At 41.8% G+C, this 124,958-nt stretch overlaps 3 protein-coding genes across 4 annotated transcripts; 1 reads left to right on the plus strand and 2 right to left on the minus strand.

The window, feature by feature from the left end:
* The first annotated feature begins 15,012 nt into the window (after positions 1 to 15,012).
* On the plus strand, positions 15,013 to 36,049 carry ANKDD1A (ankyrin repeat and death domain containing 1A). Its single transcript, XM_069597377.1, is given in 15 exon segments — positions 15,013 to 15,025; positions 15,396 to 15,532; positions 16,215 to 16,314; positions 20,035 to 20,123; positions 20,663 to 20,760; positions 23,208 to 23,298; positions 25,736 to 25,805; positions 25,808 to 25,833; positions 27,189 to 27,287; positions 28,890 to 28,950; positions 28,953 to 28,986; positions 31,293 to 31,474; positions 34,883 to 34,933; positions 34,936 to 35,004; positions 36,000 to 36,049. Coding segments are annotated over 15 exon segments (1,170 nt in total).
* Positions 36,050 to 47,574: 11,525 nt separating this feature from the next.
* On the minus strand, positions 47,575 to 72,850 carry SPG21 (SPG21 abhydrolase domain containing, maspardin). Of its 2 annotated transcripts, none has more exons than XM_069595396.1 (9): positions 72,450 to 72,850; positions 68,558 to 68,644; positions 65,749 to 65,910; positions 58,574 to 58,654; positions 57,493 to 57,638; positions 55,539 to 55,647; positions 54,764 to 54,871; positions 52,587 to 52,727; positions 47,575 to 48,250 (listed from the first exon to the last, which is right to left on the minus strand). In XM_069595396.1, the coding sequence occupies exons 2-9, from the start codon at positions 68,618 to 68,620 to the stop codon at positions 48,134 to 48,136; spliced, it is 927 nt and encodes a 308-aa protein (XP_069451497.1). In that variant the 5' UTR covers positions 68,621 to 68,644; positions 72,450 to 72,850; the 3' UTR covers positions 47,575 to 48,133. The 2 variants fall into 2 exon arrangements, with proteins under 2 accessions (XP_069451497.1, XP_069451498.1); XM_069595397.1 differs by lacking the exon at positions 72,450 to 72,850 and adding an exon at positions 70,737 to 71,088.
* Positions 72,851 to 82,857: 10,007 nt separating this feature from the next.
* On the minus strand, positions 82,858 to 106,997 carry MTFMT (mitochondrial methionyl-tRNA formyltransferase). Its single transcript, XM_069595398.1, has 9 exons — positions 106,726 to 106,997; positions 104,568 to 104,777; positions 100,886 to 101,008; positions 99,144 to 99,246; positions 97,986 to 98,061; positions 91,449 to 91,540; positions 84,761 to 84,839; positions 83,813 to 83,889; positions 82,858 to 83,276 (listed from the first exon to the last, which is right to left on the minus strand). Exons 1-9 carry the CDS (start codon positions 106,944 to 106,946, stop codon positions 83,091 to 83,093), a joined length of 1,167 nt encoding a protein of 388 aa, XP_069451499.1. The 5' UTR covers positions 106,947 to 106,997; the 3' UTR covers positions 82,858 to 83,090.
* Between the last annotated feature and the right edge of the window lie 17,961 nt (positions 106,998 to 124,958).

Raw genomic sequence — 124,958 nt, forward strand, 5'->3', positions numbered from 1 at the left:
CTGCTGAGTTTTCCAAATTTGCTGACATATTGAGTTGCAGCACTTTCACAGCATCATCTTTCAGGATTTGAAATAGCTCAACTGGAATGCCATCACCTCCACTAGCTTTGTTCGTAGTGATGCTTTCTAAGGCCCACTTGACTTCACATTCCAGGATGTCTGGCTCTAGATGAGTGATCACATCATCATGATAATCTGGGTTGTGAAGATCTTTTTTGTACAGTTCTTCCGTGTATTCTTGCCACCTCTTTTTAATATCTTCTTCTTCTGTTAGGTCCAGACCATTTCTGTCCTTTATCGAGCCCAGCTTTGCATGAAATGTTCCCTTGGTATCTCTAATTTTCTTGAAGAGATCTCTAGTCTTTCCCATTCTGTTGTTTTCCTCGATTTCTTTGCATTGATCACTGAAGAAGGCTTTCTTATCTCTTCTTGCTATTCTTTGGAACTCTGCATTCAGATGCTTATATCTTTCCTTTTCTCCTTTGCTTTTTGCCTCTCTCCTTTTCACAGCTATTTGTAAGGCCTCCCCAGACAACCATTTTGCTTTTTTGCATTTCTTTTCCATGGGCATGGTCTTGATCCCTGTCTCCTGTAAAGACAACACAAAAAAAGAAAACTACAGGCCAATATTACTGGTGAACATAGATGCAAAAATCCTCGGCAAAATTTTAGTGAACAGAATTCAGCAACACATCAAAAAGCTTATACACCATGATCAAGTTGGGTTTATTCCAGGGATGCAAGGGTTCTTCAATATGTGGAAATCAATCAATGTGATGCACCATATTAACAAATTGAAAGATAAAAACCATATGACCATCTCAGTAGATACAGAAAAAGCCTTTGACAAAATTCAGCACCCATTTATGATTAAAATTCTTCCAAAAAATGGGCATAGAAGGAACCTACCTTAACATAGTAAAGGCCATATATGATAAGCCCACAGCAAACATTATTCTCAATGGTGAAAAACTGAAAGCATTCCCCCTAAGATCAGGAACAAGAAAAGGGTGTCCACTTTCACCACTATTATCCAACATAGTTCTGGAAGTCCCAGCAACAGCAATCAGAGAAGAAAAAGAAAAGGAATCCAGATCAGAAAAGAAGAAGTAAAGCTCTCACTGTTTGCAGATGACAAGACACTGTACATAGAAAACCCTAAAGATAGTATCAGAAAGTTACTAGAGCTAATCAGTGAATTTAGCAAAGTTGCAGGATACAAAATCAATACACAGAAATCACTTGCATTTCTATATACTAACAATGAAAAATCAGAAAGAGAAATTAAGGAATCAATCCCATTCGGCATTGCAACAAAAAGAATTAAATATCTAGGAATAAACTTACCTAAGGAGATGAAAGAACTGTGCACATAAAATTATAAGACATTAATGAAAGAAACAAAGACGACATAAACAGATGGAGAGATATTCCATGTTCCTGGGTAGGAAGAATCAATATGTGAAAATGTCTGTACTACCAAATGCAATCTATAGATTCAATGCAATCCCTATCAAATTACCAATAGCATTTTTCACAGAACTAGAACAAAAAATTTCACAGTTCATATGGAAACACAAAAGACCCTGAATAGCCAAAGCAGTCTTGAGAAAGAAGAATGGAGCTGGAAGAATCAACCTTCCTGACTTCAGGTTATACTACAAAGCTACAGTCATCAAGACAGTATGGTACTGGCACAAAAACAGAAATATAGATCAATGGAACAAGATAGAAAGCCCAGAAATAAACCCATGCACCTATGGGTTCCTTATTTTTGATGAAGGGGGCAAGAATATACAATGGGGGCAAAGGCAATCTCTTCAATAAATGGTGCTGGGAAAACTGGACAGCTACATGTGAAAGAATGAAATTAGAATACTTCCTAACACCATACACAAAGATAAACTCAAAATGGATTACAGACTTAAATGTAAGACCAGAAACTGTAAAACTTGTAGAGGAAAACACGGGCAAAACACTTGATGACATAAATCAAAGCAAGATCCTCTATGACCCACCTCCTAGAGTAACAGAAATAAGAATTAAAGATTTTAAAATTTTTAAAAATAAAAAACTAAAAATAAAAAAAAGGCAAAGTAAACAAGTGGGACCTGGTTATACTTAAAAGCTTTTGCACAGCAAAGGAAACTATAAACAAGGTGAAAAGACAACCCTCAGAATGGGAGAAAATAATAGCAAATGAAATAACTGACAAAGGATTAATTTCCAAAATATACGAGCAGCTTATACAACTCAATGCCAGAAAAACAATCCAATCAAAAAGTGGAGAAAAGACCTAACCAGACATCTCTCCAATGAAGACATACAGATGGCTAACAAACACATGAAAAGATGCTCAGCATAGCTCATTATTAGAGAAATGCAAATCAAAACTACAATGAAATATCACCTCACACTGGTCAGAATGGCCCTCATCAAAGAGTCTGCAAACAATAAATGCTGGAAAGGGTGTGGAGAAAAAGGAACACTCGTACTGCTGGTGGGAATGTAAATTGATACAGCCACTATGGAAGATGGCATGGATATCGCTTTAAAAACTAGGAATAAAACCACCATGTGACCCAGCAATCCCACTCCTAGGCACATACCCCAAGGAAACCAAAATTGAAAGAGACACATGTATCCCATTGTTCACTGCAGCACTATTTACAATAGATAGAACATGGAAGCAATCTAGATGTCCATCAACAGATGAATGGATAAAGAAGTTGTGGTACATATACACAATGGAATATTACTGAACCATAAAAAGGAACGCATTTGAGTCAGTTCTAATGAGGTGGATGAACCTAGAACCTATTATACAGAGTGAAGTGAGTCAGAAAGAGAAAGATAAATACTTTATTCTAACGCATATATACGGAATGTAGGAAAATGGTACTGAAGGATTTATTTACAGGGCAGCAATGGAGAAACAGACATAGAGAATAAACTTATGGACATGGAGAGAGGGGAGGAGAGGGTGAGATGTATGGAAAGAGTAACATGGAAACTTACATTACCATATGTAAAATAGATAGCCAACGGGAATCTGCTGTATGGCTCAGGAAACTCAAACAGGGGCTCTGTATCAATTTAGAGGGGTGGGAAGGGGAGGGAGATAGGAAGGAGTTTCGAAAGGGAGGAGACATATGTATGTATGTATATGTATAAAGTAAAGTCGCTCAGTTGTGTCTGACTCTTTGCAACCCCAAGGACTGTAGCCTACCAGGCTCCTCCATCCATGAGATTTTCCAGGCAAGAGTACTGGAGTGGGTTGCCATTTCCTTCTCCAGGGGATCTTCCCGACACAGGGATTGAACCCAGGTCTCCTGCATTGTAGGCAGATGCTTTTACCATTTGAGCCACCAGAGAAGTCCCATGTATATGTATACCCGTGGCTGATTCATGTCAAACTTTTCTGTTGAGGTTTGATAGAAAACAGCAAAATTCTATAAAACAAATATCCTTCAATAAAAAAATGAATTAAAAAAAATATGACTTCCTGTTTTCCTTCTAAAATTCTGAAATTTTGTTACGTGCCAGGCAGATGCTGCTTATGTGACCAACTCCAACAAAAACTTTGGGCGCTGCATCCCTAATGAGCATCCATGTGGACCACGTTTCACAGGTGCCCTCACAACTCATTGCTGGAGGAATTAAGCACATCTGTGTGACTCCACTGGCAAGGACCCTAGGAAGCTTGTGCCTGGCTTTTTCTGCACTTCACCCCATATGCTTATTCCCAATGCTGACTGTGCTTTGTAGCCTCCCACTCTAATAAACCATAGCCACAAGTACAACTTTGTGTGAATCTTGTGAGTTCTTCTAGAGAATGCTTGAAACTGGTAACAATTTGTATCTTTTTCTGTGGGGTACTTTTTATCAAGTCTAGGTATCATCTGCTGTGAATGACTCAGATGGAGAGAGGTTTGGATGCCCTGCGTGTGTGCATGCTAAGTCACTTCAGTTGTGTCCAACTCTTTGCAACCCCAGGGACTGAAGTCCACCAGGTTTCTCTTTCCAAGGGGTTCACCAGGCAAGAATACTGGAGAAGGTTGCCATGCCCTCCTCCAGGGGATCTTCCCTCCTCCAGGGGATCTTCCCTCCTCCAGGGGATCTTCCCGACTCAGGGATTGAACCGGAGTCTCTCACATCTCCTGCATTGGCAGGGAGGGTTTTTACCACTAGCACCACCTGGGAGGCCTCTTTGGCCCCCTAACTGATCTGATTTCTTCTCCTGTGCCCTCCCTCCCTGGGGCTCTGGAAAGTGGATTATGGGAACTACTGGTGCCTAGTGTCTTTCTACAACTGCAGATATTTATCAGTGTCATATCTCCATGACCTTTAGTTCCGTTCCGTGTTATTTTCCCAGTTAGTTAAATTTGTCTCTCCTACCTCTCCTCCTTCCCCAAACAATCAGCGTTTCGCTCACTTACATTTTTTATCGTCCTTTCGTTTGTTTATCTTTATCATTTTAAATCCCATTTTGCTTAAGAATTGTGTTCTTTTTATTAAACTATATATAATATAATTTCTTTTCATAATAAAAAAAAACTTGCTGTTACAGCTTTCCCTCTAAAATACAGGCTCCTATACTCTTTTTTTACATTCGTTCAGTTCAGTTCAGTTGCTCAGTCGTGTCCGACTCTTTGCAACCGCATGAATCGCAGCACGCCAGGCCTCCCTGTCCATCATCAACTCCCGGAGTTCACTCAGACTCACGTCCATCGAGTCGGTGATGCCATCCAGCCATCTCATCCTCTGTTGTCACCTTCTCCTCCTGCCCCCAATCCCTCCCAGCATCAGAGTCTTTTCCAATGAGTTAACTCTTCGCATGAGGTGGCCAAAGTACTGGAGTTTCAGCTTTAGCATCATTCCCTCCAAAGAACACCCAGGACTGATCTCCTCTAGAATGCACTGGTTGGATCTCCTTGCAGTTCAAGGGACTCACAAGAGTCTTCTCCAACACCACAGTTCAAAAGCATCAATTCTTCAGCACTCAGCTTTCTTCACAGTCCAACTCTCACATCCATACATGACCACTGGAAAAACCATAGCCTTGACTAGACAGACCTTAGTTGGCAAAGTAATGTCTCTGCTTTTCAATATGCTATCTAGGTTGGTCATAATTTTCCTTCCAAGGAGCAAGCATCTTTTAATTTCATGGCTGCAGTCACCATCTGCGGTGATTTTGGAGCCCCCCAAAAATAAAGTCTGACACTGTTTCCACTGTCTCCCCATCTATTTGCCATGATGTGATGGGACCAGATACCATGATCTTTGTTTTCTGAATGTTGAGCTTTAAGCCAACTTTTTCACTCTCCTCTTTCACTTTCATCAAGATGCATTCATTGGTTTGTTTTAATTATTCACCAAAATAATTTTAGTTTTTTCACTTAAGAGATTCCTTCCCTGTTCCAATGGTTGTTTGATAGTCTGAAAACTTAAAAGAAGTCATATTTTGAGTAATGTAACAGACTAGACTGTTTAGACTAACTCTCCAGATGAAAGCAACTAAAAAATGTTGTTCAAAGATTTCAAGTCTGAAAAACATAAAAGTGATAAGATAGTTGGGATTTATCAGGCCAAAATCTGAATGAAAAGGGAATTTGGAGGGAAAGTAGGACATTGATGTTGCTTTTGCCTCTAAAGACATCTGCCAATTAAGGAAACTTGGTTATTATTGTTTAAGTCCTCTGACGGCCCATGAGTTTAGAAATTAAAGGCTTAGTTGTGCAAAAATGAAGAGCATAAGAGGAAGCCTTCCCCACTAAGTCTAGGATCCCAAAGGGTTATTTCCTCAGGTTAAGAATGAACCAGAAGAAAACCTGCTCTCACTATCTAATCCTCATCCCCAAGAGACACAGGGAAAATAAAGGCCTTTGATGCTGAACAGTGCAGAGGGAGTAAAGAAAAGAAAAACCCTGCCCCAGGAAGTTAAAACCACGAGCTGGTAGAGATTGCGAGTTTGTAACCCCAATTCACATTTCCTGGTTTGTCCAAAAAAGTGTTCTGCTGTGAACTGGTCTAAAGTAGTCCTGCACTGATTCTAGGTGCCCGGCAAATACAATCCTCTCAGGAGGAAGGCACCATCATCCTAGGAAAGGCTGAATTTTTTTTGATAACAGTTCAACTGGAGACAACTGGTTATTTACATGGTAAAAATATAAAATTGACTATATCACACCATACACAAAATAAATTATAGGTGGGCTAAAACCCAAGAGTGAAGGCAAAACTATAAAGCTTTTATAAAATAATGTGGAATAATATTTCAGGTTAGGAAAAAAATTTCTCAAACAGGACATACATATAAAGCTTAACCATAAAATAAAAGCTTAATGAATTAGATTCCAATAAATACAACTTCTATTCATTAAAAGTCACCATAAAGAGACTGAAAAGACATTACAGAATGGGAAAATATTTTTGCAACACATATAACTAACAGTAACAGTGGATAGGACGTTTACAAATCAGACATCACGTGGCAAACCTAGGCAAAGACTTGAACAAACGTTTTATAAAAAGAGAATTTCCAACTGCCAATAAATATATGGAAATGCATATGGCATCATTAATAACAAGGAAAGGACATTATAAGCCTCAGTGAGCTACCATTACAAAAGTACCAGAATGGCTAAAATAGAAAGTCCAAAATTACAAATGGAGTGATGGGAGCTATCAAACAGTACTGATGGTAGTGTAAATTGGAAAACAATTTTTATAATATCATAAAATAGAAGATGCACATTCTCTACAGTCCCAAAATTCTACTCCTAGGCATGTGCCTTGCTGCTGCTGCTGCTGCTAAGTTGCTTCAGTCGTGTCCAACTCTGTGCAACCCCAGAGACAGCAGCCCACCAGGCTCCCCCATCCCAGGGATTCTCCAGGCAGGAACACTGGAGTGGGTTGCCATTTCCTTCTCCAATGCGTGAAACTGAAGTCACTCAGTCGTATCCAACTCCTAGAGACCCCATGGACTGCAGCCTACCAGGCTCCTCCGTCCACGGGATTTGCCAGGCAAGAGTACTGGAGTGGGGTGCCATTACCTTCTCTGAGGCATATGCCTTAGATATACTCTTTTCATGTCTGACATGTCTGACATTGACAGCATATGATATATTCACACAATAGGACATTATTTGGCATAGATATCATATGAACTGCAGCTATATAGTGAGGTGAATCTCAAACATAATATGTAGTGGAAGCTCCCCAGATTTTCCTTTCCAGGCCAGGGCACCCACTGGCCTCTGCTCTGGAAAATTGCCCCCCTTTTTTTTTTTTTATTTATGGCTGTGCTGGTCTTCGTTGCTGCACAGGCTTTTCTCTAGTTGTGTGAATAGGGGCTGCTCTGTGCGTACAGCGCTCAGCCTTCTCGTTCTGATGGCTTCTCTTGATGCAGAGCACAGGCTCCATCTGGGGCACATGGGCTTCAGTAGCTGCCAAATGTGGGCTCAGTATCTGCAGCTCCCGGGCTCTGGAGCGCAGGCTCAACAGTTGTGGCGCATGGTCTTAGTTGCCCCGTGGCATGTGGGATCTTCCCAGATGAGAGACTGAACCCGTGTCTCCTGCATCGGCAGGCAGGTTCTTTACCACTGAGCCACCAGAGAAGCCCCTGGAAAATTGCCCTTGACCTGAAGGTCCCCCCGCCCCCAGCAGACCCTGGCCAAAGACTGCCTAAGACATGTGGGCCCAGCACTGTGGTGTTTTCCAGGCTCCAGGGTTGTTCAGGGAGCAGGCTACCTCTGAGACATTTTGCTTGGCACTTGTAGCTGCCCTGTCCTGGCTTCCTTCACTGCCTTACTCCTGAGAGCACAAACTTCACAAATCACACACGCTGAACCTTTGTCTCTTGTCTGCAGTACTACATCTGATCTGAGATGTAGCACTAAGCTAGGGAGAAAGATACAAGAGTACACATTTCATGATATCCATTTAGGTGGTAAAATAACGAAAACTGAAAGCGTGGTTATCCAAACATCAGGATAATGTTCACCTCTGGTTCTGTTTCTTGACCTGCATGGCGTTAACTTGAATGTTCACTTTATTATTTAAACAATACATGCACATTTTATGCACCATTTTAGTGTGAATGATACACACACAGAAGTTAACATTTCCAAGCAATTGGAGAGTCTTGGTTTCCTGTTAAACATGAATGTGTTTCCTAATCAGAGAAGATGATCTGTTGGATTTCTGCCTGCTTACATTTGTTGAGATTTCCCTTGTAGCCTAATACACTATTGTAAGCGTTTCATGTATCACATCTGTGTGTTAGTTGCTCAGTCATGTCCGACTCTTTGCAACCCATGGACAGTAGTCCACCTGGCCCCAGACTCCTCTATCCATGGAATTTTCCAGGCAAGAACACTGGAATGGGTTTTCATTCCCTTCTCCAGGCGATCTTCCCAACCCAGGGATTGAACCTGGGTCTCCCGCATTGCAGAAAGATTCCTTAAACATTCATCAACAAAGTATGCTATGGATTTGCGTATGATTTGTATGTCCATTAATTTAATAGTCATGATTGCATTAGTTACCTATGACTGCAGAGAAAATCACCCCTAAATCTAGTGACTTGAAACGTTTCTCCCACGTTTCTGGGTGAGTCTGGGTCTGCTTAGCCATGTCCTCAAGGTCACATGAATTAAGAGTCATTATAAGGTCCTATAAGAAGAACTAAAGAACCTCTTGATGAAAGTGAAAGAGGAGAGTGAAAAAGTTGGCTTAAAACTCAACATTCAGGAAACTAAGATCATGGCATCTGGTTCCATTACTTCATGGCAAATAGGTGGGGAAACAATGGAAACAGTGAGAGACTTTATTTTGGGGGGCTCCAAAATCACTGCAGATGGTGACTGCAACCATGAAATTAAAACACACTTGCTCCTTGGAAGGAAAGTTATAGACAACCTAGACAGAATGTTAAAAAATAGAGACATTACTTTGCCAACAAAGGTCCGTCTAGTGAAGGCTATGGTTTTTCCAGTAGTCATGTATGGATGTGAGAGTTGCACTATAAGGAAAGCTGAGCGCCAAAGAATTGATGCTTTTGAACTGTGGTGTTGGAGAAGACTCTTGAGAGTCCCTTGGACTGCAAGGAGATCCAACCAGTCCATCCTAAAGGAAATCACTCCTGAATATTCATTGGAAGGACTGATGCTGAAGCTGAAACTTCAATAGTTTGGCCACCTGATGCAAAGAACTGACTCATTTGAAAAGACCCTGATGCTGGGAAAGACTGAAGGCAGGAGGAGAAGGGGACGACAGAGGATGAGATGGTTGGATGGCATCACTGACTCAATGGACATGAGTTTGAGTAAACTCCAGGAGTTGGTGACGGACAGGGAGACCTGGAATGCTGCAGTCCATGGGGTCACAAAGAGTCAAACACGACTGAGCAACTGAACTAAACTGATAAGGTCCTATGAGCTTCAATAAAAATATACTTTCTATAAGATTTGACTTGACTGTGCTTTATTATTCTCACTGGTTTTAGGATTTAAATAGCAAAAAGTAAAAGCAAAAAACAACCAAGTTCATTCCTTCTCTTTATGTTTGATTTCATTTCTCTATAACCAGAGCATGGATGGATACACTGCAAAAATTTTTAAGGCTGGACTGACTTCTGAGTTCATGTAGTTTGTGTGTTTTTTTTTTTTAACTATCTGGCAGATTGGAAATTTTACCTCATTGTTATCAGCTGAGATCTAATGACTTGTTTCAATAAGTTAGGCAGCTGTGAAGAGGCAAGGAAAGCAAGCCCTGATCACATACCACTCCATACTGTAAGCTCACATTACCTCCACCCAGAGGCTGTACTTGGAATCCCCAGACGGGCAATAGCAGCCTCATTCCTGAGAGGAATTATAAGAGCAGGCACCAATCTTTTCACCAAACTCTGTGTCAATAAGACAAAGTTGTCTTTACAACTTTTAAATTGCCTAATCAACTTTTCACATTGTTAATTTTATTAATTTTGAATTTTTAGTTTCTGGATAAAACTAAAATGTTAATTTCCACAATGTCTATGACAATAGCAAAAATATAGAACAAAAATATTTCCTCTTCCATTTTATTATTTTTACCTTTGGGTAGCCTAAGAAAAAAAATCTTTATTTGTTGAAGTAATAGTATTCCTCTCAGATATAGAGGAATCTCTGACCAAGTTATAGCAGCCTCTTATTGAGTATACTTATGTTTTTGGGAAATCATGAAGGAGAGAACCTTTTATTCAATGCATGTTTATAATCTATTTTTGCCCTTCCACTGTTCATGGTATTATGAGAAAAGACAAAAAAAAAAAAAGGTGAATATCTATTCCTCAAACATTTTGAAGCCTAGAAAGGAAGAGGAGACATAGAATGTATTTCTAAAAATATATAAAAGTTCAAATTACAAAAGTTTAAAAATAGCTTTACATATTTGAATGGAGACTTCTATTCTATAGAAAGCTAGAAAGATAATTAATTCCCTAACGAAAGCTTCCCTTTAGACATAATCTCTGGTAATGCTAGTCTGTGAGTGAATGCCCTTTGGTTGGCTTTCTTTCACAACAAAACAACTGTCAAGCTGAGGCCCGATAAGCATTTGCATGAGCATGGAGAAGCAGCCCATCTTGGGGAGCATCTTTCCCTCGTGGGCCAAAGGCTCCTCACTGCCATTAACACTCTGAGCACGTGAAAGAGAGACCGTGATGGCTGTCTGAACAGAAGTGTTGTAACTGCCTTGAAAACATTACAGATAACATGCTTTGGGGAATTAGATGTCAGGGATTATGCTACAACTGAAAAGATCTGAGAATCAGAGGTCAGAGAAACATTATGAATGAAGTCTTTTTTTGCATATTTTTTGGTCATTTGGCCGGTATTTTCTTTTTTCTTTTTTTTTTTTTTTTTTTTGGTGTCCTCTGTCATCCCCTTCTCCTGCCTTCAATCTTCCCCAGCATCAGGGTCTTTTCTAATGAGTCAGCTCTTTGTACCAGGTGGCCAAGTTACTCCATTTCCTTATCTATATGATAGAGACAATTGCACCTATCTTCCAAGACTGTCACGAAATTTGAAAGAGATATTATGAGTAAAACCTTGAGAACAGGTCCTTGCATAGACTAATAATTCAGAAATTAGGTAGCATTATTATTTTGTCAATTAGAAGTTAATCCTTTCCTTTTCTAAATTCTCTTCTGGCCTTAGTCACTCCCTGTCACCCCCAGGATTATAGCTTTGTGGGCAAATGTGATGCTTTTCTCACTTTTTTCCCCCACAATGAATTATAATGCCTGGAATGTTGTAGGTTCTAAATCCGAGATGAATGAATAAATGGATGATAACAAGGATCTTCCCGGTTGGGTCGGGAAGATCCCACCTGTGTCTCCTGCACTGGCAGGCAGTCTCTTTACCACTGAACCACCAGGGAAGTCCTCACAATGCATTTCCTTATATATTACATGCATGCTATACACCTCACAATGTGTATAGATGCAGTATTTTTTTTAATTTTTATTATTGCCTTAAATGACTATCTTTAAAATAAAATACAGGGAAGGAAATGGCAACCCACTCCAGTATTCTTGCCTGGAGAATCCCAGGGACAGAGAAGCCTGGTGGGCTGCCATCTATGGGGTTGCAGAGTTGTACACAACTGAAGTGACTTAGCAGCAGCAGCAGCAAAATAAAATATTTAGATGAAGAGAAGGGTCTCTTTATATTTACCAAACAATATTTACCATTTTGGGCTTCTTGGCTGGCTGGCAGGTGGATTCTTAGCCACTGGACCCCTAGGAAAGTCCAGTTGTCAGGATTTTGTTGGCAATAGTGGATATGTCTGACAGCTCCCAGACAGCTCCCATCTGAAGGATCTCTCTAGGTTATGGGCCACAGAATCTGAGCCAAGAGTGTAGGGGTGAGAGAAGGGCCCTCAGAAGGGCACCCTGTGAAGATACCCAGGTTCAAGTTGAGGGTCTTCCTGTCTAGTCCTGGCTTAGCCTTAGAGAGAATCTCAGTGGTTCTGGGAAATCCAGTAGCTGTCAAGATGATATTTGCTATCAACACAGAATGAGCCACAGTGTTCTAGAATGAAGGAGGTGAGGTCTCAGATGTATGAGGAAAGCAGGGTTCTGAATAATGGGATCTTCTAGTTAAGCAAATCCACTCCATATTACTTATCTATTTTGGGGAACAAATCATCCTAAAATGTAATGGCTTAAAGTAACAGTGATTTATTCTTTTTTATAACATATATATTTTTTATATATTTTTCCTCTGGCCTTGCCTAGGCTCACTTATGAGAAGACAGTCTCACATGTCTGGGGCTTCTGCAGGGAGGAGGAATGTCAGGAATGGTATGTCTCCAGGTGGTAGCTGATATTCACAGAAACTTCCTTCTCTGACCACCTCCCTCCCTCTCCCCCAACTAGGATATCAAAAAAGCAAGAGAGGAAGCCCCAAGGCTTCTTCAGATATTACTTCCTCCCTGTTCGACTGGTTAAAGTCCATCACAGGGTCAGCCTCATTTCAGGGGGAGGAAAGAACCAGATTCCTCCTCTTGATGGGAAGTCATGTTGCTTGATCTTATGGCAGTTTCTCAGACTGTCTTGTTTTTCATGACCTTGCCACTTTTGACGAGTACTGGTCAAGTATTGTGTAGAATGTCTTTCAATGTGGCTTTGTCTAATGTTTTTCTCATGATTAAGTTGGGGTTATGGTATTTGGGGAAAGAGACCATAGAGGTCAAATGTCCTTCTCATCACCTCCTATCAGAGAGCATTTGATAGTATTGTGATTTGTTACTGGTGACGTTCTCTTGAGCCAGTTCTAACACCAATTCTGATATGTGTTTTTTTACCAAGCAGTTAACTCAGTTCCCTGTGGACACTGACTGGGCGTTCACAAATTTAATTCTGTTCTGACACTACCTGGAAATAGTGTCAGATTCTGCAGGTTAAGGGCTCCGTCCTACAGGACTGTCCTCACTTTATTATTTATTTTGACTGCACTGCGCAGCGTGCAGGGTCCTGGCTCCCCAACCAGGGATTTTTTTTTTTTTTTAGTTTTTTATTTTTTAAATTTTAAAATCTTTAATTCTTACATGCATTCCCAAACATGAACCCCCCTCCCACCTCCCTTCCCATAACATCTCTCTGGGTCATCCCCATGCACCAGCCCCAAGCATGCTGCATCCTGCGTCAGACATAGACTGGCGATTCAATTCACATGATAGTATACATGTTAGAATGGCATTCTCCCAAATCATCCCACCCTCTCCCTCTCCCTCTGAGTCTAAAAGTCCGTTATACACATCTGTGTCTCTTTCCCTGTCTTGCATACAGGGTCGTCATTGCCATCTTCCTAAATTCCATATATATGTGTTAGTATACTGTATTGGTGTTTTTCTTTCTGGCTTACTTCACTCTGTATAATCAGCTCCAGTTTCATCCATCTCATCAGAACTGATTCAAATGAATTCTTTTTAACGGCTGAGTAATACTCCATTGTGTATATGTGCCACAGCTTTCTTATCCATTCATCTGATGGACCTGTGTCCCCTCGCCCCGTACACGCTGCATTGGAAGATGATGTCTTAACCACTGGACTGCCAAGGAAGTCCCAGGATTGCCCCCACTTTGGATAGCAATCACAAGTGCAGATGGTTGCCTGGCTATATGATAGCCTATAAATCAGAAGTTCCCTTGACCTCCTCTCTGCTGCTGCTGCAGCTAAGTCACTTCAGTCGTGTCCGACTCTGTGCGACCCCATAGAAGGCAGCCCACCAGGCTCCCCCGTCCCTGGGATTCTCCAGGCAAGAACACTGGAGTGGGTTGCCATTTCCTCCTCCAATGCATGAAAGTGAAAAGTGAAAGTGAAGTCGTTCAGTCGTGTCCAACTCCTAGCAACCCCATGGACTGCAGCCTACCAGACTCCTCCATCCATGGGATTTTCCATGCAACAGTACTGGAATGGGGTGCTATTTTCTTCTCTGGACCTCCTCTCTAGGTTCAATTAATTTGCTAGAGCAGTTCTCAGAACTCAGGTAACCATTGACTTACTTTATAACTGGTTTATTACAAAGGATATTAAAGATACGAATCATAAATGGCCAGATGAAGTGATGCATAGGGCAAGGTCCCAAAAGCAAGTGCTTCTGTCCTCATGGAGTTTGGGTCCTGGCACATGGATGTAACCTGGTTCACCCACCTGGAAATTCTCTAAGCCCTGTCCTTTTGGGTTTTTATAGAGGCTTCATTATATAGACTTGATAGCTTAAATTCTCAATCCTTGGTCACTTACAACCTCCTTCCCCTCCCCTCTCCCCAGAGGTGGGGAGGTGGGACTGGAAGTCCCACCATTGGTCCCCTGAGCAGACAGCTTCCATCCTTAGGTTACATAGGGGCTTCAGGTCACCTCATTAACATCATAAAAGACATTTTTTATCACTCTGACCATTTAGGAAATTCCTAGGGTTTTTGGAGCTCTGTGCCAGGAACCAGGATGAAGATCAAATATATATTTCTTTTTGTAAATCATAACATCAAGCTTGAGCACTTGGTTAAAATGGTGCCAGCTTTTTCCACTGGAATGTTAATATTTTTCCCTGTCATATTCTATTGTTAGAAACTTTTTATGGTTTTAATTTCAATGAAGACTAACAACGTCAGATATTTTTTCATGTGCTTACTTGTCATTCCTATACGTTATTTGGTGTGCAAATTATTTTTTAATTGGGATAATTTATTATTGATGAGTTTCTAGAGATTTTTTAATACATTTTGGATGCATTTCAAGATAAATTGCAGACATCAGGGTGCCTCCCTCTAAACACATCAGCATATTATTAACTAAAGTTCAAATTCTTTGTATACAATGAAATACACACTGAGATTTAACAAACGCTACTTCTCTGTAACCCAAATCACTGTCAAGATGTAGAAGACTGTTCTATTGATTTTTATGACCCATTGATGGTTGCAATCTATTTCAAAAACATGCTTCATACAATCTAGCGGTAATGCAAGACCAGGGTAGAAGCTCTGGGCTATAAACATAGGATTTGCAAACCTCCCTCATCCCTCACTTAAATATTACTTCCAGGGCTAAGAGACCTTCAATGAAGTGAAACACAATAAGCCTGTATTATCCTAATTTGACCTACTAGGAGTTCGGAGAGGTACAGATAACATGCCCAAGACAACATAGCTGATAAATGCAGGACCTGGGATGTGAACTCTGGCATCCTGACCCCCACCAGCCCATGTGAGGCTAAGTGGGTGCTGTGGTTGTCCCAGCAGCTCATTCCCATTTTCAGCATGGTTTCCTTTGGAAAGCTGTTCCGATCACAAATATTCATCGTTTGGGAGATAGCCAGCGTGTGAGCAGGGCCTCCCTTTGCAGACTGCAGGGACCCTCTGGGCTTGTTTTGGGCTGGCCTGACCTTACTGCAATTCGCAGCCACAAAAGGCCACGTGCCAGTGCTGCCGTTCATAATGGAGGACCCGGAGGGCGAGGCGCCTGACCGAGCGACAGGGCGAGTGCGGCCGCAAGGCTGTGTGTCCTTCCCTTGGACCTGGGATTCCTGGGGCAGGGCCCCTCCACTGCATTCCTTGAGTGCATCTTTTGAGCCATGGGTAGTGCAGACTGGACCCTGCCTCAGGGAGTTGCTTGTCTAGAGGGGGCTTTAGGGCACAGGTGAGCAGGACACCAGCGTAAATGGTCAGTTCCCTCAGAGAGACTCTGACAAGGACTAGACATATCAGAGAAGGGAGCCTCTGCTTTCTGCTTCCTGGAGGAAGTGGCATCTGATGGATGTACCAGATCGTGTCAGTAAGATTAGAAAGTAGGAGACATTCTAAATGCAGGAGAGACCATTGCTAGAGTTTTAGAGGTAGAAAAGGGCCTTTTGGTAGAAAAGGGCAGGTGGATTGAAATCTTGGGAGTGAAACTCTGAGAGGTTCTTGGGGGCCATCGTGGAGATCTCAGCCCCCAGCCTCAGAAACGGGTACTTCATTGAATTGTCAGCAAGGAGCCACAGGAAGATTTCAGTGGGGGAGGGGCCCTCCCAGGTTGCTGGGAAGTTGGGTCTGGGCTTTGCAGGCAGGATGTATAGGGCAAGGAGAGGGGAGAGTGTCTGGGGCACTGCAAGCCCAGAGTAGCTGGGGAAACTGAGACCAGGAGGACAGGGCAAGAAAGGTTCACTTTCTTCTCCCTGGCCAGCTAGGAAGAGCTGCGTTTCACTGGGCTGCAGAGCACGGGCAGCTGGATGCTCTGGACCTCTCTGTGGGCTCTGGCTGTGACCACAGTGTCAAAGACAAGGAACTGTGACCACGGTTCCCAGGGCAGGGCCAGGCTCTGGGCTCCTGAGCAGGGTGGTCACTGGCAGCTCACCCGTGTCTACTTCTGACTCTAGTGTGCTGCAGGGCCTGGGGGCCCAAAGACCAGCGCATGTCTGGTATTCATCTAGCCGGCACTTTCTGAACCCTGTGCTATGGGTGAAGAGCACAGATGCCCAAGACACAGTTTCTTACTCAAGGAATTCAACACCGCAATCCTAGTACAGAACTGTGACCAAATGTGGGGATGCAGGATGGCAATCTGATTGGCTGGTAGTGATGCCTGAGGTGGGTTTGAGCAGGGCTGTGATTCACTGGGGATGTCTGTTGCTGCAGGGAATGGGGAAGAGTGAGGGGCATGGTAGCTACACATCTGCTGGTTATTTGCTTTCTTTGTTGTTTTAGTAACCTACTACGATTATGGCAAAAGAGGGATAAGAGCACTGAGGAGGGAGCGGTTTATTCAGAGTAGAGCTTACAAGCAGAATTTTACCAACCTGAGAAGGGATGTGGGATGGGGACCTAAGGTGACCAGTCTGCAGATGACTTGTATCAATGGACCATTGTGAGTCAATAGGCAAATACATTGCAGCAAATTCTAAACACTGCTTCCAACAAAGGGAAGAATTGTTAATTTTCTGATAAATATTCTTGGCCAGGATACAAGGAGTCCTGTTTATAAGCCAGTGACAAATCTCACAGACCAATGGACCACAGGATCTTAGACCTGGAAGATGTCCTTGAAGGGCCTGTTCAATCTTCTCATTATACTGATGTGGAAACTGAGGCCCAGAGAGGGGGATACGTTAACCAAGGTCACACAGCAAAACTAGAGTCAAGCTGGGGTTTGCCACCAGCATCCTGATGCCTGACCCTGTGCTCCTCCCTCTCGCTATGCTGCCTCTTGGGTCCCTGAGCCCTAGGGATCTGCATCAGATTTGTCTGCCCACACTCGTCTTTCCAGGATAAAAGGCCAAGTCAGATTCCAAGATTCAGATCAGGCGGATGTACTTCATTTCAGAAATATGGGCTGTGCTCTGGGCTAGGCCCTGTGCCAGGAAGGTGGAGTACAGAGAAGAGTAAAAGACAACTCTTGCCAGGACACATCTACCCAGGAAGCCAAAAAAAAAAAAAGGTGTTTTCAGGGCCCCAGGAGAGCAGGAACACCAATACCAGAAAGCAAGAAAAGTTCAGCTTTGATGAATTTACACAGAATCTTGCAATCGGAAATTCTAGAAAGCAGCTTTAAAAATTGCATGCCCCTGTTAAGTGTTGTAGGGCTTCCCAAGTGGCGCTAGTGGTAAAGAACCCGTCTGCCAGTGCAGGAGACGTAAGAGACGTGGGTTCAATCCCTGTGTCAGGAAGATCCCCTGGAGGAGGGCATGGCAACCCACTCCAGTGTTCTTGCCTGGAGAACCCCATGGACAGAGGAGCCTGGTGGGCTACAGTCCGTGGGGATCACAAAGAGTCAGACACAACTGAGCACGCATGCACAGTAAGTGTTGCGTTAATATTTTCCACTGAGGAGTGTTCTCATTTTGAATTTCATTGGGGGAGAGGGCACAGTCAACTTTTCAAGGCTTTGAGCCACTGGAGGTCTGACTCCTGCTACGACCCCTCCCCACCCCCCGCCAGGCTGCATAGCAGGACAGACCTGTTGGAACGGATGACAACACAACTCACGCTGCAGGTGTCGGGAGGTTTTGAGAGCCCAGAGAGAGTGACTAATTCCTTGGGAAACAGCAAGGAGATGCTGACAGGGCCCCATAGAGGAGGAGAGGCTGGACGTCCTCTCGGGTGGAGGGGAGAGTTCAGGCCCAAAGCCACGGCCTCCTTCCACCCAGCTCGCTGCCCTGCCTGGGCAGAGGGGGAGGCCCTGTTAGGGGTTCCCTGCCACCTGCAGCTTCAAAGGACAGGAAGTAGATATTTATAATCCAGAAGGAAGAGGGAACCCCTGGCCTGTCTCCACAGGGGCACATGCCGGGCCCCCACAGTTCACCCACTTCCTTCCTGCCTCTTTGAACACGCAGGCTTCACGCTGAGGCTACGTCACCCACAGCCTGGTCCTCGTCTGCGGCGGCAAGTGGGAGAGGGGTAGAACCAAGTGGTCAAGAGGGTTTTCTAAACTTAGCTTTACCTATAAATATAATCTGATGACGATCATAAAAGAAATGTGAATGTTCCATCTCTGACCCCGTAAGATAGTGTGTGTGTGTGGATCTATCATGGGGGTGGGGGATGGCTTAACCACTTTAAGTACATGTTCACATCTTCACTTGAAAGATCTGTGCCTAAGCCGAATGTCTGTTTTGCCTTTTTTTTCCCTTTTGGGTCCTCGTTGCATGTGGGCTTCTCTGGTTTCGGTGCATAGGCCCCAGAGTGTGTGGGCTCAGTAGTCAAGGCACATGGGCTTAATGGCCCCATGGCACCTGAGATCTTAGCTCTTCAACCTGGAATCGAGTCCTCTGTATTGGAAGAAGGCAGGTTCTTAACCATTGGCCCACCAGAGAAGTCCCTAAATTGAATTCCTTCCTGGGGAAGGTGCTGAGGCCAGGGCAGAGGGGAGCCCTTGAGCCAAAAGGCCCCTTAACTGGTTCAGCTCAATTGTTCCCTCAGCCTCCTGGACATGACGAATGGCTGAAGCTGAGTCTTCCCTTCTGGATGCTTTTGTTTGACTCCAGGGTCTCTGCCCTGACTCCCTCTGTGGCTCCCCTGTAGGGACATCCCATGTCCTGGGCTGCCTCCTCTTCCCTGGGGCCTCTTACCCACTTGAAGCAAGTCCTCTTTGAGGATGACCCCCAGCAGTCTGCCCTCGATGAAGCCACTTCCACCGAAAGGGACACTGTGCCCTTTGCCCGCCCAGTGGAGTCATCTGCCATGGCCCTGTAACTGTCAGCTTTAGACTTCTCATGGGTGAGGCTGCTCTCGAGTTCCAGGAAACACAGGTCAGGTTCTGCATCTCCGTTATGTGTTACTGAACAAACATCTACAGAACAAATATCTGCCGTGTGCCCCAGGTCCTAATCTAGGCACTTGGGAAAACTTTAGAGAATAAAATAAGACAGAAATCCTTGCCTTTGTGGCACTTCTGTTCCACCCAAGAGGTTCGGACAGTAAACAATAGATACAGCACACAAGCAGCTGGTGGAGGGTGTTCAGCGGTCAGCGCTTTGGGGGAAATGGAACAGTGGGGCAGGATAAGGGGATCGGGGGAGGTGCAGTCTCCAATCTCACAGTCAGGGTGTGCTGTGCTCTTCAGTAAGAAGCTAACATCTGGAACAGATGTAGGAGGTGAGAGATTGGGCCATGTGGCCTCCAGGCACAGCCTGAGTACAAGGAAAGTCTCTGGGGCTGTGGCCTGATTAGAGGAAAGGCATAGATCTGGGCTCACTGAGTTGGGACCAGCTTTAACCTGGAGCATGGAAAATAGGGATTTGGTGGTTTTTTTTTAAGTAATGTGTCTATCTTAAACTGTGAAAAAAGAGATGAGAACCTGGCCCTTGAAAATGCCCCTGGTTTTTGGTAGTTTGGGGCACAGCTCTCCAAGCAGGGTGGCATTGGTCCAGCAGAGCGATAGCTTGTCACAGACCTGCTCCGTCACCCTGGACGTGTCACCCCTCTCTGGACCTCAGCTCCAGCGGGTCCCCAGGACCTGCCAGTGTCCGTGATCCCACCGGCCCTTCAGGAGCCCCTCTCCTTACAGTAGGGGAACACAGCCCTTCACCTGGCCGCCCACCTGGCTGTGCTGCGGTGACTCGTGGCCGTCAGGCTGGACCTGAAGGAGCAGAATGCGGTGAGTCACCACCTGGAAGAGGCAGAGATGTGTGACGCTGACTTGTCCCCTGCATTCCAGGAGCCCACAGCCCATGGTGCTGTCTGATTTCTCCCCGCGGGGGGCCTTGGAACCAAGAACAAGGACATGTCTCAGACAGCCCACCAGGAGAAGACGAGTGGCAGCACAAAGCTCCAGGCTCAGAGGAAAACTGGGCATCAGGGATTATGGAGAAGTCCTTAACACCGTGTGTGTTTAAAGGAGCGAGAGGTCACATGACCAGGGTGGAGCGGGGGGGTTCGGGGGGGGGCGGATCAGAGACAGGAGGGTGAGGAGACACCAGCAGAGCTGCGGGGACGGGGACTGAATGCACCAAATGCCCCTCCAGGCGAGAATCAGAATCCGGCGCGGGGCTCAGGACTCCACGGATACCAGGTCATCGTCCGTAGGAGCAGGGAGGGGAGAGCTCAGAGAGCCCGGCAGCCCCAGGAAGAGTGGTGACCTCCGCCCTGGGCTCTGGCTCAGCCTCCTGCCGCCCCCACACCACTCCTGTGTTTCAGGAAGGCCTGACCGCCCTTAACGCGGCTGCCGAAGGGATCCGCCTCACCTGTGTGCAGCTCCTCCTAGGGGCGGGGGTAGCGCGAACACCCTCACCCAGGTAGCTGGGCCCCCTCAGGACAGGCGTGTGTCCTCAGCTGCCCAGCTGTGACTGTGTCGGCTGTGACTGTAGCAGCCACAGTGATTCCTGAACGTGGTGTGAGCAAAGCTATGAGGCAGCAGGCTCAGGGCCTGGACTTGGCTTCTCTACTGCTGAACTCTGTGACCTTGGGCAAGTTACTCATCCTCTCTGAGCCTCTTTTCCCAGCTATTTTTTGAAGATGACATGTACTTGTGTGTGTGTGAATTGCTCATTGTGTCTGACTCTTTGCAACTCTATGGGCTGTACTCCACTGTCCATGCAATTCTCCAGGCAAGAACACTGGAGTGGGTAGCCATTCCCTTCTCCAGGGGATCTTCCTGACTCTGGGATCAAACCTATGTCCCCTGTGTTGCAGGCAGATTCTTTCCTGTCTGAGCCACCAGGAAAGCCCATAATATATATTTACTTTCTTATGTTGCCGTGAGGACTAAATACCTAGTGTAGTGCCTGGGACTTAATAGGAACTCAGTATCCATTAGAGTCTTGTTGTTGGACACTTGATGGTTCACAAAGTCCTTTTATAATGGTTGAATATTATCTCAGAAAAATTTCCCCCATTTTACAGATGAGAAAGGTTCAGTGACTTTCCCAGGGCACAAGCTAGTAAGAAGCAAAGCTGAGTCTGAGAAGCCTATTTCTCTGACTCCAGAGCTTGGGGCCTGGAGTTTGCCTTGCTCAGTGGGGGTGGGGGTGGGGGTGGGGTGTCTCCAGCTGTGCCTGCCCACACCAGCAAATGGAGCTGAGGCCTGGGTGTGACTCTGGGACAGGCCTCTTTTCTCCCCTCCCATTGTGTTCTGTGAGTTGGCCATTAGAAATTCTGTGTCCTTGAGAAGGGCTGGGGCAGGGGGAGGATTGTGACCTTTCTTTAAGTAGGAAGTTGGTTTTTTTGTTTTGTTTTGCTTTTTATTGTTTGATCAGTGACAAATAATCTTTCTTGGATGGTTGAGGGTCTGAGGGTCTGGAATTCTCTTTTGTTCTAAATTTCAATAATGCGGCAAAAATAACATTAATAGTGAATAATATAAATAATAGCAAAAATGGAGAAATGAAAAGGATATGCTAAAAAATATTTGACACCAAAGAAGGCAGTCTCGGGGAAATAGAATAAGAAAGAGAGGAGACATCCTGAAAACAAATAGCAAAATGGCAAATGTAAATTTAATAACAATACCGACCAAAACTGCCCTTAAATGTAAATAATGCTTTATTATTAGTATTAGTATTATTTTGGCCATGCCATGTGGTCCGCCGGATCTTAGTTCTCCAACTAGAAACTGAACCACAGCCCTGGCAGTGAAAGCAGTCTTTTATGTATTAGACCACCAAGGAATTCCCTTTTTTTTTTTCTTGGCCAATAATGCTTTTAAGCCACAAACCATTTAATTTGCAGAACACCTCTGGCAAGTTTGGAGACTACTATCCCAGGGGTGTCAGAGGGAGCAGGACAACCCAGAGAAGGAACATGGCTGCTCCCAGGCACCCAATTATGGTCATCCATCAGCAAGGCCCTCTCTCTGTGCCCAGCACTAGGCGCTGGGAGGAGCAAGAATGCCACAGGCCATGGCGCCTCCCCAGCAGTATCAGCACAGGAGTTTAGGAGACGGGAGGTCAAGTCCAGCTGGTGATCATTGGTGGTTAGAGGTGCCCCCCTCCCTGGGCCTCGTGCTCCAGCCTTGACTTGTTTCTGGCAGAGGCCGTGATCCATTCCAACATTCCCCCGCCTTGCAAGGTCATGTAGCAGAGTCTCAGAGGAGCAGCCAACCGAAAGGGCTTGCATTTCCCACCGGGAGGAGGATGGGTTCCCACCCACCTTGTGTACTCTCTCAGACAAGACTTTGGCAGAGTGACCAACTCATCCTGGTTTGCCTCATATCCCAATCTTAAAACAGAAAGTCTCACATTCTAGGGAGCCTTCAGTCCAGGGCAACCTGGGACAGCTGGTCACTTAGCGGGACCTTCCGAGATGAAGGCCCATGAAAGGCCTCGCTCTGGCCCTGCCAATCTTCTCTGTGGACCCGCTGACACCAGCTCCAGCTGGATAGTACATGCTGGGAGGGGTTTGCCTTGTACTGCAGATCTTATCAGTCCCCCTCTTTGAAAACCATCTTCTCAGAGTCTGTTTTCTCTGAGTGACTTCACTGGCTCAGGAATTGTGAAGGCTTTTGGCTTTTGTTCCAGAGTCTGTGACTGGAGGCGAGGAAAATCCTGAGACCATAGCGTGGTCCTTTTACTAGTCGCCAGGCCTGGGCAAGTCACTGATTTCTCCCTCCTTTGGGTTTAATGAGGATAATAGTCCCAGGATGGGGGGTTGTGAGTTGTAAATGGAATAATGAACCCCAGAGTGCTTTGTAAACCCCACTGTGAGGGGTCCGGGGGATGCTGCACTGATGCCTGTTTCCTTCTAGAAAAAAGCAGAGCTGCCTCCACTATGCAGCCCTCGGTGGCTCTGAGGACATGGTCATCCAGGCAGGAGGCAGTACTGATGTGGCTGATCACGTAAGTGTGGGGTGTGGATGAAAGGGGGGCACACTGAAGAGTCTCCCATGACTTGCTGCTCAAAATAGACATGGAGAACAGATTAGTGGTTGCTGAGGGTGGGACGGGGCAGAGGAGGGAGGAGGGTGTGGTTATAAAAGGAGAACACAGGCGGCCCATGTGGTGATGGAACGCTGCTGTAACGGAATGCTGCTGTATCTGAACGATGTAACAGATGCATGAACCTACATGTGTATCCATTAATGAAAAAATCACATAAAATACATATGTATACAAATGACTGGGAGTGACACTGGGGAGATCTGAGTAAGATAGGTATTATCAATGTGAGTATTCTGGTTAGAGTATTGTACAGTGGCTTTATAAGATGTAACTATGGGAGTGGGGAGAACCGAGCAGCTGGATGATAATGGTGGGAAGAAGGTATCTCACTAGAACCTTTTGTTCTTTTTGGTTCTTTTGGTTTTTATAAATAACGTGTAAGACAATGAAAGGCAATACTGAAAGGCCACACCCCTTTTCGACCACAGCCCCTCGCACCTGTTTCTAGGAGAATGAAGGCCGTAAACAGCCTCTTTGGTTACTTTATCTCTGTGGTCTGCTGCTTCCTGGAAAGCCACCATTATAGCTCCGCTGGGTTTCCCAGCTCATCTGAATAGTTCTTTGAGCCAGTTTCCCATGTCTGCCCATTCACTCCCACAGCAGACTTTCTTTTGACCTTATTTCAATTTCACAGTTATTTAGCAATGATCTGTTGAAATTCTGTGAAAGTTTTTTCTGGGTTTTTAAATTTTTTTCTAGATGCGTTTTAGAATGCTGTGATGTGCTAAGTCTCTTCAGTCGTGTCCGACTCTTTTGCGACCCCATGGACCATAGCCCGCCAGGCTCCTCTGTCCATGGGATTCTCCAGGCAAGAATACTGGAGTAGGTTGCCATGCCTTCCTCCAGGGGAATCTTCCTGACCCAGAGATCAAACCCATGTCTTTTACATCTGCTCATTGGTAGGTGGGTTCCTTACCACTAGCGCCACCTGGGAAGCCCATTTTAGAATACTTTTTGGCATTTATTTGCAGTTTGGGTTTGGGATTACATTAAGTCTGTAAATAATATAAGCTAAAATGGTCATCTTTGCAATATTTTATTTTGTCACTAGGAACATGTCTTTCCATTTCCTTTATGTCCTATTTTAGATCTTTCAGTGGTGTCCTATGGTTTCTCGTTTGCCTTTGTAATAGTCATTTCCAATTATACTCTTCATAGGTACTTTATATATTTTGACTGTCATTATGAATAGACTATCTTTTTAAAACATGTCATTTCTTATAGGGATTCAATATAGGAATGTTATTGACTCTGGTATTTTTATCTTCTGTATGACTTTTCATTAATTTTGCTAGGTTTTGTTTTTTTTGGGGGGGGAGGGGTTGGGGTATAGTAGCTATTTTAACACATCTAGATGTACAATCACATTGCCTACAAATAATCATCTAGGTTAAATCTTCTGATATCCATAAACTGCTTTTTTCCTGGCCAAAACTAGTAATGGTAGTTGTGGGTGTTTTTGTTGTGCGTGTGTGTTCTGTTCTATAAACTTTTATTGCTCATTATGTGAGGGTGTTTTCCACAGTTATTAATAGTACCGACCCATGCCATTGACTCTTCTGGTTTTGTCCCGTCCCACTATATATGTGTCACTGTACACCCAGACAGAAGGGTGCTGTGGCAGTATCCCCGCTTCATCATGGAGTCAGTGTTCACAGGGGACCACTGGGGATGGAATCCTCCAGACCTGAGTGAGGCCTTGGGTGACTGTTGGGCTTGGACTGAGACCTATGTTCTGGTCCTGGCTGGTTCTCTCATTCATTGATTTCATACATAAATAGTTGTTAGGCACCTACCTAGACCCTGGGGGTAGAAAGTCCAATAACACAAGGTCTCTGTTAGTTACGTGTCCTTGGGTGAGTCATGTTAGTTTTATGAACTCATTAAGTGTTCTCATTTGTGAGATGAAAGTACTAAATAAGAATACCCTTTCTATATGTTTGCTAGGTTCCTGGAAAGTAAATGAGTTATCAGAGAATTTTAAGGTGGTGTTCCTAGAAGAGACCTTGCTGCTTGTTGCAGCAGACACCATTTACCGGATGAAGTGTAGCAGAGAAGCAGGATGACTTGCCCAAAGTTGTGTGGTGAATGCTTGGCACATCAAGATCTCAAATGTGGGACTTCGGACTCCCTCCCACCCTGAGATCAGCAGTGGGCCCAAGGAATTCAGGCTTTGGGCTGTAAGTGCTTTAGGCCACTCATGTTGCCCAAGAAGCGAGAGAGGCCAAACTCAGAAGCACTGTCTACACTCCTAACTCCCATCTTCTAGCACCAACCTGCAGCTGGGCAGTCCTGGGAGGGACCCATCAGTTGGTCTGTGTGTCTCCCCCTGCAGCAGGGTGCCACTCCTGTGCACCTCGCCATGAGGCACAATGTCACTGTCCTGCAGCAGGTCCTTATGGACACTGCCATGATCTGGACACTGTTGACAATGTAAGTGGCTACAGAAACCATCTGGGCCCCCTGGCACCTCTGGGCACCCTCCCAGGCTGGCAGAGTTTGGCTGTGGTCTACCAGCTTGGCCCAGAGTTGAGGAATTGCTTTCTTAGCTTGTAAAACGCTGTTTGAATATTTGTTGAAGGTAGCAACATTTTATTAACCATTCCTCTATGTTGAACATTTGGGTATTCCCAAGTTTTTGTGAAGTCGCTCAGTCGTGTCGACTCTTCGCGACCCCATGGACTGCAGCCTACAAGGCTCCTCCGTCGGGGGATTTTCCAGGCAAGAGTACTGGAGTGGGGTGCCGTTGCCTTCTCCGCATGATATATAGAACACTAAACTAAATATTTTCCTATATTAAGCCTTTTCCTTTCATTGATTTTTTTCCCCCACTTAGGGAAAATTACCAGGGCAGCAGTGACTGGGTTCATCTTGTAAAACAGAAGGCCTCTGAGTCCTGAAGTTGTAATCAGTCAGAATCATTTTAAAACCCCCATCCCCGAAATCTACCCTCTAACCACACAATCCTCAGGGCGACCATCCACAACCACTAGTAGTGGAAAGCAATTTGACAGAATATAACATGTATCTTTAAAAAGTATTTGCACAGTTGAAAATTGAGCCTCAGGAAATATATTGAGCTCATGCACCAAGATATTCATTGTAACACTGTATCAGTTTTCATTTCAAAAAGGGCCCAAATACTTAATAAGAGAGAAGTGATTGGGTAAATTATGGTAGTAGTGGTTCAGTTGCTAGGTTGTGTCCAACTCTTGTGACCCCATGGATTGTAGACTGCCAGATTCCTCTGTCCATAGGATTCTCCAGGCAAGAATACTAGAGTGGGTTGCCATTTCCTTCTCCCGGGGATCTTCCCAATCCAGGAACTGAACCTGGGTCTCCTGCATAAAATCATGGTACAGACATAGATTGGCTTTTATGGAGCTATGAAAAATGGTGTTTATTGAGTTTATAATATACAGAAAGTTATATAGATACAAAATGTAATATAGGATGATCTCAAATATGTAAAACCATAAAACTAAAAATAATTGTAACAGAGGTTGATTTGGGTGGGCTGCTGCTGCTGCTGCTGCTAAGTCGCTTCACTCGTGGGTGGGCTAGTGAGTGGTATGTTTTTTTGTTCTTTTTTTTTTTTTTAACCAAGTTTTCTCTCCTGAGTAGTATGTTTATGATTAAACCCAGTTTACCCTTCCTTATAATTTATTAGAGAGAAATTCTGTTAAGACCCAGTTGGGAGTTGACCCCCCTTGGTCCTGTCCCGGCTTTGAGCTACACACCATGCCTACATGCTTTTCTGCTCTTCGTTCCCTTGGCTTCTTCTCCAGAGGAAGCAGACACCCCTCCAGTTTGCCATGGAGCAAGCCTGGTGGGACATAGCAGAGATGCTCCTCATCATTGGGATTAACTTAAACCTAAGAGATAAGGTGCTCCTGCTCACAACCAGCCTCCCTTTCCAGTTTTCACAGCTTCGCCTTCAGCAATTGCCTCCTGCTTCCAGAGTGTTCATATCACTGTTACATATCAGCTCAAAGGCCACCTCCTCCAGGCAGTCTTCCTGCCCCTCCATCACCCTCCTCTGCCTCCTCTGAGGGCTCTCAGCACTTGGCCCGTCCCTGTCTTGGTCCTTGTCTGTGATACAATTGTCTTCTGTTTCATGGGCTCCATCAGACTTTGAGCTCCTTGAGTTGTCTGCTGGGGAGAGGGGAAGACTAGAGGGACAGTGCATCACCACCCCACAAGTCCCTACATGTGAAACAAGGTTGCAGAAGCTTCCAGGGTCATGGTGCCTATGGGGTGGCCAACTCTCAGATGGCCAGAGGTTCAAGAAGACCTGAAGACTTGGTATGAGGCTGAGGGGGGGGTCACAGGCCCATGAGGGCAAGGGCCCTTGCACACATGGCCCAGCCCGTGGGATGGTGTGGGAAAGAGGTGGGGGCAGGGAACAAGCCCGGAGGCTGGACCTAAGCAGGACTCCCTGCTTTGAGCTGGGCCCCCAGACAGCTGGCCAAGCTCAAAGAAGAGCCTTCCATCTTCCCAAGGTCCCCAGAGGTGGTTGAGCCAGTTTTGTGCCACAGGCCTGGAGCCAAGGGCTGGGAGACTGAGGGGAGGAAGCAAATATGACATAGGGGCCCAGGCCCCTTCTCTGGGTTCTGGTTTTGTTATGACAAAGGCTCTTGGCCTTTTCCGACAGATGGAAATTGATGAGAGGCCAGATGAGAAATTCAGACAAAGCTATATTGGGGCCCTTGCTACAGCAGGGGTAAGCGAGGTGGGGCAAGTTTGTTCCTTATACGGGCTGAGGGCAGGGGTGTGTCCAGAGGCAGGCCTGGAGGGTAGCTTAGGTATTTGGCTCACCCCTTAGCTGGTGCTGTGTGCAGGGGGCATGTGCAGTACCCTGCTTTCGCTCCTGACCCTCTGTTTTAGCTCCATACTCTTCAAGTGGTAGCTGGGTTTTTTGGTCTCTTTTGATCTTTGGGGTCCAGAATTTGCCCCAACTGTCCCAGCATGCAGTTATTTTTAGTCTCATATAATTTCTTTGCACTTTGCTGCTTGAGGAGAGGTGTGTCCAGGTGCAAGCGTTGCAGCAAAGTCTTCCAGGTCCCAGGCCTGTCTCAGTTTCATATGAGAAATGGGGCTGGTAACATGATCTCACAGACAACCTTGAAGAGTTATGTAGGCTGGGTGTTGGGTTTTTTTAATTTATTTATTTTTAATTGAAGGATAATTGCTTTACAATATTGTGTTGGTTTCTGCCATACATCAACATGAACCATAGGCTGAGTTTTATAAACTCCAAGGCCTCCTATTCTAAAGGAACACAATGGGTGGTTGCTAGAATTATTATTATTGCCTTAGTCTACTGTGACTTTCCATACCTGGAGTTTCTCCCAGAAAACGTTTCTGTCCTCCAGTGTAGACTGCTGGAAACTGTTTGCTTTGGACAGGCAGGTTTGTTGTCAGAGCTGGAGACCACCACACACCCTCGAGTACAGACTCTGGCTTCCCTTCTCCTTTGTCACCAGCAGCAAGGAGAAACTGCCCTGTTAGTGGCTGCCCTCAGCAACCACAGCAGCCTGGTGGACATGACCATAAAGCTGATCACTTCTACAGATGGGAGAAGGTGCTGAGATCCTGTGCTTGGTCTCTCTATGTTGGAAAGGGAGTAGCCCTGGCTTCAGGTGGAGCTTTGAACCTCAGCCGTGACCAATTCAGGAAACCCTTGGTTTCCAAGGGAATGATAATTGCTGCCTTATCTAATGCTAGGGTTCTTTGGGATTATAAAGAGATGGGTGAGCACCCAGGCCACCTGAAATAAGGCTGACTGAGGTCCATACCAGTGTGGAGATAACTGGTAGACACTGCTCTAGCTCCTCGTTGACGGATGAATGTGTACACGCATGAATAAAGAAACGACAGTTTGGTTCCAGCTCACTGTCAGCTATAGGTGATGGGAACTCTGGGTTGGGGTGTTCTATTCAAGCAACTTTCTTAGCCCAGAGGTCAAGTGTGCTGGGATTGATTAGGGATATCTGCTCTGGAGTTGGGAAAGCGTAGTAGCAAATGCAAGGTCAGGCATTTGCAGTTCCAGCATCAACAAATGGGGGTGGGTGGAGAGTGTTTTGTTTACATTTGGTGGCTGTTTTTATATACAGAAAGTAAAAGTTTGCATTTATTTCAGTTTTTAAATTAATACTTTTTTTTTTACAAAATTTAAATCTTAGTTTTCCTTAAACTTTTAAATTTATTTTCACATTCTTATTATTGTATTTATACAACTAGTAAATTTTAACAGTCACTTTCGAGAAAGATATTTTTTTAAATGGCTGCATCACACAGCATGTGGGATCTAGCTCCCCGACCAGAGATCAAGCCCACACTCCCTGCATTGGAAGTATGGGGTCTTAACTACTGGACAGCTAGGGAAGTCCCTCAAGGAAGCCTTTTGTTTAAAGTTCGGGCCTGTGTTTAAACTTAATTAAACTACCTTAAACATATTAAACTGAATTAATACACTTAATATAATAGGTTCTCTTTTTAAGCACTTCAAATGCTTCCTAAATTCTTAAATTATTCCATGAAATCCAGTAAATTAAACCTATAAAGTGAATCTTAAATGTCGTAGACATTCTGATATTGTATCATTGTTTTTGTTCAGTCAGTAAGTTGTGTCCTCTTCTTTGTGACCCCATGGGCTGCGGCCTGCTGGGCTCCTCTGTCCATAGGATTTCCCAGGCAAGAATACTGGAATGGGTTGCCATTTCCTTCACCAGGGGATCTTCCCGACCCAGGGATCAAACCCGCGTCTCCTGCACTGGTAGGCAGACTCCTGAGCCACCTCGGGAGCCCTCCGATACTGTATACAAACAGTAAAATTCTCTTGCGCTTCTCAAAACAATAACTGCCCCCAAACCAATCAATCAATAACAAATTTCCATAGGAATCAGATTTTTCTCTTTCACATCTTGTCAACATTACAACTTCTTTACATACAACGGATTACTCCTAAATATTAAGACAAATGATTAAATGAACTGATTCATCTCTGTGCATAATCTTCATCCACCTCAGGCTTTCAAAGTTCTCAGCACTAAGGCAGTGGTGCAGTTAGAATCACAAATCCCTTCTTTCTACACCTAAACCAGTGCAATCAGAATCTTGAGGTAAAGGCCTAGCTTCTGCGGTTCTTAAAGGTCTCAGATGATTCCAATTTAAGATGCAGCTGAGAGCACTGTTCTATAGAAACAATTCTTACCACCCCACATGGAAGAAAAGCTCCCAGGTCATCACTTCCCAGACACTGTTAACCAGGATGTGAGGTTCAAAGCTGCAGACGCCAGGACTCACCTGAGCTTTTTAGCAGCCAGAACTAAGTACCCACATTTTTCAAGGGGCTTTTTTTGGCTTCAGTCTAGGCTTTTGTGGGTTTAACTTACGCTACTACATAATTTTGGCAGCCTCTTATTTTATCACCTGCTTTGCATGGAAAGAATTCTGTAGCCCACCCTTCTCTACTTGTTGCCAATCAGCAAGTTTAGTTAGTGCCTGATTCTTGGCTTGCCTAGTTTTAGCCACAGTTGCTGAGGTGTTCTACTGACATTCCCTCTATAACAACACAAATAAAGAGAAAAATTGGGAAGGCTTCCTGGAAGAGGTGGCACACAGGTGGTCTTTTGACTATGGCAATGAGATTGAGAGACAGGAAGGTAAGGAAAGGAATTCTGGGTGGAAAAATATGTAAGCAGCTCAGGTTCCAGCACTCAAAGCTAGGCATAGAGTCAAAAACCAGAGTAAGGGACACTAAGCCCCAGGTCTGTGATGATGCCAGTTCTGGGTCCAGGCTCATGGAACAAGGGAGAGCCTGGCAGGGATTTCCCCAAAATGGCTGCTGTACTTCTGGGATCTGCCCCACAGGACTGCCTCTTGTGTAGGGACATCTGTAACCCCTCTGGGAAGAGTTTGACCATTAAGCAGGACCATCAGTGGGAAACGCAGCTTCTCTGCTCAGTGCTGTGGCAACTGGCTTCCAGTACCTGCGGCCCCACAAGTGGATTCTTCCACTGCTGGGAGTTCACCAAGGCCCATGTCCACGCCACAGAGCAACAGTGGACAGGTACCACCTTGCCTCGGTGCCCCAGAGCAGCCCAGGAGGAGGGGCGGGGGCACGTGGGTGTATTCAGCTTTCTGTGCTTCTAGGGGGAAATCCTCACCAAGTCACATGCTATTTCCAACATGCCATGTGCTCTTTCCCTCCCCAGGCCTCTGCACGGGCTGAGCCCCCTGCCCCTCCCTCTACAACTGACCTGTGAACTTCACATGCCTCATGAGTCAGCTTGAGCTGATACCCATCATTCACCCACAAAGCTAAAGGCACTTCCTTTACTTCCTATAAAAAGGAAAGGAACTGTTGTTGCCACTATTATTTAACATCTGTTTGGACATTTTGGCCCTGTTATTGATGTATGAAACAGAAATAGAAATTATGAGTGTAAATATTGAAAAGGAAGAGAGATTTATTAATTTCAGATGCTATAACTATATACCTAGGAAGTCCAGAAGAGTCAACAGAAAAACTCTTAGAAAAAAATAATTCAATGAAATGGCTAAATATAATTAAATATATAAACACCATAGTATTCCTCTGTACCATCAAGAAGTGGACAAAATATATAGAGGTATTTTTAAAAATATACCACTTACAGTAGTGTGTTTCTAAACTATGAGTGACATGAGTAAGACAATACAAATTATTTGAAAGAAGACTTGGTAAGTGGTACAACATTCCTGTGTTTCCAGCTAAAAAAAGTGTCATGTAGATATCAATTTTCCCCCAACTAAAGCTTTGATCCAATTGTATTTTACTTATTATTATTAATATTTATTTATTTGGCTGCATTGGGTCTTAATTGTGGCATGTGGGATCTAGCTCCTCAACCAGGGACCAAACCTAGCCTCCCCCTGCAAGAGGAGCATGGCGTCTTAGCCACTGTACCACCAGGGAAGTCCCTCATTCAATTTTAATCAAATCAAAATACGAAGTATTTGAAACTTGACTAAAGGATTTGACATGTGTGCGTGCTAAGTCACTTCAGTCGTGTCCAACTCTGTGACCCCACGGACAGTAGCCTGCCAGGCTCCTCTGTCCATGGGATTCTCCAGGCAAGAATACTGGAGTGGGTCCATTTCCTTCTCCAGGGGAAATCTTCCCAACCCTGGGATCGAACCCACATCTCTTAGTTCTCGCACATTGGGGCAGGTTATTTACCACTAGCGCCACCTGGGGATTCTACAGTTCATCTGAAAGAAGAGACAGGGAATATATAAATACATACTCTGGGAAAAAAGGCAAAAAGGGTCTAACTCAACTTAGAAAGCTAAAAATTTAACACAGAGATTCCTGACATCAGTTCAGTTCAGTTGCTCAGTCCTGTCCGACTCTTTGCAACCCCATGAATTGCAGCACACCAGTCCTCTCTGTCCATCATCAATTCCTGGAGTTCACTCAGACTCATGTCCATTGAGTCCGTGATGCCATCCAGCCATCCCATCCTCTGTCATCCCCTTCTCCTCCTGCCCCCAATCCCTCCCAGCATCAGTCTTTTCCAATAAGTCAACTCTTCACATGAGGTGGCCAAAGTACTGTAGTTTCAGCTTCAGCATCATTCCTTCCAAAGAAATCCCAGGGCTGATCTCCTTCAGAATGGACTGGTTGGATCCCCTTGCAGTCCAAGGGACTCTCAAGAGTCTTCTCCAACACCACAGTTCAAACGCATCAATTCTTCGGCGCTCAGCTTTCTTCACAGTCCAACTCTCACATCCATACATGACCACTGGAAAAACCATAGCCTTCACTAGATGGACCTTAGTCGGCAAAGTAATGCCTCTGCTTTTGAATACACTATCTAGGTTGGTCATAACTTTTCTTTCAAGGAGTAAGCATCTTTTAATTTCATTGCTGCAATCACCATCTGCAGTGATTTGGGAGCCCCAAAAAATAAAGTCTGACACTGTTTCCACTGTTTCCCCATCTTTTTCCCATGAAGTGATGGGACAGGATGCCATGATCTTCGTTTTCTGAACGTTGAGCTTTAGGCCAACTTTTTCACTCTCCTCTTTCACTTTCATCGAGAGGCTTTTTGGCACCTCTTCACTTTCTGCCATAAGGGTGGTGTCATCTGCATATCTGAGGTGATTGACATTTCTCCCGGCAATCTTGATTCCAGCTTGTGTTTCTTCCAGTCCAGCGTTTCTCATGATGTACTCTGCCTGACATACACATGTGTAAATCGGGTAGTGGATAGAGTAGGGAGTCCAAAAGTGAAAATAAAAGTCGCGTCCAACTCTTTGCAATGCCATGGACTGTATAGTCCATGGAATTCTCCTGGCCAGAATACTGGAGTAGGTAACCTTGTCCATCTCCAGGGGATCTTCCCAACCTAGGGATCGAACCCAGGTCTCCTTCATTGCAGGTGGATTCTTTACCAGCTGAGCCACAAGGGAAGCCCAAGAATACTGCAGTGGGTAGCCCATCCCTTCTCCAGCGGATCTTCCTGACCCAGGAATTGAACTGGGGTCTCCTGCATTGCAGGCGGATTCCTTACCAACTGAGCTATCAGGGAAGCCGGAGTCCAAAAGTAAACTCTGCATCTGTAATGGAGTGAGTCCAAAAGAAAACTCTGTTACAGATGCAGGTTTCTTAGACAATTAAAGAGCACTGATGAATTACAAGGCTGGTAACAAGGGCTAGTGAATAAATGGGTCAAGTGAAACATACCGCAGGCATATCACTGGCAACACCAGGAGGAGGTGCCTGCTGGGGGCCGCAGACACAGGAACATCAGGATGCAGTGGGTGACTGACTTGGACATGATGACTGTGCCCCCAGGTCTGTGCCAAAGCCTCTGTCCACACCTGGGAGAGCTGACCTGGTCACAGTTTAATAACAAGTGAATGCTACCACAGGCACTGAAGAGAGTAGGAGCTTGTTTTCCAAACACTGGAATCACCTAGGAAGCCTTAACACCATTCAGTGCCTAGGCACACCCGTTCCCAAGTACAAAGGAATCTCAGAGACGGAGAGGACTCCAGGTGTTTCCAGCGAGCACTAATGGCTGAGAACCACTGGTGCAGGGTGAGGAAGAGTGTGCAAAGCAGAGATGGTTGTGAGCAGTCAGAGAGATGCCCTCTACAATGCATCTTGGTACCACTATGAATGCTAGTTCTTTCCCTCTTCCCAGTGACACCAATAGGATACACAATGGATGATCAGGAAAAAGTCTGGGCCTGGGGAGGTCCTCGTGTCTCGGACCCCAAACCCCACCCCCATACCATCTGAGGCTGCTGCTCCTCCCCTCCCTCCCCACCCTCCAACTCCCTTCCCCATCTCTGGGCTGAGCTCTGCTGAAATCTGGAGAAGGGCCTGGTGTTCTGGTGGAAGTAAGGGTGGGCTCAGACCTGGCTCTGGTAAGGCAGACAGGGTGGGCACCTTTTCTCTCTCCCTCCCTCCCTCCCTGGTCCCCAGGAACCAGGAGCTATGGGGAACATGGGCACCGCATGCTGCTCATCTGGCCACACAGTGTGGTGACAACCCCACCAGAGCGCTATTCAAGGGCCTCGTGGCCATTGGCAGGAGGGACCTGGCGGGTAAGTGTCTCCTTCTCGTCTGCTTCCTGCTCAGGGCAGCTCTGGGCCCCAGCAAGGCCCTGCTGCAATGCAGCAAGGCCCTCCAAGGCTGCTCAGACCACAGTGCCATAGCACTGGCTCTGAACCTTCTAGATTGCTGGTCGTAGCCCTTCCTCCTCCTGGAACCCAGGCAGAGCCTCAGGCAACTCACAGTACCTCTGGGCCCCAGGCTCCCCATCTGTGCAAAGAGGGTGGCCCAGATGGTTCCTGTGACCTTCACAGCCCCAAGGTCACTGAAGCTACAATCTCTTCCTATCCAGCTGTCTATACTGATTTGATCCCATGTCCCCACCCCCACCCTTTGCCCAGTTTGGGTAAGGTGAGAACAGCCTGCAGGGTTGTTTTTCACAAACATTAAGACCTATGGGCCAAAACTGGTTTAAGATGAGTTGAACTACAAAGATTTGATCAAATAAAATTTCTAAGGCCATCACAACCTATTTGAGTCTGTCAGTCCCAAAAGCTTTTTTGGGGATTTGGGATTCAGGGTACCATGTGGAACCATTAGACAAGCAGCGAAACAGGTTCTAGTAATGATCCCTCATTAATAGCAAAATCAGCTCATGATGAAAAGGCTTCAACTCTGTAACGTCTGTTGGCCTGGGGCATTTTATACATATACAGGGCAACCACAGGGTGGGGTACTAGGCATGCATCCACAGTAATGAAGGAGCATGGCAATAGGAAAAGCGTTCATACCACATTGTCGAGGGGCAAAGGGAAAGTCCCCTGCATGGTGGGTCTCCACCAGCTGCCACATGCAAAGTGGGAAACCAGTCATTTCAGAGGGGAAGAATTAAAGATGACTTGGTTCATTTTTCCAACATATTCTTAAATATTATTGTTGTATCTTCTTTTAACACAAGCTCTGGCAGACAAATAAACATCAAACCAGTCCTGTGAAGCATCAGTTAGGCAACAAGAGGCAGAGGCAATAGGATTCTTGTCTTTTGCAGAAAGCTTCAGGAAGAAAGCAAATGAGGACCCTAGGTGCACAGCCATGTAACTAGAAGGAACATGGGACCGCAGAGTGAGGGCCGCTCAACAGAGGAAGACCACTGCTTAAGGGCTAAAAATAACCACTGTAAAGAGACCTCCAGCTGCTTCCACTTACACCCACAGTTATGCAGAACCAGCAGGCAAATGTCTGTCATCTTTCTCACAGGATTGGTTCATGGGCCAGTTTGAGGTTTCATAGGTAGTCTCTTCCCACAGGTATAGTCCTTGGCCGCTCTTAGCTCAGTTTCATCTCCTGCATCTCATTGGAGCCTTGCAACAGCCCCCTGAGATGCAAGGGATGTCTTTTCGAGAAGACGCTGGGCTCAGGGTGGATAAGCAGCTAATCAAGTGGTGAGGTCTGGAGTCAAATTCACCATCTGTCTCCCCCATCTGATGAAAGTCTCCATACATCCCTTATGAAAGGACTGCCCTTAATTCAGTCCCTGGCTTTTATGAAAGGTGTGCAGTAGTGCACAGCTGTTTCCAGCTTACTTGTCTATTTCGATTGTCCCCAGAGGCACACAGTCTCATTTTTCCCCTCTGTTTTTAAAATAATTTTTAACAGTTGTCAACTCTTAGTTTTGAAACCATTTCAGACTTATAAAAATGTTGCAGATATAGTGCAGAGAATTTCCAAATCTCTTCACTCAGCTTCCCCCAAATATTAACCAACCAGGAAATTAACACTGAAAGGATACTGTTAACTCACCTTCACACCTTATTCAAATTTTGTCATTTGGGCCTTTCATGTCATTTTACTGGACCAAGATCTGGTTCAAGATTATGCCTTGCATTTGGTTGTCATCATTCCCATTTTGGGCCATACAAAGGGTCACCTCTCTGGACCAGCACTATATAATAGAACTTTCTTCGATGGAGGGAATGTTTCAGATCTGCGCTGTCCAATATGGTTGCCACTTGAAATGAGGTTAGTGCAATGAAGAACTGAGCTTTTGATTTAATTTTAAATTTAAAGAGCACCTGTGGCAAATAGCAACCATATTGGGCTCGTCTGAAGCCGTTTAGGTGCCTTGACTGCACAGGTCATTGCATAGCTCAGCCACACCAGCTGGAAAGCATGGTTCTGGGGAAATATGACTCTGGAAATTTCACATGTGAAGAGGATCTGTGCTGGGTTGCCTGAAAGTGCTGCCTGAAAACTGTTTCTGTCTAATGTGTACTCTCCTGCTATGGCCGGTTTAGAAGCCCATGTCTTAGAAAAACTTCCCACGAAGTTACCCACTGGACCTGAGTCCTGGGAAGGAGATAGCATAAAACTGCTAGAGCTGAAAGGGGTTCCAGTTCTCACACATGGCTGGCGGCAGTTCACAGTGGTACAGTCCTCTGAAAGGCAGTTTGGCATTATTCACCAAAATTACATTTACCCTTTGACTTAGCAATCCCACATCTATGAATTTATCCTATAGAGAAACTTGCAGACATACTAACAGGAATGCAAGTGAGCATAGCAGAAACTATGCCATGAGAGGGGTGTATGGAAACTCGGTACTATCTGTTCAGTTTTTTAAAGACTGTTCTTAAAAAACTAGTCTATTTTTTAAAATAACTGAAACTAAAACATACAAAAAAGAACAAAAAAGAGGTTTTGAAACCAGGCTGATGATCTGAGGTGTGTTTGGCCCGAGGCCCCACAGTTTGCGCTGGGATCCGGCCCTCTGCACAGCACACAGCCTCCCTCCCCTGTGGCACCCGTCATCACACATGCTGTGTTGAGATAGAGAACACTCCTCCACCATCTATTCCATAGGAGAAGGCATTTCATAGGACTTGGATTGCTTACCTGGGTGAATTTTTATTTTTTTGAGACAAAAAAGCAAGTCCTTAAATAATGTTTAACTGTTGAAATAGATATGTCAAATTCAATACTTTTGTTTGTTTGGGAAATCAATGGGAAAATTTCAAACAATTTGTTGTGGGTTGGTTCTTTTCCTTTAGACAAGATTAACAAGATTGATTTATAGAGTTCCCATGAGTGATTTGTTGTCTACTCCATTAATCTGTGGGATTCCCTGGTGGCTCAGATGGTAAAGTGTCTGCCCGCAATGCTGGAGACCCGGGTTTGATCCCTGAGCCAGGAAAATCCCCTGGAGAAGGAAACAGAAACCCACTCCAGTATTCTTGCCTGGGAAATCCCATTGACAGAGGAACCTGGTGGGCTACAGTCCATGGGGTCGCAAAGAGTCAGACATGACTGAGTGACTTCAGTTTTCACTTTCAATCAATCTGTAAACAATTTTCTTTAAATTTTTAAATGTTTTTCTAAACCTATGAAAATATTTATATCAATAATTTTTTATTGAATCAGTTGATTTACAATATGGTCTTAGCCTAAAGTGTACATCTTTTTATTCAGTTTTTTTCCAATTATATGCTATTATAGGTATTTATTAGATACTAAATATAGTTCTCTGTATACAGTAAATCCTTGTTGCTTATCTATTTTATGTATGGTAGTTTCTATCTGTTAGGGCTTCCCTGAAAGCTCAATTGGTAAAGAATCCGCCTGCAAGGCAGGAGATCCCGGTTTGATTCCTGGGTCAGGAAGATCCCCTGGAGAAAGGATAGGCTACCCACTCCAGTATTCTTAGGCTTCCCTTGTGGCTCAGTTGGTAAAGAATCCACCTACAATGCGGGAGACCTGGGTTTGATCCCTGGGTTGGGAAGATCCGCTGGAGAAGGGAAAGGCTACCCACTTCAGTATTCTGGCCTGGAGAATCCTATGAACTATATAGTCCATGGGGTCACAAAAAGTCAGACATGACTGAGAAACTTTCACTTATATCTGTTAATGCCATACCCCTAATTTGCCCTTCCCTTCCGCCCTCACTCCTCTGGTAACCACAGGTTTATTTTCTATGTCTGTGAGTCTATTTCTGTTTTGTAAATAAGTTCATTTGGACTGTTTCTCAGATTCCCCATTTAAGTGATATTCAGTTCAGTCGCTTAGTCGTGTCTGACTCTTTGCAACCCCATGAATTGCAGCATGCCAGCATCACCAACTCCCGGAGTTTACCCAAAGTCATGTCCATCGAGTTGGTGATGTGATATTATATAGGATTTTTCTTTCTCTGTTTGACTTCACTAAATATAATATTTTCTAGGTCTATCCATATTCAGTTCAGTTCAGTTCAGTCGCTCGGTCATGTCTGACTCTTTGCGACCCCATGAATCACAGCATTCCAGGCCTCCCTGTCCATCACCAACTCCCAGAGTTCACCCAAACTCCTGTCCATCGAGTCAGTGATGCCATGCAACCATCTCATCCTCTGTCGTCCCCTTCTCCTGCCCCCAATCCCTCCCAGCATCACAGTCTTTTCTAATGAGTCTACTCTTCACATGAGGTGGCCAAAGTATTGGAGTTTCATTATGTTGCTGCAAATGGCAATATTTCATTCTTTTTTATGGCTGAAGAATGTTCCATAGTATATACATTTATATACCCCGACTTCTTAATCCGCTCATCTGTTAATGGGCACTTGAGTTACTTCCATGTTCTGGCTATTGTAAATAGCACTGCTGTGAACATTGGGGTTCAGTTCAGTTCAGTCGCTCAGTCATGTCTGACTCTTCACGACCCCATGAACCTCAGCATGCCAGGCCTCCCTGTCCATCACCAACTCCTGGAGTTTACCCAAACTCATGTCCATTGAGTCGGTGATGCCATCCAACCATCTCATCCTCTGTCGTCCCCTTCTCCTCCTGCCTTCAATCTTTCCCAATATCAGGGTCTTTTCAAATGAGTCAGCTCTTCACATCAGGTGGCCAAAATATTGGAGTTTCAGCTTCAACATCAGTCTTTTCAATGAACACTTAGGAATGATCTCCTTTAGGATGGACTGGTTGGATCTCCTTGAAGTCCAAGGGACTCTCAAGAGTCTTCTCCAACACCACAGTTCAAAAGCATCAATTCTTTGGTGCTCAGCTTTCTTTATAGTCCAACTCTCACATCCATACATGAATACTGGAAAAACCATAGCCTTGACTAGATGGACCTTTGTTGACAAGGTAATGTCTCTGCTTTTTAAAATGCTATCTAGGTTGGTCATAACTTTCCTTCCAAGGAGTAAGCGTCTTTTAATTTCATGGCTGCAGTCACCATCTGCAGTGATTTTGGAGCCCAAAAAATAAAGTCTCACTGTTTCCACTGTTTCCCCATCTATTTGCCATGAAGTGATGGGACCGCATGCCATGATCTTAGTTTTCTGAATGTTGAGCTTTAAGCCAGCTTTTTCAATCTCCTCTTTCACTTTCATCAAGAAGCTCTTTAGTTCTTCTTCACTTTCTGCCATAAGGGTGGTGTCATCTGCATATCTGAGGTGATTGATATTTCTCCCAGCAATCTTGATTCCAGCTTGTGCTTCATCCAGTCCAGCGTTTCTCATGATGTACTCTGCATATAGATAAGCAGGGTGACAATATACAGCCTTGACATACTCCTTTGCCTATTTGGAACCAGTCTGTTGTTCCATGTCCAGTTCTAACTGTTGCTTCCTGAACTGCATACAGGTTTCTCAGGAGGCAGGTCAGGTGGTCTGGTATTCCCACCTCTTTTTGAATTTTCCAGTTTATTGTGATCCACACAGTCAAAGGCTTTGGCATAATCAATAAAGCAGAAGTAGATGTTTTTCTGGAACTCTCTTGCTTTTTCAATGATCCAGCGAATGTTGGCAGTTTGGTTCCTCTGCCTTTTCTAAAACCAGCTTGAGCATCTGGAAGTTCACGGTTCACATATTGCTGAAGCCTGGCTTGGAGAATTTGGGGGACACATTGGAGTTCATGTGTCTTCAAATTAGAGTTTTCAACTTTTTTGTCTACACACCCAGGAGTGGAATTGCTGGATCATATAGCAGCTTTATTTTTAGTTTTTAAAGGAAACTCCATACTGTTTTGCATAGTGGCTGAACAATTTACATTCCCACCAGCAGTATACTAGGGTTCCCTTTTCTCCACATCCTCTCTAACGTTTGTTATTTGCAGACTTCTTGATGATAGCTATTATAACAGGTGTAGGGTGATATCTCATTGTAGTTTTGTTTGCATTTCTCTAACAGTTATGTTGAGCATCTTTTCATGTGCTTGTTGGCCATTTGCATGTCTTCTTTAGAAAAGTGTCTATTCAGGTCTTCTGACCATTTTTCAATAGTGTTTTTTGATGTCGAGTTGTATGAGCTGTTTTTCTTTGTCAAGACTGTTTTGGCTTTTGGGGGTCTTTTTGTGTGTGTGTTTTCTTTTTTAATTTTTAATTTTTACTTTATTTTACTTTACAGTACTGTATTGGTTTTGCCATACATTGACATGAATCCGCCACGGGTGTACATGAGTTCCCAATCCTGAACCCCCCTCCCGCCTCCCACCCCATATCATCTCTCTGGATCAGCCCCGTGCACCAGCCCCAAGCATCCTGTATCCTATATCGAACATAGACTGGAGATTCGTTTCTTACATGATAATATACATGTTTCAGTGCCATTCTCCCAAATCATCCCACCCTCTCCCTCTCCCTCAGAGTCCCAATATAGATTTTAAAATTATTCTAGTTCCATGAAAAATGTGCTGGTATTTTGATAGGATTTGCATTGAATCTGTAGATTGCTTGCATAGTTTGGTCATTTTAACAGTATTAATTCTTCTAATATATGAATATAGTCTGTCTTTCCATCTGTTTGTGTCATCTTCGGCTTCTTTCATCCATATCTTACAGTTTTATGAGTATAGTTCTTTTACCTTCTTAGGTAGGTTTATTCCTATTTACTCTGTTTGATGTGATGGTAAATGATATTGTTTCCTTAATATCTTTTCTGATAGTTTGTTCTTACTGTATAGAAATGCAACAGATTTCTGTATATTAATTTTGTGTCTTCAAATTTTAGCAAATTCATTGATGAGCCCTGGTAGTTTTCTAGTGGTATCATCTTTAGGATTTTCAGTGTATAGTATCATGTTTTCTCCAAACAGTGTCAGTTTTACTTCTCCCTTTCCAATTTGGATTATTTTTATTTTCTTTTCTAGTCTGACTGCTATGGCTAGGACTTCTAATACTATATTGAATAAAAGTGGTGAGAGTGGGCATGCCTGTCTTATTCCTGATCTTAAATACTTTCAGCTTCTCACTGTTGAGCATGATATTAGTAGTGGGCTTGTCATATATGGCCTTTATTATGTTGAGGTACGTTTCCCTCTATACCCACTTTCTGGAGACTTTTTTAAAATCATAAATAGACATTGAATTTTTATCAAAAACTTTTTCTGAGTCTATTGAGATGATCTATGGTTTTTAGTCTTCAGTTCATTAATGTGCTGTCTCACATTGATTTGTGAGTAGTGAAAAATTTCTGCAGCCCTGGGATAGATCCCACTTGATCATGTTGTATGATTCCTTATATGTATCATTGGAATTGGTTTGCTAATATTTTGTTGAGGGTTTTTGTATTTATATTAATCAGTGATACTGTCCTATAATTTTCCTTTTTTGTGTGTGGCATCTTTGTCTGGTTTTGATATCAGGGTGAAGTTGGCCTCATAGGATGAGTTTGGAATAGTTTTTCTGGATTTTTCTGGAATAGTTTCAGAAGGATAGGTGTTAACTCTTCTCAAAATCTCTGGTAGAATTCTCCTGTGAAGCCACCTGATCCTGGACTTTATTTATTGGGATTTTTAAAAAATTCCTGACTCAGTTTCATTATGGATAATTTATCTGTTCATGTTTTCTGTTTATTCTTGGTTCAGTCTTGGGACATTGTATATTTCTAGAAATTTGTCCTTTTTTTCCAGGTTGTTCATTTTATTAGCATTCAGTTATCTGTAGTATTCCCTACGATCCTTTGTATGTCTGTGGTGTCTGTTGCAACCTCTTCTTTTTCATTTCTGATTTTATTGCTCTGGGTCTTGTCTCTTTTTTTCTCGATTAGCTCGGGTAAAAGTTTATCAGGGCCTCCCAGGTGGCACACTGGTAAAGACTCCACCTGCCAATGCAAGAGACACAAGACATTGAGTTGGATCCCTGGGTTGGGAAGATCCTCAGGAGTAGAAAATGGCAACCACTGCAGTATTCTTGCCTGGAAAGCTTCATGAACAAAGGAGCCTGGTGGGCCACAGTCCATAGGGTTGCAAAGAGTTGGACACCACTGAGCACACACACACACACACACACACACACACACACACACACACACACAGAGGTTTATCAATATTACCCCTTTCAAAGAACCAGGTCTTAATTTCACTGATTTTTTGGTCTTTATTTATTTCTGCTCTGATCTTTACAATTCCTTTCCTTCTATTGACTTTGGGTCTTGTTTGTTGTTCCTTTAGGTGTAAAGTCAGGCTGAGATTTTCCTTATTTCCTGCGGTAAGCTTGTATTGCTGTCAACTTCCCTCTTAGAGTTGCTTTTGCTCCATCCCATAGATTTTTGGACAGTTGTGCTTTCATTTTCATTTGTCTCTGCTGCTGCTAAGTCGCTTCAGTCGTGTCCGACTCTGTGCGACCCCATAGACGGCAGCCCATCAGGCCCCCCGTCCCTGGGATTCTCCAGGCAAGAACACTGGAGTGGGTTGCCATTTCCTTGTCCAATGCCAGAAAGTGAAAAGTGAAGTCGCTCAGTCGAGCCCAACTCTTAGCGACCCCATGGATTGCATGCAGCCTACCAGGCTCCTCCGTCCATGGGATTTTCCAGGCAAGGGTATGTCTCTAGGTATTTTATTTCCTCTTTGATTTATTCTGTGATCTATTGATTATTTAGTAGCACTTTGTTTAGCTGCCACATTTGTGTGTACCTCCATATTTTCTTTTTTGGGGGCAAGTTTTTTTTTTTCCTTGAACTTGATTTCTAGTGTCATAGCATTGTACTCAGAGAAGATGCTTGATATGATTTCAGTTTCCTTAGGGTTATCAAGGATTGTTTTCTGGTCTAGCATGTGATCTACCCTCGAGAATGTTCCATTTACACTTGAAAAGAATGTGTATTCTGTTTTTGTATGGGATATTCTGTACATATATCTACTAAGTTCATTTTGCCTAACATGTCAGCCAGTGTTTCCTAATTGATTCTCTGGATCTTCTATCCATTGATGTAAGTGTGGTAAGGTCTCCTATTATTATTGTTACCATTGATTTCTCCCTTTATGTCCATTTATATTTGTTTTATGTATTTAGGTGCTCCTATATTGGGTGCATTGTTATATCTTTTCCTTGAATTGATTTCTTGATTATTATGTAATGTCCTTCTTTATTTCTTGTAAGAGTCTCTATTTTAGTCTATTTTGTCTGATATGACTATTGCTACCTTGGCTTTCTTTTGATTTTCATTTGCAGGAATATCTTTTTCTATCCCCTCACTTTCAGTTTGTGTGTGTTGTTAGGTCTGAAGCAAGTCTTTTGTAGGCAGCATATATATGGGTCTTTTTTTTTTTTTAATCATTCAGCTACTCTGCCTTTTGATTGGAGTATTAAGTCCATTTACATTTAAAGTAATTACCGATACACATGTTCTGATTGCCATTTTGGTAACTGTTTTGGGTTGTTTTAATTGTTCTTTCTTGTTCCTTTCTTTTGTCCTCTTGTGATTCGATGACTATTGTTATGTTCTGCGGAGAAGGCAATGGCAACCCACTCCAGTACTCTTGCCTGGAGAATCCCAGGGACGGGGGAACCTGGTGGGCTGCCATCTATGGGGTCGCACAGAGTCGGACACGACTGAAGCGACTTAGCAGCAGCAGCAGTAATGTTCTGAATTCCTTTTTCTTGTGTATCTATTATAGATTTTTTTTAAATACGTATTTTTGGTTGTGCTGGGTCCTTGTTGCTGCTGGGGCTTCTCCCGAGCTGCAGTGAGCAGGGGCTGCTCTCTAGTTAGGGCGTGCAGGCTTCTCATTGCAGTGGCTTCTCCTGTGGCAGTGCACCGGCCCTAGGGCACGCAGGCTTCCGGAGGTGCAGCGTGTGGGCTCAGGAGTTGCGGCTCCTGGGCTCTAGAGCACAGGCTCAGTAGTTGTGGCACACGGGCTTAGTTGCTCCATGGCACATGGGAATCTTCTCAGACCAGGGTCAAATCTGTGTCTCCTGCACTGGCAGGTGGATTCTCTACCACTGAGCCACCAGGGAAGCCCTATTATAGATTTCATATGTGATCACCATGAGGGTTTTACATAGCAATTGTTACATATATGTATGTCTATGCACACACACGCACACACACATATATATATATGTTATAAGGTGAAAGTGTTAGTCACTCAGATGTGTCTGACTCTTTGTAACCCCAGGGACTGTAGCTCATCAGGCTTCTCTGTCCATGGAATTCTCCAGGCAAGAATACTAGAGTGGGTAGCCATTCCCTTCTTTAGGGGATCTTATAATCTGAGCCACCAGGAAAGCCTTAAGTTGCTGATCTATTAATTTCCAGTGCCTTATAACAACTCTGCATTTGTACTCTCCTCTCCTCACATTTATTGTTTTTGATATTATGTTTTACATCTAATGTTTTTGTGTATCCCTTTACAGCTTATTGTGGATGTACATGATTTGACTACTTTTGTGTTTTAACCTTCCTACTAGCTTTCTGTGAGGATGAGTTCCTACTTCTACTGTCTGCCTTTACTGATGAGATTTTTCCTTTCATAGCTTTTGTGTTTCTTGTTATGGTCTTTTCTTTTTTGCTTAAGAGAAGTTCCTTTAACATTTCTTGTAAAGGTGGGTGGTATGTACTCTTTTTGCTTTTGTTTTTCTGTAAGGCCTTTATCTCTCCATCAAATCTAAATGACAGCATTGCTGGGTAGAGTATCCTTGGCTGTGGTAGGTTTTCCCTTTTCATCACTTTTAAGTATATTATGCCACTCTCTTCTGGCCTGTGGAGTTTCTGCTGAAAAGTTAGCTGATAGCTTTCTAGGACTTCCTTTTATTTTTCACTTGCTGCTTTTAACACATGATGGACCAGAGACATATTATAGCCCCAGGTATTAGTTTCTGCAAAAATCCTCAATTCAGTAATGGGTTAATTTTCTCTTTAATTTCTGCCATTTTGACTACAATGTGTCTTAGTGTGTTTCTCTTTGGGTTAATTCTGTAGGGACTCAGCAATTCCTAGATTGGTTGGTTGTTTCATTTCCTAGGTTAGGGAAGTTTTCAGCTTTTATGCCTTCAAGTATATTCTAAGCTCTTTTCTCCTTCTTGGACCTCTATAATGTGAATATTAGTGAACTTGATGTTGCCACAGAGGTCTCTTTGTCTCCTTTTCATTATTTTTCTGTTTGGCTTCAGTGATTTCCACTTCTTCATCTTCCAGCTCATTGATCCATTTCTCTGTACCATTAACTCTACTGTTGATTTCTTCTAGTATATTTTTCAACTCTTGGCCTAAGGCATCCCAGCAGTGGTGCATGCAGGCTGAGCCAGAGCCAGGCTAGAGGGAGGATTCCATGATGGCACTTGCCAGCACCAGTGTCCACATGGAAGAATGAGCTGCCAAGATTGGCTGCCAGCAGTGTCTATGCCCTTAGCATGAGCTGCAGTTGCCTCCTGACTCTCCAGGAAACTTTAAAAGGCAAGTAGGTCTGACCCAGGCTCCTATCAAATTACTGCTCCTGCCCTGCAACCCAGAACATGTGAGGTTTTCTGTGCACCCTTTGAGAGTGGATTGTCTATCTCCCCCAGCCCTCTGGGACTACTGAAAGTAAGCCCTGCTTGCTTTTCAAAGCCAAATGCTCTGGGGGCTCATCTTGCCAGTGCAGGACCTTTGGGCTGGGGAGCCTGACTTGGGGCTTGGAACCCTCTTTGGAGAACTCTGCAATTATAATTCTCCTGTATGTGGGTCCCCAACCTGGGGGTATGGGACTTGGCTATATTCCAACTGTGCTCTCCTACCCATCTGGTTGTGATTTCTTCTTAATATCTTTTGTCATGGAGGATCTTTTTGGTCGGTTCTGGTCCTTCCAAAGTGTGAACTTTGGAAGCTAAATAGAACAAGTCAACTGTAAAAAGATAATTTATGAGAGAATCACAAATAGGAACACTGACTTGATATTAGTATGAAAGAATTACTGCTGAATTTTTTAAAGTGTGATAATGGCATTATGTCTTGGAGGTACATAGAAAAATATTTACAGATGAAATAAGATATCAGAAATTGCCTTAAAATAACCCAGTGGTATGAGTATGTGTAGAGAAAGTGAGGGTGGGGTAAGAGATGATGCAAAACCATCCATGAGCTGATAATTTTTGAAGCTGATGGGGATGTAGTTCATTATGCTATTTTCTCTATGTGTGTTTAAATTTTTCCACTGAAGGGGCAAAAAGCAGGTATGAAAAGTACCTTGCCAGAGCAGCAGCTCAGTAAATGACTGTTTTTGTAATCTAACAATGAACAAAGTGTGCTTTAGAGAGATTAAGTCACTTACCAAAAGTCACACAGGTTTGGCAAACACCACAGTCTGCTTCTCAGAGTCCTATGTGTAGGCAGCCCATTTGGCAGCTGCGATAATCATAAAAGCCATAAAAATCATAAAATCATAAAATTCAACTCATTGAAATTGAATTTTTATTCCAAAGACTGTAATGGGTAGAAAGACAACAGCCAAAATTAAAAACAACTGGCTTAACTGGAAATTAGAAGTAGTTGATTTGCAGGAGAGCAAACAGTGGGTGACGGCCTTGGCACTCTAATAACTGTTATAACCAAGAAAGCATAAAAAAAAAATGTGCTGATATATAACATGGCTATGCAGCATTTACAGCAAATAACAGGAAGAAAGGAAGACAGAAAGAAAAGGAAAAAAAATCTGCAAAACCCCCAAACTAAGAAATTAACAATTAAGAACACAGTGGGTAAATACTTTTGGTAGCAAAATTTTCAGTTCTTAAAATGGGAGTCTCCAAAAGTACTTAAGTTCAAAAGCTAAAAAACGGAAGAGGAAATAGTTACACTGGCTTAGAAGAGCCGCCGCCTGTCACAAAGATGACCATCAGTCCTAGTTCCAAACACAGTGATAACCGGTGAACCTGACCAACCGAAGAGAGGCCGACTGGCGGGCACTGACGTCACTGATTGTACAAACACGCTGGACCATTCGTCACTAACAGCTACTGCTCCTCCTGACTGACGCCAAGGCTGCCTTTCTGCACCTCAAGTTCCTCGGCACTGACCATTGATGGGTCAATAGCTGCGTATTTGGTTCCATGGAATTGAAGCAAATGTATCTGTAGAAATGCAGAATGATTATTTTAAACATCACTGTTGTATATTGATAATTTTTACTTCTAAATTACAGAGTACTCAGAGAAGGACCAAGACTGGGGTATGAGGTTAAAAGGTAAAAACTACCACATATAAAATAAGCCACAAGGAGATACTGTACATCACAGGGTATATAGCCAATATCTTACAATAACTTTAAATGGAATATAATTTGTAATCTAAAAATGTTGAATCACTACATAGAACATGTGAAACTAACATTATAAACCAACTATGTATGTGTTAGTCACTCAGTTGTGTCTGACTCTTTGAGACTCTGTGGACGATAGCTTGCCAGGCTCTTCTGTCCATGTAATTCTCCAGGGAATAATACTGGAGTGGGTTGCCATTCCCTTTTCCAGGGAATCGTACCGACCCAGGGATTGAACCTGGGTCTCCTACATTGCAGGCAGATGCTTTACCATCTGAGCCACCAGGGAAGCCCAAAAAACCAATTATATCTCAATAAAAATAAACATATAAACACTGAAAAACTAGAGTAATACTGCTGCTGCTGCTAAGTCGCTTCAGTCGTGTCTGACTCTGTGCGACCCCAGAGATGGCAGCCCACCAGGCTCCCCCGTCCCTGGGATTCTCCAGGCAAGAAGACTGGAGTGGGTTGCCATTTCCTTCTCCAATGCATGAAAGTGAAAAGTGAAAGTGAAGTCGCTCAGTCGTGTCTGATTCTTCGCAACCCCATGGACCACAGCCCACCAGGCTCCTCCGTCCACTAACTAGAGGAAAATTAGAAAACAAAAAGTCAAAAATCATTACGTAACCAGTCTTTCTGGGCAACTACATATTCTTACTAACATTTTAAATTGCAGCATGCTGCTTCTCAAGCAGGTGTTTACCCTTCTCCTCTGCTGCTAGGAATCAGGTCCTTCCTATCCTCTGCTGTTCTAATATCATAATGACTGTCTCTGGGAATCAGGTTGTTTTGTATTTACAATCCTCTCCTTAGGATCTGTAGCCACATGTGGATGACAGGATCAAAGAACATGACTGGTTTTTTAAGGCTCTTGATACTATTTGCCAAATTGCAAAGCAGCCATTTCTCACCACTATTCTAATACCAGTTTAGGCAGGTATTTGAAGAGGTGGTGTGTGTTAGATTGTGTGTATGTTTTAATGCATTAAAATTAGACCAAGAAGTCATGGGTCAAAAAAACTGAAATCATTCCAAGCATCTTTTCTGACCATAATGCATTAAGATTAGATCTCAATTACAGGACAAAAACTATTAAAAATTCCAACATATGGAGGTTGAACAACACACTTCTGAATAACCAACAAATCACAGAAGAAATCAAAAAAGAAATCAAAATATGCATAGAAACTAATGAAAATGAAAACACAACAACCCAAAACCTGTGGGACACTATAAAAGCAGTGCTAAGAGGAAAGTTCATAGCAATACAGGCATACCTCAAGAAACAAGAAAAAAGTCAAATAAATAACCTAACTCTACGCCTAAAGCAACTAGAAAAGGAAGAATTGGAGAACCTCAGAGTTAGTAGAAGGAAAGAAATCTTAAAAATTAGGGCAGAAATAAATGCAAAAGAAACAAAAGAGACCATAGCAAAAATCAACAGAGCCAAAAGCCAGTTCTTTGAAAGGATAAATAAAATTGACAAACCATTAGCCAGACTCATCAAGAAGCAAAGAGAGAAAAATCAAATCAATAAAATTAGAAATGAAAATGGAGAGATCACAGACAACACAGAAATACAAAGGATCATAAGAGACTACTATCAGCAATTATATGCCAATAAAATGGACAACGTGGAAGAAATGGACAAATTCTTAGAAAAGTACAATTTTCCAAAACTGAACCAGGAAGAAATAGAAAATCTTAACAGACCCATCACAAGCACAGAAATTGAAACGGTAATCAGAAATCTTCCAGCAAACAAAAGCCCAGGTCCAGACGGCTTCACAGCTGAATTCTACCAAAAATTTCGAGAAGAGCTAACACCTATCCTACTCAAACTCTTCCAGAAAATTGCAGAGGAAGGTAAACTTCCAAACTCATTCTATGAGGCCACCATCACCCTAATACCAAAACCTGACGAAGATACTACAAAAAAAGAAAACTACAGGCCAATATCACTGATGAACATAGATACAAAAATCCTCAACAAAATTCTAGCAATCAGAATCCAACAACACATTAAAAAGATCATACACCATGACCAATTGGGCTTTATCCCAGGGATGCAAGGATTCTTCAATATCTGCAAATCAATCAATGTAATTCACCACATTAACAAATTGAAAAATAAAAGCCATATGATTATCTCAATAGATGCAGAGAAGGCCTTTGACAAAATTCAACATCCCTTTATGATAAAAACTCTCCAGAAACCAGGAATAGAAGGAACATACCTCAACATAAATGAAAGCTATATATGACAAACCCACAGCAAACATTATCCTCAATGGTGAAAAATTGAAAACATTTCCCCTAAAGTCAGGAACAAGACAAGGGTGCCCACTTTCACCGCTACTATTCAACATAGTTCTGGAAGTTTTGGCCACAGCAATCAGAGCAGAAAAAGAAATAAAAGGAATCCAAATTGGAAAAGAAGAAGTAAAACTCTCACTGTTTGCAGATGACATGATCCTCTACATAGAAAACCCTAAAAATTCCACCAGAAAATTACTAGAGCTCATCAATGAATATAGTAAAGTTGCAGGATATAAAATCAACACTCAGAAATCCCTTGCATTCCTATTCACTAATAATGAGAAAGTAGAAAAAGAAATTAAGGAAACAATTCCATTCACCATTGCAACGAAAAGAATAAAATACTTAGGAATATATCTACCTAAAGAAACTAAAGACCTATATATAGAAAACTATAAAACACTGATGAAAGAAATCAAAGAGGACACTAATAGATGGAGAAATACACCATGTTCATGGATTGGAAGAATCAATATAGTGAAAATGAGTATACTACCCAAAGCAATTTACAAATTCAATGCAATCCCTATCAAGCTACCAGCGATATTTTTCACAGAACTAGAACAAATAATTTCAAGATTTGTATGGAAATACAAAAAACCTCGAATAGCCAGAGCAATCTTGAGAAAGAAGAATGGAACTGGAGGAATCAACTTGCCTGACTTCAGGCTCTACTACAAAGCCACAGTCATCAAGACAGTATGGTACTGGCACAAATACAGAAATATAGATCAATGGAACACTCTTGGTGGGAATGCAAACTAGTACAGCCACTATGGAGAACAGTGTGGAGATTCCTTAAAAAATTGCAAATAGAACTGCCTTATGACCCAGCAATCCCACTGCTGGGCATACACACCGAGGAAACCAGAATTGAAAGAGACACGTGTACCCCAATGTTCATTGCAGCACTGTTTATAATAGCCAGGACATGGAAGCAACCTAGATGTCCATCAGCAGATGAATGGATAAGAAAGCTGTGGTACATACACACAATGGAGTATTACTCAGCCGTTAAAAAGAATACATTTGAATCAGTTCTGATAAGATGGATGAAACTGGAGCCGATTATACAGAGTGAAGTAAGCCAGAAAGAAAAACACCAATACAGTATACTAACACATATATATGGAATTTAGAAAGACGGCAATGACGACCCTGTATGCAAGACAGCAAAAAAGACACAGATGTGTATAACAGACTTTTGGACTCAGAGGGAGAGGGAGAGGGTGGGATGATTTGGGAGAATGGCATTGAAACATGTATACTATCATGTAAGAATTGAATCGCCAGTCTATGTCTGATGCAGGATACAGCATGCTTGGGGCTGGTGCATAGTGATGACCCAGAGAGATGTTATGGGGAGGGAAGTGGGAGGGGGGTTCATGTTTGGGAACGCATGTACACCCGTGGTGGATTCATGTCAATGTATGGCAAAACCAATACAGTATTGTAAAGTAAAATAAAGTAAAAATAAAAATTAAAAAAAAAAAAGAAGTCATGGGACTTCAGATTGACTCCATTTTAAGTCTGGTGTCCTGACTGAATTCCTTGAATCTGGGAGTCAAGGTTCCATGGTACCAAATGGCTACTTCAGTGTGTGAGTTCAGGCCTGTGGTTCATAGAAAAGGGAGAGTGGGCAGATAGTCACCCAGGTGTCTCTACTATGCTTGAATTCTATAAATTATTCATGGAGACCACCTTTATCAAGTTAGTGCTTCATTCCTACAGAGAATTCTATAGTTCTCTCTCTCCACCACCAAAAAGCTTTATGTTTCAAACCATAGACTCTGGGGTCAAAGGGCTCTGGGTTCCATACTAGGGCCTACCTGTACATAGAGATTCACCTCTGCACTTCTGCACAGGTATGGGAAATTGCCTCCTGTTTTAAGGTGAGCCCTCCGGGCATTAGGATACAGTTTGTACATTTCTTCTTTAGCTTCAGTTGAAAGTGCACTCTGGTCAAACACCTTTAAAATAATATGAGGACAAAACTGTTATTTCAATGTGTTCTTTTCACATTAAGCGAAGTGTCCCCCCAAGCACTCCTTTCAGGAGACATGGCTGAACCTTTCTGAAGCCTGGGCCACCACCTTCTGCTCATCCCTAGTGACTCCAAAGTAAGAAGTAAGAAGCCCAGATTTTATTGCCAAATGTCTTTTGCATTGTTTAGGGGAAAAAAATTCTACCATGAATTTCATTTGTCCTCAAAGATAGTTAATTAAATTAACAGAACATTAATAGAAAACAATCACTGAAAACACCAATTTCAAAAAGATCATGAAACCCCAAAAGAACTTAGTATTAATTTAAAAACAGTTATATGTATGATATGCTCTGTGAAAATAATTATTGAAAAAATTAAGAATATTAGATAAAAAGTCCAGGCCCTTTCCTGGGGGAGCCACTGTTGGAAGTCTGCAATATATGACTCAAGAATCTTATAATACTCACATAAATTTATGTTCAAACTCATGCAAAAATTATTCAAATAAGACAAAAAAAAAAAACAACATGAAAATAAAGATAGGTGCGTCTCCACCCTGCTAAAACTTCTAGACATTTTAAGTGACCATGTACTTAAGTGGTGAGCATAGCTTTGAAAGTGCGGGCAGAGCAAATGCACTATGAGGACCATGTATTTCTTTGAGAGTATTGACAAGCTTACTCTGTGTCATTGTAAATGCTGGAATGTAGCAATTATAATAGAAAATGGTAAGTTATTGTACACGTTCGTAATAATTTCCTGATAAAAATCAGTTTTTAATTTAAACACCATATTACTTGCATTTAGGAATAAATCTATTGTGAGACAAACAGTTATATGATTAAAATAAAAAGTCAAAGCCACAGTGAGATACCACTTCACATCCATTAGGGTGACCGCTATTTAAAAAAAAACAACAGAAAATAACAAGGATATTGGCGAGGATATGGAGCAATTGGAGACCATACGCACTGCTCATGGGAATGTAAAATGGGATGGCCCCTGTGGAAGATGGTAAGGCAGTCCCTCTAGGAGTTAAACAGAATTATCAAATGCTTCAGCAATTCCACTTCTAGGTATGCACCACCCAAAAGCATTGAAAATAGACCCTTGAATGTGTATTTGCACACCAATATTTACAGCAGCATTATTCACAATAGCCAAAAGGTGGAAACAACTCAAATGTCTATCAACAGATGAAAGGATAAACAAACTGCGGTATATACATACAACGCAATATTACCCAACTGTAAAAGGGAATGGGTTTTAAATCTTTTAATTTATTTTTAATTGGAGGATAACTGGGTATTTTTAACATATGCTTTAACATGGATAAAGCTTAGAAATATGCTAAATGAAACAAGCCAGATACATAAGGATATTTATATGATTCTACTTACATGAGGTACCTAGAACAGGTAAATTCATACAGACAAAAAAGTAGGACAAAGGTTACTAGGGTCTGTAGGGGGAATGGTGAAGGAAGAGTTATTGTTTAATGGGTACAGAGTTTCAGTTTGAGATGATGGAAAGTTCTGGAGATGGATAACAGTGGCAGTTGGACCACACTATAAATATACTTAATGCTACTGAAATGTACACTTAAGAGTAGTTTAAATGGTGAATTTTGTTATGTGTATTTTACTACAATTAAAAGACATGTAAGAAGCAAGCTTTTGTGTTAACTAGCCTTTATGGAATTCTGGCACCTTCATTTTGCTGCCCAGATTTGTAACAGCTTAAAAAGAACAGCAAAGCAAACCAAAAGGGGTAAGGACTACCATGTTTGTTTAAATTTATTTTTATTTCAATGGTGTTATTCCTTCCAGGAAAAATACAGGATAAGCAATAAAAGATTTTTTTTGAAATTGAGAAAGCTGTGTGGGGGGCAGGTGGTAAAAACAAATTCAAGGCAGTGTTTGAAGCAACACTGAAAAATCGTAAAATGATTTGTGAGGTGGATCTTGACATGTACATATAAAAAAGGTAAAGCATCTGTTTTACTTAAAGTAAACTTACATCCATAATGGTTACAGGGATGTCCCGAATTTTATGAGGTTCCACATAAGAATTTTGACAATTCAGGGTAAGTCTTGAAGCCAGTTCACTCTGACCCAAACTTTCCAGCTGCAGGAAAAAACACAGGTAAAAGTTTTTCAAAAAAATTTTTTTTCACAATTACATTAAATCCACAGATAATATCCTATTTATAAAGGTGACATTATGTGTGGTAGGGCCAGTAAGTTAACCTCTGAGGAGACACAATGTATTTGAGACCATAACTGGGCCCTGGAAGTGGTGATATTTTCCTGTTTTGGGCACCTGGCCTTCCACAACCCTCAACCTGAGCTGCCTCTTGAACCAGGTGCCTGTGGGCAGCAAGCCCATTCCACAAGCTTAATGAAGACAGAGAAACATTTCAGTGATCTTAGAGCTGGAAGAGGCCTCAGAAAAAATATCTATCCAGTAGTTCCTACATGCATATCTACAAACTTGCTCCATCACACTGACCTGGGGAGGTAGAAGTGGAGGAGTTCCCAGAGCCCTTGGCCAGGGATTCCAGTTCAAGGTCTAGTGTGAGGCCTTAGAATCTGTATTTTTTTAATTTCCCCAAATGATTCTGATAAATTATTCAGCAGCCATAATATCCATCTGGATGTATTAAAGTTAATGTGGAAAAGTGCTTAACAAACACCTCTAATACACACTGAGAGAGACAGGTATTTCTCAGGAGCCAAGAAGACATGAAAATTCCCAGGTCAAGGTGTCCCCTCCCCAAGGTCATGATCCTTACCCTGTCTACCATGAAATCAATGGCATCAGCCATCATAGGGTCCACTGGGCCAGAGGAAAAGTTCCCAAGAACTATTTTTTTAAGCATAAATGATGGCATCAGCCAAAAGCTGTAAAAAAACAAAAAAACTGACATTTAAACTTACAAGACTATACATGAGTGGCAAGCATTCATTCAATATTGAATCTCTGTATTAACTAGGCATTTGGGATTTAGAGATTTAAAAAACCCAGTCTCTTCCTTCAAAGAGCTAGTTTTGAAGCATCTAGTTTTTATAAATGCTTTCTCAAGTTCCCAAAGAGTTATGGTTTCATATGATCAAACTTTTGAGGATTGGGAATAATTACAAGCAATATTTCAAAATGCCTTTATTGCAATAAACATTCTGATAATTCCAAGATTTTATTTTCTAGTTGGTCTTATTTTCAATGGCTAAGCTACTTGTGGAAAACTGAACACTTACTATATTAATCTGAAGGTTTATATCACCCTTTGATTAACATTAAAGGATAGATTTCAAAATAGTAAAATCACAGAGTTATTATACCTACTATTGCTACTAGTGGATTCTTGGGCTAATTCAAGGCAATTCAGTCTTCATGTATTTCTATATGTGATCTTTAGTTAAGAGTGTACTCCATTAATTACATTGGGAGCCCTTATATAGGATAAACATGAATTTTTTAAAACCTATGCTGAAAATAACTTATAAAAGGTACAGACCACCTTCTGATGTACATTCTCAGTAAACGCCCCTCATAAGGACCAGTTAGCCATCTTTCAGTCACCTTCAATGATCTAAGTTCTCAACTCCAACCCATCCCAACAGCTTCTTAACTTCTAAAGGGGATGCTGCCTGGGTGTTTTCTGTGGGTGAGTGGGAGGGGTGGTCATCCTCTTGGCTCTGTTCACCCCTGAAGCCTCTGTGTGGCACATAGTAAGTACTCAGACATTTGATAAAAAATTCCTGATACGCAAGAGCACCAAGTGGGGGAAATCTTGGCTTCTGACAATCAAAACAACATGAAAAAATCGTCAAAAAGAACGATTTTTGCATCATATTGACATGAAGTATCTGTCTAATGCATACAAGAAATTGCTGCACAAATGCTGAGTAAACAAGCGAGAAAACATCAGGAAACATTTTTTTAAAAATCAGAATGCAATAGTAAATAGTTGTGAAAACCATGAAAACAATGTTTACCTAGAACATTTTGTGAAAACCAATCTGATCACTCAGGTAAGTTAAGTCAATAGGCTACTTTTGGGGGGTAGAGCCTAGCCTTGCTAGCAATGAAAGAAATATAGTGAAGTCAGCTTTAAGGTACCATTAGACATCTATAAAACTAATTCAAATGATAAAATCAATGAAGGGATGGCTCAGAGAAAGCAGGTACCCCACTGGTTGCCTTGCAAAACATTCTGCCCTCTCCATCTTTCTAAAAAGCAGACTAATGTTGTACAAGTGCCAGCGAACTAAACAGTCTCTCCATTTCGGGGAACCTATCTCAAGGAAATGACCCAGAAAGAGAAGAACAAAAGTAATTTACACACAAAGATTTACAGTTGAACCTGATGAAAAATTGAGAGAAGCCCAAGGTCTTAAAAAAAACCTAACAGTCATTACACAGAACTCTGTACACAAAATACTAAGTGGAGCAAGCAGAACACAGTATCAGTGAGATAAGCTCTGAAGGGAAACTGTAAAGGCATTGGAACCATAATACACAAAGCCAGGCAATGATTTAGAGTAACGGGAACCACTGAAGTTAGAATTCTTTCAATTCTTTTCCTTTGCAAGGGTGACCATTTCTAATGCTAAAAGCCAGGATGGTTTCAGAAGACAAAAGTATATATGGCCCCTCCCTCCCTAATGCTTCAAAAAAACCAAACATCACCATTTTCAATTCCACTGAAAATAACAAAACTGTTGGTCGAAGGTTTACATTCTTACCTGTTTGCGGTCCATGTTTGGTTAAAGATAGAGGTGTCACTGAAGGAATTGCAGAGGATGAGGGAGTGGACTCTGGGAGATTTGTGAGTGTATTCAGCAAACTTTTGGGCCAAAAAGCCTCCCAAAGAAGCCCCAAAGAGATGAACCTAATCGGAAACAAACACAAGGATCCTAAAAACAATGACTGATCTTTAAGTATCAAAAAACTGTTTTAATTATCACCAACCACAGAATATAATGTTATCACCAGTCATTAGACTGAAATATTTACAGCAGTTAGAAGTTTAGGAAATACTGTGTTTAAAGGCAATGTCTATACCCTGTCAAGAAACAATACAATGGTGCATAAGTTATAGTAGTTAAAAAAAATATTATTTCCAGATTACATTAGAAAATGAAACTACTTTGCAGTTTCTGTTTAAGAAAACAGAAATTTTAATTCGGTAATTCAGTATTTCCACTCCTAGACATGTATTCAAGAGAACTGAAAACATCTGTCTTCACAGAAATTTGTGTAAGAATGTTCATAGCAACATCCCTCATAAAAACTAACCAGTGGAAAACAAATCAAGTGATGAATGGGTAAATAAAATGTGTTTTATCCATACAATGGGATTTTATTTAACAATTAAAAGGAATGAATTATTGATAGAATTTGCAACATCGATGAACCTTGAAAATCTCGTGAGAAGTGAAAAAAGCCAGTCACAAAAGACCACAAATTACATCTTTATATTTATATAAAATATCCATAACAGGCAAATCCACAGACAGGGCTCCAGGGAGGAAGCAGGGTAGTGTCTGCTAAGTATGGGGTTTCTTTTTGGGGTGGAAAAAATGTTCAAAAATTGACTGTTGTGATGATTGCACATATCTCTGAATATATTAAATAACAGTGAATTATACACTTTAAAAAGGTAAACTGTATGGTATGTGAATTCTAGCTCAAAAGAGCTGTTATTAAAAAATAAAAGACAACACCAGACAATGATGTAATCATTGCATTAAAATCACATGTGAAAAAAATAAATAAAATAAATAAATAAAATCACATGTGAGTAACTAGTTTTAAGGTACTCACTTTATCCAATTGTAAATGGTCTAAAAGTTTTCTGAATCCATCACAGAATTCAAGGTGGTCCCAATAAACTGGATACTGCAACTAGAATATAACAAGTTTTAAATTTATTTTAAAAACTGTAAAAGTAAAATACAATTCATACGTATCTGAAAAATTTAGGGCTCTCACAACAGTGTTTCTCATTTGCTCAATCTCTGCTCCTTTTTCAAAACATGGGAAAATAAGCTCTCATCTTATCCTAGACTTCAAAATTCCAATTTTATCTAACAGAACAATTAAAAAAATAAAAATAAAAATCACACTGTAGTGATACTACATATACAACAATTTCAATTCACATCAATTTCCTTTCCAAATAGCAAGAATTACAATGCAAGACATTAGAAATGCATTTGAAATTAAGAGACCAGCACTTAGAACAATAGTGTGTGTGTGTGTGTGTGTGTGTGTGTATGTATGTACAGAGAGAGACAGAGAGAAAGAGAGAGAGCGAGAGAGAGCACGCTATATCAAAACCTCATGGTAACTGCAAACCAAAAATCTACAATAGATACACATAGAAAAGAAAAATTGATCCAAACAAAACACTAAAGATAGTCATCAAATCGCAAGTGAAAGTATGTTAGCCACTTGGTCATGTCCAACTCTTTGTGACCTCATGGACTGCAGCCCCAGACATCTCTGTCTATGGAATTCTCCAGGCAAGAATACTGGAGTGGTCAGAAGAGAAAAAAAAGAGGAAGAGGAAAAATGACCTATAAAACCACATCCAAAACAATTAACAAAACAGCAATAAGAACATACATATTGATAATTATCTTAAATGTAAATGGATTAAATGCTCCAACCAAAACACACAGACTAGCTGAATGGATCAAAAAACAAGAACCAGGGCTTCCCTGGTGGCTCAGTGGTAAAGAATCCACAAGAAGAACTACCACAGTCAGAAGCCCATGAACCACAACTAGAGAGTAGCCCCTGCTTGCTGCAACTAGAGAAAAGCCCACGCATCAATGAAGGACCCAGCACAGCCCAAAATAAGCACGTTAATAATAATAAATACCCATTTATATGCTGTCTATAAGAGATACAGTCACATCCAGGGACACATACAGACTGCAGCTAAAAGGATGGAAAAAGGCATTCCAAGCAAATGGGAATCAAAGACATCTGGAGGAGCGATACTCTTGTCAGACAAAATAGACTTGAAAATAAAGACTGTTAAAAGAGACAAAGAAGGACACTACAAAATGATCAAGGGGTTAATCCAAGAAGAAGATGTAACAATTGTAAATAAATAAGCACCCGACGTAGGAGCACCTCAATATACAGGCAACTGCTTAAAGGAGAAATCAATAGGAACATGATAATAGTGGGGGACTTGAACACCCCACTTACATCAATGGACAGAACATCCAGGCGGAAAATCAATAAGGAAACACAAACTGTAAATGACACATTAGACCAAATGCACTTAATTGATATTTATAGAACATTCTATCCTAAAGCAGAACATACATTCTTCTCAAGTGCACATGGAACATCCTCCAGGACAGATTACATGCTGGGCCACAAAGTGAGCTTTGGTAAATTTAAGAGAATTGAAATCGTATGAGGCATCTTCTCTGATCACAATGCTATAAGATTAGAAGTCAACTACAAGGAAAAAAAACTGTAAAACAAAACAAAAACAAGTGAAAGCTAAACAGTATGTTACTAAACAACCAATGGATCACTGAAGAAATCAAAGAGGAAACAAAAAATACCTAGAGACAAATGAAAATAAAATCACAATAATCCACAACTGATGGAACACAGCAAAAGCAGTTCTAAGATGGAAGTTCACAGCAATACAATCTTACCTCAAGAAACAAGAAAAGTCTCAAACAACCTAACCTTACATCCAAAGCAGCTAGAAAACGAAAAAAAAAATCTAAAGTAGAAAGAAGGAAGCCATACAGATTAGAGCAGAAATGAAATAGAGACAAAGAGAACAATAGAAAAGGTCAATGAAATTAAAAGCTGTTTCTCCGAAAAGATAAATAAAATTGATAAACCTCTAGCCAGTGTTCTTGCCTGGAGAATCCCAGCAACAGGGAAGCCTGGTGGGCTGCCGTCTATGGGGTCGCACGGAGTCGGATACGACTGAAGCAACTTAGCAGCAGCAGCAGCAGCCAGACTTGGAGAAGGCAATGGCACCCCACTCCAGTACTCATGCCTGGAAAATCCCATGGACGGAGGAGCCTGGTAGGCTACAGTCCATGGGGTCTCGAAGAGTCTGAGAGGACTGAGCGACTTCACTTTCACTTTTCACTTTCATGCATTGGAGAAGGAAATGGCAGCCCACTCCAGTATTCTTGCCTGGAGAATCCCAGGGATGGGGGAGCCTGGTGGGCTGCCATCTATGGGGTCGCACAGAGTTGAACATGAATGAAGTGACTTAGCAGCAGCAGCAGCAGCTAGCCAGACTCAAGAAAAAACAGAAGGCTCAAATCAATAAAATTAGAAATGAAAAAGGAGAATTAAATGGACACAACAGAAATACTAAGGATAATAAGAAACTATTACACACAACTATATGCCAATAAAACGAACAATGTAGAAGTGGACAAATCCTTAGAAAGGTACACTCTTCCAAGACTGCACCACGAAAAAATAGAAAATATGAATAGACCTATTATAAGAGATGGGGACTATGATTTAGAAACTTCCAACAAACAATAGTCCAGGATCAGATGGCTTCAGAGGTGACTCTATCAAGCATTTAGAGAAAAGTTAACACCTATCCTTTTAAAACTATTCCAAAAAATTGCAGAGGAAGGAACACTCTCAAACTCATTCTATGAGGCCCCCATCACCCTGATACCAAAACCAGACAAAAATTTCACAAAATAAGAAAATTACAGGCCAATATCACGGATAAACATAGATGCAAAAATCCTCAAAGTACTACTGAATCCAACAATATAGTAAAAGATCATACACCATGATCAAGTGGGATTTATCTCAGGGGTTCAAGGATTTTTCTATATTCACAAATCAATCAGTATGATACATCATATTAACAAACTGAAGAATAAAAACCGCATGATCATCTCAACAGACGCAAAAAAAGCTCTTGACAAAACTCAATACCCATTTATGATAAAAACTCTCCAGAAAGTTGGCATAGAGGGAAATTACCTCAACATAATAAAAGCCATATATGACAAACCCACAGCTAACATCATACTCAATGGTGAAAAGCTAAAGGCATTGCCTCTAGGGTCAGGAACAAGACAAGGATGTCCAATCTCACCCCTTTTATTTAATATAGTTTTGGAAGTCCTAGCCACAGCAATTAGAAAAGAAAAAGAAATAAAAGGAATCCAAACTGAAAAAGAAGTAAACTGTCACTGTTTATAGATGGCATGTTATTATACATAGAAAATCCTAAAGATGCTACCATAAAACTACTAGAGCTCATCAACAAATTTGGTAAAGCTGCAGGATACAAAAATCTGTAAAATTTTTATTTCTGCAGATACAGAAATATGCTGCATTTCTATACATTAACAAGGAAAGATCAGAAAGAAAAGAGGAAACAATCTCATTTACCATCGCATCAAAAAGAATAAAATATCTAGGAATAAACCTACCTAAGCAGGCAAAAGACCTGTACTCTGAAAAGTATAAGATACTGCTGAAAGAAGCTGAAGATGACACAAACAAATGGAAAGACAGACTATGTTCTTAGATTGGAAGAATCAGTATTGTCAAAATGACTACTATCCAAGGCAATCGACAGATTCAATGAAATCCTATTAAATTACCAATGGCGTATTTCATAGAACTAGAATAGAATTTAAAAATTTGTATGGAAACACAAAAGACCCCAAATAGCCAACATAATTCTGAGGAAGAAAAATGACACTGGAGGAATCAGGCTCCCTGACTTCAGACTATACTACAAAGCTACAGTAATCAAAACAGTATGGCATTGGCACAAATTCAGAAATATAGATCAGTGGAACAGGATAGGAAGCCCAGAAATAAACCAACATGCCTATGGTCAATTAATCTATGACAAAGGAGGCAAGAATACACAATGGAAATGCTGCTGAGAAAACTGGACAGCTACATGTAAAAGAATGAAATTAGAACATTCATTAGAATGTTCTAATGAAATCAGAATATCCTCTAACCATACACAAAAATAAACTCAAAATAGATTAAAGACCTAAATGAAGACTGGATAGCATAAAACTCTTCAAGGAAAACATAGGCAGAACACTCTTTGATATAAATTACAGCAATATCATTTTGGATCCACCACCTACAGTAACGAAAACAAAAATAAACAAATGGGACCTTAAAAGCTTTTGCAGAGCAAAGGAACAATAAACATAATGAAAAGACAACCCACAGAATGGAAAAAAATATTTGCAAACGAAACAACTGACAAGGGATTAATCTCCAAAATATACAAAACAGCTCATGCAGCTCAACAGCAAAAAAAACAAAAATAAAAAAATGGACAGAAGATCTAAATAGACAGCTCTCCAAAGACATACAGAAGGCCCAAAAGCACATGGAAAGATTCTCAACACTGCTAATTATTAAAGAAATACAAATCAAAACTACCATGAGGTATAACCTCACATCAGTCAGAATGGCAATAATCAAAAAGTCTACAAACAGTAAATGCTGGAGAGGGTGTGGAGAGAAGGGAACCATCCTACACTATTGATGGGAATGTAAATTGGTAAAATCATTATAGAGAATAGTATGGAGGTTCCTTAAAAAACTAAAAATAGAACTACTATTTGAATCAGCAATCTCACTCCTAGGCATATATCTGGAGAAAATCATAATTCAAAAAGATACATGCACCCCAATGTTCAATGCAGCACTATTTACAATAGCCAAGACATGGAAGCAACCTAAATACCCATTAACATAGGAACGGATAAAGAAGATGTGCTACATGTATACAATAAAATATTACTGAGCCATAAAAAAGAATGAAAGAATGCCATCTGCAGCATCATGGACCTAGAGACTGTCATAGTAAGTGAAGTAAGTCACGAAGAGAAAGATAAATATTGTACGACATTACTTATATGTGGAATTTCTTTAAATGATATAAATGAAGTTATTTACAAAACAGAAACAGACTCACAGACTTCAAAAACACACATCATTACCAAAGGGGAAAGGTTGGGGGAAGGACAAATTAGAAGTTTGGGATTAACATATATAGATATATAGTAGTGTTACTACATATAAAATAGATGTATTATAGCACAGGAAACTCTACTCAATGTTCTGCAATAACCTATATGGGAAAAGATTCTGAAAAAGAATGGATATATGTATAACTGAATCACTTTGCTGTACACCTGAAACTAAGACAACATTGTAAATCAACTATACTCTAAAATAAAAATTTTAAATTAAAAAAAATTTGTGTTCTAGTTGTATACAACTTAATATACACACAAACAATTGAGTATGAGTAAAACTGGAAATGTGAACAAGGTTGGTGGATTATATTAACATCAATATTGGCTGTGATATTCTACTACAGTTTTATAAAATGTTACTATTGGGAAAAACTGGGCAAAGTATATAAGGGGTATCTCTCTATTATTTCTTACAACTGCATGGGAATCTAGAATTATTTCAATAAAAATGTAAATGAAAAAAGGATCCATGCATTTTTAACTGCAAGATACTAACAGATGTCTAGTAAAATTTCAGAAATCTCCTGGCACTTTGATCAAATATTAAGGATGAAGTGATTTTGAAGACATTGCTGTCTTTTTACTTGATTCTTTATCTAGCTAAGAAATAGGGAATGCCCACATCAGGAAGCTTGAGGGCAAGAAGAAATATCCAGGCAAAAGGTAAGGCTGTGTGCCTTGTCAGTTTAAAAGAAAAAACATGCTGACTGCTTTGAAGAACGCTCAAAAGTGAGACAGACAGCTGGGGGGCTGCTCAGTCTCCCTCTCCCTGGCCAACCAACAGTGATCACCTAGACACAAAATGTCACCACTTCAGCTGCAAAGGACGAGGATGAGGGCGGCTACCAGCCTCCTCTCCTAAAATGCTGTCCACAGAGAGGGATTACTGAAAACCCAGAACAAGGGAGGATTACGTGGCAGGGCTTCCAACACACCATATGAGGAATGGTTAAAGAATCTGGAGAGATTTAGCTGGAGAAGACAAGACCTGGGGGGGAAAGTCAGCAGGCAGCCAAAAGTAACTAGTTTTTTCAAGAAAGAGCAGGGCTGTCAGGAGGGAGAGGCGCTGCATTTGTCTTGTGTGACCCAGTTGGTGGTAGCCCCAGTGGAATTTGCAGTTTCCTTCTGAGAGAAGAGCCTGGGTCCACGTTTTCTCTCCTCTAGGCAGTAAATAAAATGTATACCAACAGCAGTACTCCCATGGGGAGTACCATTTACGTGTTAATATTCTAGGTCCCAGAAAACAACCGCCAGCTCCAAAGCCAGGGCCTCTGCTTCGGGGAAGTTAGGAAACCGAAGTCCACAGTCCTGACCTAGTCAAGGCGTGCCAAACACTCTATGGTGAGCAACGGCGCCTTCCCACCTACGCCCTCCTCCCAGAGAGGGGGATTAAAGAATGATCAATGCAAAACTAGATTTAGACCAAACTCAGTGGTAACAATTAGAAACAAAAAACTTGTTGACCAAACGTGAAGAATATGAGCTAATGAATGAACCTCACCTCACCTGTCAAAGACTCACCTTTAGCAAGGTTTCAGTACCCTTTGCTGCTCCCAAGCAATGATGGAATAAAAGGGGGGAGGAAATGGGGTCAGATTCACCCTCTGCTGCCTACTGGCTGTGTGACCCTCAGCCATCTCTAAAATGTCCAGACCTCAGCCTCCTCATCTATAAATAAGAACAATGCTTCCTACCAGTCAGACTGATTCAGGAAATGCATGTCCAAGCTGAGGGTAGGGAAAGCTTCGATAAAGGTTTGTCTCCTCTGCACCTCCGTTTGTTTTCAAACCACACCACCTTCCTTCAAAAAAACTCCCTTTCACATTTTAAAAATGAAAAACAGTATTTTACAATAAGAAACATGCCCATTACTATACTCAGAAACAGAAACACACACACAAAATCAGAAAATGTGGACCTGCATTGTTATCCTAAATCAGTAATACTTACAGCTATAACCCGGTAACCCCATCCAGTCAAAGCCAAAATCTGCCGGAAAAATACATCCGCAGTTCCACTGACGGGAGGGAGAAATATGAGAGGACACCTGATATTTCTGGGGCCTGCATCGTAGAGCGACCAGATCTTACTATCATCATCATCCACAATAATCTGGAGGGAAAGTTATAAGAGGAAAATGAAAAATCTCATGGATTTGATTTTACATATCAATAGTTATTTCAACACCATAATTTCGCTGACAAGTTTAATACCACTGTCTTGGTGGTTTACACACTAAGGTGGGGATCACACCAGACCAGTACATATAATAAACAGCCTTGTCTCCTTTTCCTTCTTCAGAACTGACACAGTCCATGGAACTGCTTTATACTTTTCCCGAGAGCTCCTTTTTCTCTCAGCTTGGGATTTTCCTTTCCAGTCATGATTATTTGAAGTTTATTTTGTTTACCATTAAACAGTAAACTCTGTGCATGGTATCTTAATTCTTCCCCATATTTCTGGCTGTGTGTGTGCATGTACGCATGTAGGAGGTGGACAATTTGCAGAGTCATTCTCCAGGGCTGGCCCAGAGGGCTGGCTGGGATCAGCAGGGTTAGTGTGTGAAAGGGGAGACGAGAGAAAGAAAAGACTCCAGGCTCTGAGGATAAACTGGGTAGAGATGGGACCACACGTTGAGATGCTTCAGGAGCCTGATCTAGCCCAAGCCTCTGAGACAGAGACCTCTGCTAGAGAGAAGGGATGAGGCAGGCGTAGGTGTCATTGTCCCCAGAGAGTATTTCAAACTCTCTGGCATCAGGTGTGGGGAATGGGCTCAGAGGAAAACTGGATTTTTGGGGAAAAGGGGATGAGAAGGAGGAAGGTCATCAGAAACCTTCCTCATTTAGTGGCTTTTGACCCAGTAAGGGAAAAAGATGAGCATTACATGAGCTGAAACAAATCAGGCATTCAGCACAGAGTCTGGCAGATACTGAGTGTTCAATAGTGTCAAAAGTGTTAGCTACAGTATGCACTGCATGATAGCTAATTTTTGTTCTCTTTGGCTGACTTTTTGGTGCCATTTGGAAAAGTACATTAACTGCTTGAACTTATGCCAATGTAAATCAATACTTATCCTACTTTTACATTAAAAGGTTCAAGGTTCTACTTTTTTTCTTTGGCCATGCCATGTGGCATGCTGGATCTTATTTTCCCGACCAGGGATCAAATCCATGCCCCCCTGCATTAGGAGCATGGAGTCTTAACCACTGGACCACCAGGGAAATCCCAAGGTTCCATCTTCTGAGAGCTCCAAGTTGGCAGTGCTGTGGGGCCTATGTGTCAATGCGGGTGGCAGCATGCTAACTGGAGTCACTTAGCAGATGAACAGGGCAGGGCAAAGTCTAGAGGGCCCTATCCAATACTTTCTGGACTTTCACAAGTGACAGTGTATATCATGATTATGTTTTTGCCCTTTGGATTCTGCCACTCATATTTTTGCTTTTCATGTTTCTTTTTGCTGTGATTGTAGTAAAAAATCTTAGTGACCTTTGATAGTGCATCCAGTAAATTTCAACCTTCTAGTAATAAAACACGAGATACGATATTCAGATTTCTGGAATTAAAATCTAGCACCATGAAATTTCAAGCAAACTTTTCATCACCTGTGGACCAAACTGACCAAAGGAGAACACTACATCAATGAAACTACTTCCTACAACTACTTCCAAGTATATTTCGATAAGTTTGTGTTGCTTTGGGTCAAGTGATTAGCTTGCTGAATGAGTTCATCAAGAGGAGCCCATGTGAATTACTTGAGGGGATGGGACTCCAGTGGCAATTCTTCTAGCGCAGACAACAGTTCCTGGGGTAGCAAGAAGAAAGGTAGGTTCCCTTTGCTAAGCTGCCAAGTAGCTCTGGCTTTGAAGCCAGATAATTTGATTTTAACCCAAACTCTACTAGACTATGTGACTTTAACATGTTAACCTCCATGAACCTTGGTTTTCTCATCTGTAAAATGGGCACATCACTACCCACTTTGTTAAACTGTTGAAATAATTAAGATATTTGGGGACTTCCTACAATAGTGAAAGGTATTCTGTCTATATGTGGAAACTCTACCTCAAATTTCTACAGGAAGAGTAACTCTGTTATTAACTCAAACTTGCATGCTACTTCCACAGCTATCTACCCTGACAAAATAATTTTAACAGAAACACAGATGATCTTCAGATCACAGTACTCTAATGCTTCTGCAAGGGGATCAGCAAAGATTTCATTCTGACACAACTTTTGTCAATGTGATCCCCAAGCATTTGGGATTAATTTGAGACTCACAGTCAACAGGCTTCAACATAAGTGTTTAGGGTTTTTGGACAACCCAGGCAAATAAAGTTTCTGAAAGATGACTATGGCAGAATGAGTACCGATTATGGCAAACAGAGGATCTCTAATACAAATCTTCAATCTTGAAGAACAGGAAAATGGTTTCTAATAGAATCTAACTGCACTTACTGTACAGGTGCTATTGCTTACGCTTTCCACCAAACTATACAGAGGAGTACACGTATTCCTGCTTGCTTGAATATGTAAAAGCAACTGTAAAATAATGAGTACAGTCATTCTTGCTTTTACTCTTGAGTGCATCTCAAAAGTTGATTATACTTGACAGGGAAGGGGCTGAACGTTATGTTCTGCAATCCAGTAGTGATATTTGGCAATAACCTTTACTCTCAAACACTACTAAGACATAATGTCTAAATCACACATGAAAAACAATACAAGATTTTGCAAAGAAGAGTTGTAGTAAAACCATACATACCTTTTTAAGGGGGACTGTACTTCTAAACCAGTTATAATCAGGAGAGACTTTAATCTCTCCCATGGTTAGCTGAAATGGAGGTTAACCCTGAAATAAAAGCATGTGATGTTTCACGTCAAGAATTCATGTTTACATCAGAACTAAATGTAGAATCTGGTCTGGTTCTACCAACAATATTTTAAAAGGTAAAACCGAGGAAATGGGCTGTTTTACCTTGTCGGCATATACTAAAACTACAGAAAACAATTGGTGAAATCCTATAATCAGAGAGCAAGCAAAAAGTACCCTGAGAGAGAATTATTCCAACCCCCTTAGTTCCTCCAAAAGAGGAATCCAGTCTAGAAAATGTTAATGACTTACCCAAGATCCCATGGCCATTGCAAAACCAGGACCAGACAGAGGACAGTCTTTCCTGACACCTGACTGCCCGTCCTAGTTACATGACTCCAAATGCAGTAGAATCACCCGTCTTTCAACAAAACCTTAAGAATCTATGTTAATAAAGATGGTCCTGTCTGGCAGAATTCTAGGGAACAGTTCCACACTAGAAACAGGAGTTCATGTAAGCCTGCTTCCTCATAAATTCATAAAATGCCATAAATCTGACTCTACACGGAGAGACAGCTTCAGAAACACACATAGATTGTAATGCAAAACACAGGACAAACTTGCTGTTCATATGGATGTGGTGAAAGTGATATAATACACTCCGAAAGATCCATGATAAGGTACCAGAACATTCCTGAAGGCACAATAACTAGCAACAAAATAAAACATGTGCCTTTAAAACACAGGTGGTCTTCTATTCTGAGATTAGTGATTTCCAGCTTTTACAGTTCTATGACCTGGGAAAAGTCACTGACCCTTCGGGGCCTTGTTTTCTCATCCAGGACTGTTTCACTACCCTCTCCCTAAAGTGCAGAATAGTGCTTCATACACAGCAGGCATTAGCTGTCGACTAAATGAATGACTACATCCTAAGCAGACCAAACTAGTCAATCCTAGAATCCCTTTTAACCTGGGTACCTATGAGTGTTACATTGGCCGGGCATGCTCAACTTAAAGCTGCCCCTGTTTGCTTAAAAATCTAAGTTGTGTCGTAACAGGAACTTGAAAATTATAGTTCCTTGTTGCAGATTCTTATTGCCAGATGAAGAAATTCTAATCACTGGTTTGGAAGGACTCAAATGCTCCTTTGCACCATGTCCTCTACTGCAGCACAAGCCTGGGTTTTCCTAGCAGGGCTAGGATGAGTTTGAGACCCTAGGACTTAAGTCTTAGGCTTGACTGTGAACTGAGAACTTAGAGGGGCTTTTCTGGGCTGGTCAGGTGCCAGGGATGCTTAAGCCAATGAATCTTCCTCTTTGGCCCTCCACATCTGCTCCCTCAAAACACAGGGCACTCAGCAATCTCAACTGTTACCTCTAGCCTTGGGGGTTACTAAACTGACCCCCAAGGAGATGGTAAATGTAGACATCCAATATTAAACTAGGTTTACAACCTTGACACTATAATAATTGGCCTTTTCTTTCAAGGCTGGGATGGTTCTGAGAAAAGTTTATTGAAATCTTCAGTGGTTCTAAAATATAAAGAAAATCATCAGCCAGTATTATACAGACAATCAATGTGCATGGATGTAGTTCTTACTCATACTGAAATAAAGAAAATCATTCTTTGCATACCCATTTTCTCTTAACAAATATAAACATGTTAAAAAACTGAAGCCATTTGAACTATAGGCTTTCTCTAAGCTGGTCACTGCTTTTAACTGAAAGCAACTGGCACATATAGTTAATTCTGGAAAATTTTCTATCTGGACAGACTTGAACTATTCCTATGTCATCTAACTATTGCCTAATCAAGACATTTTCTAGTATACAATTACTATAAACAATCACTATTCTACAGGAGGAAAGATCAAAAACATGTTTAGAAAAAAATCCCTACTCAACAGATCAGAACAAAACACCTACTCAAAACACTTTGGCTAACTAAAGTCAGAAATTTTGCTTCTAGATTCACCAAACTTGGGATAAAATAAATGATTCATAGTTTGGAATCAGTTGTAACACACAAACCAAACTATCCTACAAATATACACACACACACTGTACACAGATATACACACTCACTGTCATTCACTTCTTCCCTCAGGAGTAAGTAGAAAGAGGTTCCTTACCACAGTCTTCAGTATTATCCACAACCACTCAATATCATAACATTTATTTCAAAACCAATCTCACTGGTTAGAGAGATTCCACCGAACGGTGACTAGATTTTTATAGAAGCAAGTGATTTGAACACTTGTGCTAGTTTGGCAGTCCATGAAAGGTAAGACAGATACCAAATGTTGCATATGACCAACTGACATTTAAGAGGGAAAAAAAACTGCTGCAAAGGGAAAGCAGCTGTGAGTGGTATGAAAAGGAATTTTGTTCTCCTAGCTCTCTTTCATCCACTACAAGGGAATACTTTTCCAAGTCACAAGGGGAACATTCTGCATATGGCAAAAAAAAAAAAAAAGGTTCACTGAGACTGTGATCCAACTGATCGGTATTAAATAAGAAAGAATGTGGACCAGAAGCTCAACGCTGATTTGATCTCTCACAATTCTTCACAAAAACAAAAGCACCTGTTCATGCTGCTGGGAAATGGGTGGCAGGAATTTTCCCTTCATCTTGCTTAAGGAAACCCCCTTCTCAGAGAGAGCACTGACACACAGTCCTCTCTGGCCCTTGTGCTGCTCCAGGATAAAACTGCCAGTTTTGAGTGTGCACCAAGAATTCCATGCACTTCTCCATCAAGGTTTCAGCAGAACCAGCCACTTTACAGTCCACTTATCCCTCAGGATTTCAACAGACCCTGCCAATTCACAGCCAATGAAATCGCCTTTACAAATGTTTAAGTCATCTAACCAGTTCAACTAGTCAGAGATTTTCTGATCCTTTTCCTCAATCATATGCTCTACATACGGACAATCTATGATTCTTACTGATACAAGCAATAGCGAAATATTAGAACCTAAGGGTCTCTGGATGATGCCATTGGCTCTTTAATGCAAGTCTCCTTACCTCACCACACCAATACAGAGCTATTCTTTTTTTAGGTTTCCTGGGGGGAAGATTTATCCTTATCTTCAGAAACTTATTCTATTATCTTCTAAACCTCATGGGGGAAAAGCTGACTACTTGACATTTTGACGGTCACATCTCATCTTGTACCCTGTCTTAGTACTAAAGCTTTTGGAAATTTGCACACAGCTATTCAGTTACCCCTCAGTCTCTTGAAGCTCTCTGCCAAGAAGAGCTGGAACATTGTAGGTGGAGACAAAGAAGCAGCATAAATGCAGAATTTAGGACTCCCGAGGACAAGGAGAAGAGGAAAGGAGACAGCTTAGCCCTGCCACTTTCCTCACACTTGGCCCGTGCTCAGCAATGACAAAGGCATTTATCACTTTCAGGCTGAGGTGCAATCTCCAAAATAACTAGTCTGCTCAGAGTTCTTCAAAGTTTACAGGAAAAATGGGTTCCTGGGCTGTAGCAGTGTAGCCCCAGTATGGGATTACAGGAGTATGTCCAGGTCAAGTACCCGACCCCCCTACCCCAGGCGAACCACACACAGATCTCCACCTTCTTCCAGCCCCACGGGTGACAGCCACACAAAGGCAGGGTCACAGGCACATCGATCACCCCCATGAACTCAGACACGACCTTAGACACACACAGGGACGTGCAATCACGTGCATGGTCACATGAGCCGACACACTCAGGGCCACACACACAAAGTCACACAGACAGAGGCAGCCGTGCTCGCTACAAACCACTCTCACTGCTGCCACAAACACATCATACACCCAGATCCCAGGCTTCCCAGGACCCCTCCCACCCCTCACCTGCCGTGGCCGCCCCCAGGTCCCTGTCCCTCCTCCCAAGGCGGCTCTTCCCTCCAGAAAGGGGGCCGGCCTCGGAGGCTGCTGGGGCCCGGGTTGGGGCTGGAGGCCTGAGCGCTCAGTATCTGTAAGCGCCGCGAGCCGTGGGGGCGCGCTGGAGGGCCGGCCTCCGAGGGGCGGGGCGCGCGGCAGAGCGAGACTGGACCGCCGCCCTCCCTCCTCCGGAATTGTTCTCGCAGCTAGCGCGAGCCGCGAGCTTCCGGGTTCGGAGGGGTGGGGCCACGTCGCGAGGAAGGGGTGGAGCTGCGTGACTCCGGCGGTCACCATGGCGACGGGGCGGGTTGGACCACGGGGTGAGACTTCGACGATCTCCCTACATCCTGCCGGCTGCAGAGTTGGCATCTGCTCTGGCGGGGGCGGGGGCGCCGGGAGGAGGCCCAGAGAGACTCAAGGGTCAGTTCTAGGTCACTCATGTGACGTGAGCACCAAGGGAAAGGTTGTGGGACTGGAAGAAAGGGGCGCCTGACCCTTGGGACCTGCCTCGCCTGCAGTTCGCGGCGTAAAGCTTTGAGGGAACTCCTTTAGGTTACAGGCTTTGATTAACAGGGCTTTGTATACTCTCTTTTCTTGACAAGATTTTTTTTCCTTTGGCACGGCCACAGATGCCCCCCATAATCCTCCACTGTAACACCTTCACCTCCCTTTCCAGGCTTGTGCTGAGGTCTTGGGAATTTCCAAGCTGGCTCGCCAGCTCCTTCATCACTTTCCCTTAAAGGAATAGAGAATGTTCATATATTTATTAACATTATTAACACGGTTCAACAGTACGTAAACAGTGAAATTCCAGATGTTTAAGCTAGATTTAGAAAAGGCAGAGGAACCAGAGATCAAATTGCCAACATCTGCTGGGTCATGGAAAAAGCGAGAGAGTTCCACAAAAATATCTACTTCTGATTTATTGACTATGCCAAAGCCTTTGACTATGTGGATCACAACAAACTGGAAAATTCTTAAAAAGATGGGAACACTAGACCACCTTACCTGAAGAAATCTTACCTACAGATTTCCTGAGAAATCTGTATGCAGGTCAAGAAGCAACAGTTAGAACTGAACATGGAACAACAGATTGGTTCCAAATCGGGAAAGGAGTATATTGTCAATATAAAAAGCTGTATATTGTCACCCTGCTTATTTAACTTACATACAGAGTACATCATGTGAAATGCCAGGCTGGATGAAGCACAAGCTGGAATCAAGATTGCCAGGAGAAATATCAATAACTTCAGATATGCAGATGACACCACTCTTATGGTAGAAACCAAAGAAGAAATAAAGAGCCTCTTGAAAGTGAAAGAAGAGAGTGAAAAAGTTGGCTTAAGACTCAACACTCAGAAAACTAAGATCATGGCATCCAGTCCCATCACTTCATGGCAAATAGATGGGAAACAATGGAAACAGTGAGAGACCTTATTCTGGGGGGGCTCCAAAATCACTGCAGATGGTGACTGCAACCATGAAATTAAAAAATGCTCGCTCCTTGGAAGAAAAGTTATGCCCAACCTAGACAGCATATTAAAAACCAGAGGCATTACTTCACCAACAAAGATCCATCTAGTCAAAGCTATGGTTTTCCCAGTAGTCGTCTATGGATGTGAGAGTTGGACCATAAAGAAAGCTGAGTGCCAGAGAATTGATGCTTTTGAACTGTGGTGCTGGACAAGACTCTTGAGAGTCCCTTGAACTGCAAGGAGATCCAACCAATCCATCATAAAGGAAATCAGTCCTGAATGTTCATTGGAAAGACTGATGCTGAAGCTGAAACTCCAATACTTTGGCCACCTGATGCAAAGGACTAACTCATTTGAAAAGATCCTGATGGTGGAAAACACTGAAGGCAGGATAAGGGGACAACAGGGGATGAGATGGTTGGACAGCATCACCGATGTGATGGACATGAGTTTGAGTAAATTCTGGGAGTTGGTGATGGACTGGGAGGCCTGGCATGCTGCAGTCCATGGGGTCACAAAGAGTCAGACACAACTGAGCGACTGAACTGAACTGAATATATTTATAATCACTTATGTAAGATTTTGCAAAGTTCATGACTCTCCTTTTCATTAAAATATTTGGAGGTATAAAAACGTTGAATAACATATAAAGCTCCTTGTTTGAAGCTTTTTAGTGATCTCGCAGTAAGATCCTGCTGAAAAAAACCTCTCCCTAATTACTGTTTCAGGGAAAACTTGTACCTTATTAAAGTCCTTTGCCTTTATCCTGGCAAATATTTTTGAGGATTAAGGGCAGGAAAGAATCCGAGTAAACTGCATCCTAAGTCATGACCTCTGCCTTCCTGCTTAGGAGCCTTGGATCCCAGTCTAGAATTGGGACAAATCCCAGACACATTTCCCAAGAACATAGTAACATATCCACCCCGCTAAACCCCTGCCAAATCACCTTTTCAGAATTTCAAATCAGTAACAGAAAGTAGGCTTTCCATGTGGCACAGTGGTTAAAAAATCTACCTGCTAACGCAGAAGATACAAGAGACCATTGCTGGGATGGGAAGATCCCCTGGAGAAGGAAATGGCAACCCAATCCAATATTTTTGCCTGGAAAATTCCATGGACAGAGAAGCCTGGTAGGCTACAGTCCATGGGGTCACAAAGAGTCAGACTCGACTGAGTATACAACAACAGAAAGTGATCTTCTGTTTTTCGCACCGCGTAGGTTCTGAATGTTTTTGTGGAAGAATTTTAACCTTGAGTGTTTTTCTTAAAAATTTAGAGAAGTTTAATGAATAGAATAACTGGCAAATCACTGGTTGTATGTAAAACAACAGTACTCATTACATTGTTTATTTTGTTATATTTATACTTTTGTTAAAAGATCAAACCCCAAATCATGAATCTTTTGTTTCCCTTAGAAAAGGAACTCGTGGTCATATTTGGACCTTCAGTTGTTCCATAACACATGGCAAGCACATGTCCTTTCCCTAATCTGTGAACAAGAAACAGTTAATATCTGTGGATTCCAGCTGCCCTCTAATCGCACAACTGCAGGAAGCAAACTCTGGACCCAGGGCAAGCCAAGGGCAAGCCGGCCTGGTGGGTGTGGCTGGGAGGGCTTGCAGCTGTCATGGTTGGGGTCTGCCAGGTGGTTCCCACAGCCCCAGTCCCTGTGTGAGAATCTCATTTACAAACTGGAATGTTCACAAAATACTCTGTGAACACCAAGCAGAGTAAACAGGTGGCCAGCTGCTTCTCGAAACTGCCCAAACCCAAGCTCTTCCTCAAATTGATTTTTTTGACAGGATAATATTTGTTTTAAAACACATGTGTGAAATAATCCTAGCTATATCTGATATGCATGTATACACACCAGAGTGGTGGTTACCTCTGAGGGGAGACTGGAAATAGAAGGGGTGGTGAAGGAGAACTTGGCTTTAGACTTAGTGTCTGAATGTACACAACAATCCATATGTTATTGTGATTTTTAAAAAATACTTAAAAGCAGCTATATTCATGCTTTAAATGCTGCTCTAAATCCTTCAATAGCTCCTCATTGCCTTCAAGTTAAAGTACAAACTGTATGGACTACAGCAGGGTCTGACTTTCTCAAGGGGTCTCAAACCTGCCCCACCCCACTTTACCCACCAGACTGAATTTCCCTTATTTTGCCCCTGGGAAGCATGTGTGAAAAAGCAAAAGAGGAGCAAAACAATACCAATTCTTGGAATACCATCCTTTTAAGTTTTTCAGGGTACAACTGACTGCAGCGTTATATATCAAATTATGCTGAGAACCAAGTTTGAAAAAGAATACTGTTTCCTCATTGCCAGACCCAGTCTGTGACATGGATATTTTATACTGGATTACAGGGATTGGCCACAGAGTAGGGGAGTTAAGAAACCCGAGTTCTATCTTTGGGAAAGACACTTCCTCTCTCTAGGTGCAGTTTTCTTCTCTGTAGAATGAGTCCAAAGTTAGACTAAATGATCTCTAAGTGAAGTCGCTCAGCCGTGTCAGACTCTTTGCGACCCCATGGACTGTGGCCCACCAGGCTCCTCCCTCCATGGGATTCTTCAAGCAAGAGTACTGGAGAGGGTTGCCATTTCCTTCTCCAGGGGATCTTCCCGACCCAGGAATCAAACCCGGGTCTCCCGCATTCCAGGCAGACGCTTCAACCTCTGAACCACCAGGGAAGCCCTAAATGATCTCTAAGTTCTTTCCAATTCCAAGATTTTAGATTCCATGTGATTATGAGAGCCATATTACAGAATCTTCACAATAGCCTTTCCTCAAAGCTGCTCTTCTCTGATAACTCCCCCACCATCACTTACCTCCAATCAAACTTTTAAAAAAGTAGGCTCACACAAAACTGCTCTTTATGGAAACAGTATTTTGACTTCTCAGACAAGTTAGTGTTTGGTCATTACTACGCCAAAGCCTTTGTGTGGGTCACAACAAACTGGAAAGTTCTTAAAGAGATGGGAATACCAGACCACCTTATCTGCCTCCTGAGAAATCTGTATACAGGTCAAGAAGCAACAGTTAGAACTGGACATGGAACAACAGACTGGTTCCAAATCAGGAAAGGAGTAGGTCAAGGCTATATATTATTACCCTTCTTATTTAACTTATATGCAGAGTACATCATGTGAAATGCTGGGCTGGATGAACCACAAGCTGAAATCAAGATTGCCACAAGAAATATCAATAACTTCAGATATGCAGATGACACCACCCTTATGGCAGAAAGCAAAGAACTAAAGAGCCTCTTGATGAAAGTGAAAGAGGAGAGTGAAAAAGTTGGGTTAAAACTCAACATTCAGAAAACGAAGATCATGGCATCTGGTCCCATCACTTCATGGCAAATAGATGGGGAAACAATGGAAACAGTGAGACTTTATTTTGGGGGGCTCCAAAATCACTGCAGATGGTGACTGCAGCCATGAAATTAAAAGAAAGAAAGCTCCTAGGAAGAAAAGCTATGACCAACCTAGACAGCATATTAAAAAGCAGAGACATCACTTTGCTGACAAAGGTCCATCTAGTCAAAGCCATGGTTTTTCCAGTGGTCATGTATGGATGTGAGAGTTGGACTGTAAAGAAGGCTGAGCACCAAAGAATTGATGCTTTTGAACTGTGGTGTTGGACAAGACTCTTGAGAGTGCCTTGGACTGCAAGGAGATCCAACCAGTCTATCCTAGAGGAAATCAGTCCTGAATATTCATTGGAAAGACTGATGCAGAAGCTGAAACTCCAATATTTTGGCCACCTGATGTGAAGAACTGACTCATTTGAAAAGACCCTGATGCTGGGAAAGACTGAAGGCAGGAGGAGAAGGGGATGACAGAGGACAAGATGGTTGGATGGCATCACCAACATGATGGACATGAGTGGAGTAGGCTCTGGGAGTTGGTGATGGACAGGGAAGGCTGGCAGGCTGCAGTCCATTGGGTCGCAAAGAGTTGGACACAACTGAGCGACTGAACTGAACTGAACTGAAGCAAAGGTACCACATATCTTGTATCATCTGTCAACCTAGCATCTCATTAGTGTTTCTTCCATAAATAACAATGTGATAACCTACCTTCTGGAAGGAGAGCTGCAGTTAAAAAATCCTGGGAAACAAGAGCTGCACTATTATAATACAAAATAAAGCAGCTTCTATCTGTAGGGTTCTAGAAAATTTCATGAATTCTTAGAGGTGATAAAGACAGTGGTTAAATAGTAACTAAAATGGAAAAACCTTTTTGAAATGTCTAGCCTAGTTCCTGCATATGACAGCCAATTTAACATGTGCTCCTACTTCTTAATTTCTGAGCACCAAGGCCTAGTACATTAATTCCTTGATCGTGGATAAAAAACGTTTGTAATAGAGGCAGGAAGTTAAAGTGGTTAGTCCTACAGTCTGGTGTCAGACTACTCAAGTATGGATTCTAGCTCTACCACTTAATAGCTATCTAACCGTCTGGAAAAAGGAGGATCAATAACACCACCCACCTCATAGGGTTATTGTAAAGATAAAATGAGAAAGCTCGGGTTGAATCCTTAGAAAGGGGACTAGCAATCAGTAAGTGCTGGCTAATAATAATGCATTGTGAACCTGCTGTGTTCCAAGCACTATGCTAGGTGCATTACATAGACTGTTTTTATTCCTCACGCAAATCGTTGCAAAGTAGGTACATTTTTCCTTTCATAGATAAGGGAATCGATTCAGAGAGGATGAGTAGTCATTCTAGGCTTAAGGTGAGTGGCAGGACTCATGCCACCTTGGTTGAATCTCAAAATCGTATCTCTTTATCTTGAAACTGCTTGATAAAGAAAAACTGGAAATATGTTGTATCACCTTTAAAACAGTTTAAGAGCAATAAGCATTCTTTCAGCAGCCTTTCTCAAGAGCTCAATTTTGTGCTCAGAAACATTTCTTTTGTCCCCCAAATCAAGCCAAGAATAAAATCTTTTTTTAATAAAAGCTACTGTAGGCTTCAGTTTCTAATATTGTCACTAGCTAGCTATTGCTGGATCACCATTTCATCATTTCCAAACTAAATTTTGAGTACTAAAACATAGAGCCTTTCCCACTCTAAAATTCTTTTCCTTCTGTCGGTCTAAAAGCATCTCAGCAAGCTGTTGCTGCCATCCAGAGGAGAAAATATTGTTGCAGGCCCCAAGAAGGCGCCCTAGCAGTGTTAGACTGCAGTGACAAAAATAGCTACCTTTTATTCCCTACTATCGGAGAAGGCAATGGCACCCCACTCCAGTACTCTTGCCTGGAAAATCCCATGGATGGAGGAGCCTGGTAGGCTGCAGTCCATGGGGTCGCGAAGAGTTGGGCACGACTGAGCGACTTCACTTTCGCTTTTCATTTTCATGCATTGGAGAAGGAAATGGCAGCCCACTCCAGTGTTCTTGCCTGGAGAATCTCAGGAACGGGGAGCCTGGTTGGCTGCCGTCTATGGGGTCGCACAGAGTCGGACACGACTGAAGTGACTTAGCAGCAGCAGCAGTATTCCCTACTTTGTGCCATGTACTTCCCTGGGTATATTCTATATGTATTTGTATTTTGCAACGTAGGTATTATCCATGAGAAATCAGAATTAAATTTGTTTCTGTTTTTTGGACCATTGAGAAGTATGTGGTCCAACCAGGGATCAAACCCATGCCCCCTGCAATGGAAGCATGGAGTCCTAACCACAGGACCACCAGCACATTCCCAGAATTTAAACTTTTCAACATTTGTCCTGGGTCACCCAACTACCAACAAGTAACTGAATTCTGTTGAGTCTGATGTGTTTTCAGCAACGACAAGAATCAAAGAAGTATCTTGCATAAGGAGGCAATGTGTTTGCAAATTCATCCTTTCATCCAGAATGCAGAATAGGCTGTGTTCCACCCCTTCTGGAAGGACCCCAGAGCTAAGGCCCCGCATGTGGCTCCATGTGTACCTCTTAAGCTAGTTACAGCTGCCACTGCTCTAGCATACAAATTAGTTGTCAAGTTGTGATAAAATGCAGAATCCCATATCTAGAGATTCTGAGTCAAGCTCTGGAGTAAGGCCCAAGAGTCTCCAAACAAGTACTCCAAGTGAGTCTGCTTCAGACGAGAAACTGCTCAATCATACTGGGCTGAGGTCTCTATCAGAGGTTGAAAGAGTGGGTCATCTCCTTTCCTGAAGGCTATCTGGGATGTGCACCATTTAATTTTTCAAAGAATGGGCTGTCAACACAGAGCTGGCGTTGTAAACCTGGGGTTTGTCCTCCAGTCCCATGATGGGCTTGAGGCTCCCTGGATGGGAAACTGCCCTCAGTGAGATGGGCCCTGAACTTATGCCTTAAGATTTCTCGTGTAAAAGGTATTCCATATTGTCCTAAGTCTCTGGGAGATAGTGAAGGACAGGGGAGCCTGGCGTGCTGCAGTCCATGGAGTTGCAAAGAGTTGGCTGAACAACAAAATTGTCACTATGGCGCCCATGTCAGTCACAATGGCCAGCTTCCCTGTCCAGCTCATGTGGCCTCACCCACAGCCCCCTACTTGGCGTTAGGCTGTATTGTTTATGCAGGTGAACTCACTGGACTGGGGTGGGCCTTGCCTGGTCATGGTCTGGCACAAAAGATTATCAGCAAAGGCAATGGTAATAGGCAAAACAAGCAGACAGGCTTCATTCAGAATGCAGGGTGGCAGACCTGAGACCACTTACCACCATGTAGTAAGAGATTAGAACTTATAAGAATAAATCTGTGCCCTCAGTAAGGCTCCCCACTCCCCATGGCAGTGTCTGAATGGGTACCTCTTGAGATCTGCTGCAGAAACCACCATTAATGCTTGCCCATAAGCCCCCAAAGGACAGTGATCCTCTTTCTCACTGAATTCCATAACATGAACTTAGCATCTAGAGAGGGGAATCAGTTCTTAATACATGTTAACTGAAAAAAACAATAAAAAAGGTTCTTTCACAGTCACTGATTCTCAAACTATTTTGAGAGTATGGTATTAACAGATATTAAGTGAAAGTTGCTCAGTCACGTCTGATTCTTTGTGACCCTATGAACTATACAGTCCATGGAATTCTCCAGGCCAGAATACTGGAGTGCGTAGCCTTTCCCTTCTCCAGAGGATCTTCCCAACCCAGGGATCGAACCCAGATCTCCCGTGTTGCAGGCAGATAGGTTCTTTACCAGCTGAGCCACAAGGGAAGCCCGAGTGAAGCCAAACCGCTCTATAAAACACTCAACTGATAACCCAAGTTCTTACTTCTACAGCAAAAATCTTTTAAACCATTTCACCTATCCCAATTAACTGCTGCCATAGTTTAGATCATGTTTGTAACTTCCCAACACGTCTTCCTGCCCCAGGTTTTACCTCCAATCTACCTTCCACCCCACCATGTTAACTTACCAAAACGCAAACCTGTGGTTGTGTCACTTCCCTGACTGTCTACTGCATACAAGACAAAGGTGCAGATTCTCACGGTCTTCAAGTCCTCCATGACCTGGCCTTCCAGTCTCATCTCCATCATGCTACTCCACTTGTATCAGTTCTTCCAGCTCCTTTAAAACACTTCCTTCCTGCCATTTGTTTAACATGCCATTTATTTCTCTTCCATGATCCAACATTAGTTCTCTCCCAGCCAGCTATATACACACATATGTAAGTATATAACTAGCTCATACACTGAAGTGTGCATAGCAAATTTATAAAGAATGATAATAAAAGGCAATCATGTTCCCACCACTCAGCTTAAGAACATTACCAAACCCCACTGTAAGACAGTGTTCTTTTTATGCCTCTGTTCCTCTGCACATACTAGAATGTTCTTCCAGGCCTCTGTCTGCATAAGGAACTCATCATTCGGAAGCTCAGATTCAGCTTTGCCGCCATTGACTCCCTTGAGGGGAGACTTAGTGCTTCCACAGTATCTCCGTTGTGGCATTTAAACAGCATTCTATTTGCTTATGCTTGTGTCCCCACCACTAGATTAAACATATATTTAATCTCTAAGTCTCCAGTCATCAGCATAAAATCTAGCCTACAGTGCAAGTGTTCAATAAAGAGGATGTTTAAGGACTGCTCTGGCAGTCTAGCGGTTAAGACTTCACCTTCCAATGCAGGGAGTGTGGGTTCAATCCCTGATTGGAGGGCTAAGATCCCACATGCCTTGTGACCAAAAAAAAAACAAAACATAAGACAGGAGCAATACTGTAACAAATTCAAGACTCTAAAAATGGTTCACATTTTTAAAAAATTCTTTAAAAACTACGACATTTACATAACCTGGTTTGCTTCGGAGAGTCCTGTTGATACCTGTTATCCAGGGGTAACTAAGTGCTTCCTTTTAGTTATAAACATGTCCTAATAGAGATAACCAATTATCTGATCATGCTATCAATAAGTGTTGCTGAATTAATGACTAAAGAAAAATTTTAACTGATAGAATCTAGGCAGGAAAAGCTGATAATATAAAGGCTTAAAAAAATTCAACAGCTGGCCACCACACCTCCCTTCCTCCAGAGAAGTGCCTGACTCTCCTGGACACAGAAAAGATGAGTCTGCACAGGCCAGCTGATCAACAACTTTTACTGCACAAACACGTTGAAGAATGTTACTACATTCCTACTTTAAGGAAATACAGGTGTAAAATGTGAATTTACAGAGATTATAACATATTATGAATGTTTATGACTTGGTAGGAACTAGATGGTAGATAAATGTAAAGATCTGACTTCACTCCCTGTTAAAAATCCAAAATGTAGATTGAATACTGCTGAAATGCTAACACAGTCAGAGGGGACATAGGATTTTAAAAATTTAACAGATGCACTTTTTTAAAAGAAACTCTCTTCAGTATATACACATACCAGTTAGTCGTACTCACTGTCACGTAAAGATACAGTCTGATGAGTCTGATATTATAAATAAAAATTTAATTTAAAACTTCTCTTTTTATTCAAACAGAAAAAGCTATTTTTAACTGTTAGACGGAAAATGCAAAGTGAGGTAATACATCTTTTTTACAATAATCTTCCCTTTCAACAGTGTCAAATTCTTTGAAAGTCAAGATAATTCCTTGTAAATAAGGCTTCTAACAAATTACAAGTATATAGTAGGTTCTTGTCCATCTTCTTCCAAAGTACTTGGTACACTATTGCATAGCAACAATTTTTTTTTTCTGCTTCTTCTTTGGTGGAAGTCTAAGAGTCTGAAATCTGCATTGGCTTGGTTGAGCTTGGGAATTTTTCTGGTACCAGGGGTGCAAATATCCATTGTAGAAGTCAGTAGCTGTTAGTGTTTTCTTGAGCATCACTGATCGAACACCAATCCAGTCATCCTAAAGGGCAAAAGACAAACAGTGAAAATGCAGTGCTGGCAAAACTGGTGGTAAATTTTTACTTATAAAACTTTTATCACACACACACAAAATAACAAAACAAATCTTTACTACATCCAGGCTGCAAATGGCACCAAGTAAGATAAATGATGAGCTTTCCTGGTGGCTCAGTGGTAAAGAATCCACCTGCCAATGCAGGAGATGCTGTTCCATCCCTGGGTTGGGAAGATCCCCTGGAGAAGGAAATGGCAACCGACTCTAGTATTCTTGCCTGGGAAATCCCATGGACAGAAGAGCCTGGCAGGCTCTAGTCCATGGGGTTGCAAAAGAGTTCAACACGACTTAGCAAGTAAACAAGAACAAAGTTATTGAATCATTTTTCATTGTCTGAGCAATAGTAACACCTTAGTAAAACTTCATCACAATCTGATGGACAGGCAGTTAGTTGAGTGATGACCCAACTAAAAATGACAAATGATATAAACTATAAACTCAACAAAAGAAGTGTAATTACATGAAACTAAAGGAAACTATACCTTGCAACAAACCAGCAGTATTTGTGACTGTTTGTGGTATATTACTGATCCTGGAATTACAGCTTGTCCTTTTGAATCTAAAGAAAGGGGAGGAGAAAAAGAAGGATATGAGAGAGAGAATAAATAATTACACAACTTCATAGTGCTTCTTAAAAATCAAAGGGAACATTCTGCAAGATAGTACTAATACTGGAGAGCACACATTTGCTGATGCCCTGACTGTAATCCAAAACTTACAAGAGAGTCATGGTGCTCTGTGTGCATCTTGAACCCAACAGGAACCTTTCCATACACATAAGCAGCTACTTACTCAGTGTCCCGGAGATCAACCTAAAATGCTGAACCTAGAGGTTTTGACCATTTGGGTGAAATAACTAGCTTGCAGTGGAGAGATATACAAGGAAACTTAGGATCTAAGCTGGGCCCTCTATCCATGACCAAACAAATCCCAGTTCCTAGATCCCTGGGTAACTCTGACACCCTGTGAACTATACCAGCTCCCTCTGTGGCTCACATCCCTTCAGTCTACCAGGAAGGTAGGACATGAACGGGCCTCTGAATGGACCAGATCATGAAATGCTCCACCCTGGCCTAAGATTCTCATTGAGCTGCCCAGAGATTTTCATTATGATATTCACCAGAAGGAAATTAACCTAATCAGTTTGTATTCCCTGGAAACCTTAAGAGAAGAAATCACAGAGCTTAATATGTGATAATAACACTGGTATCTACTTCTAAGTTTCTTACAATGGTTAAAAGAGGAAATACATGTGAATGGACACTGCAAAGAATAACATTATAAATGAATGTAAAGTATTACAATTAATGAGCTGAAACAAACTCAAAGAATCCTTATTTTTAGTAAACGTGACTCATGGTAAAACAGACACATTTTCAAATGGACTATACTGAAAACATTTTCCATGACAGCTATTCAAAAGTAAGTACCACTGAGGATTGAACTATCAACTTCTACCAAATCCAGAAGTTTAATGGTATTATCCATCCAGAGTGTCTGCAACGGAATCTGCAAATAAAATGAAAGAAGGATAAACACGTACACTCAATCCCCGACACTTTCAATTATTATTTTGTGTTAATCTGGCCTTTCTCTCCCAATTACAGTGGAACTGGGAACTTAGTCTCTAAACCTTATGAAACAGAACATAACATGACCCTCTGCATCAGCCCTAGGGATATATAAGATCTTAAAATTAAATACCATTTTTAATCAATGTATATCTTATTAATATTTCTAGTTAAAATTCATGCTTATTGTAAAAATGCAAGCATTACAACAATTAATGTTAAAAAATTAGAAAATGAATAATTTTCTTAAGTATCACTGATCGAACACCAATCCAGTCATCCTACATGGCACAAGACAAACAGTGAAAATGCAGTGCTGGCAAAACTGGTGGTAAATTTTTGCTTATAAAACTTGTATCACAGAAAAAAAAAAAACTTCACTAAATCCAGGCTGCAAACGGCACTAAGTAACATAAATGATGAGCAGTTCAGTCTCATCATTTTTTTCAAGGACTGACTGCAGTTCAGTCCTCTAGTTCATAGACAAAGAAAGTGAGGCCCAGAGGTTACCTCCCATCCCCAGAAGTAACCAGTTAGTACCCTGATGTGTATGTCCTTGTATTTTTTCTATAAATATAATTATCACAAAAATCTAAAACATAGTGTTTGACAAGGATTTTTTTTTTCCTACTTAACCATAAACTGGACAAATTTTCATCAGTACACACTCATCTATTTCATTCTTTTATCTGCTGGACAATATTCCATTTTATAAAATGTACCATCATTTATGCAACCAATGCCTTTATGATAGACATTTCATAACATATTACGAAATTACAAAAAAACTTTAAATGTGATAATAAGTAGCCTGGGATATATATCTTTGAGGACTTTTATATTTCTGGAGAATAGTCTGTTGTTGTTGTGTAACTTATTTATTAATTCATTTGGCTGTCCTGGGTCTTTAGTTGTAGCATATGAACTCTTAGTTGCGGCCTGTGGGAGTTAGCTGCCTGACCAGGGTTTGAGCCCAGGGCTCCTGCATTGGGAGCAGAGAGTCTTAGCCACTGGACCACCAGGGAAGTCCCAATAGCTGATTTTTTAAGTGGACCACTTGGGTTAAAGGGCATCAACATTTTATTGTTAAACAATCTTGATAAGAGAAAAAAATGACAGTCTATTGCTGTTTATTATTATTGAGGCTAAGGATAGTGCATATTTACTTACACTTGCACATTCTATTTCTTAGGCCTGTTTATGGCCTTTGCTCATTAAAAAAAAAAATACTGAGTTGTTCATCTCATTAATTCACGACAGGCTTTTATATTTTTAGGAAATTAGCTCTTTAGTTCTCAGATGTATTATGAATATTTTTCCAGTTTGTTAACTTTCAATATTGGGTAATTTTTTCCATGCATAAGTTTTTTATTTTATTAAGTACTATTTATTAGCCTTATCAAATACTACAAAATTATCCAACTACGCTTTTTCCCAGTTCTTTTCGGTTTCATTTTGATCCATTTAGATTTTATTCTGATTTTAAAAGATGAGACTTGAAGGCTCACTTTCTTTTGGCTAACCAGCCATCCCAACACTATATATTGAATAATCCATCTTGCCTTTCCCCACAGTGAGATGCTACTTTTATTAGACTTTGATTTAAATAGGCTAAGAGAAATTAACATACACCAGGAAAATAAGTTCTTTCGAATTTGTGAAGTAAATAAACTAATTTTCAGACTGCAGTTCAGTCCTCTATTTCTTAGATGAGGAAAGTGAGGCCCAGAGCAATGCACCCGTTTCCCCACATTTAGACACAGTTAAGGGCAGAGCCAAGGACCAGAATCTACATTTTCTCTTTCTCAGGTCAGGGCTCTTTTCACGGCCACCTCAACAGGACATTTAACTTTCAGAATAGGATAGGCTGTTTCAAAGATGTGAATGGTTAAATCAGAGAATTAAACACATTTGAAGAAAAATATTCACAACTTTATCTATGTAATATTTTGGTATGATATCCTCTTCTGTAATTTGCTGACTGATTCTTCTTTCACCAGCTTCCAGTAAGTCATGAAATGATTTTCATGTGTAATCTTTTCTCTTTCAAAGAACTCTATAAAGACTTCTGAAACACGTTTACTGACTGAAAATCGTTTACATTTACAGAGGGCTACAAATACGATATAGGTACAGAATTAGAATACACAGTACTTGTTCTTGGGGAGGTAAAGCTCACCTTCACCTTATCATCAGAGCACTGCAGAAAGGAGAGGGGCAGTAAGAATGCAGTCATTTCTGTGTTCACTATCATTACTGTCAAAATCATACGTAGGCATGGATTTAAACTGACAGTTTATCTCCTTTGATCTTGACAGTTGTGGACCTGGTTATTAACCTCATTTTACAGGCAAAATGCAGAAGCTCAGAGAAGTTAAGAATCTTGCTCTTCATTAATACACAGCAGCTCTAGGAATCAAATTTCACTTTCTGGTTGCAAGATAAGCGTTCCTTCTGTTGTAGCACAAGCATTTCTCAGTGGAGAGGAAAGGTGAATTGCAGAAGATAAGGGTTATTATGTAGCGTTTAACTGTTTTAACTTTTGGGGGAGCTGTCAAACTGTTCTCTCAAGCAGCTGCCCCATTTTATATTTCCACCAACAATGAATGAGGGTTCCAAATTTCTCCACATCCTCATCAACCCTGATTATGTTTGTTTAAAAAAAAAAAATTACAGCAATTCTAGTAAGTGTGAAGTGGTATCTCAGTGTAGTTTTGATTTGCATTTCCCTAATAAGTAATGACATTGACTATCTCTTCATATGCTTAGTGGCCAATTATATATTTTCTTAGGATAAATGTCTATGTAGAGCCTTTGCTGATTTTCTAATCATGTTATTGGATTTTTGCTTATAATCTTAACCTTTTTGCTATGAGTTCTTTGTTCTTTATATATACTGGTTACTAGACTCTCATCAGATATATGATTTGCACATATTTTATTAAGTAAGTTGTCTTTTCATTTTCTTGTTAGTGTTCTTTTAAATTTTGAAATCCAATTTCTCTGGTTTTAGTTTGTTGCTTATTCTTCAGGCATTATATCTAAGAACCATTGCATACTTCAAGGTCATGAAGGTATATATCCTCTTCCAAGAGTTTTCATAGTTTGAGCTCTTACATTTAGGTTTCTGATCCATACTGAGCTCATTTTTATATGTGGTGTGAGGCAGGGATCCAAATCCATTTCTTTTTATTCTGAATATCCAGTTGTTCAAGCACCATGTGGTAAAAAGACTATTCTTTCCCCATCAAATTATCTTGGAATCCTTATCACAAATCACGTGACCATAAATGTATGGGTTTATTTCTGGACTCTCAATTCTATCCCATTGAGCTTTATGTTTATCTTTTCCAGTATCACATTGCCTTGATTTTTGTAGCTTTGTAGTAAGTTGTAAAATCAGCAACTATTAGTCCTCCAATTTTGTTCTTTTTCAAGACTTTCTGTCTATTCTGGACCTCTTGGGATTCCATATGAGTTTTAGGATAAACATCCATTTTTGCAAAGAAGTCAAGTAGGATTTCTATAGGAAATATGTTGAGTTTGTAGATCAATTTGGGCAACAGTGCCATCTTAACAATATTAAATCTTATTTGCAAACACAGAGGTCTTTCCATTTACTTAGGAATGCTTTGCTGTTTATTAGCTCTATTGTTTTGGAGGGGAGCTGCTGCTGCTGCTGCTAAGTCACTTCAGCCGTGTTTGACTCTGTGCAACCCCATAGACAGCAGCCCACCAGGCTCCCCTGTCCCTAGGATTCTCCAGGCAAGAACACTGGAGTGGGTTGCCATTTCCTTCTCCAGCGCGTGAAAGTGAAAAGTGAAAGTGAAGTCACACTCAGGTGTCTGACTCTCAGCACCCCCATGGACTGCAGCCCACCAGGCTCCTCTGTCCATGGGCTTTTCCAGGCAAGAGTACTAGAGTGGGGTGCCACTGCCTTCTCCATTGGAGGGGGTAGTGTTTATAATGTTCTATATATAATGTTATAGACATAGTTTACACTGTTCCTTTTTTTCTTGTCTAATTACTCTGGCTATAACCTCCAGTACAATATTGAATACAAGTGGTGAGTTGTTGTAAGGCAGAAACCAATACAACATTGTAAAGCAATTTTCCTCCAATTAAAAATAAAAAATTTTTTAAAAGCAGTGAGAGTGGAGATCTTTGTCTTGCTCCTGATCTTAGAGGGAACAATTTCAATCTTCTACCACTATATGTGATGTTAGCTTTGGATTTTTTTTTTTTTGGTAGATATTCTTTACCAGTTTGAGGAAGTTCCTGTCTATTCTTAATCTGTTGAATATTTTTATCATGAAAAGATAATGGATTTTTCAAAGGCCTTTTCTATATCTACTCAGACAGTTATGTGGTTTATGTCCTTTATTCTATTAATACGGTGTATTACGTTGATTTTTCTATGCTGAACCAACCTTGTATTCCTGGGCTACATCGCATGTAACCACGGTGTATAATCCTTTTCTACATGTTGTTTGACTCAGTTTGTTAATTCTACTAAGGATTTTTGCCTCTATGTTAATAAGGGCTATTGATCTATAGTTTTCTTTTTTTGTAAATCTTTATCTGATTTAGCTTACTTGAGTTTTGTATTAGCTGCTCCCTCTGCCTGGAATGCTCTTTTCCTAATCTGGGCATGACTTTTTCCTTACTGTCTTTCAGACCTCAGCTTAAATGTCAGTTCAGAGTGGCCTCCCCCAAACAGATATCCAATCTAAAATAGCCACCAGTGAATCTATCACATTATCTTCCATTAATTTTCACTGAAAAGCTTATCACACTATCTGATATTATCCTTATTTATTTATTTGCTTTTGCTTTCCCACATCACCTCTAACACCCAGAACAATGCCTAGCACATAATAGAATTTCAATAAATTATTTTTTTAGTGAATGAATAATAGTAGGTATCAGATACTGTACTAGATGCTTTATATACAATATGTCATTCTAATTTTCAAATGAATTAACTAAATCTCAGAAGTTAAATAACTTTCTCAAGTCTACAAAGCTAGGAAGTAGCAGAGAGAAGCTGGAATCCAGCTCTGTCTGGTTCTAAAGTCAATGTTGCTTTCCCTAATACCATTCAGTTACAGCAGGAAAAGCACAGGGTTTGAAGTCAGGCAGATCTGGTTCAAAACCTGACTCTCACTAACAATGTGACTGTCAACAACATTCAATAGCCATTCATTGAGCATCTACTTTAAGCTTCAATTTGTCAACTTAAAATGGGATAATACCCATAACATAAGGTTGTAATCCTCACTGAAGATCTGGGCATGTTACAGATATTCAAAGGCAGTTCTCCATTTTAACCAACAAAGGTAGTCCATTAAAAACCCCAAACTTGGGACTTCCCTGGTGGTCCAGTGGTTGAGAATCTGCTTGCCAATGCAGGGGACACAGGCTCAATCCCTGGTCCAGGAAGATCCCACATGCTGCAGGGCAGCTAGGCCCATGCGCCGTAACTATGGAGCCCACTCTCCAGAGCCTAGGACCTGGAACTACTGAGCCTGAGTGAGGCAACTCCTGAAGCCCACGTACCCTGGAGCCTGTGCCACACAACAAGAGAAGCCACCGCAATGAGAAGCCGCAACGAGAGAGGAGACCCTGTTCACCTCAAGCAAGAAAGCCCATGCACAGCAACAAAGACTCACGGAAGCCAAAAAGTAAACTAAAAAATAAAAAAGTTAAAAAAGATTCTATATAACAAATATTTTAAAAATGAATGTCAGATATACAAAAGAATTAAAATAGGGACTCAAACAGATATTTGTACATCCACATTCATACCTGCATTATTCTCATTAGCTAAAAGGTGGAAACAACTCAAATGGCCATCAAGAGATGAGTGGATAAACAAAATGTGCTACATATATATACAATGGAATGTTATTCAGCCCTAAAAAAGAATGACATTTTGATACATGGTACCACATGAATGAAACTTGAAAATGTTATGCTAAGTGAGATAAGCCAGGCACAAAAGGACAAGTATTGTATGATTCCACTTATATGAGGTGCCTATGATAGGCATATTCACAAACAGAAAGTAGAACAGTGATTACCAGGGATGGTGGGATGGGTAGAATGGGGAGTTGTTATTTAATGGTTATAGAGTTTCAGTTTGAGATGAAGAAAAAGTTCATTTAGAAATTAATTTCAGGGACCTCCCTGGGAGTCCAGTGATTAAGAATCTGCCTGCCAATGCAGGGGACACAGGTTCCATCCCCAGTCCAGGAAGATCCCACACACTGAGGAGCAGCTGAGCCTGCAAGCCACAACTACCAAGCTCACATGCCTCAACTACTGAAGCCTGTGCGCCTAGAGCCCGCGCTCTACAAGAGAAGCCACCGCGACGAGAAGCCCGTGCAGTCAAAACTAAAATAATTACTAAATGAAAAAAATGCATTTCAGGATCCTTAGGTTTTGTTTATGAGATTCCTAAATAAAAATACTTCAAAAGTAAATTACAACACACACACATATATACACACAGTTAGGTAAAACTGCAATGTGACTTCCAACTTACCATATTTCCAACAGCACGATAAAGTCTGAATATCTGCTCTGAAGTTTGTTCCTCCCATTTTATACAGCTGGTAGCAGCAGAAATCTTAGGGGCTGTGAGAGAAAACCAATGGCAAGAATGAATATCAGGTCAATGACCATAAATTGGTAATTACTGATACAGCATGACAGAGAGAATGATCTGAATAATAGAAAATTCATCATATTATTTTCTCAACTTCTGTATGTTTTAAATTTTCCATATATACACATACATACATAATAAATAAAAGTACTAGAAGAAAACATTCCCTGGGTTGGGAAGATTCCCTGGAGGAAGGCATGGCAACCCACTCCAGTATTTTTATCTGGAGAATCCCCATGGACAGATGAACCTAGCGGGCTACAGTCCATGGGGTGGCAAAGAGTTGGACACAACTGAGTGACTATAAGCACAGAAGAAAGCATGGGTAAATTTCTTTATAACCTAGGAACAGAAAAAGTTCTTTTATGATTCAAAGTCCAGAAGCAATTAAAGAATGATAAATGTGACTACATAAAAACCTTTTATAAGACAAAAAGAAATGCCATAAATAAAGCCAGGAGACAAATGACAAGCAAGGTATTTGCAATTTATATCACAGTATTTTATATCTATTTATATGTATTGCATGAGAGATATATCTATATAATAAATATAAGTATTTACATATAAGTACTATATATATGTATTACTTATATTTAAATTATATTTAGGAGTACTTTGTATCTATTATATAGATTTATTTCTATCTATTACACAAAGTACCCCTAAAAACTGAGACAAAAGAAACCAAAAATTGGATTAAAAAATGGCAAAAGATATAACAGACTCTTCTCAGATTTTAAAAAAATGCAAATAGTCCCTAAACATGAAAAGTTCCTCAACCTTACTCAAAGAGTAATGTGAATTAAAACTACTCCAAGACACAATTTCTTATCTCTTAGACTAGGAGGTAACATATGCATAAAGTTATCCAGAGTAGCATTACTGGAAATAGCAAAAGATTAGAAATAGTCCAAATGTCCACCAATAAGAGGGTCTATTGATTAAACTATGATTTTTCCATACAAATGAGAACTATACTGCCATAAAAAAGAACACGAAAACTTTTTATTGATAGATGATCACCTGCGTACACTGTAAAATGAAAAAAAGAAAGATGCAGAAGAGTGTATATTTTAAGCTATCCTTTGTGGAATAAAAAAGAAAAAAATCAGTTTTAAAGTATGTGTTTTTGCTTCTTTTTATAAAGGAAACACCTAAGAGGCTAAATCAGAAACTAACAATTCTAGAGGGAGAGAAACAGGATCCAAGCAGATAGGAATAGGATGAAGTGAGACTCCTCTGTGTAACCTTTCCAAATGCTTTTAACTCTGAAGCATGCAAATGTTTCAAATACTCAAAACTAAGCTTTAGTTGTAAAGAGGAAAAAGGCAACCCTGAAAATTAAAACCAAACTGAAACAAAGCAACTTAACTATATAATCTAATATCAAACAAGATAACAAAGCCACATGGAAAAAATAATTATCTCCAGTAAGCTTTGAGCAAAGTACTCTAACTACATACTCTAGAAGGATATATTTTAAGCACCAAAAAAAAAAAAATGTAGCTCTTATCTCTTACTTAGTACTTAAATTTTTCACAGTAATATTGGTATTGCAATTTTGAAATTATTTTATGCACAGCAAATAAAAAATGGTACAGAAATTGATTCTAAAACAGTTTTTTTGTGTGAGAAAATACAAGAAAAATTCTGTACTTTAAAATTTGAATTAGAAACAGTATCAACTCAAATATTTTTTAAAAAATATAACACCCAGCCTTTTCTGATACCTCATTTTGGAACACATCATGGTATCAGATGGTTTCCAAATACTACTCCCCAGCTAAAATGAACAAGGGAGAGATGGCTGATTCCAACGAGGGGCACAGAATTTATAAGGTGAGCCTGGGACATCTTGTGGAAAACAAGGAAGCACTCAAAAACTATTCTGGGGCTTGGGGGATATCAAAAGGGTACAGGAGCCAACTTTAAGAGGCCACCACTGGCCAAATTTGGAACAGCTTGAGCAGCACAAAGCATTAGGAATGCGATTAACTATAAAACACAATAAATAAAAATCCATAAGTCAAATAATACAAAAATTCACTTGCCATCATAACTGAAGGTGATTATGCTGCCAACTCTCTTTTTTAAAAATTGATAATTACAGAAAGAATTAAGAAATTATCCTGCCCTTCTAGGATGAATTAAAATTCACCCCCAATTAATGAGGAAAAGCTCTTCTTTACAGAATAATGCCAACCATTAAATATAAAAGGAACTGGAAAATAACCATTTTGATTTTCATTGAAATAATTCATTGAAGGAAGGAGCATCAATCCCTGCTAAAACTGTGAAAGGTTGTCGCTGTTTAGTTGCTCATTCACGTTCAACTTGTTGCAACCCCATGTACTGTAGCCTGCCAAGCTCTTCTGTCCATGGAATTTTCCAGGCAACAATACGGGAGTGGTTTACCATTTTCTCCTCCAGGGGATCTTCCTGACCCAGGGATCGAACCCATGTCTCGGTGTCTCCTGCATTATAGGCAGATTCTTTATTGCTGAGCCTCTAGGAAACCAGATATCTGCACGGTTATCAAAGTATTACCCCACAGATTACCTGTCATTTGCAAAGGGAGAAACATGGCTTTACAGTAGAAAGATCTGGTGGTCACCACCTCAACCAAGTGATCAAACTTAGCTTCTTCACTAGCTTTGGTGCAACCCAGGATTATGGCTTACTGACGTGACATGCTAAAACTGCAGCGAGAGGCAGACTTCCCCACGTGCATGTCGGTGCTCAGTCATGTTCAGCTCCAGAGACTTCCCCAAGAATATCCTTCAAGCAGTTTTAAATTCTGAGTCATGAAAATGTCTCACATATTCAAGAAATAAAATTAAATCATAAGTTAAAATAAAAAGCAACACAAGGTTAAAACAACCTGAAACCAGTATCACTGGAACACAGTATCATCTATGAAATTCTCTTTCCACAACTTTAAGCCTGAATCTAATGAAGTCTTGAGAACTTCTGATTTACAGGAACTTCAAGGGCTAGAAAAACTAAACACTGAACTAAATACTGAAGGAAAATAGACAATTGGGCTGCTCTCTTCAAAAAGTTAATGACATAGGAAAAAGCAGTGGAGGAAATTACTCTAGTGAAGCTAAAGAGACATACAACTCACCATATCTGGATCCTAGTCTGAAAAAATATACAGCCATAAAATATGTTTTTAGACAGGATAATTTAAATATGGACTGGCTATGTTTACTTTTCCTAGGAGATGCATGTTAACATATTGAGGGATGAAAAGTTATAATGCATACTTCCAAATGGTATGTGCTAAGTCACTTCAGTCATGTCCAACCCTTTGTGACCCTATGGACCACAGCCCACCAGGCTCCTCTGTCCATGGGGCTCTCCAGGCAAGAATACTCGAGTGGGTTGCCATGCCCTCCTCCAGGGGATCTTCCCAACCCAGGGATTGAACCCGTGTTTTTTTACTTCTCCTACTTTGGCAGGCAGGTGCTTTACCACTAGGGCCAACTGGGAAGACCACAAATGGAACAGCAGAAATTAAAATATGTATACCACATAAACACATATGCGTATATATAAAGAAAATGGGATGAGAGACAGAGACGTTCCAAGGAGAACAAACATTAGTGATTGTTGACTCTGGGTTAAACAGGTATTCACTGTCTTTCAATTTACCTTTGCATTTGGTGCTTTTCATAAAAAGAATAGAAAAAATTGTTTTAATCTTTCATAAGGCAACCAGTAACACTGAAGAAGCTGAAGTTGAACGGTTCTATGAAGACCTACAAGACCTTTTAGAACTAACACCCAAAAAAAGATGTCCTTTTCATAACAAGGGGCTGGAATGCAAAAGTAGGAAGTCAAGAAACATCTGGGGTAACAGGCAAATTTGGCCTTGGAATACAGAATGAAGCAGGGAAGGGGGTAACAGAGTTTTGCCGTGAGAACGCACTGGTCATAGCAAACACCCTCTTCCTACAACACAAGAGAAGACTCTACACATGGACATCACCAGATGGTCAACACCAAAATCAGATTGATTATATTCTTTGCAGCCAAAGATGGAGAAGCTCTATATGGTCAGCAAAAACAAGACCGGGAGCAGACTATGGCTCAGATCATGAACTCCTTATTGCCAAATTCAGACTGAAATTGAAGAAAGTAGGGAAAACCACTAGACCATTCAGGTGTGACCTAAATCAAATCCCTTATGATTATACAGTGGAAGTGAGAAATAGATTTAAGGGACTAGATCTGACAGACAGAGTGCCTGATGAACTATGGACAGAGGTTCGTGACATTGTACAGGAGACAGGGATCAAGACCATCCCCATGGAAAAGAAATGCAAAAAAGCAAAATGGCTGTCTGGGGAGGCCTTACAAATAGCTGTGAAAAGAAGAGAAGCGAAAAGCAAAGGAGAAAAGGAAAGATATAAGTATCTGAATGCAGAGTTCCAAAGAATAGCAAGAAGAGATAAGAAAGGCTTCCTCAGGGATCAATGCAAAGAAATAGAGGAAAACAACAGAATGGGAAAGACTAGAGATCTCTTCAAGAAAATGAGAGATACCAAGGGGACATTCATACAAAGATGGGCTTGATAAAGGACAGAAATGGTATGGACCTAACAGAAGCAGAAGAGATTAAGAAGAGGTGGCAAGAATACACAGAAGAACTGTAAAAAAATATCTTCATGACCCAGATAATCACGATGGTGTGATCTAGAGCCAGACATCCTGGAATGTGAAGTCAAGTGGGCCTTAGGAAGCATCACTATGAACAAAGCTAGTGGTGATGGAATTCCAGTTGAGCTATTTCAAATCCTGAAAGATGATGCTGTGAAAGTGCTGCACTCAATATGTCAGCATATTTGGAAAACTGAGCAGTGGCCACAGGACTGGAAAAGGTCAGATTTCATTCCAATCCCAAAGAAAGGCAATGCCAAAGAATGCTCAAACTACTGCACAATTGCACTCATCTCACACGCTATTAAAGTAATGCTCAAAATTCTCCAAGCCAGGCTTCAGCAATACGTGAACAGTAAACTTCCAGATGTTCAAGCTGTTTTAGAAAAGGCAGAGGAACCAGAGATCAAATTGCCAACATCTGCTGGATCATGGAAAAAGCAAGAGAGTTCCAGAAAAACATCTATTTCTGCTTTATTGACTATGCCAAAGCCTTTGACTGTGTGGATCACAATAAACTGTGGAAAATTCTGAAAGAGATGGGAATACCAGACCACCTGACCTGCCTCTTGAGAAATCTGTATGCAGGTCAGGAAGCAACAGTTAGAACTGGACGTGAAACAACAGACTGATTCCAAATAGGAAAAGGAGCAGTCAAGGCTGTATATTGTCACCCTGCTTATTTAACTTCTGTGCAGAGCACATCATGAGAAACGCTGGACTGGAAGAAACACAAGCTGGAATCAAGGTTGCTGGGAGAAATATCAATAACCTCAGATATGCAGATGATACCACCCTTATGGCAGAAAGTGAAGAGGAACTCAAAAGCCTCTTGATGAAAGTGAAAGAGGAGAGTGAAAAAGTTGGCTTAAAGCTCAACATTCAGGAAACTAAGATCATGGCATCTGGTCCCATCACTTCATGGAAATAGATGGGGAAACAGTGGAAACAGTGTCAGACTTTATTTTGGGGGGCTCCAAAATCACTGCAGATGGTGACTGCAGCCATGAAATTAAAAGACGCTTTCTCCTTGGAAGGAAAGTTATGACCAACCTAGATAGCATATTCAAAAGCAGAGACATTACTTTGCCGACTAAGGTCCGTCTAGTCAAGGCTATGGATTTTCCAGTGGTCACGTATGGATGTGAGAGTTGGACTGTGAAGAAAGCTGAGCACCGAAGAATTGATGCTTTTGAACTGTGGTGTTGGAGAAGGCTCTTGAGAGTCCCTTGGGCTGCAAGGAGATCCAACCAGTCCATCCTAAAGGAGATCAGTCCTGGGTGTTCATTGGAAGGACTGATGCTAAAGCTGAAACTCCAGTACTTTCGCCACCTCATGTGAAGAGCTGACTCATTAGAAATGACTCTGATGCTGGGAGGGATTGGGGGCAAGAGAAGAAGGGGACGACAGAGGATTAGAGGGCTGGATGGCATCAGCGACTCAATGGACGTGAATTTGAGTGAACTCCGGGAGTTGGTGATGGACAGAGAGGCCTGGCGTGCTGCAATTCATGCAGTCACAGAGTCGGACACGACTGAGCGAATGAACTGAACTGAACTAAAGGCTACATGTGAAGAGAGAGAAAGATCCCTCACCAATCATTCTCTGGAAACAGACCTGCAAGTGGTCACTCGATCTTAGTCAAATTAAGGGAAATGCACAGTGAAGAAGTCAGAGGATTCAGATGCCCATCAAAACAAACAAAACCTCAGGAAAGGTCTAAGAGTCTGGGCCATCTGCACTTACCACGTGTCACCCCCTCGGCTGGCTGCTGCCTTCCATCATTCAAACTTTCAGGCAAATTTTTCAAAACTGAAATAAGCTTTAAAAAAAAAAAGGAGGAGAGAAATATATTCAAGATGAAAAGAACAAAAACAGAAAAACATTACAAGTCAGTACCGTGAAACTGGGGTCAGGCAATAAAAGAGCTTAAGCCATGAAGAGCCATCGACTTGGTGGAGTCTAGGGGAGCTGTCGCTTCTCTGCAGACTACAGGTCACAGGTTTCCTTTCTGAGAATGCTGAGCCCTGACTGGCCGTTAGAACAGCCCCAGCTCAGCCAGCCACAATCTCACTCTGTATGAAGGAAAGCTGTGGAGACTTAAAGAGAGTGTACTCTGGAGTCACACAGTTCTGGATTCAAATCCCAGTTCCACTGCCTACTAGCCGTGTCTCTGTGGAAAAGCTATTTTACTTGTCTGTGACCTTCAAGGTCATCTTCTATAAAAGAGTTGAAAAAGGTTTGTTGGAAAGGTTAAAAAAAAAAAAAAAGGATATAAGAGCCTCTATAATAGTATACTATAACAGTATCTAATACAGTCCTTGGGCACACAAGCCAGTGCTCCATAAACGACAGATACTATCATAGCAGCATTTCCGAGGTGAGTGCCTACAATGGAAAGCACCGTCTATAAACCTGGGGAGAACGTTTTCCTCTACAGAAAGTTTAGTTCAGATGAAAATCACTAATTGGGTCATTAAGCAGTTACTCAGACAGACTGAATGAAAAAGTCAAGAGTTCATCTACAGCAAGGGGTCAGCAGAATTCCAAAGTACATGGATGCAGACGACTGGAACGTAGGTACAAAAGTGGGAAGAAAGCTGTGACTTACTTAGGAAATGCTCCTGGTCCGGTTTGACAGGGATGAATGGTATGTCCCTGAGATTAAGAGTGAAATTGGAAGAATAGTCTAAAAGCCTCCCCCTGGAATGTGGTAGATCATACAAAATCACATATTTCATTCAAAAGCCTTGAGTAAGTACCTCCTCTGTGTAAATTCTCAAAGACTTCCAAGCTGATTTTTAGGAAGCCAGGGATAGAAATCATTTAAAATTATATATCATAAAATGTTCTTTTCATCATAAACACTCTGGAAACAAGCAGGGGGATATTGGAATAGTGTACCATGTTGGCACCCAGTCTTGACAGCACTGCTTCCAATTCCTTTGAGGTGCTCTTGGGTGGCACAGGAACCGTTTCCTGTTTGAGGATTGGACCTACATCAAACCTACCAAGAAAATCAAAAGCAAATAGTAACATGATCACTGACTGTTTCTTATGATCAATATGTTTGTCTACATGAATGTTTACATACCACAAGGATAGTTTTTGTTTATTTTTTAGGCCACATGTATGACTTGTGGGATCTTAGTTCCCTGACCAGGGATTGAACCTGGGCCCCCTGTCGTGGACGCGCAAAACCCTAACCACTGGACTCCCAGGGAATTCCCCAATAAGGGCAGTTTAACCATGGCCATGAATACGACTGCTAGCCGTCGGCAAGGGAGAAATGTCAGTTTCAAAGAAGGATGAGCAACATTAGCATGTTTCTAATATCACCTGAGTTTATTAACTAGAGAGTTTAAGCCTATTAACTTTTCACCATTTTCTGCGTTTTCATCTGCTTTACTCTTAAGTACCATTTTCTGGTCATATAGGCCATGTACAGAGTCAATATTTGAGCTTAACAAAATTAAATTTCAATTCAGTCATTTTACTAAACTATTAAAATTCATAAAATTTAAAAAAGAAAGAAAGAAGGAAGAGCAAATCTGGCCTATATTTAGATTTTAAGTTTATTTTTTCCCAAAGGAAACAAGTATAAAGTTGCACATCAGGGATTTACTTAAAACCACAAATAATTCTACCATTAGTAATAAACAGTATGAGAAAGTGTCTATTTATATAATGAAAGCACAAAGCAAAGAATTTATTTTCCAAGTAAGTACAATTAAGGAATTTATAATCATTCCTTTCAATATTTCCTTTCTCAAAGGATAAGAGTTTTGCCTGAATTATAATCAATAATAGTGGGTGCAAATGTATTTGCATTGCCACAAGTCTTGAATTTTATATCAAGCTCTGCAAATATTGGCTATCAACTTCTATTACAAATATATTTTGTTTTAAATATGCAACTCTGTGGTCTGTTAACTCTATTTTTTACCTATAAGCTTTAGTAAAATGCTTATTATGAAAAGTTACAAACATTCCAAAAACAGAGTGAACAGTCTAAGGAATCCCCATATACACATCACTCAGATTTGAGAACTACCAAAGTTTTACCACTCTTGTTTCATCTGACCCTCTCCTCTTTTTTTTTTTTTTCCTGAAGTTAAAGCAAATCCCAGATATTGACTTATTCTGGTGAACTTTTCTTTTCTCTGGAGACATTAGGTGATAACAGGCAGAGTATTATGATACTCTCCTGATACAATTTAAAATAACTGTTTTTTAGATTGTAGGTATGATTTGAGAAATTAAATATTAAAGACAATTATATAGCACATTGGTATACAATGTACTACTTCAGGTTCCAAAAAAATTTTGACCATAGAAACCAAGGTCAGCAGAAAACCAAGATTATGACAACTAATATGCAAAAATCCACCTCTCACTTATAAATGTCATTTATAGAAATCCAGCTGTTAATAACACTATTTCATTAACAAGTATAAAGAGACATTGTGTTCTAAAACACATATGTTTTATGTTACAAACCAGGAAGAAACAGAAGAAAAAAAGCACCCTGGAGTTAGAGAAATTAGTGATTAGCACCCACTTATCCACCTCCCCTTTCCCTCAGGCAGACTGACATCAAGATTCAAAAATCACAAAAAGTCTCAGGACAAGAAAATATGCTCTACCTTTTAGGTTTAATTTGCATAATCGTTACTCCAGCAATTGTGTCTCCATGCAGGATGGTGTGGATTATAGGGGCTGGACCACGCCACCTCGGAAGGCAACTGGGATGGACGTTCAAGATGCCGCTGAGTTAGAAAAGACGGAAATTAGTATGAAAGTGGGCTTTTTCACCATTTAGTTTACTGCTGCATATATGTGAGCTGAATCACTTCAGTGTGTCGGACTCCGTGAGACCCCATGGACTGTAGCCCATCAGGCTCCTCTGTCCACGGGATTCTCCACATAAGAATACTGGAGTGGGTTGCCGTGCCCTCCTCCAAGGGATCTTCCTGACCCAGGGATCAAACCTGCAGCTTCTGCATTGCAGGTGAATTCTTTACCGCTGGGCCACCGGGGAAGCCCCTTAGTTTACTGCTACCTAAACTAATATGCTATTTTTCATCATTAAACATTGCCAGAAATTTTGAAAAATGGTTAAATCTAGTCTCAAACCAACTAAAGGAGGAGCCAGAGCTAAGTACACTCTCTTGCCATTAGAGACCCATGAAACTCAAATAACAGAGCAAGAACTAGTCATTGTTCCAAAGATGTTCCACAACAGCTTGTGATAGCTGGGAGTTCTCAAATAAACACATATAATGTGTTTTTTTACTATATGAGAGGAACCACGCAAACCCAATCATGCATCTCACGGACAATGCAAAATTATATTTTTAGTCAAATTACATAATTACCCTCAATTTACTAAATTTTTATATAGAGTTCCTAAAACAAGCTTGTTAGATCCCCACTGAATGATTTATTCACCACTGGTGTGTATCCCAGTATGTTTTTCACCCATAAATAAGCAATTATAATAATTTATTAATCTGCCATTAGTTTAATGATATTTCCATCAGCATGAGTATGCACTTGACAGTATGTGTGTGTATATATATATAAAGTGAAAGTGAACATCACTCAGCTGCGTTGGACTCTCTGTGACCACATGGAACAGTCCATGGAATTCTCCAAGCCAGAATACTAGAGAGGATAGCCATTCCGTTCTCCAGGGGATCTTCCCAACCCAGGGATCGAACCCAGGTCTCCCGCATTGCAGGCGGACTCTTTACCAACTGAGCCACCAGGAAAGCCCCTATATATATAAGCCTCCTATATTCTAAATTCCACTGTTCAGCCCAGTCTCATTCATCCATCAAACATTTACTAGGTACAGCTCATGTCCTGGCACTAAGTACTGGGGATATAAGCAATAATGAATCCAACAGGAAGAAAAAAAAAACAAAGGACTGGATTTTTACTATGAGCGAGATGGAAAACCACCAGAGAACTTTGAGCAGAGTGACATGACTGACTTACACTTTAAAAGGATCGTGTGGTGTTGGGGGGTAAAAGACTGAGAGGGCCAAAGACAGAAGCGAAGACCACTTAGGAGGTTATGCAGCACGAGAGCCAAGAGTGGAGGCCACAGAAGTGATGAGGCAGATTTCAAAGGCAGAGCTGGCAGAACTTCCTGATGGACTGGATATGTGGTGTGAGACAAGGAATTAACAACAGTGCCAAGGTTTGGGGTCTTGAAGGCTGGAGTTGCCATGTGCTGAAAGGAAGATTTGAGGAAGGATCAGGCTTTGGGGTGAAAGGTTCAGGATATCTTAAATGTAAGGTGGCTCTCAGACATCCAGCAGAGCTGCAGAGGAAGCAGTGTGTGCCAGGGGCCTTGAGTTCAGAGAGAGATCTGAACTGGAGGGACAAATTTGGGAACTGTCAGCATATATGCCAGAACTTAAATGAGGGTGGGTGGCAGCCCATAGATAGTGATAAAGGGCATCATATATTTTAACAATTCATGCCAGTAATGTTAATCTTCCCATGTGACTTGAAATGTCAGTATGAGAACTGACATGTAAGACAATTTAGATTACTATGGCATGTTTTTCATTTTCAGCTGTGCATTTGACTTGCTTTTTTTGCCATTTGGCTTTGTGCAAATATTGAAATCTCAATGACTGCATACTTCATAATTGAGATGGACACAACTGAGCAACTGAACTGAACTGGCCATGGAATGGACTGGTTCCAAATAGGGAAAGAAGTATGACAAGGCTGTATATTGTCACCCTGCTTATTTAGCTTATATGCAGAGTACATCATGAGAAATGCCAGGCTGGATGAAGCACAAGCTGGAATTAAGATTGCTGGGAGAAATATCAATAACCTGATATGCAGATGACTTTATGGCAGAAAGTGAAGAAGAACTAAAGAGCTTCTTGATGAAAGTGAAAGAGGAGAGTGAAAAGTTGGCTTAAAACTCAAAATTCATAAAACAAAGATCATGACATCCAGTCCCATCACTTCATGGCAAATAGGTGGGGAAACAACGGAAAATCACTGCAGATGGTGAGTGCAGCCATGAAATTCAAAGACACCTCCTCCTTGGAAGAAAAGCTATGACCAACCTAAACAGCATATTAAAAAGCAGACACATTACTTTGCCAACAAAGGTCTGTCTAGTCAAAGCTATGGCTTTTCAGCAGTCACGTATGTATGTGAGAGTTGGACCATAATGAAAGCTGAGCACTGAAGAATTGATGCTTCTTTGAACTGTGGTGTTGGAGAAGACTCTTGACAGTCCCTTGGACTAAAAGGAGATACAACCAGTCCATCCTAAAGGAAATCAGTCCTGAATATTCATTGGAAGGACTGATGCTAAAACTGAAACTCCAATACTTTGGCCACCTAATGGAAAGAACTGACTCATTGGAAAAGACCCTGATGCTGGGAAAGACTGAAGGTGGGAGAAGGGGACAACAGAGGATGATGGTTGGATGGCATCACCAAATCAATGGACATGAGTCTGAGCAAACTCTGAGAGATAGTGAAGGACAGAGAAACCTAGTGTGCTGCAGTCCATGGGGTCGCAAAGAGCTGGACACAACTGAGCGACTGAACTGAACTGATCAAATTACTGTGCAATGTATCTTAAAAATATGGGAACATTCAAGAGTGTTTGGAGCCAGTGCTTACTGACTCATGAAACCAATCATAGCATCTCCTCCAGTGTTGGCTGAATAATGGATCTCCAAGGATGTTTATGTCCTAATCCCCAGAACCTGTGAATATGTTACTTTACGCATTTTGTAGATACAGTTAAGGTAAAAGACCCCGAGATAGAGAGATTATCCTGGATTATCCAGTGGGTCCAATCTAATCACATGAATTCTTAAAAGCAGGGGAGCTTCCCTTGCTGAAGGTCAGAAAGTGATAATGGAATGGAGAGATATGAAGTAAAAAAGACTTGATCCTCCATCACTGGCTTTGAAGATAGAGGAAGGGCGCCATGGGCCAAAGAAAGCTGGTGGCCTTTAGAAGCTGGAAAGGGCAAAGGAGTGGATCTCCCCTAGAGATTCCAGAAAAGAATGAAGCCCTGCTAACACTCTGATTTTAACCTTGTGAGCCATAGGTAGACTTCCAACCTACAGAACTATAAGGCAATAAACTTGTGTCATTTTTAGCCGCAAAACAAACAAAACAATTCAGGCCACTAATGAAATCTTTTACTTTATAAGAAAATACTGAACCAAGCAGAATTAGAGTTCAAGTCACACTGTACTGCACTTTAGATACCAGGTCCAATATATAAAGACCAAGGTCTGTGCACTGTATTTCCTTACAAATAAAACTTACTAGGGAAATTTAAGAATAAGAGCCTCACTCAAAAGTCGGCCAAATGATGCTACCACGCCAACATCATATTCTCCAGATCCCACATCTGGCCACTCATACACTGGAAGCTGAGACTGGATCGCATATTGCTTCACTGGCAGTCCTTTTGGTGATGGGGAGGGCACTGTGACCACCTCCAACTTCTCAATTAACTCTTCCTCTTTGTTTTCCCTAAGGTGGAAAGATTAGAAGAAAATATGACAGGGTTAAGATAATGACAGAATGTTAAACTACTTCATACATTTTGAAGGCATTTTTCTGATTAATTCACAAAGCAGTTACGGGTAAATGTTAAAACTAGTGCAACTGAAAGACTAAAGTTTGGTTTATTTATTTAATTTTAATTGTTTAAATTCAAAGAGCCGCAAGTGGCTACTGGCTACTGTTCGGACTGTTACGGTTCTAGAAATTTCCTGCGCACACTGAAACACATACAGTAGACATTTTATACAACTGGAATATTATATATACTGTCCTGCATCTTTTTTTTTTCTCTAACACTGTATGATATTATGTGAGTCTTTAAAAAAAATGGTTAAACATACATTTGCTTATGTATGCATCAAACATTTCTAGAATAAGAAATTGAAGAGAATTGGGAACTGAGAGAACGAGAAGGAAGGAACTGACTTTTCATTGTCTATCTTCTAAATTTTTTGAATTTTCTTTTTTTACTATAACCACGTTGTTCAAACAATATTTTATAAATATATATGTATGTGTATATATATATTTCTACGTACATACACACACACCCCATGGGCGTCATTCTATGACACTGTATGTAACACTATCTCAATTTTTCACCTGCTGCATAGTATTCCAGTGCCAGGGGCTGTTCATTTACTTGGCAGGTATTGCATCAAATGTTGAGGAGTTATGAGAAAAGGAGCAGACAGGAGGGCCCAAAACAGAAAGTGCAGGAGTACTGGGGCTGCCAAGCGAAGCATCAGGACACGCAGTGAGAGATGCAAGAGACCACACAGGGAAAGCAGCATGCAGAGAGTGCGTTACAGTGTCCAAAGGGAGCACGTGTGAAGGGAGTGTGTCAGGGTGTGTAACAGAGCGGAGTGTGCGGGCCGGGAATACAAGGGCATTCGTGAAGGACTCAACATGAGGGTCTGCTGGGAAGTACTTGCAGGGAAGACGTGATGGAGGGAGATGAGAGAACTGAGTCTGGGTGCACGGGGGAAACCAGGAATGGGGAAACAGAAACTGCAGACTAGGGGAAAGGAGGCAGAGCAGTGTGTGTGGGGACAGCCACCACATACCACGGACCTTCCCGACAGGCTAGACCTCAAATAATTCTCCCCCCTAGGAAGCACAATTTGTTGAATTTTAGAAATACTAAATGTAGGGAATTTCCTGGTGGTCCAGTAGTTCGGACTCCACACTTCCACTTATGGGAGCCCAGGCTTGATTCCTGGCCAGGGAACTAGGATTCCCCTGCGGAATAAATATTAAATGTATACCTAAGAGTTCTGGTTTATAAGTTTACTCATTGGAAAAGCTGTTAGCTTTTGGACTGTGTCTTCGTTTCAGTCCCAGAAAACTGGATCCGGTTGTACACAGGGAGGAGATAGGTAGTCAAAGTGTAAGGCAAGCGTGTGCAGAGAGATGCCCGTGTCTAGTAAGAAGCCCAAAGGATTAGAGGGTCCAAATCATGCTGAGTAGGAGGCAGTAGGAGCGACTGCAAAGGGGAGGTCTTTGAAGTCGGACCCCATCTTAGTCCCAACCTGCTCAGCTGACGACCTTGGGCAATCTCTTAACCTCTCTGGGTCACGGTTTCCATGCAAAGGGGGCAGGGAGGTGGTGGGACAAGACAGAGGTGATGCAGGAAAAGCAGGCAGCAAGGTCTCAACACCATGGGGTGCCATAGAGCCCAGAGCGCGTTAAGAGTCGGGGGCGTGTAGACCCGCCGGGCGGGACCAGGCGGGCACCCAAGGACTGCCGAGGGGGGCGGCGCACCTTCCGGGCGCCCGAGACGCCGGGATCTGGGCCCACGCTCCTCCCGCTCATCTGCTTTTCCCGGCGAGAAGCCCAAATCCTCGAGGGCGGCCGCAGAGTTTCCACGCTTGCGCCCTCAACACCCGGGCCTCCCAATCCCCGGCCCCGGTACCTGGCGGCGTGCAGCGCCCGCAGCGTTTCGCGGGCGAACTGGTCAGTGCCGAAAAAGAGCACCCTCCAAGGCGGCTTCTCGCGGACTCGAGCGCCCTGGCCGTCCTCCCAGCCAGGGGACGCGCTCAGCCTGGCCAGCGCCCGCCAGCGTGGGCTCGGCCTTCGGCCCGCGCCGCCCCCGACTGGCAGGTGCCCGCAGCAGCACCGCACCAGCGCCCTCATCTCTTCCGCGGGCGGCCTACCCTGCGCAGGCGCGGAGCGGTCCGGGCGCCGGCGCCAGGCCGGAGGGGCGGGGCCGGAGGGGCGGGGCCGGAGGGGCGGGGCCGGAGGGGCGGGGCCGGAGGGGCGGGGCCGGAGGGGCGGGGCCGGAGGGGCGGGGCCGGAGGGGCGGGGCCGGAGGGGCGGGGCCGGAGGGGCGGGGCCGGGGAGGAAACTCGTCCGGCGAGGCCTTTCCCCGGCTGGGGCGTGGCTTGCCTGATAGGAGGCGTGCCCCATCTGTGTTGGAGCTGGGAAAAGAATTTGCAGGTTCAAAAGTGCTCGTGACTTTTGTTGCATTTGTTTGCACGATTTAGCCAATCTCCCCAAACAGCTCTTTTTAGAAACAAATCATATATGTTTTGAGATGACGAAATCTCTATTTATTTACTTCTGTACAATTTTCTCAGCCATTATAACTAATATTTACTAAATCCCGTTTATTTAGTTAATCTTCATATCACCCATACCAGGTAGATATTATTACAGCCATTTTACTGAAGAGGATCTGAGACTCCGTGAAGTTAGGGGAGTTACCTATGTAAGGTCCTCACAGCTAGCCCCACGTGGCTCCAAAGTCTGTTATCCTAACCTTCACAGCAATCCCAAGTACCAGGGAAGTCAGTGTCCCCAATTCTTGCTTGTAGTCACTCTAGTGACTCAAAGGCCCACTTTTCCCCATACATTGTGGGTACCTTTCCGCACAGAGGGATAACACATAAGAGATTCTCAGGGACTATGGGCAGGGGAGGCTGTTCTCAGAAGAATCTAACAGCTTTTAGTGCTTAGATTCTGTATTTCTGAGGTCCTTGAGTGGCCTATGCAACTTGACTGTAGAGTGGAGACCAGATTCCTTCCTAGACTTACTGTCACCACCTTTCCCCATTACACAACCTCAGGCTCAATGACCCTGGGCCAGTCCTTTTTCCTGAATTATGAACTCTGCACATCCCTGCTTCAGTGCCCTAGCTTATGCTCCCCTCCCCACTTCCTCTATGAATACTATCCATTCTTTAATGTCAAGGTGAGACGTCCTCCCTGAAGCCTTGAGCGCCTGCCTGTATGGATTTAGTGTTTTTCTCTATGTACCCTTTTTAATAGTATTTTTTTTTAATATCTTGGCCCAATTTATTTATTTTTACTTTTTACTTTTTGGTCGTGTGACATTTTATTTCCCCGACTAAGGATTGAACTGGTGTTCCCCTGGAGTAGAAGGGTGGAATCTTAACTACTGGACCCCAGGGAAGTACCTCTATGTATCCTTTTAATGCTCTGTGGGGACCTCTGCTTCTCACAGTTTGGATTTACTGAGGGAAGTTGTCTGATGTATGCATAGACATTGACAAATTCACCTGTGTGTTGAATAGAAAAGAGATAGGCAAAGAGGCAGGGAGGGACTGTGTTTCCAGTGATTCTGCTCATCTGATTGTATATGAGAAGGGGATGGAGATACGATCTCAACTATCTATTTCTTCCGTCAAGTTATCTTCTAACATCCTCTCATGTAAGTGGAATATGATTTTTTTTTTCTTTTTGGCCACACTGCAGGGCTTGCAGGATCTAAGTTCTACAACCAGGAATTGAATCTGCATTCTGGGCAGTGAAAGCACAGAGTCTTAGCCACTGGACCCCCAGGGAATTTCCTCTAATATTATTTAATGGTCTCCTTGCCTGGAGAATCCCATGGACGGAGGAGCTTGGTGGGCTACAGTCCACGGGTCGCAAAGAGTCGGACACGACTGAGCGACTTCACTTTCACTGTCACTTTCCCATACAACAGGACCTATAAATCCAAGTCAAATAGTCATTTGGGTTTTCACCTCAGAGGCTGCTGTCTAAAGTGTGACTCTTCATATTTGTGTTTATGTAATTTTTCTCCTTGAATTAGCGAGACAGCATTATGATCCAGTTAATTTTCAGCTATGCATTTTCAGATATGCAGATGAAACCACCCTTATGGCAGAAAGTGAAGAAGAACTAAAGAGCCTCTTGATGAAAATGAAAGAGGAGAGTGAAAAAGCTGGCTTAAAACTCAACATTCAAAAAATTAAGATCATGGCATCTGCTCCCATCACTTCATGGCAAATAGATGGGGAAACAGTGGAAACTGTCAGACTTTATTTTGGGGGGCTCCAAAATCACTGCAAATGGTGACTGGAGCCATGAAATTAAAAGACACTTGCTCCTTGGAAGAAAGTTATGACCAACCTAGACAGCATATTAAAAAGCAGAGACATTTCTTGGCCAACAAAGGTCCATCTAGTCAAGGCTATGGTTTTTCCGGTAGTCATGCATGGATGTGAGAGTTGGACTATAAAGAAAGCTGAGCACCGAAGAATTGATGCTTTTGAACTGTGGTGTTGGAGAAGGCTCTTGAGAGTCCCTTGGACTGCAAGGAGATCCAACCAATCCATCCTAAAGGAAATCAGTCCTGAATATTCACTGGAAGGACTGATGTTGAAGCTGAAACTCCAATACTTTGGCCACCTGATGCGAAGAGCTGACTCATTGGAAAAGACCCTGATGCTGGGAAAAATTGAAGGCAGGAGGAGAAGGGGACGACAGAGGATGAGGTAGTTGGATGGCATCACTGACTCAATGGACATGAGTTTGAGTAAACTCCGGGAAATGGTGATGGACAGGGAGGCCTGGAGTGCTGCAGTCCACGGGGTTTCAAAGAGTCGGACACGACTGAGCGACTGAACTGAACTGAAGGAAAACTACTAGACCATTCAGGTATGACATAAATCAAATCCCTTATAATTATACAATGGAAATGACAAATAGATTCAAGGAATTAGATCTGATAAAGTGCCTGAAGAACTATGGATGGAGGTTTGTGACATTGTACAGGAAGCGCTGATCAAAACCATCCCCAAGAAAGAGAAATGTAAAAAAGCAAAATGGTTGTTTGAGGAGGCCTTACAGCTAAGGGGCTTCCCTGATGGCTTAGAGGTTAAAGCGTCTGCCTCCAATGCGGGAGACCCGGGTTTGATCCCTGGGTCGGGAAGATCCCCTGGAGAAGGAAATGGCAATCCACTCCAGTATTCTTGCCTGGAGAATCCCATGGACAGAGAAGCCTAGTAGGTTACAGTCCACGGGGTCGCAAAGAGTTGGACACGACTGAGTGACTTCACCTCACCTTCACCTCACCTTACAGACAGCTGAGAAAAGAAGAGAAGCGAAAAGCAAAGGAGAAAAGGAAAGGTGTACTCATTTGAGTGCAGAGTTCCAAAGAATAGCAAGGAGAGATAAGAAATCCTTCCTCAGGGATCAATGCAAATAAATAGAGGAAAACAATAGAATGAGAAAGACTAGAGATCCCTATAAGAAAATTGGAGATACCGAGAGAATATTTCATGCAAAAATGGGCATAATGAAGGACAGAAACGGTATGGGCCTAACAGAAGCAGCAGATAATTAAGAAGAGGTGGCAGAATACACAGAACTATGCAAAAAAGCTCCTAATGACCAGATAGCCACAATGGTGTGATCGCTCACCTACAGCCACACATCCTGGAATGTGAAGTCAAGTGGGCCTTAGAAAGCATCACTACCAACAAAGCTATAGAATTCCAGCTGAGCTATTTCAAATCCTAAAAGATGATGCACTCAATAAGTCAGCAAATTTGGAAAGCTCAGCAGTGGCCACAGGCTGGAAAAGGTCAGTTTTCATTCCAATCCCAAAGAAAGGCAATGCCAAAGAATGCTCAAACTACCACACAATTGCACTCATCTCACACATTAGTAAAGTAATGCTCAAAATTCTCCAAGTTAGGCTTCAACAGTATGTGAACAGAGAAGTTCCAGATGTTCAAATTGGATTTAGAAAAGGCAGAGGAACCAGAGACCAAATTGCCAACATCTGTTGGATCGTAGAAAAAGCAAGAGAATTTCAGAAAAACATCTGCTTTCATTGACTATGCTAAAGCCTTTGATTGTGTGGATCACAATAAACTGTGGGAAATTCTTAAAAAGATGGGAATACCAGACCACCTGACCTACCTCCTGAGAAATCTGTATGCAGGTCAAGAAGCAAGAACTGGACATGGGACAACAGACTGGTTCCAAATTGGGAAAGGAGTACATCAAGGCTGTCTATTGTCACCCTGCTTATTTAACTTATATGCAGAGTACATCATGAGAAATTCTGGGCTGGATGAAGCACAAGCTGGAATCAGGATTGCCAGGAGAAACATCAATAACCTCAGATAGGCAGATGATACCACCCTTATGGCAGAAAGCGAAGAACCAAAGAGCCTCTTGATGAAAGTGAAAGAGGAGAGTGAAAAAGTTGACTTAAAACTCAACATTCAGAAAACTAAGATCATGGCATCTGGTCCCATCACTTCATGGCAAATACATGGGGAAACAATGGAAACAGTGAGACCTTATTTGGGGGCTCCAAAATCACTGCAGATGGTGAAATTCAAAGACATTTGCTTCTTGGACGAAAAGCTATGACCAACCTAGACAGCATATTAAAAAGCAGAGACATTACTTTGCCAATAAAGATGCGTCTAGTCAAAGCTATGGCTTTTCCAGCAGTCATATATGGATGTGAGAGTTGGCCTATAAAGAAAGCTGAGTGCCAAAGAATTGATGCTTTTAAATTGTTGTGTTGGAGAAGACTCTTGAGAGTCCCTTGGACTAAAAGGAGATCCAACCAGTCAATCTTAAAGAAAGTCAGTCCTGAATATTCAGTGGAAGGACTGGTGCTAAAGCTGAAACTCCAATACTTTGGCCACCTGATGCAAAGAACTGACTCATTGGAAAAGACCCTGATGGAAAGATTGAAGGCAGGAGGAGAAGAGGATGACAGAGGATGAGATGGTTGAATGGCATCACCAACTCAATGGACGAGTTTGAGCAAGCTCCAGGAGTTGGTGATGGAGAGGGAAGCCTGGTGTGCTGCAGTCCATGGGGTCACAAAGAGTCAAACACAACTGAGCAACTGAATTGAACCGAACTGAACTGAACTGAACCACTGACATCTAAGTTTCTAGCAGGGGTTCTTTTCATTTTTAGCAAATTTCTTAAAAAAAAAAAAAAACCTGAACATGATTATTGTAACAACTGACATTTTCCCAGGATGCTAACATGGAAATCTTTCTGAAAGTCTTGATAGTAAACTGGGGATGTATGGGGGCGGGAGTGGGGTGAAATCTATTTCCAACCCCAGACAAATCCATAGCTGGAGCACACAAAGATGAAGACATCAGCCGCTGATGGCAAGGAGTTTTAGGTAATAAATTAAGACGTTCAGAAAGCATATCCAAGAGGACTGGGCTATTATAGAACCCAGATAGTGCTAATTTGGCTGGTGCTTCAGTTTCCAGAAATTTCTCTCCCCTGGTGAATGGAGTATGTGTGCATTTGAATCAATGAAATTACTCCAAGTTCTGAGTCTGGGTGACAAGACAGCAGCAGTGTGGTTGACAGAGGACAGTTCTTACTGCCTGCTGGTAACCATGACATCATTTCAGCTTTGAATGCTTTGAAACCGAAGTGATGAGACAAGCAAGCAGAGGTGTTTGGTAGAAATCTAGAATGTGGGACTGGCTTCCATGAGAAGCTGGTGAGAGAGGTGATCCAGTTTAAGGAAATGTCCCTTGTTCCCCATCATCCCACCTAAACCTATGCGTACATGATTTTTGAGGAGTCAGGAGACCTGCCACAGACTGTGTGTGTGTGTGTGTGCGTGTGTGTGTGTGTAAAATTAGCCCGTTGGCATTGAGAGTTTAACTAGGAACAGTCAGAGCCCTGGGAAAGATGAAACTGAGGCACAAGAGGAAAATGGTCAGAGCTCTGGTTAGCAAGGTGGCTGATGCTTTAGTTCACAAGAATCTGTGGCCCGGGAGGCCGTGCCGCATGTAACCAGGGGGAGGTTTGCCACATGTAAGCATCGCGCCACTGTCAGTGGCGGGAACTGAACCGAGGGACGCAGCCCAGCGGTGCCTTTTGGGATGCAGCCTCCTTAGAGCGAAGATTCGTACCCTACCATCTACTGCCTGTGGTTGCATCAGAAGTCCGCGAGGGGACGCTGCGCACTAATTTCCCGTCCTTGAACGTGCTTCCGACTCCCTTTCGGCTTTGTTCTTAACTGCCATCCGTGCTCTCAGTAGATGTCACTTCCTAATCTGTCTAGCCGCTCTGTAAAGCAGTGTTGGGCTGCAAGGCCACCCGCTGGGGAAGGACCGGGACCTGCTGACCACCCCACATCCCTACAGCCGCCGCAGCTCTTACAAGTGTTAGGCTTTCGGTTGTGTCCCACTCTGTGCGACCCCATGGACTGTAGCCCGCCAGGCTCCTCTATCCATGGAATTCTCTAGGCAAGAATACTGGAGTGGGTTGCCATTCCCTTCTCCAGGGTATTTTCTTGAGCTAGGGATCGAACCCAGGTCCCCTGCACTGCAGCCAAATTCTTTACCATCTGAGCCACCAGGGAAGGCCTCAGCTCTTACAGATGATACACAAATATTGAAGAGGCTATTCTATGCAACATCTGTGTGCCTTTCCACCTCGGGAGAGAGCTTAAGAAGCATGGTGGACCCACAGGACTGAGTGCTCTGGAGGAGAGAGACTGGAGGGGTCACATGACAGCTGGAGAATGTCTCAGTCTCAGGGAGGGAAGCCAGATGAGGTACTACTACAGGAATGGGACGCAGCTTAGGGATAAGAGAGAGGGCGAAGAAAGTGTCTCTGTGCTGCCCACAGTCAACCCAGGAAACCAAGAGAAATATTGAAACAGGCTTAAAGAGATCATAAAATCTTTGGTTTGTTTCTCAGCCCCTTCCCCCTATAATGTCTTTTCATAAACTACCCTTGCCTAGCCACAGGGACACTGACAAGTTAGTAAAGCGTTTCAGTTCAGTTCAGTTGCTCAGCCATGTCCGACTCTTTGCGACCCCATGGTGTTAGAAGCAGGATAGTTGCGAAATTCTCAGGCGGTCGTGGACACCGTGCCAGTGCAGGGGACGCCGGTTCAATCCCTGGTCCAGGAAATAGGATTCCCACATGCCAAGGGGCAACTGAGGCCCTGTGCCTAGAGCAGAGAGAAACCACCGCTGTGAACAGCCCCCACTCACCCCAACGAGAGAAAGCCCACAAGCATCACAGAAGACTCAGTGCAGCCAAAGACTAAGCTTGGAGACTAAAGCTGGCCAAGCGCATGCTCAATTAAAGAAAAAAAAGACTCAAGACAGTTGTTACCCTTGGAGGGGGTTTGGTGGTGGTGACTGGGGAAGGAGCACAGAGCAGCTTCTAGGTGTTTGGTCAGGCTCCATTTCTTTATCTGGGGACTGATGACGCAGGTGGGATTGGTTTGTGAAAATTCATCAAGTTCTATTTTTATAATTAATGGGTTCTGTGTGTGGTGTAATTCTATTTTTTTAAAGACTCAATTTGATCACAATGTGGGTAAAATGCCAACATAGCATTTTAATTCATGGGAGGCTTGGATTTATATTCTGATAAGCCTAATTAATTGGAATTTTCTAAGTTCCTCACACTTATCTTATAGATTACATAACTAATTATTCTTTACACCAAGAACATAAAATTATGTAGACATAAACGTGGCCTCTCAACTGAATGCCATGACTATCTGATATGTAAAATTTAGGCAACACTGCAAACCATGGGGAACCACAGAATTGCTCTGCTTGCAATACCTCAGTAAAAGTTCGGGTGTGTATTTCATATCAACAGTAATTAATTCATTATTCAATGTCAGTTTAAATAGTAATTCCCAGATCACTAGTTAACTTTAAGAGCTTAGACATTAAAGTAATTAATAAATTATTTTTGGTTATCTGACATAAACTAAAGAAGTTAAAAAGAATAGACAGCATCCAAGTTCTTGAAGGTTACACAATCCCTTTTACAACCAGTCACAAAAAAAATCACAAAAGACCAAAGAAGTGTACAATTCCATATACACAAATGTCCAAAATAGGCAGATGTGTAGAGACAGAAATGGTGACACAGTTCTTTGAACGTACTAAAAGTCATTGACTTGCACACATTTTAAATGAATGAATCATGTGGTGCATCAATTATATTTCAATAAAATTATTAAAACATGTTTTTTACATACTCTGGTCTGTATGGAATGTACTTTTTCATTAGATTCAAATTGTTAGAATAAAATCAACGCAGTAAAAAAATGTCCTAAAGTATGTTTATTAGGCTAATTTTATTTTTAAAGCCAAAATTTTAAACTTTAAATAACATTGTACCTATCATTTAGGCTGCACATTCAAAATATAGATGTATAGAGCTATATTAAAAGCTTATATTGGCAAGCTCATGTATACTAAATGGGCTTCCCTGATGGCTCAGCGGTAAAGAATCTGCCTGCATTGCAGCAGATGCGGGAGATGTGGGTTGGATCCCTGGGCCAGAAAGATCCCCTGGAGGAGGAAGTAGCGACACAATACAATATTCTTGCCCGGGAAATCCCACGGAGAGAGGAGCCTGGTGGGCCGCAGTCCACAGGGTCGCAAAGAGTTGGATGAGGCCGAGTGTGCGCACGTGCACACACGTGTATAATAAAGCACTGAAAACTCTAGTTTGAAACAGGAATCACATACCTGGTCATGAGTATATGGTCTGTCCTTGACGCGAAGTAGTGAAATCGATTTGCATTTTTCTTTTGCGTAGGTTTTAGAAGGTTTTTGCTGTAACTTCCCAAATGTATGCTATTAAAAGAGTCTTTTTTAACAAGTATTTGTGTATGGCTTCCCTGGGTCTTTGTTGCTCAGTTCAGTCGCTCAGTCATGTCCGACTCTTTGAAACCCCATGGACTGCAGCACGCCAGGCTTCCCTGACCGTCACCAACTCCCGGAGCTTGCTCAAACTCATGTCCATTGAGTTGGTGATGCCATCCAACCATCTCATCCTCTGTCGTCCCCTTCTCCTCCTGCCCTCAATCTTTCCCAGCATCAGGGTCTTCTCCAAAGAGTCAGTTCTTGGCATCAGATGGCCAAAGTATTGAAGTTTCAGCTTCAGCATCAGTCCTTCCAATGAATATTCAGGACTGATTTCCTTTAGGATGGACTGGTTGGATCTCCTTGCAGTCCAAGGGACTCTCAAGAGCCTTCTCCAACACCACAGTTCAAAAGCATCAATTCTTCGGTGCTCAGCTTTCTTTATAGTCCAGCTCTCACATCCATACATGACTACTGGAAAAACCATGGCTTTCACTAGACAGACCTTTGTTGGCAAAGTAATGTCTCTGCTTTTAATATGCTAAGTTGGTCATAGCTTTTCTTCCAAGGAGCAAGTGTCTTTTTATTTCATGGCTGCAGTCACCATCTGCAGTGATTTTGGAGCCCCTGAAAATAAACTCTCACTGTTTCCATTGTTTCCCCATCTATTTGCCATGAAGTGATGGGACTAGATGCCATGATCGTTTTTTGAATGTTGAGTTTTAAGCCAACTTTTTCACTCTCCTCTTTCACTCTCATCAAGAGGCTCTTTAGTTCTTCACTTTCTGCCATAAGGGTGGTGTCATCTGCACATCTGAAGTTATTGATATTTCTTGCGGCAATCTTGATTCCAGCTTGTGCTTCATCCAGCCCGGCATTTCTCATGATGTACTGTGCATAGAAGTTAAATAAGCAGGGTGACAATATACAGCCTTGACGTACTCCTTTCCCGATTTGGAACCAGTCTATTGTTCCATGTCCAGTTCTAACTGTTGCTTCTTGACCTGCATACAGATTTCTCAGGAGGCAGGTCAGGTGGTCTGGTATTCCCATCTCTTTCAGAATTTTCCACAGTTTATTGTGATCCACTCAGTCAAAGGCTTTAGCATAGTCAATAAAGCAGAAGTAGATGTTTTTCTGGAACTCTCTTGCTTTTTCGATGATCCAACAGATGTTGTCAATTTGATCTCTGGTTCCTCGGCCTTTTCTAAATCCAGCTTGAATATTTGCAAGTTCTTGGTTCACGTTCTGTTGAAGCCTGGCTTGGAGAATTTGTTCCTTGTTTCTGCCCTTTTTCTAGTTGCAGCAAGCAGGGGCTACACTTTAGCTGCCCTGATCAGACCTCTGATTGTGGTAGCTGCCCTTGTTACACAGCATGGACTCTGGGCACGCGGGCTTAATTGTTCCATGGCATGTGGAGTCTGCCTGGACCCAGAATCAAACCTGTGTCCCCTTCCTTGGCAGGAGGACTCCCATCCACTGCACCACTGGGGAAATCTGAAAGGAGTCTATTAACTTTCACGAAACTTTTGGAAATAAAATAAATAAAATCTATGAATGACTGTAAGCAAACAAACGGAACTGTGAAGGATGCCTTGCTTCTTGAGCTGCTGGAATTCCTGTTTGTTGTGTTGCCTTCTGCTGTAGTGTTCAAAGCCTTGCAAAACTCTGGTTAGTAAATTAGCTAAAGCAATGGCCATTTCTTGTTCTTGGACACCTGGGTTCTTTTTGACATTGCCCTTCCCTGAAATTGGGCCCCACATCTGAAGTAATAAAATAGCTAGCCTGATTTTACACCCAAACCCATCTTTTTTATTTCCTAGACAGCTACTAGACAGCACCAAAGCCTCTTTCTCCTTTTACCCTCAGATATCACGCACAGAGAAGAGAGATGCTAGAAATAAGTTGCATATGGAGTTACACTCCATAGTTTTCAGTTACCTCAATAGCATGCGCCTCTATTTATTGGATTCAGAATATGGAGAAAGCTGCCTAATTAAAAAGAGAAGCACAAGCTACTACCCTATTAGTTTCTACAGGTAAAGTATCACTGTGGCTATATTATTATAGACCCTGTGTTGGATAGTAGCATATTTCTGTTCATGAATAAAAGTTGTCAATAAATTTATTTCTAAGAAGGTTTCTCTTAGAATGATAATAACTTTGTCAGTTGGAGGTGATTGTGATATCCACTCTACACTTTACAGACAGAGGGTCATATCCTAGATATCTGTCAAAACTTCCACTGTCTGTAATACATCTTTTCCTCTGGGACTGATGATCAAGTAAGTCTTTATATAGGAGTTATGGAACAGCCCCTTGCTTCTATCCATCTCTCCAGTAGGGAATTCCATTCTCTTTTGTTCTGAGGTATTTAGTTGACACTGTAATAATAAGTGAAAGCAGAGCTATTAATACGTAGGCTTGTCATCAACATGTGGGTTTTGCTCTCTCTTCACATTTCTATAAATGCCCTTGTACATAAGTCAGAGATTTTCTGCAAGAAATGTCAGAGGAAAATCTAATAACCCTGGTCGTAAGGACTGTATCATGCATACTTGCTCAGTTGCTAGGTTGTGTCTGACTCGTTGCAACCCATGGACTGTAGCCCACGAGGCTCCTCTGTCCGTGGGATTCTCCAGGCAAGAATACTGCAGTGGGTTGCCATTTCCTTCTCAGAGGGTCTTCCTGACCCAGGGTTCGAACCTGTGTCTCCTGCATTGGCAGGCAGATTCTTTACCACTGAGCCACAAAGGGAAGCCCAAGGACTGTATCAGATACTCATTATTTTTAACAGTTTTATTCACATATTATTCAATTCACTCATTTAAAATGTACAAGTTGGTGGCTTTTGGTATATTTACAGAGTTGTGCACCAACTACTTCAGTCAATTTTAGAACATTTTAGTTACTTCCCATATAAATCCTATTCCATTACCCCTATTCAACCTCTCCATTGCCCCTAGGCAAATACTAATTGATTTTCTGTCTCCATATGTTTGCCTGTTCTGGACATTTCATGTAAATGGAATCATATCAGATGTAGTCTTCTGTGACTGGCTTCTTTCACTATATAGTTTTAAAGGTTCATCTGTTGTAAATATCAGTACTTCATTGCTTTTTATAGCTGGTGAATGTTCCATTGCTCACTCATTCATCAGCTGAGGGACATTTGGGTTGTTTCTACTTGTTAATTATTATGAATAATACTGCTGTGAACATTCATGTTCATGCAAATTTTGGTGTGAACGTATGTTTTCAGTTTTCTTGGGTATAGACCTAGTAGTGGAATTGCTGGGTCATATGATAGTTTCACATTCTTCTTTTAGAATAACTGTCAGGTGCTTCCTAAAGTAGGTGCACTGTTTTATATTTCCACCAGCATTGTACAACGGTGTGCCAGCAATTTTAACTATTAATGCTACAGAGAATTAACTCATGAGCTCTGGCCTTTTGGTGTGAGTTGACTTTGCCTGGCAGGATGTACCACAGCACTTAAATCCCAAAACTTCTGAAACTCCTTTATCTAGAAGCGGATAAATCTGTAGATTTGGACAGCTGATCCCATATTTGCCTACAGAGAATTCATCATGTAGGACTGAATGAAACCGGTGATGGAATGTGGATGGCATTGTCTTGGAATGTTTCTGGTATTTTTGTTCTGTTCTGTACTCTGCTACACATATGACTGATTAAAGGCATTTTTATTGCATCTCTAACCTTCAGTTTAGCAGGCTTTAACTGTTCAAACTGAAAAGTATATTCTATTGTTTTTCAGATTGCACCACACAGGATCTTAATTCTCTGAACAGGGCTAGAATCTGTGCTCCCTGTATTAGGGGCACAGTCTTAACCACTGGACTAACCAGGAAGTCCAGGAATGCTCTCCCTTAACACACATAGTTTGGAGAAGGCAATGGCACCCCACTCCAGGACTCTTGCCTAGAAAATCCCATGGACGGAGGAGACTGGTGGGCTGCAGTCCATGCTAACATGACTGAGCGACTTCACTTTCACTTTCCACTTTCATGCATTAGAGAAGGAAATGGCAACCCACTCCAGTGTTTTTGCCTGGAGAATCCCAGGGACGGGGGAGCCTGGTGGGCTGCCGTCTATGGGGTCACACAGAGTCGGACACGACTGAAGTGACTTAGCAGCAGCAACATAGTTAAAGGAAATATTACCCTAAATCTCCCTGATTATTAGCTTTGTGGATCCTTCCCATAAGTTTGCGTTTTATTTCAGTCAATTTTAGAACATTTTAATTACTTCCCAGATAAATCCTACTCCTATTTTGACCCATCAAAATTCATGAAAGAAATAATATTGTATACTTCAGATCATCCAGTTTTCAGAAGCCAGGGACTGGGTGCCTCAGAATACATGCCCCAACATCACACCGCATTAGAGACTAGGATGTGCAAAGTGTCCTTCTCGGCAGCACCATTCAGAAGAGAGGTCTGAAAGGCCCTTGCTTTCCAGTCGTAAGTTCAATTAGAATTGCTTCTCCTTCTCACCAAAGTATGATTGGAAGATCCGCACATGTAAATCCAGTCAGGAGGGTCATATTTAGAGATTAATTTCTTTTTATGAGTTGTAAAGCTTCCCATGGATAAGAAACAAGCACTGCATTTTATATATGGAAATGATGCTACAAAACCTTTCAGGGAAATGACTTACAGAGTCACAAACTTACATGTCATACAGGCTGCCACTACTAGGCAGGCCGGAAACATTGACAAACTTGAGCTGCAGAAGAGATGTGGGAACTGATGACCGAACCTGGTGAGGGGAATTAGAGGGTGCTTAGTTTCTGCTCTCAGAGCAAACACACTGAGAAGGTCAGTATCAAGCCCTTCTGGTGGAAGAAATGGGAACTCAGCTCTACAGCCTGGCAACCATGTACAGGCAAAAGTTAACTTTCTGCTGCTAATCTTATGGCTCTGCTTTTGTTTACCACTCAGCAAGGAGGCTTTGCCCATTTATAGATGCCTCTTGTCACACTCCTGATTTAAAACATGACATGTAGAGTAGAACTTACATCATTCAGGTTCATAAGCTGCATTAGACAGCTACCGCCAGACTGATGAAACAACCATACCATATCTGTTTAGAAATTCCTCCCAACCCTCCTACACTGTTGGTGCAGTCATTATGGAAACAGTGGACATTCTTCAACAATTTAAAAATAGAGTTTTCATATGATCCAGCAATCCCGCTCCTGGGCATATCTATATACCCAGACAAAACTAGGATTCAAAAAGATACACGAACCCCTGTGTTCATAGAAGCACTATGAACAATAGCCAAAATATGGAAACAATTTAAGTGTCTGCCAACAAACAGAGGAATGGATAAGGAAGATGTACAAATGTACAATGGAAAACTATTCAGCCATGAAAAAGAACTAAATGGATGTTGCATCCATTTGCAACAATATGGATGGACCTAGAGATTTTCACACTAAGTGAAGTAAGTCAGAGAGAGAGACAAATGTCATATAATATCACTTACATGTGGGATCTAATATATGACCCAGACGAACTGATCTATGAAACAGAAACAGCCTCACAGACATAGAGGACACTTGGATTCCCAAGCGGGGGAGAGGATTGGGAGAGGGATCAAGTGGGAGTTTAGGGTTATCAGCTGCAAACTAGTGTCACGTGATGGATAAGCAATGAGGTCCTACGGCATAAGCACAAGGAACTATATTCAGTACTCTGTGATAAGCTATAATGGAAAAGAATATGAAAAAGAATATATATATATATAATCACTGTGCTATACAGCAGAAATTAACACAACATTGTAAATCAACTACATTTCAAGAAAACAATTAAAAATAAAAAGAAATTCCTTCCAAATATAGCAAGTTGGTTTAAAGGAATAATATTAATGTGGATACAAATATTTCCATCAATGATTATATTTTTATATGACTACTTGCCTCCATTTTCTCAAAAAAGTAAAAAGTGATCAACTAGGTAAGAAACTTAGTGGACATACAATCTTTTTTATTTTTTTAACCAGGGCAGATTTTTAAAACTTATCTGAGCCCAAAGGAGGAGTTGTGCAGGAGAAAAATTGTTCCAAATATGGTCCGGGATAGAATTCTTTCTTTTTGAATGATTTAATTCATACCTTCCTTCTGGAAATAAATTAAAATTTCTGATAAAAAAATTAAAATTTTTTCTTATAAACTTAAGGGGATTAAGACTTATTCTGGAAAGCCTAGTCACTTACTCACACAATTGACATCAGTCAAAAGTCTTAGTGACTTTCTAATTGAACCTGGTTTTGGTTTTGGTTTTGGTTTTAAATCTAATCTCATAATGGTTATCTAATTACTGACCAAAAGTACACATCTAAACTGGGACTGCTGCTGCTAAGTCGCTTCAGTCATGTCCGACTCTGTGCGACCCCATAGACAGCAGCCCACCAGGCTCCCCCATCCCTGGGATTCTCCAGGCAAGAACACTGGAGTGGGTTGCCATTTCCTTCTCCAATGCGTGAAAGTGAAAAGTGAAAGCGAAGTCGCTCAGTCGCGTCCGACTCTTAGCGACCCCATGGACTGCAGCCCACCAGGCTCCTTCACCCATGGGATTTTCCAGGCAAGAGTACTGGAGTGGGTTGCCATTGCCTTCTCCAAACTGGGACTACCAGATGCCTTTCCCCAGACAGCAAGATGGTGATAAAACTTTAACTATAGTCCTAACTAAGCAGTCTCAAGAGTTCTCAACTATATTCTACTTAGTTTCCTGAAAGAATGCTTACCTGCTTGTGAAGGTGAGAACCACAAAATTCAGACAAAGTAACACACAATGCTTATTGACCAAGTTGTTAGACATTTCTCGATCAGATTATTGAGCACCTTTCTTCAAGATAAAACTATTCAGTGTTCTGTGCAGGGGAATGATTAAACTTCAAGTACCTCATATGATTAAAATGAAAGGCTGATAGACTTTGGCTTTATTCTACTCTTGGACTTTGATTTAGTCAGAGACTGAAGAAGATATTTGGTTATACTATAACCAGGAGCAAGGGGTCAATGACATAGAATTAAGGGTCAACGACATACTAAGTTTCTAGTGTTATAGCTAAGGTAAAAGTGCTGGGTACAGAATGTACTTTCTTGGAGAAAGCATAAACTCTGTGCCATTGTTTCACACCAGCTTCTGCCCAAACTTCCAATATTTCGCAAATGTCCCTGAAATACTTCCAGCAAAACCTATGTCTGTTGAAAAAGCATTTAATCACTGAGATGATTTCATTTCAGTGTAACGGCGGCTTCCCTTTGGATACTGATCTCTTTTCTCAATCACCCTATTGCAGATGGAGGCATCAGGTCAGTGATTAAGCACCAATAGTTTTGGACACTTAATTGCTGTGTCTTTTCAGAAAATCTCCTCACTAAATCTACTACGGGTTTCCCTCCTCTAAGTTTAACATAAAAATTGGCTCTTAGAAGAAATATTGTTTCCAATTGTACCATAATTTAACCTCCCCCTTGTTCTTGGACACTTAGATTTTAAAAAGTCTCTTTGAACAATGCTGCAGTGAATATCTTTATACATGTATCTCTACTGCATTATCTTGTGTGTTATCATTTCCCTCTGGATTTCATTTCATTTTCTGTGAAGTTTACTGAGAAGAGAATGTGCTGCTTTGGGGGACTTGGAAAAATTATTGTTTTAATGACTAAATTGGCTTCTGAGTGTAAGTGATGTTTGTGAAAATGAAGGAAAGAACAAACAGCTAGTCAAGGGCGTGACCATCTCTTTTGGCTTCAGCTGATAATGAATGGCTCACCCCCAAAAAACGGAACAGTCTGATCTGAAAATATAGAGCAGTCTCCACCACCTTGAAGCCTTTGCTGGCTTTCAGCCTTGGCAAGCATCACGTCTTTTTGTGGGGAGGAAGAAAGAAGGAGGTTGAAAAGCAGAAAGATGTTCACCCCTAAGTTCCTGGAGCTCAGGGGAGGACCCTACCTGGCACTTTAATCCTGTGCTCATATTGAAGTGCCCTGAACTGAGGGATCAGGACCCTGGACAGCTCAGTTGGTGTGACCCTACCTTCACTACCCTCGTTCTTAGGCAAAGGGTTCACCGCTTTATATTGGGTTTTACCTGTTTATTTATTAAGCAGAAAAGCTAACTGGTTAGCCCCAGGTTAAAAACCTCCTGAGCTTAAAGGGCCTGGGTTTTGTCATGGTAATAATGTCTAAAATACCTTTCCTTTTTACTCCTCTCTGAAGTTTATATGGTTTGATAAGAAAAAGAAGTCCAAGGTCCAAGGATGTATGATTGGTCATAGTAAAAGTGAACTGGACTAGTACTGAATTCTTCTGATGCCACTGCAATCACTAATTAAGCAGTTACTGAGCATAAATAGTGTATGTACTAGTTACAGTATAGGCTAAGATTCTGCAACAAAGAGATCTCAAATACAGTGCCTCAAATCACACCAAAGTGTGCCTCTCTCACACATAACACTCCAGAGGTGGACAGCTGACCCAGGGCAGGTAGGCTGCTCTTTTCCATGAGGTCATCCAGGGACCCAGGTCCTCCTAACTTCTTGTCTGGGTCCACAAACATTTCCTGTAAAGATCCAAAGAGTAAATATTTTAGGCTTTGCAGGCTGTGCAGTCTTTGTCACAACTGCCCAATTCTGCTAATGTAATGCAAAAGCATTACACTGGACACAAAAGGTTGTGTCCAACTCTTTTGTGACCCCATGTACTGTAGCCCACCAGGCTCCTCTGTCCATGGGAGTTTCCAGGCAAGAATACTGGAGGGGGTTGCCATTTCCTTCCCCAGGGGATCTTCCCGACCCACAGATCCTAAGTCTTCTGCATTGCAGATGGATTCTTTACCACTGAGCCACCTGGAAAGCCCAAAAGTAGCCATAGGCATTACATAAGCAAATGGGGATGACCATGTTCCAATGAAACTGTATTTACAAAAGCAGGTTAGACTTGACCTATGGGTTGTAATTTAATGACTCCTGCCCTTAGATGTTCTTTCCACCATCATATTCATGTTCCAGACAGAGAAAGGAAGTGGATGGGTTGAAATTTCTCTTATAGAAACAAAATCCATAGATCAAAAATAGTGTGGCATAGTCACACAATGGAATATCCTGAAAACAAGAATAAACCACAGCTACACACGACATGGATGAATACCACAATATAACGTTAAGCAAAAGAAGCCAGACACAAAAGATTACATATTGTTCGATTCTATTTATGGAAAATATAAAAACA

The sequence above is a fragment of the Ovis canadensis genome, chromosome 7 (assembly GCF_042477335.2).
Source record: "Ovis canadensis isolate MfBH-ARS-UI-01 breed Bighorn chromosome 7, ARS-UI_OviCan_v2, whole genome shotgun sequence".
NCBI lineage: Eukaryota > Metazoa > Chordata > Mammalia > Artiodactyla > Bovidae > Ovis > Ovis canadensis.

Excerpts from the sequence above, each read along its gene's own strand:
- MTFMT (XM_069595398.1), bottom strand. The coding sequence starts at position 106,946 with ATGAGGGCGCTGGTGCGGTGCTGCTGCGGGCACCTGCCAGTCGGGGGC. Across the intron at positions 101,009-104,567 it reads CTTATTCTTAAATTTCCCTA|CGGCATCTTGAACGTCCATC; the intron begins GTAAGTTTTATT and ends TTTCTAACTCAG. Across the intron at positions 98,062-99,143 it reads CAAGACTGGGTGCCAACATG|CTTATTTCAGTTTTGAAAAA; the intron begins GTACACTATTCC and ends TTTTTTTTAAAG.
- SPG21 (XM_069595396.1), bottom strand. The coding sequence starts at position 68,620 with ATGGGAGAGATTAAAGTCTCTCCTGATTATAACTGGTTTAGAAGTACA. Across the intron at positions 58,655-65,748 it reads GGGGTTACCGGGTTATAGCT|TTGCAGTATCCAGTTTATTG; the intron begins GTAAGTATTACT and ends GTTATATTCTAG. Across the intron at positions 48,251-52,586 it reads AGGTGAATCTCTATGTACAG|ATACATTTGCTTCAATTCCA; the intron begins GTAGGCCCTAGT and ends GCATTTCTACAG.